The sequence below is a fragment of the Micromys minutus genome (genome assembly GCF_963924665.1).
Source record: "Micromys minutus genome assembly, chromosome: 1".
In the NCBI taxonomy this organism is placed as follows: domain Eukaryota; kingdom Metazoa; phylum Chordata; class Mammalia; order Rodentia; family Muridae; genus Micromys; species Micromys minutus.
The window spans coordinates 50,852,466-50,996,644 of NC_137969.1; the positions used below are offsets into that span (position 1 = coordinate 50,852,466).

Consider the following 144,179-nt stretch of genomic DNA (forward strand, 5'->3'; position numbering starts at 1 on the left):
ATTTTTCATTAATTGTCTATATGTATGTATATATATATATGTATATATAACTCAGATATATATGTATATATATGTATATATCTTGCACTCCTCAATTCATAAATACAGTCTGTATAATATTACTGATAATGCTTTCAGAGCTGATGATTTGGTATTATATAACCAAATAGGTCAAATATTTTTCCTAAGGAAAATTATTTGTACCAGTTTCAGCATTTTTTAGTTGACAGTAATTTTTTGTATAAGGTTGAGGCCTATGAACTTGCCCATCCACCTATCCATATCCACATTGGCATGTCTATTACTGTCCTTATTCAGCTCATGTTTAAGCAGTCATGTTGGTGAGACTTTGACTGTAGTGTCTGACATTCCTAATAGACACAATCCCATAGCAAACTCTCAGATTATCTGGTTCTTGAAATTTTTCCAACTCCACTTCTACAATCGTCCCTAAACCTTAAGTAAGGAGTGTTTTGTAGGAGTATCTTTGGGGATCGGGATCTACAACTCTGCATTTTGATTGGTTGTGGTTTTCTCTAATGATTTCCATCTATTGTGAACATTTCTTCTCTGACATGGGGTGAGAACTACACTGACTTGGGTGTATAAATAAGCATTTAAAGTGTAGTTAGTGTTAGTGCTGGCTTGATAAAGTAGCTGTTGTAGACTCCTCTCCAGGATCCATGATCTCACTAGTCATGTGTTCCCAGTCTAAAATATTATTTCACTTTTGCTGAGTAGGTCTTCAGTCTGATTAAAGAATTACTGCTACTGCCAAGGTATCTGTGCCACCATAGTTTTAATTTGTAGTTCTTAGGTATCATGGCTTATTAGTTACTTTCATTCTTTGGAAGCTTTCATGGCACCTTCTGGTCATTGCACTTTTATGATAAAGCTAGTGCTCAAAAAGGTCAATTTTCTAGGCCCTGTATCTGAAGTACATAGTGTCTTGCCAATAAAACCTTACCTCCCACTTCTGGGGGAACAACCAAAGGCAGTGGCAATGTTCTGTAATGTTCAGGGAACTGTTGTGAACAATATGACCAACAACTGCAGAGGACTTTGTATGCTTCCCACTGGGTTTTGTACTGTATTAACCTTGGCTCCTGTATTTTATCTGCCTTTCCCTGTCTAATTAGAGCCTCACATCTACCACTATATTTTAAAACTAGTCCCTTATTTTCTATTATTATTTTGACCTGTGGCAGTCAGACTTCCAACCCTACACACAAACTGTTCTCTTCAAAAAGAAAAATCACCTTTGTTTCTAAATACAATCTATATTTTTCAATTAAAATGAATCTATTAGATTCCGACTTGACCCATGTTACCTAGTTTGATTGAAAGGCCTTTCCTGAACAATCCTGGCTTATGTCCCCATTTGAATTTTTTTTTCCTCCTAAATATATTGATTTTCTTTGTGATGAACTGTATGTGGCTGCCCTGAAGGCTTTCTGAGTCTGTTCAAAGTCATTTCCTTCACTGGTATGGCTAACTCTCTAGAGCTGAAGCAGGTACCCTCTGACTTCTCTATGCTGAAGTGACTGCTTCTCCTCCCACTACATTCTGACAAATGACACCAAGGAAGAACTGACTGCTTACATAGAAATCTAAGCCTCAGAACAATATTTTTAAAACATTTAATCCAGCACCATCTGTAGAAAAGATTAGGAGACAAAGAAAACTTTGAAAGAAAATGAATAATTTTAAATGAAACTAACATATCGAAATGCTAGTAGAGAGGACTTGCATTCCAAATCAAAGAAATGACAATATTTGAGGTGAGGGATAATTCCATTTTCTGAAAACACATTCTACACCTATACAAAAGTATCTATCATACTGCACCTGTAAGTGTATACCACGTTAATTAGCACTTTAACAATGAAATGAAAACACTCTCACAAATTTAAATCATTGATAATTTTGTAAAGACACTTGAGTTTGTTTTCTATTTATAAATTACAACATCCATATGTATCCAATAATTTCAAATGAAATTCATTAGCAGTCAACCAACTCATAATAACCTAACTAATTCTAATTACCCAACTAAACACTAGTAAGTCTGTAAAACAGTAAAATTAATAATTTAATCTATTATTTCCCATAAATAATTGGGTTTTTAGGTGTTATTTTTTTGCAGAATTTATTGATTTAATGAACAGCATAAAGATCAGACAGTAACAAAATCTAATGATTTTGCAGTTTAGGAACCCTCACTGAATTTGTGTATGTAATCAAGAAATACATAAGCAAGATATTTCTCCTATAAATATTATTTCCACAAAGTGAATTCTAGTCCAATTTAATGCATTAATATGAAAAAATAATATTTAAATAAAAGCTCGATATGATTTTCAAAGAACTTTAGGATTTGACCATATCTGAAATATTTTATGTCTTCAATTTTTTTGCCATTTATCAAGTCAATTAGAGCCTCAAAATAATAAAGACATATTTAGAATTTTTTATATTAATAAATTTTATTGGCATATTTTCATGGGCTATCTCTTTTGTTTTATTAAATTGAACAACTTTATTTAAAAAACAAAGATAAATGTACAGATTTTAAGCATTTGTGTGTAAAAGTATATGAATATATTTTTGTCAGTACTTGATTTTTTTTAAACATTTGATAGTATGCATTAAAATCTTACTAGTTACAATGAGCAAAAAGTACATGTAAAACAAGATGTAACCTGGAAATAGTCAAAGTTTTCAGGTGTGTAAAGATTAAGCATAATGGTTTTTCATTTTCTTTTCTATTCTTTTTTTTTTTTTTTTTTGGCCTTTGTTTTTCTTGAACTTCATACAGTCTGTGAGTTGTATCTGGAGTGCTCAGAGCTTTCTGGAGTTAGTATCCAGTTATCAGTGACTGCATATTATATCTCTTCTTTTTTGAATGGGTTACCTCACTCAGGATGATATTCTCTAGATGAATCCATTTTCTAAGAATTTCATAAGTCATTGTTTCTGAGAGCTCAGTAGTACACCATTGTGTAAATATAACACAAGTTTTGTATCCATTAATCTGCTGAAAAACATCTGGGTTCTTTTCAGCTTCTGGCTATTATAAATAGGAATGCTATGAACATTGTGGTACATGTGCCTTTGTTGTATGTTGGAGCTTATTTGGGGTATATGCTCAGAAGTGGAATAACTGAGTCTTCAAGTAGTACTATGGCCAATTTTCTGAGGAATTACCAGACTGATTTCCAGAGTGGTTGTACCAGTTTACAACCCCAACAACAGTGGAGAAGTGTTTGTCTTTCTCTTCATCCTTGCCAGCATCTGCTGTCATCTGAGTGTTTGATCTTAGCCATTCTGGTTGGTGTGAGGTGAAATCTCAGGGTTGTTTTGATTTGCATTTCCCTGTTGGCTAATGATGTCAAGCACTTCCATAGGTGCTTCTCAGCCATTCGATATTTCTCAATTGAGAACTTTTTGTTTAGCTCTGTACCACATGTTTTAATAGGGTTGTTTGATTCTCTGGTGTCTAACTGCTTGAGCTCTTTGTATAACTTTGATATTAGGCCTCTATCATATATGGGGTTGGTAAAGATCTTTTCCCAATCTGTTGGCTGCCATTATGTTTTCTTGACAGTGTTCTTAGCCTTACAGAAACTTTGCAATCTAATTAAGTCCCATTTGTCAATATTTGACCTTAAAGCATGAGCCATTGGTTCATTCTGTTCAAGAAGTTTTCTCCTGTGCCTATGTGTTTTAAGGTTTTTCCTACTTTCTCTTATAATAGTTTCAGTGTACCTGGTTTAATGTGGAGATCTTTGATCCACTTGCACTTGAGCTTTGTACAAGGAAATAAGAAAGGGTCTGTTTTCATTATGCTGCATGCTGAAGGCCAGTTGGACCAACACCATTTGTTGAAGAGGCTGTCCTTTTTCCATTGAATGTTTACAGCTCCTTTGTCAAAAATCAAGTGACCATATATGTGAGGGCACATTTCTGGATCTTCTGTTCTATTCCATTAATCCAAGTGCTTATCTCTGTACTAGTACGATGCAATTTTTAACACAATTGTCTTGTAATATAGCTTGAGGTCAGGGTTGGTGATTCCTGCAGATGTTTTCTTGTTTTTGAGGATGGATTGTGCTATTCTAGATCTTTTGTTATTCCAGATGAAATTGCACATTGCTCTTTCCAACTCTATGAAGAATTGAATTGGAATTTTGATGGGGATTTCATTGAATCTGTAGATTGCTTTTGGTAAGATGACCATTTTTATAATGTTGATCTTCTAATCCATGAGCATGGAAGATATTTCTGTTTTCTGAGATCTTCCTCCATTTCCTTCTTTAGAGATGTGAAGTTCGGGTCGTACAGGTAGGCTATTGGTTTGCTTTTATTATGTTTAGGAATGAACCTTTGATACCTTTTCTTTCAAAGACTTTTAAAATGAAGGGTTGTTGAATTTTGTCAAATGCTTTCTCAGCACCTAGTGAGATGACCATGTACATTTTTCTTTGAGTTTTTTTATATGGTGGATTATGTTAATGGATTTCCATATATTAAACCATCCCTGCATCTCAGGAATGAAGCCTACTTGATCATGGTGAATAATCATTTTGATGTGTTATTAGATTCTGTTTGCAAGGATTTTGTTGTCGACTTTTGCATCAATGTTCATAAGTGAGACTGCTCTGTAGTTCCCTTTCCTTGTAGAGTCTTTGAGTGGTTTAGGAATGATGTTTATTGTGGCATCGAAAAATGAGTTAGGTAGTGTTTCATCTGACTCTACTTTCTGGAATAGTTTGGAGAGTATTGGTATTAGGTTGTCAATAAATGTCTGATAGAATTCTGCACTGAACCAATCTGGACCTGGGCTTTTTTTTGGTTGGGAGGCTTTTGATGACTGCTTCTATTTCTTTAGGGGTTATGGGATTTTAGATGGTTTACCTGGTCCTGGTTTAACTTTAGTATCTGTTATCTATCTAGGAATTTATCCATTTCCCCTAGATTTTTCAGCTTTGTTGAGTATAGGCTTTTGTAGTAGGATCTGATGATTTCTTGAATTTCCTCAGTTTCAGTTATTATGTCTCTACTTTTATTTCTGAGTTTGTTAATTTGGATACTCTCTTTTCCCTCTAGTTAGTCTGGCTAAGGGTTTATCGATCCTGTTAATTTTCTCAAAGAACCAACTCTTGGTTTTGTTGATTCTTTCAGTGGTTCTTTTTGCTTCTATTTGGTCAATTTCTGCTCTGAGTTTGATTATTTCTTGCTGTCTACTTCTCTTGGGTGTATCTGCTTCCTTTTGTTCTAGAGCTTTCAACTGTGCGGTCAAATTGCTAGTGTATGCTCTCTCCAGTTTCTTTTTGGAAGCACTCAGAGCTATGAGTTTTCCTCTCAGTGCTACTTTCATTGCATCCCATAGGTTTGGGTATGTTGTGTTTTCATTTTCATTAAATTCTAGAAAATCCTTAATGTCTTTCTTTATTTATTCTTTGACCATGTTATCATTTATTAGGGTATTGTTTATTTTCCATGTGTATATGGGCTTTTTGTTGTCTTTGTTGTTAATAAAGACCAGCCTTAGACCATGTTGATCTGATAGAATGCATGGGAGTATTTCAATTTTCTTATATCTATTGAGGCTTGTTTTGTGACCAATTATATGATCAGTTTTGCAGAAGGTGTCTATTAATTCCAATTGTTTCATAACCTCTGCTAGTTTCACTGTGTCCTTGTTCAGTTTCTGTTTCCATGATCTTTCCATTGATAAGAGTGGGGTGTTGAGGTTCCCATTATTATTATGTGGAGTTCAATGTATTTTTTGAGCTTGAATAGGGTTTCTTTTATGAATATGGGTGCTTTTGTATTTGCAGCATATATGTTAAAGACTGAGAGTTCCTCCTGACAAATTTTTCACATAGTGAGTAAATAGTGTCCTTCTTTATCTTTTTAAATAACTTTTGGTTGAAAAATCTACTTTATTATTTTTTAGAATGGCTACTCCAGCTTACTTCTTGGGGCCGTTTGCTTGGAAGGTTTTTTCCCAGACTTTTACTCCGAGATAGTGTCTGTCTTTGTCTCTGAGATGAGTTTCCTGTATGCAGCAAAATGCTGGAATCTGTTTATGTATCCAGTCTGATAGCCTATAACTTTTTATTGGGAAATTGAGTCCATTTATGTTAACAGATATTAAGGAATAGTGGTTGCTGTTTCCTGCTATTTTTGCTTTTAGAGGTAGAATTGTGTCCTTTTTTCATCTTTTGTTTTTCTTACTTAGGTATTTTCTTGTTTTTACTAGGATGTCTTTTTTCTCCTTGTATTGTGTTTTCCACCTATAATTCATTGTAGTGCTGGGTTTGTGGTCAGATATTGTGTAAATTTATTTTTGTTTTGAAATATCTTGTTCTCTCCATCTATGGTGATTGAGAGGTTTGCTGGGTATAGCAGCTTGGAATGATACTTGTGTTCTCTTGGGGTCTGCATGATGTCTGTCCAGGATCTTCTAGCTTTCATAGTATCTGTTGAGAAGTCCCGTGTGCTTCTGAATGGTCTGCCTTTATATGTTACATGACCTTTTTCCCTTACTGCTTTTAGTATTCATTTTTTGCTTTGGGGACTTGGTGTTTTGACTATTATTATGTGTTGGGAGGAATTTCTTTTCTGGTCCACTCTCTTTGGGGCTCTGTAGGCTTCTTTTATGCCCATGGTCATCTCATTCTTAAGGGTAGGGAAGTTTTCTTCTACGATTTTGTTGACGATATTCACTGTGCTTCTTAGTTGATATTCTTTGCCCTCTTCTATTCCTATTATCCTTAGGTTTGGTCTTCTCATTGTGTCCTGGATCTCCTGGACATTTTGGGTTAGGAGCTTTTTGGTTTTTGCATCTTCTCTGACTGTTATGTCAATGTTTTCCATGTTTTTTTTTTTTTTTTTTTTTTTTTTGGCCCCTGAGATTCTCTCTTTCCTCTCTTGTAGTTTGTTTGAGATGCTTGCATCTGTGTCTACTGATTTCTTTTTTATGCTTTTCTATCCAGGGTTGTCTCTTTTAGTTTTTTTTTTTTAATTGTTTCCATTTCCATTTTAAATTCCTTCTTCAATTCCTTCATCTCTTTGGTTTTGTTTCCCTCTAGTTCTTTGATTACTTTGAGAATTTTTCTTGTTTTCTCTTTAAAAACTTCTATTTCTTTATACTTTACCTCTCTTTCTTGTTTAAGGATCTCTATCATCATCTTGAGGTATGGTTTCAGATCTGAGTCTTCTTCTGGTGTGTTTGGCATCCCACTATTTGCTTTGATGGGAGAGCTGGGTTCTGGTATTGCCAGGTTGTCTTGGTTGCCAATGGGTTAGTTCTTTCACAATTCTTTTGACATCTTGTTGTCTGTGATTATACATTGCCTTGTTGTCACTCATTGGTTCCAGTCTCTCCCAAGTAACTGGCCTTTGTCCCTGGATCTCTGCTGTTCCTGGTGGCAGATGTCCTGAGCGTTTGTTTTTCACTCAGTGTGGAATCCGAGTCTCTAAATCAGAGTTCCTGCTTCCTTGAACCAATGGGGGGGGGGCATGCTTTCTGCATGCTAGGCCCAGACCTCCTTGTGCCCCATCTACTGGCAGTGCAGTCTCACCAGGCCTATGTCCCTGGATCTCCACTCTTCCTGGTCAGAATTTTTTAACCTCATAATTGTAATTGGAAAACTAAGACATAAGCAAAATGTACTTGTAAGAGGAAGTGGATGAGCATTTTGTTGCTAACCATTTTTGACAAGGAAGTAAGACAGAACAAAATTTTCTTGACAGTATTCCTTGTGGTGTATTCTGAGATTCTTTATCCAAGCCACAGCTTCCAAGACAAACATAATCACTCAGTTATTCATCCAACACGTGTTCATGAAGAATCACTTTCCATGACAATCATTGACATAGAAGCAAGCACCTCTTCTAGGGGTGAAGGTAAGGGTCAGATGGCATGAATGTTTAACAGTAGCTTATCATTACAGACAAGCTGGATTTCTTGGTTTACCTCTATATGTCCCTTTACTTCATTTTACAAGTTATTTCCCATGTATTTCTCATGATATCTCTCATATTTGTAGTATATATTTAAAAAGACAATAGCCAGTATTTTAAAATCAATTACATTTAAGAAATTATTGTCATTTATACCAAAGAAACATTATCAGCAATTTGCTCTCTTCCCATCTCTTACTCTCATTCCCTATTCGCTTAGTTTGGTTCAAACTAGTTCAAGATTATAGTCCATCATGGCAGAGACAGAACCTGAGAGGGAGTAGTTACTCACACTGTGTCCCAACCAGGAGGCAGGGCTTTTGGGGCTTAGTGCAATTCTTAATTTTTATTTAGTTCCTGACTGAGGAGTAGTGCTTCTCACATGCAGAGTGGGTCCTCCAGGTTGGGCTAAACTTTTCTGGAAACATCCTTAGAAAGTTCTCACTGAAGAAACACATATTCAGAGATATGTATCTATGGTGATTCTAAATCTTATCAAGTTGATGACAAGGTTAAATATCTCTTTTATAAAACTAAAAAGCAAAAGAAGTCTTGTCATGTTAGAATTTCTTGGCCTTACAGAGTTATCTTATCAATTCTGTTTTCAAATCCCAAGGACCATCCTTAGAAATCACAAACCAATGGGGGAGTTTCCAGGGAATCTATGAGGATGACTCTAATTGATATTCCTAGCAGTGGGGAAAATGGAGCCCAAAGTAGGGTAGCCAGGCATGACTCCCAGTGGAGGGTTAAGGACACCAACCCACCCCTAAAATCTTTGACCCAGAATTTGTCCTGACCACAAGAAGTGCAATAACAAAGATGAGGCAGACACTGAAGAAATGGCTAACAATTAACTGGTCCAATTGACCCAGCCCATGGGCAAGAACTTATCCTGGACACTATTAATGATACTTTGTTATGCTTACAAATGGGAGCCTACCATTACTGTCCTGTGAGAGGTTCTACCCAGCAGTTAACCAAAACAGATGCAGAGACCCACAGCCACATGTTAAACAGAGCTCAGGGAGTCTTATGAAAGAGTCTGGAAAGGATTGAGGAACACAGAGGATATTAAGGACTCTACAAGAAAACCAACAGACTCAACTAACCTGGACCTTTGGGAATTCCCATAGATTGAACCACCAACCAAAGATCATACATGGGCTAGAGCTAACCACTCCCTCCAACACAACAAGATGTGCAACTTGATCTTTGTGTGGGTCCCCAAACAATTACAGCAGGGCTGTCCCTGACTCTGCTGTATGCCTGTGGATCATGTTCTACTAACTGATATGCCTTGCCTGGCCTCAGTGGGAGAGGATGTCTCTAGACCTTTAGTGACTTGATATGCCATGGAGAGTTGGTACCCTGGTGTACCTCCCCATTCTCAGAGGAGAAGGGAAGAGAGGTTGAGGAAGAGGCCAAGTGAAGGGGAACCAGGAGATGGGGCTATAATCAGAATATAAAGTAAATAAACAAACCAACAAGTAAATAAATCAAGAGAAAATTTTTTAAAAAAAGAATTCACAAACCAAGTAACAGTGGTAACCCAGGAACTTTCAATAATCCAAGTACATTTAAATTCAGTTACAGAGAATATACTTCAAAACCACCAACTCCTATATGTACTGCTTACTACTGAGATTTACCCTTTAAGAAAAATAATACTGCTTAAATGCACTGGTGATTTAGGAAACAAAGAACAAAAGAAGGGTCTAGCTGATGTGATTTTAAAATAAATGTCTAATCATGGTTGTTCTGATCGTGGTTGTTCTGATCTCTTTTCTTTCTGGAACCATTCATTGCTGCCTGTATGAGTCTTGTATTTGGTTTCTACATTTTAAAACTATTTGTCAGTTTTATTTCTTCTAGAGGATTCAGCAGTACCATCTCCAGATGGTCTCTACATAAGGCTTTCAATTCTTATGGTTAGAAACCCCATCTTCCTTCAGCTTCAGACCAGACAATGGAGACCTCTCATCTAGACTTCACTTAACTGTGGCTCTACCCCATGCATACCCACAGATCCCCCGCCACTCTTAAAGAACAATGGGTAAGCACCACACATTGCCTCTGCTCAGTTATATATATATATATGATAGATTGATAGATAGCTAAATAGATAGATAGATAGATAGATAGATAGATATAGATATAGATATAGATATAGATATAGATATAGATATAGATATAGATGATATAGATATAGATATATATGTTACTAATGAAAAATACTCCACAAGACTGGGGTCCTTGATATAAAAAATATGGCCCTGGATTGAGAAACCAGAGAAGTTCTGATTAGGGAATTTCCATAATATAATACTGTTCAGATCCTCCTGCCCAGAGTCAAATCAGCTATAACTGCTGCCATTTGTGTGGTGAGAACTGCATTCTCTGGACCTACCAAAAAAAGGATGAATCCTAGTACAAGCTACCGCAAACCACTGTTTTGAGAACTTCTCTGCTACTGCCTTTGGCTGCTACTGTCTTGTACTATGTCCAATTATGTTTACCTTTCCACAATAAATGAAGGAAAGGAAAGGGGGGAAGAAAAGTTGGGGAATGGGACAGGAAGGAGGTACAAGAGAAGAGGAGGTGAGGGAAGAAGACAGGACTACAGAGCATATTATTGTGTAAAAATAACACAAACATTAATTTCAGAGGAAGACAGACTGGCTGAGTTGTCTGTCCAAAGAGAGTGTTTGAGATAAAAAATCCCAGGAAGAAGCAATGGGGCAGAAACCAAAACAGATACTAGCATTTGTAATAGAGACAGAAAATTGATCCTGAGGCAAAAGCATTCTGCATAAACATCATAAAGTATATTTTCACCTTGGGCTGCTAGAAGGATGAGAACAGACCTTTCCTCTGTAGAGGCCCAGTGAAAGAGATATTATCCACTTCATCCCACAGGCATGAATTTCAGCACCATTCAACATTTCCATAAAGACTAGAGACACACCTTGTTAAATGTGTAATGTATGCTGAGTAGATAGATGGTGCTGATGAAGTCTAACTTTATCAAACAGTCAAGGAAGACTGGAAATAAAGAGAAAGGACAAGTTGATCAGGGTCACAGTCACCTGTGATACCAGAACTCAGATATTGACAGCCAATGGATCTGGAGTTCAAGGCTGACCTGGGTACTACATAGCAAGACTCTGTATCAAAATTAATGAATTTTAAATGAGAAAGAAGGAAGTGAGAAGGGGAAGAAGGGAAAAGAAAAGACGTTTCCTCTACTCCTTGGCTCTGCCACTATCATGTGTAAATCTGAACACCTCATCTACTCTGTAAGCCATGGAGCAGGGGCAAATGGACCCTCGTTTTTCTCTTTCCTTTTACTATAAAGTGAATTCATCTGTTCTTATGCTTGGAAATCCTTTCTAAGCTTGTCATTCTTCCAACTGAACTGAACAAATACAATAGAGTTTTATAATTCTTGACCCTTTTTAAAAGTTAACTACAATGGAAGCATCTGCTTGAACAGAGATCTTAAGGAAAGAAAAAGACTGAAGTCCAAGCAATGTGTCTCTTGTGGATATGTGAACTTTTAACCTCTAATGAGTAGATTTCCTTATTTGATCTATTTAATCATCAGTAAAAGTCAGACATGTCATTCCGTAGATTTTTGTCTGTTAGTAGAATACTATAAATCCTAAATGGAAAGTATTCTCTTTGGTTTTTCCATATTCTGCAATGAGAAAGAAGTTAATACTAGTTTATCAAAATAATTTATGTTTTAAATTCCTCAAAGAGGAGATAGAAAATAATAATGTCCATTCCATTTTAAATTTTGGTCTCAGGAGTTGCATTGATATAGATTATGGCATACTCTGGGATGTGGGGGAGAGAGAATAATAAATCATTCTTACTGAAGTTATTATACATTTTCTAAAATTATGGATTTCAACATTCGGAAAGTTTTTATAGTTTGGTTTGGACCATTATCTCCTAAAGATTAGTTTAAATATTTCCAAAGAGGTTTTAATATCCAATTTAACTATAATCAAGATTCAATTAAGTAGTCACTAAAGGTAAAAAACATGTATGTAGCTAAAAAATACACGAAAGTGAGGGGAAATTCTCAATCTTAAAAACACATTGTATTATTGTTGTAAGTGTATGAGGGTCTGCATGGCCCTGCTCTCATGTGTAGGTCAGAGGCAGGTCTGGAACCTCCATGCTTGCATGGCTTCTGAGAATGAAATCCTGGTCATTAAGCTTTCGTAGCCAGTGCTTTACCTACTGACCCATTTCACTGGCACCCCACAAATCACCTAAATAACTTTATTTTTAACCTTGCAAAATAGAACATTGAAAGTTCTTAAAGTTAACAAATTATTATGGAAAGGTTCCAAGCGGGCAACATAGAATAACATTTGTGAAACTTTTTAAACTGCATATTGAGGAGAAACTAGTCATTTAAGAGAGTGTTTGTAATTTCATGCTCAGTAACAACAATCATCTTGAAACCCTATCAAGCTTGAGAAGGGTTCCAAAAAAAGTTAAGTCTGAAGGGAAGGAGGGGACACTTGTACCTGAAAACAAAACAAAGCTTCCCATCTGTGTCCACCTCTGAGGTTGCCTCACAGGATCTGGGAACTTGCTAGAAAGCAATCTTCCTCTGGGCTTTACATCATACATTTTATCTCTCCAAGGAAATTCTAATTACTGGTTCCAATCATTTCTGATTGATTTGACTTTTATTTGTCCAAGATATTCTTTGCTCTATGATGAAATCAAGCCTCTAATAAAATTCCAAATATTTCAGAACAATTTACCAGCTCCAGATGACTGAAAGTTTTCTCATGTCCATCTGGCATTCAGGAAAAGAGTTTCACAAAGTAGATTCTGAGGAATGATACATCTGGCAGTCACTAAAGCAAAGGACTCACCAATGACATACTTGATGTCAATTAATCTTGCATCAATGCAAACTTGTCAATATTCTTTGAGGCCCAAACTTCAATACCAATATCATACATTTTAGTGAATTGATCTTCTAGCACATGGCTTCACGTTTAGAGGACATTTTGGAAATCAATTACATAAACACACATTATTTTCAGTGAACACATTTAGAATTCCTGGCAAGCCAAGCATAGTGGAATGACATTGACAATTTGGAAGGTGAAGGCAGTAGGTTCAAGAGTTCAAGGACATCTGTTGCTATATAGAAAGTTTAATGCAAGCCTAGGATACATGATATCATGTCTCAAAAATGTATGTATATAAATATAATATGAAAGAGAGAGAGAGAGAGAGAGAGAGAGAGAGAGAGAGAGAGAGAAGAGAAGAGAAGAGAAGAGAGGGAGAGGAGGGAGGGAGAGAGGGAGGGAGAGGAGAGAAGGGAGGTTGGGAGAGGGAGTAGGAGATATGGCTCACCCTGGCCTACAAATAAGAACTCTTCTACTTCAACCTTCTAAGTGCTCAGATTACAGGACTGTGCTACTACTTTGCTGTGTTCCAATTTTGGTCTTTGCAGTTTAGGTTGTTTTTTCTTAAGAAAGTACGTGCTGAAAGTTCACTGAGTTGTTCCTTTCTTTTATTTTTATATAAACTCCAATTCAATGATAAAAGACAACACAGAGTGGGAGAATTTCAGCACTGAAACATAGTCACCATCACATTCATGGGCTTGCTTGAATCATAGCAAGTATATTAGAAGCCATATGTGTGCCTATCAAGAGAATACTGTCAGAGACAATAATGTTCAATTTAGCTACTCAAGAATATTGAATTTTTAAAGTATCAATATGAAGAATGAGCAAGGAAAATTAAAAAAAAACTTGATCAGCATCCAGTGATCAATTTTTATCAGCCCACCAAGAATATTGCTATATAACAATAAATTCTTTCTGTAGATTTAGTCAGTTAATTCAACCAAATTCTGGATATAGTTGTTACTTCTTCCATATAACATACTTCTACAGAATGAGAAGATATTAGCATTGCCTGATTTGGCTACATGGCCATAAATGTCATGTAATGGCATTAATGATTCATGTCTTTGTCTTGAAAAATCTAGAGATATCCAGTGTGGTTTCTTATTGTACTCAATTACCCCTGTGAACCTCTCTTAGAAATAAGTCCCACTTTCAAAGCAAATTTGATCCAGATACATGCTTCAAAAATTAGAGTCTTGGGCACTGGCTGTTCATGATCTTCAACATCGACCATCTCTAAAACTGTGACTTCTTATGACCAAACAGAGCTTGAAGTCTTTAAAAATCTTACCTTCTCTTAAGCTCAGAGCAATTTATCAAGTCAAATTTATTGTCCAGCTACATCCTGCTCAAGCTGATTCTTACATCCTTGGAACCCTGTAGTTGATATGGCTGCACTCTCTGTAGTTGGCTGCTTCTTTGTGTCCCTTGTATACTGAGTCCCACTGGTAGGAAAGAATCATGTAGATAATCCTCACAGCAACTGCACTCCCAACACAGATCAGCTGACTTTTACCCCTCACTGTGTGACCCAGGTAAGTTACTAACTTATTACCTGCCCCAGTCTCCTTTTTTTTTTTTTTTTTTTTTGCATAAGCATGATGTAATAATATTAAGAAGCTATAAGTCATAGGCTGGTTATTAGTTTCTGGGACAATAGTCATGCTGTATGGTATTAGTTATTTCTACTCTACTTATTACTAATAATATGTTTAATTTTTAAAATTTAAAACATTAAATATTTCAGAGCCTCACAAATTTACAAGGTATTTACAGATGTTGAAGACCCTATTCCAAATATAATTTTACCTTAATATATTACTTATTAGGGATCTACACAGGCCCATGACCTAGAGAGTAAACCACACCTAGAGAGTGCCCACAGTCTGATGTTTCTAAAATATCCCAGAAACATCTCTCCCCTCCTCCTGTTTAACATATGAGGAAATTGAGGACTAGAGAGGTTAAGTTTAAAGTTCACAAAGCTGGAAAATGCCATTCAAGACCTGAATACATGCCTGCAGGCCCTATGTCAGCACGTAGGTTATCTTAGGGTGTGTCTGGCATTCCTAAGCCATTCTATGTGACAGCAGGAGATCTGATGCTATGACTAGCAAAGTCAAGGCACACACTCTCCATTAAGCCAGGGGAAAAGAATAAACCTCATGAAAATCACATAGAGAAGAAAATGTTCTCCATGGAACTACGGTCTGGATTCAAAGTTATGTATGACTCAGGCAAAGGATAAATGAAGTAAAAGCTCTTAGGCTGCCCAGCTCTCAGCTTGACTAAAGCTCAGAAACGCAGGCCCAGAGCTTGGAGGTCTGGGCATCACTGCTAGAACTTCCAAAGAGGAAAAGGTAGTCTGTGTCACTAGCACACCTGAGTGCCACTGGCACAGAGGAGCAAACTACTCCCAAAGGCCATGATTGAGTCATGTCGCCATGTTTCCTGCAGTGGCACTGAGCCTTTCCCCTTAACTATACTACTAAGCTTTCAGGTTTTTCTTGTGTACATTTCAAGATGCTCAGTGAACATCCCTCAGCAAGCTCTTACACCATATGTCTTGGTTTCCAAAGGAAAGCCAAGAAGCTATTCACAGAAGAGATAAGGAACAGGCAAGAATAGTGACGACTGTTTACAAGTGCAAGAGGAATGCAGAGCACAGCACATGAGGACTATGCACATAAACTGCCCTCGCTTCAGGATCTGGGCTATAAGGAGCTGGCAGAACAGAAGCCCTGGGTTCATTCCCAGCACCACAATAATGAAACAAAACAGCTCTTTCTTTGAGTTCTTATTAGTTCTACATGGAATAATGGTCTACTACAAAACAACAAGCACCAAATATCATCGATGCTTGCAACACCTCTACACTGAGCAGGAAGTGACACCTGAATAATATATCCTGTTAGGGTGGAGCACCAGATGTTCTCCTATCTAAAATCTATTATTCAAGTGTTTTTGATATTCTCCATGGGTTTCTTGTGCTAGCCTCAAAACAACCTCAAGGGACCAGTAAGATGACTCAGCTGAGTAAGGGTGCTTGCTGCCAAGCTGACAATCTGAGTTCAGTCCCTGGGGCCCACATGGTGAAATGAGAGAAGTGACTTCTACTGGCTGCCCTCTGACCTCTGCACATGTGGCATGCATGCATGGGTATGCACATGCACACATGCACACACACAAATACACACACACACACACACACACACACACACCACACGTTAAAAACCATAGAAGTAGAAAATCTTATCCTTCCATTTGACAAAAGCAGTAACTATTTAGAAATTGTAACAAAAATAATTTTTTAAAATAGATTTTTAAGTAGAAAATGGACAAAATATCAGAAAGCCAAAAACTTCATCAAAACCAAAACAGTGACTCTCACCAGAAACACTGACTCTCCAAAGACAGCAGAACATAGAAAAATGATAAGAATATACTCAACTTACATTAAGCTCTGGAGAGATGGCTAGAAAAGCACTTCTACATCCAATCAGGCAAAATCAATTCAGAAGCCAACAAAAGCTTTGGACAAAATCTTTAAATTGAATCTTTATTAATAGACAAGTGAAAAATGCTGTGTTAGAGATGTAAGAGAGCTGTAAATTTGAAACTTCACATGACACCTTTGCCAAGAGAAAAGATAGAGATAGATTTCAAGTACCAAGTGTCAGTAAACGTTACAGAGCAAAGTGGGAATGGACAATGAAAAGTACTGTGTCCTTTGCTTAGAAAAGGTAAACATACAATTCTACTCCTCAAGTATTCACCTAAAAAAATGTTCATGCCTACTCAAAAAAATTCTAAGTAAATACCCAGACAGCTTTATTCAGAAACAATCCAAAGATCCATCAATAAATACCCAGACAGCTTTATTCAGAAACAATCCAAAGATCCATCAATAAATACCCAGACAGCTTTATTCAGAAACAGTCCGAAGATCCCCCAAAGATCGAGCAGAAAACTTGAGGTACAACCACACAACTGAATGCCATTTAACAATAAAGACAGTGAACTTCTAACAAGGGTTCACCCCAAAAGCACAGAGTGAAGGAAAACAGATCCAAAGCAATTATATACTGTATGATTCTATTTACGGGAACTTCTGATGGGAACAGCTGCAGAAGTCCAAAGGTACACAGAGATCTATCCGACGTTGTTACAATAATCCAGATGGAAAATGCTAAAGCAGTGTGGCTGCAAAGATGGTAAGAAATTGTCCAGTTCTGACTCTATCTCAAAGAGAAAGTCAGCATAGTTTTGTAAAGAAATAAATGCACTATGCAAAGAAACGAAGCCAACTGGACATGAGAAAGAGATGGTGAGCTGATGGGTGGAGCAGCCTGAGGGAGAGGATGAGGCTGGAATGTGTTCAGTCTGAAATGCCCATCAGATGTCTAAAGTAAGGCAGCAAACCAGCAAGTGGGTGTGCAGAAAGATCGCTGGACTGCAGATAGGTGGTTGGAAGCTTCTAAGTTCATTGCTCTAAAGACAGAGTTGAAATGAGTTTAAATAAACAAACACGCAAAGAGATATTTTTATTGTATAGAAACAGAGAATCTACTTTTTCAATGAAGAGCAGTTTGGGGCCATTGATGACTAGTGGGGGTCAGGGAACATAGTAGAAACTTAGTAGTAAATACTTTTGCTACAATCAATCAAAGCTTTCCATACTTAGTAAGGTCTGCAAATCTGATCCTGTCCAGTACTGGATGGTTTGTTACCACACTATTGGATAGCAATGTTTACTTAACCCACCTACCCAGAAGAAAGAAAGAGTAGCTACCACCTAACAGCTGCTTTCCAGCAGTCTCTACCAATTTGCCATTTCCACAACCTCTGCAGTCTGCCCCTTGACAGGAAAGTCCTTAGTCCTTCCAAGTGACCAGCTTCTATTGCTTCTCAAATTGCATTTGGTGACTTGGCCCTTAAAAGGCACACCTGCAGCCAAAGGGAACTAGCTGCCTAACTGTGGGCTGGGAGAAGCTATCAGAAATAGCTGCAATCTATGTGGTATGACTTAATGAAGGGGGTGGAGAGATTATCTCTTCAGATTCCTGAAATTCCACCATTATTATGAAAGATGCAAGAAAAATGCCTAACTTAACTTTGTATGGGTAGTAATTGGGAGGAATGAGAAACTGTAGATGAGAAAGAAATGACATGATCTGAAAGATTAGCGAGCTACACACACACACACACACAAACAAACACACACACATGCACGAACACGTGCACACACACACAAGAACAAGCACACATGTACGTGTGCACTCACACACAAAGCTGGGGAGGAGAGACATACATACACCTCAGGATGGCACATATTTTGTTAGCATGTGTTTGGCTCACTCCTAACACCTAGCACCAAGTAGGCTCAGAAATGTATTCAGTCTTACCTTTCACATTTTAGAAAGCAGACAGAATGCACGAAAACACACACACACACACACACACACCTCCAAAAATAAAAATATGAGATGCTCACAGCCAACCATTAAACTGAGAATGGTGTCTCCAAAGGAGGAGTTAGAGAAAGGATTGAAGGAGCTGAAGGGGTTTGCAACCCATAAGAACAGCAATACCAACCAATCAGAGCTCCCAGGGACTAAACCACTATTCAAAGATTACAGATGGACAGACCCATGGCTCCAGCTGCATGTGTAGCAGAGGATGGCCTTGTTGGGCATCAATGGGAGGAGAAGCCCTTGGTCCTGCCAAAACTGGCAGGAGGGGGTGGGTGAGTGGGGCACCCTCATAGAAGCAGGGGGAGAGGGGATGGGACATGGAGTTTATGAAGGGGAAACCTGGAAAGGGGATAACATTTGAAGTGTAAATAAAATATATCCAATAAAAATATTTACAATAGGTAAAAAAAAAAAAAGCTAAGTTGAAAAATAAGGACCAGTTCTGTTAATAGCCTTACTTTATTCTCCCAGGAATCACTTGTTGAAATAAAAGGGAATTTAAGCCATTCCTGTAAACTCTAAAAGCTCAATGGGAATGATATTTAGCTATTAGTTGTATCTCAAATTCCTGTGAATCGGGGGACCAAGGGTCCTACTGCAGAAGACAGCTGGGCCCCTCTGGTCCCAACGCCAAGAGGCGCGCTTTCCCTCAAGGTTGGAAGCGTGGGCAGGGCGCTTGCGCCTCCCTCTCTCTCCTCCGCCCCCCTTCGCCCAACTTCTCCTCCCTTTCTCCTCCTCCTCCTGTAGCTGCTGCTGCTGCTGCTGCTGCTGCTGCCAGACCTCACCAATTCAGACCCACCAGGCTGCCCTCCCCTTCGCACTCCTTCGCTGCTGGGCAGGAGAGCTGCGCGGCCCCCCCGCAGGTAGGAGCCCCTAGCCAAGGTCGCAGATGTGCACCATACCCGCGGGGCTGTGCCGGGAAGTGTGGTGGGGTGACCCAAGAACTGTCCCCGACTGTGCAACTGGGCAGAGAAGATGGAGGTAGAGGTGCGGGTCTGGGATAGCAATCTGTCAGCCTGTGCCAGAACTTGGGTGACATTTGTTAGGATGGGCAGAATATGCGTGATAATTATGAACACTGCGAGCTTTGCTGGTGACCATGGTCTCTAGGTTCAGTGACTTGATGTATGAGACTTGAAAGGCACCTGGATTGCCCAGAGGCTGGTTAGAAGCAGAAGCAACTCCCGCTGACAGGCGCCTAGTAGTTTACATCTAAAAAAAAAAAAAAAAAAAAAACTGAGCTCACTGTCCTGCAGGCACCAGGCTAGGCACACAGAAATCGGTACTCAGTGCCGCAAAGCGTTCTGAAATCCGACCTTAGGCAGCCTAGACCCCAGTTTTGAGATCTGAAACGAAGGAACAAGGGATCAGAGACTTTGAGCTGCTGGTCTCCGAAGCCCTGAGCTTGGAAACAAAGTTGTGCGCTGGGAGCTGATGGAAATGGAGATTTAACAGTAGGGACTAGAGAAGTCACCCCGCGGTGAGAAGCTCTGTGGGGTATTCTATCAGGAACTAAAAGAACTCTTCAAGTTTTGTTTGGGTACTTCGGAAAATTTTTTAAGGGCAATAAAGTCTGTGGCCACGTGACTGATACTGGTTTGCAGGTTATCTTTTGTTGGACTGGGCACGGACTTCAGCTAGAGGTGAGCCATGGATGAGTACTCTGTAGTTTCAGAAAACAGACAGGTGCTGTGGCCCCTTTTCCACCTCAGAGGGGTCAGAGGGATAGAATTGATCACTTTCTATATCCCTTTTGACTACCGTTTCCTGGAGCCTAATGAGTAGGTGTGGTACAAACGCATGCTGAACAACCCTGGTACAGGATGGACGGAATGAAGTAATGCAGTTCTGCAGTAGTTTCTCCTCCTGTCTTGCTTATTTGGTGGCTGGGGCAGGGGTGAGACAGCAGGCTGGAAATTGGGTATCTTGGGCTCCCCACCCTCCTTTCCCTGCAAGTTTCTTCGCTGATAAAGTTTTGATTTTCCAGGCAGCTGATGCTAACCATTTCTTTGTCCCATTTCCCTTAGAGAATCACGATGTGGCAGACACTTTTCCTGACCATGCTGACTCTGGCGCTGGTCAAGACACAGGACACTGAGGAAACCATCACATACACGGTAAGGAGTGATGGAATTTGAGATACACTTATTGAGTTGTAGTCTATGATACAAGACTTGAGCGGTCTCTGTCAGGGTAAGCGGGCAGTAATCTGTGAAGCAAAATAAAATAAGCAACACTTTCATATGATTCAGATTTAGGATACCTGACAAACTGCTCTGTTTAGGTCCTTTCGAAGATGCGGTTAGATCACTTGCTGAGATGAGAACCAAAATAGAATGATTTGCGCAAATCCAAAAATGAACTGTTTTAAAATTCAAGTCTAACCGCATATGAGCTGATGGGTTTGTGGACTCCGGAAGCCTGGGTACCTGCAGTGAATGCAGAGTAACACTCAAATCAAATAAAAATGTGTTGTGTAAGTACTCATTTGTGTCTGTCCTAATGAAGTGCTTCTTCTCGAAGGCTGTCTATTCATGGAAGAATGCCACAGATAGTTTATCTGTCACCAGGAGACAGCATTTGCCAAAGTAGATTTAAAAACGCACTGTGTGCATCCTGGTCTTGCAAGTTCTATTTGCATCTCTGGCAAGTTTTAGTCACATTTAGTCACTTAGGTGCATCAGTATAACCAATATAAAATAACGTTTTAAGATATCTTCTGATCCCACCCAGTGCCCAAAATAGATGTGTCAGGAGGGGACACGGCAGGGCTTACCTGGCTCAAATTAGGCCTTTGTGCCTCTGTGTTGCTTTCTAACTCTCAGTGTTCTGAGATGAATGACATTTGTCCTGGGTGAGTATATGAAAAACACATTTTACACTTCTTTCCAAATCTTAGAATTGAGTAACCCTATTCAAAAGAATGCAAATGTTTTTAGAGTAAAACTCAGAAGTGAGCTAATATCAATTACTAATAAACATTATCTCACTTTTGCGTCATGTTATCCCTAGAATAGTATTACCCATTCAGCAAATGTTCCCTTCTGCTGTTTAGGAAAATTTTAAATAAAATGATTAAGTAAAAGTATTGTGCTAATTTAACAGTCAAACAAATAAAGAAAAATGAAAGCATGTGTTGTTTATCTTTAAATAAGAATGTTTTGTTACTCAGGTTAAACTTACCGCCCTCTCACTGAGCTAGGATTAAACTCTGTACTTGTGTATCCATCTAATAAAAGAGTTTACTCCTTTTCTTCGATGCTGTCCTAGAACTCACTATGTAGTCCAGTCTGGCTTTGAATGCATGATCTTCCGTCTCAGTCTCCTAGGCAGGTATTATCACTTTTGAATTGCATATCTCATGCTTCCTGTTTCCCAATCACCTACATCTTATTTGTTTTGCGTAGAAAGTATCCATTGTGAGTTAAACCCTTCAGTTTTAGAATTGTTATTATGAAGGCCTTCCAGATATGACACACTTTTCGTGCTAGGAGATGATAGATTAAGCCTATTCCTTTTTTAAGATGTGTATACTCAATAGTAGCTGGTTAAAGGACCAGGGGTGACTATTCTTAATCACCTCAGTGTGAGGTGAGTGCCGTGATCCTGCTGATGGGTGCTAGAATAAAGGAACAGAAAGGTTATCCACTTGATATAAGGCTGAACAGAAGTCAGGAATTTCAGACTAACCTTAATAATAGAGCCATGTTAAATGCATCAATGCAACATGCTAAATTTCTAAAACAAACTGCAAGTCTCCCTTATTTATGCAATTATTCAAATGAGCTGCCACCTTGGCATGTTTTGAAAGAATAGTATCTCTAAAACAGGCAGTCTTATATTCCCCTTTCATATTAGAGTTAGGGTCCACTAACCTACTATTAGACAAGTATCTACATGAGCAATTCTTTCACTATCAAAAGAAATTTACGTTATTTGTTTGCTGAGACAATCAGATCTTCTATATCAGGAAAGATACTGTTAAAAACTACAAAGCTTTTAAAAACATTATCATAAATAATACAAATCACTAAAAAAAAATAGAAATGGCAGAGGTAGATAATGTTGGTACTAATATAAAAGAATAACTTAATGCTGGGTCTTGATGGAGAGTCTGGGCTCAGATTGTTCTAAGGAAGATCTGGCATAGCCACCAGGACAAGCCTAGGAGGTGATACAAGAAAAGTTGAGCAGATGGGGAAGGAAAACTGTGCATGTCTGAGGTCTCCATGAGCTCATAGGAGGGAAAGCAAATCTAACCAGTATGCCTGCCTCACAGAATGTGAGCATAAGGAGTCTTGCTTCTTCTTGAGGCCAAGAAGTTTTGTGTCAGTATGGTAACTGTAAAAATGGAAGAGTGGTCAGAATTTTAAAGGAAACCAGTGGAAACATCAAAGCTGAGTCCCCTGGCTCTTGCCTAGGTGATGCAGGCACCTTAAACAGTGTTAGAAAAACTAGAATGAGTTGGTGTGCAGGATAACATGAGTTGAGTTTTCATCCTAGTAGGTCTCCAGCATCACTAAAACAGCTGACTTCCCAGTGTCTCCATTAGCTAAGTACTCCCAGAGAATCTATTTGCATAGTCAGTTGCCATTTCTGGTAACTGGCAACTCCAGTTTCTACTCCATTTTCGCAGTCTCCCTTGAAGCATCTTCTTGGTTGTGGCTTCCTCAGATGTCCTCTGATCATACTGTTTCCTGGGCTTTAAGTCTCTACAGAGGCTTCTTATCTTCTCTAGGGTGTTTCTTGGGATATAATTGACAACTTACATGAGTACTGTCTGAAGTGCTTACAAAGACCAGATTCCAGGCATCCTATCTAGGTTGACAGAGTCAGATCTTGGAGAGCTACTGTCCGGTTCAAACAGCACGCTAAGTAATTCACAGGCCCAGCAAAATCTGACCTTCAAGACAGAATGTAGTTCCTCGCTCTCAGTGAAAGGATTTCTGGATTCAGCCCTGCTGAATCCTGGCCTCAGCTCCTACCAGAACTCTTTCCTTCCTCAATAGTCTTATGACTGTTCATAATGATCCCCGTTCCAAAAATTCTCACATCTCCCTGGGTGTATGAATGAGGTGGAGGGAATCCTCATTCAGTAAGACTAGTTCACTCTCTCCTTCTTTGCAAGGACCTTCCTCCTGTCCTGTTCACACAAAAGCATCTGTCACCCTGCTGACATCTCAGTAAGATTTGCCCTCTACCCACCTGCTTTTCTGGCCCATGAGCCCTAAAAATATTTAGTATAAGAAGCTGCTGAGTGGTTGCTTAGTGAAGAACTAGCCCTGATTGCTTTGAGTCTGTTAGCCTAGGGCAAGCATATAAAATAAACTAAGATACATATACAGAGAAAAAGGAGACACAGTTACAGAGGCAGCAGCTGGTCTGGGTTCTAATATTCCAGCCTCTTTACTTTACAAAAGGAATGGATGGAATGACCTTACACAGAGGGAGCTGAGGCCCCTGGCACCATATGGTGTCTTCTGCTGACTGCCCAGTATCATGGGGTTAGAGAGGCTAAGAAAGCCCCTGAAAAACCTTTGGCCCTTGGCTTGTCAACACTCACTGCTTACATCCTGACAACACAGGCATTACTTCTGAAGTTGTACTGACACAGGTATAGCTTTTGAAGGAATGTGAAAAATATTGCTACATTGCCAGGATGGTAAATTTAGAATTTCTGATGAAATTCAGGCAGAATAGTCAGGAAGGTGGGTCTTTTGGAGAGAGAAGTGATTACCAAAACTATGAAGGAAGAAATTCTTGGATCATATTAACCAGTTAGCCATCATGATCTTGTCTGGTTTTTGTCCTGTCCTCTACAACTATTTTAACAGTAGTACTATGTCTCATGTTAAAATAATCAAAAACATAGTACACCATGAAGTAAAGCTATGAAATGAAGGAAACACTTGCTCTAGTACATTCCAGAAAGTGTAATTTTTAAAACTTTAGTTATTCCCAACTGTAGTAAATTGAATCAAGGCAGAAGAGTAGTAATCTAGGTGACTGGACTCAGTTAATATTCTTATTTTTATTTTTTTAATTAGAAAAGTCAAAGTTTGCATCTAAGACTTTGGGTTAAATTATAAATATCCTACAAATAGAATTTCTTTTGGAAGATTTAAAACAAATTTTAGGCTATTTCAAATTAGGCTTCTTTTATATTTTTCAAAGACAGTGAAAACATTTGCAATTTTTAAAGATGTGAACTTGGTTCAAGTAGGGTAGGGAGCCTTAGTAAATAGTCATATCAAAATCATGATCAAATTAAGGGGGCCAAGTGTAATCTTAACCTACAGCCTTAGTGTTAGGACTGTACCAAACTAAACTTCAAGTATCTTCTACATATAACAGATTAAGAAGTGTTATCCTTTCCTCCAGGTTGGGTAGGAGGGGGGTCTTCTTTTGACTAATGAGATTGTCCTTGCTTCCCGTACTTTGCACGGACTTACAGTGAAAACTCACACTTATTGGGGGTAGTTTCTTATTTAATTTTCCTTCTAGAGGACTGAGGGTCATAGCTAAAGTGAAATTTGTATAAATAGCTTAGATTGTAAATAGACTTAATTATCTATCAGAATAAGTTTTATAATTAGCAAAAATATCTCAATATAAATAATCTTTTACTACAGAATTTTCCCTAATGTTAAGACAGCAAGCAAAGGCTTCATTCTAAAGGAAAATATGTTTAGCATTTGGAGAAATCTAATCACAGCTTTTAAATATCTCAGTAAAATGACAAACCAACATTTGGGGGCTGTGAGATTGCTTACTGCCATGCCTGTCAACCTGAGTTCAATATCAGGTCCCATTTGGTAGAAACAGAAAACTGAATTCCAAAGCTTGTCCTCCAACTTCCATATATGAGCTATGGCACATATGCTCCTACACACATACACATAAAAATTAATTAAATATCTCGTCTAACTTTTATAAATATTATTAAGGAAAATCAGTATTTGAGGAAGCTGGAGGCTGGGAAGATGGCTCAGGCATTAAGCATTTGCTATGCAAGTGTAGGCACAACAGTTTGGATCCCCACAGAAGTGCTGGGCAAATGCAGCACTCTATCTGCAATTCTGGCCTTGGAAAGAAAAGAATCAGGAATTCACAGAGCAAGCTGCCTATTGAGACTACTCATATCAGAGAGCTCTGGATGTGACTCTGCCTTATTAAATACAGTAGAAACATAGACTAGATTTCTAGCATCAGCATCAGGCCCACACGCAATACGACTACATGCATCTACACATGTGCAATGTAAGACATATACACAAATACCACACACATATAAAAATAGAATGAAAAATAGCAAATGCTCAAGGAAAACATATTGCTGTAATTAAAGGGAAACAGAGACAAACACACACACACACACACACACACACACACACACACACACACGGGGGTGGGGGGAAGAGAGGGAGGGAGAGGGGAAAGGAGAGAAAGGGGTAGGGAGGGAGGGAAAGAGAGGAAGAGGGAAAGGGGAAGGGAGAGAGAAAAAAAAGGCATTGATTTTAATTTTATGTTTGGAATTTTGGTCATAATTAAGTTCTAACTACATTATAAGGGTCTTTCATAATTTTCCTATATAAAATCTTTTTTGTGTAAAGGCATTTTCCCATTTTTTGACCTTTATTACCAAATACACGTTTTATATACATAACCTTTAGAGCTCCCTTTTAATCTAAAGGCTTTTTATGTCTAACTTTTAATAAGAATCTCAAAAGCAATTATCTCTTAAATGAAGAGTTAACAAAACATATGTGAAACAGAAAGCATATATGTTGTAATATGTAACTACTGTTAAGTACAGACAGAATGGTGGTCTCCATAAGCACACTGTGAAGGAGAAATTACATTCATTATCTTACCAATCACAGGACCATTCATAAATGCCCCTGTGTGTCTTTGAGGAAAAACCTCTGAATCTTAAAATGTAAGCATTACCCACTCTTGCACATACACATACCTTAAAATCAGGTATACAGCATTAGTTACAGTGACTATGGGCCCTATTTAAATGTTTCCTTGGAATAGAGAAAGGATGCCAGATAAAGATAATTTACATGCATGGGACACTTATAAACACAAGGAACATCTGTACTGTATAACTAAAATGCACACTGAAGTTACATAGTTACAGTGAACCACAGAGGGGAAAAACATAGAGTGAAGTTCTGTGTCTGAACAGACTGCTGCAAAACCTACCTGTGCTGTGAGCTGCAGGAGACCAAGGGGCTGTGGGCAGAACCCAGATCTTTTGTCTCGGGTTTATAATTCCTGAAGACTGGGAAGGAAAAGGAAGGTGGCGTGGCTGAGAAGAATCTAGAGTATACACAAAGTTTAGCAGATTGTTGATTGAACACGATTGTCAAGCTGCCAGGAAACGTGCAGCAGCTGGTTCTTTCCAATTCCTGAGCAACTCTGGAGGGAAATCCTGGTGGGCCCCCCACAAGGAGAGGAAAGGCCTTGCAGTGAATGCTCATATGGGGCCATGTTCAAGGAGTGGGAAGCAGAGGGAAGTGGGGAGAATGTACTGAGCAGCTCTCAGGGCAGAGGACCTGCCTGGAGTATCAGAGGGGGGGGGGGGCGGGCCGAGAAGGAATCTGGTGGCAGCATTATAGGAAAGGTAGACACTCTTCTCACGCCATCAGAGCAGGCAGCCTGGCTAGAAAGGAGGCAGGTCTATTATTTCTCACAGAGAAATGCTGCCATTCCCAGCCAGCCAGAATAAGAGGTTTTGAGTGTGGACTTTCAACAAGATGATTTTGAAAGGATTATAAATTGTCAGAGAGGAAGGAAGTTCCTAAAGTAGACAAAGGATAGGACAGCAGAAGTCTAGCTGCTTATCATTGCACTGTATGAAGTTACCTGAGTCTGGAAGAAGTTTGAAATAAGCATTTCTCCATTAAGAGGCTTTCAGAAACTTTATCAGGTCCAGTGGACACCAGCATCCTAATAACCCTTTAACTTCCTTCTGGAGGTGCAACAGATGTCTTAAGGAGTAAGAACAAAGCAGAAAATAAGTATTTTTAGTCCCAGCTGGCTTAGGACCATGGACTCCAATCTAAACTCAGGGAATATCTGACCCAGAACCAGAGTTTTAGAGAAAAAAAAGTCAACAGACAGAACCCCTGGAGAACCCAAACCCCTCACCAGTGGAGAATAGAGTGTTGGGATGGAGAAATCACAGCAATGGTAGAGGATTCCTCAAAGGACGATCTGCTTCAGTGGTACCCTATTCTGAGTCACAGAACTGCTATAAATGTTCGGGATTCATGAGAAATATTGGGATAATTAATAGGAGAGATATCATGCAGGTATAACACGGTCGCAACTCTAAGATTTCAGGGCCCAGTGCATAGGCAGCAATTGGGGCTTCTCAGGAGAGCTCAGACCCACATGACAGAGTGAGGGTGGTCCCGTCAGATATGTTTCAGAGGAAGGAGAAAGTTTCCAGGCCAAGCAGTTGATGAGTAGTGCACAGTACAGTCAAGCTGCCAGGTGTCCCTCATTCCTACAAGGCAGTGCAAGAGGAAGGAGCACTGCATTGTGTTTTGGGGAAAGAATGTGTGAGCTAGAAGGTATGGAAAGCGTTGAGTTAATTTGTATCAATCATGTGGGTATGTTCTAGTAACCCCTGACAGGTTGGACTCCATTAGCCTGAGGATGGAAAGAGGAACAGCTACAGACTACCAGCTAATGGACCTGAGGGACAGTGGGCTGGGTTCCAATACTCTGATGCTCAGGAAGATTTAGAAAGATGCAGGAACTCAGGGTGGGAGAAAATAGGGAACCCAGCTAGTCTTTTTCTCAGTATTTGTCTTATGTGAAATGCATAATAATAAATGGAGAAAATAAAAAGGTCAATCAGAAAAATTGGGAGGCCCGTCTCAAAAAGAACTCCATAGGATGGTGGTAGACACACCGAGGCCAGTGGAAAGAAGGTGAGAGACCCTAAGCTCTTAAGACAGACTGGTCTTAAAGGGGAGGATGTGGACCTGACCACCCATCTCATTTCCCTAGGACTCCAACCTGCAGAGTAAAGCGCTAACGATAGATAGCCTCTTAGGGAAGCTGCTCATTGTCTCCTGGCTCCATGTTTGACGTTTTCTTTTCAGCAATGCACCGATGGATATGAATGGGACCCTGTAAGACAGCAGTGCAAAGGTAAGTTTGCTTCTAAGACTTCCTGTCTAAGAGCAGCCCTCTGTGTTTGTCTGACGTGGTCCTCCTCTTACCCCATGTGTGCTGCTATACCCTCTGAGAAGACTGCTGACTTATTTTATTACTGACCACAGATATTGATGAATGTGACATTGTCCCAGACGCTTGCAAAGGTGGAATGAAATGTGTCAACCACTATGGAGGATATCTCTGCCTTCCTAAAACAGCCCAAATTATTGTCAATAATGAGCAACCTCAGCAAGAAACACCAGCTGCGGAAGCATCATCCGGTGCCACCACTGGGACCGTAGCTGCCAGAAGCATGGCAACCAGTGGTGTGGTCCCTGGGGGTGGCTTCATGGCCAGTGCTACTGCAGTTGCTGGCCCTGAAGTTCAGACTGGCCGAAATAACTTTGTCATCCGGAGGAACCCAGCTGACCCTCAGCGCATCCCTTCCAACCCTTCCCACCGGATCCAGTGTGCAGCAGGCTATGAACAGAGTGAACATAATGTGTGTCAAGGTGAGCATGGCTTGTATTGAAAAGGAAGTTCTTGCCCAAGCGCACCTCCCGGTGAGGGTGCAATAACTCGCACTTATCAAGGGCTTCCCACACAGAACATGGTGCTAAGTGTTTCGTCTGCAGTAGCATATTTCACTGTTGCAATAATCCTAAAAAGTGCATCAGAAAATTCATTAGTGGTTCCCAACCACAGCTGCTCTATTTATAATCACTCAGAAGCCTGTTAAAGCTTCCCCGGGTCCAAGCCACACCCTAACACAATTAAATAACACTCCCAAGGATGAATTCCAGACATCCATGTTTCTTAAAGTTCCCAGTGTGGTTCCAGTATGCAGCCAAGTTTGAAACCTAAAGATCATATAGGTGTTAAGGACAGAGCTGGCTTTTATCCTGGAGCAGGGGTTACTAGAGTCATAGCTGTCAGTAAAGGGGCTGGATGGTTAGTTTGGAACTTGAAATCCTGCTTTTGACCCATTCTATAAATGTCCCCTCTTGGTTTCTCAAACGTCTTTGTTGTTGGAGTTGCCACTAACTTAATTTCATCACTCCAGGGTAAAGAAAAACGGGTCTGACTTCTCCTCCCTTTGAAGAACAGCTCTGTGTTCACATGGCTGTTTCATTTCAGCACATTTTACTTCTATCGCTTGCACCATGGCTCGTCTGCCTGGGCTTTTCTGTTTATTTTCACAGAGTACACATAACTGTGTATTCTAGAAACAGCTGCAGACTCATGTGAGCTGAGCGATAAGAATCTTGGCATTTGAAAACATGTGAGATACTGGCTAACTGGACTGTGCCAAGGGACTGTTTGCATTTTTTCTTGACAAATCCCCCTAAGAACTGCTGGTGTGGTGATCCTTTTATTGAGAAAGGGCTATAGGATATCCTGACTTCTTTCACATTGCTAAGGGCTGAGTGGACAGACCCCCATAGAACGGGAAGTCTGGCATCACCATACAATCTGAGCAATCAGCAGGGCCTAGGAGCTCTGCTTTTCTGACTGGTCATGAGTATCTCAAGGTTTAGTGCCGTCAAGCATTAGAGAGACCTGCTCTGTTCTTCAGAGCTTTGCTCTATTCTCAGTACAGAGATGGGAGCTTTTAAATGGCATCTAAGTGAACTGAGGAAATCAGGCATGCTCTGTTTTTTTAATTATTTATTTAATATTCTGTGGGCAAATTTTAAGTCACCCCACATAAAGAGCTAACCCATGCCGCGATGGTGTCACTTTTCAGGAGATCCTCAGAGCAGCATCTGTTTTGTGTTACTGCCATGAGTCAGGATTCCAGGATTGATGATGATGTGCTATCATCGGCTGGATATTCTGGTATCTAATGTAAGATTTTGACAAGGAAATAAACTGACGAGGAGATACGAGATTTATATGTATTTGGGTGAATCCTGGTTAAAAAATACCTTCAGTTAATTTCACATATACCACCATTTAGTTCAGCTTTTTAAATAGTTTGCTTGAGGCCTGAAGGTCTTTTTTTCTAAAATAAAAAAATATATATTTTATGAAGTTATTTGGACTTTTACATTTTGAATTATTATTAGCCCTTTAGGTATTGAATACTTTAATAATACTTGAAGGAAAAAGGAACAGAGAAAGAATGGATCACTTACCAAAGTAGTTCATGATCCACCACTGGCACCTCTGGCTGAATTCAAGAGCAATGCCTAAAACTGAATAAAGAAGTACTAGAATAAAATATATTTAAGACATATATTGGGTATATTAGAAATATTCTGTAAATACTGAAAATGAAATTCTATTTAATTTTCTTTTAAAATATTTAGCCTTATTGCCTGTAGTTCTGTGTTTAGTGGTGGCACTTCATGAAATCTCTGCTCTCCCATATTAACATGATGTTGCCATGTTCCAGTCTTGTTTATTCAGCCATTTCTAAGGGAGACTGTTTCAAAGCAGATATCCTGGTGCTCTGGTTCTAACAATCTTCTCACTGCATCTGCCACCAAAGCTGTAGAACGCATGCAACAGATGCATCCACTGGGGCTCACCACATCTGTCGATCACTGTATTGTGTCTAGTTGTGGTTTTCTGTGATGGTTTCTGTCTGCTATAAGGAAAGACTTGTTTGGTGAGGGGAGATAGTTACACTTCCCTGTGGGTGTAAGGGTTATTTTGAATGTGGGAAGGAATTGTGCTGGTCTAACAAAGTGGTGGTGGTGATATTGTTTCTGATACTCATGACACCACTAGCCCTGGAAAGCTGGCTAGGTTTACAGTATTGACATGTCTTTCCTCCTGTTTAGTGGGCCTTAAGTCCAGTTAAACAGCTGTTGGTTACTAACAACACTCAAGCACCACATACTGCACTTTCTGGACATCTTTCTGCACTGATCATTGTCATGGTTCATAGGCATTGCATCTGGGCAGGACCGTTTAATTGCTTCCATTTCTTGAAAACTTTCAGAGTATTTTCTGGCACTATGGAAGCTTGACCACAGGAAAGAAGCTTTTAGGTCAGCTCTAGCTTCCATCATCCAGGTTGCATGGTGTTGTCAGCAATAGGGACCACCCTCAGCCTCTGAGAGGCAACCTGTGACTGCATTAATAATCTATATATTTTGGAAGTCACTTGGATTTCCCTGACCACCATTCAAAAGGAGGATTTTTGTCCTGTTCTGAAATTCTTGTGAGTCTGTGATTCTTGTCAAGAGCACTACAGCCTGGGTGCTTTTGCTTCATTTAAGACACACACACACACACACACACACACACACACAGAGAGAGAGAGAGAGAGAGAGAGAAAGAGAGAGAGAGAGAGAGAGAGAGAGAGAGAGAGAGAGAGAGAGAGAGAGAACACATACAGAAAGATAGATGCACATATATGTATTCTGTATCATTTTATGTAAACATAAAATGATTCCTTGTTGCTTTTTCAAACAACCTTGGAATTATTTGTGCTTTGTTCCTTCTTCCTTTCTGACCTCCATCTGCTCCAACTGGAGCTCCACCATGCCTTTCCATTTTCCATTTCACACCGCCTGTTTTCTACTGTCCCCTATCAAGCCCTGGCACCCATCCTACACCAGACCCCACACCCCACACTCCTAACACCTATGGTCTCCATGGCCGCCCAGGCTCTGTATTCAGGTCTGAGGACTTGGAGCTGGGAACCACAGAGGAGTGAGAACATGCTACAGTGTCTTCATGGGTGTGGGTGACCTTATTCAATACAAGTAAATAATGTGAGAAATGCTAAGATAGTCTTTTCTCGTCCACACACTTAACCTTAAATTTTTGTAATTTTGTTTTCCTTTACATTGTGTCATGAACCACATTTTTATAATCTATCTATCTATTGAATGACATTCAGAATTTTTTTTTCCATTTCCTGGCTATCGGATACTTCCCTTTATTTATTGTCCAATTCAGAGCAGGCAACCCTCAAATCACAGAGACACCATCAGCAAAAACAGACTCAGCAGCTTATATGTATTTATGTGTATATACATATATCCTATCCATGTGACAATAAAAATTAGAGAAAAAGAGGCCATCAATTTGAGGGTAGTGGTGGGTCATGGGAGAGTTTCAAGAGAGTGTACCTGGGGAAGCCTGGAGGGATGGGGGGAATGTGAAATAAAACTACTTCAATTTAAAATATTTTTAAAACACACAGGAACAGACATATTTAATTAATAAAAAGGAAAAAGGTTTTAAAGTTGTTAGCCATATAGGTAGGGTATAATTTCACAATATTGTAACAAACATGTTACATACTCTCTCTATAATTGGAAAGCTATGTATTTTAGTAGTCATTTACCTGTTTTATAAGTCACTGGATGAAATTTTATCTTATGTTTATGAAATTAATTATAATACCAAAAGGTAGAGAAAGACTACTTTACAAAGCTTTTTTTCACATATTAAAATACTGTAGTTCTTAGTTCTCTGGGGATTTTAAAAATTACAAATTAAAGTTATTGGGATAATTGCTTATGGAAAATATGAATACTTAACCATTTATATACACACATAATATTTAACCTAAACCGTTCTGAATAATTTAGCAATTTCTAAAATTTGTGCTTGGAATCTGTTCTATGGAAAACAGGGTTAAACATTTTTAATGACTTAAGGCTTTTTTTGGTTGGACTTTTTCCCACCTCCTGATTTCGCAAAGTGCCCATAAATGTGGATTTACTTAATTGTTGATAAAATGGGTTATTTCATATGATAACAACAGAAAAATTTGTCTAGGGATCTGACTAACATAAGTCGAGTCACACTTGTGCCCGTTTATTATTGAGCTAATCAAATGCACAGCCCCACTCCTTCTAATTGCCTGCAGATGGGTGACGTTCTCAGTCCAGGCCAGCAGCACAAAATAATGTTTTATAACCAGTGTGAAAGTGTGGGGACCTCTGCTTAAAACAATAATATGCTCCAAGGACCTATATTCCTGACATTATTATGCTGTTTGAGGAGCCCTCTGTTTTAATAAACTACTCCACTCCCTTTTAAATGCTGCCTAAGTGTGTCTACTGAGCCAGACACATATACCATGGCCGGCTGAATTAAGATGGAGGAAAGCTTAAACTGAGTCATAGTTGTGCAAAATTAGTTTTTCCATATATGTTTTTCAAAAGGTAGACTTCATCACATAATCCAGAACTGAGAACTAGCAAGCACTACAGTCTCTACTTTGTTTTAGTCTTAAACAGTATTTTCAGCCGGACCGTACAAGTGCCAAACACTTTCTATTCTGAACTTCCACTGAGGTTTTTTTGTAAATATGTTTTATTCCTTTCTACCTGTTTTTCTGGGTCTTTTTGTTTTGTGCAAAATATTTTTGCACATTTTTTTTTGGGAAATAGGATACAATCTCCAAAGATCAAGTTTTGTACATTGATTTTTTTTTTAAGTAATTCTTGACAAAGGAGAGTTCAATAGGGGAGACACAGAGTCGTGTCTGGCATTAGCATAACAGAGATCCAATTACATGGTCATTTCAGTGTTACATATCTGAAGTTCATGTAACCTGAGAGAAAGTCATCTAGAAAACCGAGTTGGGTGGATTGGAGATGCATTACAACCCACTGATGGCTCAGCGCTAGGCTTCTACATTGTTGGTATACAGTCTCTATGCGATCTTCCTCAAAGAAAATGAAATAACAAATCAGTAGCTAAAGTCCCAAAGGAATTTTTTTATCATATAGAATTTTCTGAGTACCAACCAATTTTGTAGAGGCCAAAATTATTCTGAAACTGGGAGAAAGACAAAATATATATTGCCCAATTAAAAACATTTTATGTAACTTCACTTACAAAGCTGGGACATTTTTACATGGCTTATAATTAAGATACCATTAACTTGGTCACCTTTCACAGGGACAACTACTAATTAAGGAAAAGAACAAGGCCACTAAAAATGAAAGATCACTGGATAATGGCACTTGTCACCAACTCTTAACAACTTGAGTTTGATCTTCCAGGTCCCTAATTGTGAATGGAAAAAGCTGCCTCCAAAGAGTTGCCCTATGACCTCTCAACATATAGGTCATATCATACCCATACATGTATGTGCATGCATTCACACACACTCTCTCACATGCACACACATATGCACACTCAATCAATGAATCATTGTGACAAAAATGTAAAAGAGAATCTAGCTTATATTATAGATAATTTATGTGTGTGTTGTGTGTGTAATATAAGACACCAACAAAAATGTGAAAAATACCTCAGGGTTTCCAATATTTCCAGGACCAAAGCTTTCCTGATGTTCAGACTGAAGGTCTCAGTTCACTGTAATCAGCAAATGCCAAAGGAAACAGGATGGGCAGTCATCCTAGCACAGCCCTGGTCCCATGCAGCACACAGCTGAGAGGCCATCTCATGTCAGAGCTAGTTGTTTAGGTAAAGGCAGTCCCACTGACCTATTTGTTGTCTCTAGTTGGTTGGTCTTTGAGAGAAGGTCATCTTTTCTTTTCTTTTGACAATTTTCAACTGAATTTTTGGTGACTTTATTCTATTTTTATTATTATTTGACACAGAAACAACTAATACACTGCAAAAGCCTGTCCTCTTTACATGCTCCTGCCTGTCACCTACTCAAACTTACCACTCAGATCTCCACCGCTTGTGGGCCTTGTGCTATTCGCTGCATTTTCGTAGCTAATATAGTGTTTTGAAAAGGAAACAATTTCGCACATACTTCTTTGAAAGCCTTGAACTAACGTGCTCAGCTTCTTAAGATGCTAGTGAAATGTCTCTTTTATTTCTTTCATTTTTAAGTGAATGTGATCTCACATCCAAAAAAAAAAATACTTAAAAATTATAGATTAATTAGGTACTTCAGCACACCTGCATTACTCTTCAATTACTCTTCACATTCAGCGTTCAAGTTCACCCTTTTCTGATCTGACTGATGCCATTAAGGCCTCTGGATGCTTGAATTAGCCAGCTAGAAAACACCTAGCTTTTGTTGTTTATAGATACACAGCTTTGATAGAACAGAACAGACATTTTGAGAAAGGAAGACTATAATTGTGTAAATTATATTAACTTAAATAAGTTCAGGCAGAAATAAGGATGGCAATTTAAGATTAATTATACTTTTTAATTGTTGCTTTCCTTTGAGTATCTGAAATTTCTCTAAAGTTGTCTTACCAAGTAGGACTGAAATGTGTAGGGAAAACTTGACTGATAGTTAAATAATGGTTATACTGTATTAGCAACGCAGTAAGAGCTGGAGTAAAAAGATAGAAGAAATCAATCCTCCTACCTGAGAAAACTCTTACCAAACTCTTGATTCCAATATGTTCAAAAATCTGGCTAGAAGTACCAAGCACATTTGGACATCTCCTAGAAATGAAGATTTTTGGGTCCCACATTTATAGAATCAGAAAACTCCAAAAGTAGGTCCCAAACCTATGTTGTGATAATCCTGTGCTTCTGATACCTGCCCAAATCTGAAAATGGATGCCCTAGCTTAATTTTAGCTTTAGGAAGATACATGAGTCAAATAAATCAGGATAGTCACAGTAATAGTAAAGAGAAAGCATAAATCACACATGCTGTGTAGGTCTGACAATACTGTATTTTCTTTCTCCTCCCACTGATACCACTAGTACATGATCACACAGGCATTAGCCCCTGATGAAACTGTATCTCGAAACTGAGGATGTGGGGATGTGATAATGCACAATCTCAGAGAAAGGGAGTAAACAGGAGAGTCTTTCAGCTCTCCATTAAACCTGCGAAGATGAAATCTCTACACTGCCCAAGCGAAACTGTAGTTATACTCTGTGATGCAGGCCCTCAGAGAGACCCATGTCTTCTATATGGATTCCCCTTAAGCTCATGAAAGAGACTTGTAGGAACCACATAAGGGATGGAAGTAGGCTCTGGCTTTGTCCCCAATGCAGCTTTTAGCTAGGGAATCTCCCCAGGAGAGGAAATGCAGATCACCATGGCAATCTGTTAATACTGTGTGAGTCATCAGGTATTTGAAAAGTACATTCGTCTCTCCTTTTTAGTACAAACTTGATCACAGATGCACTTCCCATCACAGGACAGGATTCTTGTTAGGACCAGTTAACACTTAATCTGTGGAATGAATTCCCTTCTTCCCACAGAACAAAACAACAGATTAGAGCAGAGTTGCAAGGCTGGGTAACTTCAGGAATGTGCGAGAGTGCTGGTTCATGATTTCTTTGTCCAGCAGAAAACCCCAACGTATATTTTCTGAAATCGCTAAGTCCCCTTTTAAGGATTGCCTTTGCACTTGTTGAGTTACTGGCATGATTTGATTCTTTGAAACCAGAGTAAACAAAATTCATTCCAAATGTGTTTGATTTTGCACGAATGTACAATTAAGTTATTCACCCCACATCTGAAATCCATTAGCACACTGCTTTTTCCAGGAGGTAACTGCAAATTGTACACTCAAAACCAAAACTGATCAAGAAAACTGCATGCAAACACTGGAAGAAGAAAATGCTGTCATTACAAGAAATTAAAACAACTGCAGGTTTGTAGTTAGTCCTAATTGGTATGTAAACATTTAGGGAAAGCAACGTGAAGAAATACAAGAAGGCTAAGCACCAAGAAGTTTGCAACAGCATGGAATTCTTTTATCTTAGATAAAAGGCTAGAAAGACAGCACTGTGGATCAACATTGACTAATTGGGTGTTAAATAAATGAGAGAGGGTGGATATTTAAATTCTAAAACATTAGCTACTCCTCAAATAGTTGTACATCCATGTTAGTGTGCTAAGTAGGCAGTATTTTAATGAGATTGCTCAGTTACACACAAAACTATTCAGCTATTCAACTAGCAAGTTAAGAAACTCACTGGAGCCTGAGAACCACCTTCTGTTGTCATTTGATAAAGTCAAAGAAGATGAAAGTCATGTTGATAGAGTCAAACTAGAAAAAGAAAGATAATAGCATAATACTTAAGGAAAACAGTGTAACAGACCCAGGATTTGGCAAATAACAATAAAACAGACAACAGTTTAGACAAACAATGCGTGGGACATTACAAGTGCCCGACAAACTGTTAAAAGTCAAAATAAAATGAGTATGTGACAGAGGCAGTCTCACAATTGGTGAAAACACATATCAGACAAAAAAAGATGCTCCCAAAAGTATGGTCTAAGACACAAGTTTCTTCTTGGGATAGAGCATTTGATAGAGAATATTGGGGAGACGTTGGGAGAAGTTGAAAACTAAGATCCAAAACTCAGAAGTGACTATAACCAAGCAGACTTGTGAAGGGAACTGTGTCTGGGTCCCCTTGACCTCAGAAACACCTCACACACAGGTTGCTTCTGATAGGAATGGGTGGTACTGTAAAGATGGACAAAACCAGGTCAGAGAGCACCCTGTTATACAGCTCACACCCATGACTGGCTCCCTCCCAATAACTCTTCCAAACAAACAGCTAATAACTCGCTCAACACACCTTCCTGGGCTGTTTTATTTAATATCAGAAGAACACTAAAATTCTTTGGTTACATAATGTAGCAGTTTTTAATTTAAGACCTCAATTATCCTTGTGAACAAGCCACTGAGCATTATGTGTGTAAGGCATAGGTCCCAGCCAGAAGTCTTACAAACTTTTAGAGTGACCCCAAAGCAGTTATTTAAAGAGATCGTTCTATCCTTAATGAAGGGTATCTTGGATATTCTGTCCCATTTAAGCTATTTTACTGGGAAAAAGGGGGGTCCATAAAATTTATTCTTTGCAATCATAAATTATTATGTTTTAATAAACACTAGTAACTAAACAGGTTGATTTCAGTCCTAGGAGAAAAAAGTTAAAAATACTGAAATTATTTTCTGACAAGCCCTTTATATAGAGTGACTCACTCTGTATTAGATAAATCCTTCCTGAAATCTGGTCATAATAAAAAGTTAAGTTGATGAACTTTAAATATTCATTGTATTTGAAATAAAGCAATCACAGGTCCTTTGTAATCAAAGAAATGGCAGCCAGTCTGATCTTTAAGGAAAGGCAGTGGATCCAACTGCACTCAGGGAAAAATGCTGTGTTTTCACCGGGAGCCAGGTCTGTGTGCCCATGATTAATTAAAACTTTACATGTGCCCAGTTTGGATATCTTTAAGCTACACATACAAGAACTTTTATAGTCTTTCTGTAAGGCTCACAGATATTCATAAATTCTCTGATACTTTGAAGAAACTCAAAAGTCTTGATGAATGATGAAGGCTGGAGGTTGAAGGGGGTGAAATAAGAGAAAGGAAGAGGTAGCAGCAATTTGTCTGGTGTTGGACATTTCAATGGCTGGCAGGCCAGAGCTTGTCCTCTGCTCTTAGAATGTAGGAAATTCACTTAGGCAAGGGTAGAGGAGTTAAGAAGCTCACTTCTAATCCAGAGGCAGAGGAGAGAGGACTTAATTGCTGAGGAGGCAAAGAAAATATTAGGGTTTCAGGACCTGCAGAAGACCTTTTTATCTTGAGAGTTGAGGCCTTGCTTATACTTGCACAACTGTCAAAGTAAAGGTCAAGCAAGGAGTGGCACTATGGGATGCTGTAAAAAAGGGAAAAAAAAAAAAAACTTCACACATGCCCAGCTTACAGAAGAACCATGACACAAGTTGGACCTGCCTTTGTACATATAGTTAAGTTGAAAAGACTCCAAGGGCTATAGTGAAGTAAGTTTTCACTTTTAGCAGTGACTCAATGATCTAACCCTATTCTATGGAGGAAAACCATGGAACACAATCCACAATGAAAAATATCTCCAGGAATCTTATTCAGTGTCCTCTATGGAGACCAAGTCTTTACAACATGGATCCAGGAAGAACTTTTACTGATGCAATTTAATGTCACCAGTTTTCATACTTTGAGACCTAAAGAGATACTGCTGCATAAAACGGATTTCTATCCTTTGTCTATTTATTCTGGAGAACTTTGTAGTTGTTGAAAGATAGGTAAGAAACTTCCCTATGTGGGACAAATGTCTCCTTTCTTGCTTGGAGCTGGTATATTCCAGGAATTTGCGCTTACACGTATTCATCATGCAGACACCTATTCCAGCACCTGTCTGTATACATGTGTGCACAGAACATGTATTTGGCATTATCTGCGGAAGCAATACACGAAGATGAGTCTTATCAAATACAGGCTGCAGTCCCAGCTCTCATGAAACGGTCAGTGCCTCTCATGAGCGAACACAGCACCTTGGAGAGCTACTGCACTATTTGTTCGACAAATAATTTATTTAAACTGTTTATCTAGACAGGGTCAACAAAACAGAAATGAGGAAATGAGGCTGATAAGACAGAACCCCTGGCTTTGTCACCACAGCACACTTTTGAAGCATTAAAATCTTTTATTACTTAGAAAAACTTTTAGAAAGAAAAAGGGTTTGGAAAACCAAGAAAAATGTAATATTAAATCTCCAAATCCTTATGTTCTTCAGATAGAGTCCTAAGGAAGCTCTGAAGGAAGCCACACTCAACAAGCGAAGCAGAAATTCCAGTCATTCATGATGAATTAAACTTCACAGTTTAATGGTGGGCCCTTTTGTTAAAATAGTTCATGACCTGCTGTATCATAATAGCCCTAATCCAGGAAAAAAAAAAGGCTGAGAAAGAGTCCTCCCACAGAGGCTGCTAAATCTGCTACTTTGTTTTGAACTTGAGTTGTATAATGTCCCTGCCCCCACCCACCTTGGCCTACACTCCCAGCTTTGGTGATGGGGGAAGGAAGCTAATGATAAAAAGAAGCTAAATGAAAAACTGGGAATTTAATTGTGGTGCAATTTAAGATGCTACTGGCAGTCCCTAAAAACAAAACAAAAACAAAACAAACAAAAAGAAAACCAGCAAAAAACAAACAAGAAAGATTATTTGGTGAATAGCTCAATTTGGGAGCCAAATAGAAAAAGCTCTCTAAAATAGAGCTCAACTCTAAATCAATTAAGAAAAAAAAAAAAAAAAAACTTCTAAAAACCCCTTCCCATAGCTTTTTAAAGTTAAAACATGCAGAAGAATCACAATCACATAACCATAGCAAGGCAGTCATTTCTAATCACCCAGCCTATTATATGTGGGTAATTCCTCAAAAAGATGACCAGGATGTTTGGTATTATGTTAGGAAGACTCAGAATGTTTAGCTTACTACTACTGTTTACAAACTACAGTAGAATTTTTTAATTGTTTTTATTGGATATTTTCTATATTTACATTTCAAATGTTATCTCCTTCCTCCCCCACCCCTTGCTTCCATGAAGATGTTTCCTCTCTCAACCACCCACTCCCACCTCAGCACCTTGGCATTCCCTACACTGAGGAAACGAGCCTTAACTGGACCAAAGGCCTCTCCTCCCATTGATGATACACAAGGCTATCCTCTGCTACATATGCAACTAAAGCCATGTGTCTCATTGGTTAGTGTTTTAGTCCCTGAGAGTTATGGAGGGTTTGGTTGGTTGATAATGATGTATTTCCCATGGGGTTTCAAACCCTCTCAGCTCCTTCAGTCCTTTCTCTGGCTCCTCCATTGGGGTCCCCGTGTTCAGTTTGATAGTTAACTGCAATAATCTTCCTCTGTATCAGTATGGCTCTGGCAGAGCCTCTGAGGAGGCATCCATATCAGGCTCCTGCCAGTAATCACAACTGGCATCAGCAATAGTGCATTAATTTGGTGACTGTATATAGGATGGATCTCCAAGTGAGGCAGTCTCTGGATGATCTTTTCTTCAATCCTTGTTCCACTATTTATCGCTGTATTTCCTTCCCTGAGTGTTTTGTTCTCCCTTCTAAAACGGATTGAGGCATCTATCTTCTGACTTTCCTTCTTTCTGAGCTTCATAATTTCTGTGAATTTTTTTCTTGGGTATTCCAAACTTTTTGGGTTAGTAACCGCTTATCAGTAAGTGCATACCATGTGTGTTCTTTTGTGACTGGTTATCTCACACAGGATGATAGCTTCTAGTTCTATCCATTTACCCAAGAATTTCATGAAGTCATTTTTAATAGCTGAGTAGTACTTCATTGTGTAAATGTACCCCAATATTTCTGTATCCATTCCTCTGTTGAAGACCATCTGGGTTCTTTCCAGATTCTGGCTATTATAAATAAGGCTGCTATGAACATGGTGGAGCATGGGTTCTTGTTATATGTTAGAGCGTAAGAGATGGCTTGGAAGAATTAGTGGAAAAATCTGGTTGTATATGAAGTCAGAGATAGGCAGACACAAAAACACAGACTAACAAAAATTCTGTGAATTTAGTTTCTTCTGTCAGAATTTATAGTGAGTAATGAGAAAAGGGAAATATCAAGAAAAAAAAAGGTATGCAGAAATGAGGATACGTGTGTGTGTGTGTGTGTGTGTGTGTGTGTGTGTGTGTGTAGATAGATAGGTAGATAGGTAGATAAACAGATAGACAGACAGACAAACAGACAGACAGACAGGTAGATAGATAAGATATGTTGCATACAACATTGCAAAGCTAAAACAAAAATCAGATAACTATTGTGAAAAGCAGGTAAAACTTAGAACCAGCAATGGACCTGGCTCTTTCTTAGCATGGGCCTTGAGTTTGAGTTTCCCTTGTGATAACAATAGGAAATTATTAAAAAAAAAAAAAAAAAACTTATCCCAATAGATGACATATTACTGTTGTGTCAAAGCCATTGTCTTTAGCAGGAAGAAACTGCAACTCCTCCTTAAAAGCAGTGGCTTTTCTTCCCTGTGTTAGAAACTGAGTCAGGGCTGCCTAGCAGTGCAGAGCAGGGAGAGCAGAGAGAGGCACATCTTTAGCACAGGGGTTGTCTCATGACTAAAGAGTCATGAATGACCGTGCATGTTTTGAGTCTGAAGCCCTGAGAAGGTAAGATCTGCTTGAATAAGTCACAGAGGTCAAAAGTCTGAGCTCCAAGAGCTCTGATACCTAAGATGTTTCTGGACAAGGAAGTGGGGTAGGGCAGAGGTGATTTGCTCTTCACCTGTTCTCTTGCTTTATTTGGGCAATCAGTGCACTGTTTTATATCCATCTGAATTGTGAGGGCCACCTGCTTAACTCGGTCTACCAGCTCGATGACAACTCTCTCTTTTGGAAACACCCTCAAGAACACACACCAGAAATAATATTTCACCAGTTATTTGGGAAACCCCTGATCCAGGCAAAATGATACATGAAATTAACCACACTTCTTAACTGCAACTATCACCCCTAGGAAAGAGCCATTGTCAAGAATATGACTTGGATAAAACAATTGCTACATAGTATTTGGTTGAGATGATAAAGCTAGACATTAGATTTCTTTATTGTGTGACTCATATACCTAAGTCAATCAGATGTGAAATTTTTATTAAAGGTTACTTGAAATTATATATAAAAACAATTACATTCAAAATTCAGTTTAATATATTTTTTAAAGTCCTTTACGCTTATTTACAAAATTACCTGAGGACTCTATTAAAATAAACTTTCTAGCCCTATATCCAGGCTAACACCTGATATCACACACCTCTGGCAAAACATCCCCACCTTGATTATGTATGAAGAACACATCTCCCATAGCTGACCATGGACTGCCCATTAGAAAGCTAATAGGCCATTTCTTCTTCCTGTTCAATTTTCTGTAGTAACTAGTCTAATATGGGAATCATCAGACCTGCATGTGGTGCTTTTCCTTCTTTGTTTAGATGTTCCGTTTCTCCATTGGGAGTTAGCATGTAACAACTATAACTTGTTACACAGATAATTCCATTGCTTACTAATGAAGAGAATTTTCCTCTCTGGTGGAATGCTTTCATGCTTGCATGCTCAAGAGGATTCCAGAAAGTAGCCTCTGGCAGCAAAAAGTGCTAGAAACCCCACAAAACTAAGCAAGACACAAAGATTTCCATTTGGGTCGTCTCCTAAGAGAATGGATGACCTAGTAATCCAGTTCATGCCTCTGAAGCTTTAGTTTTCTAGCTCCTAAAATGAATTACCCATCCAGTTGTTGTTGCAAACAGTACAGAGATGAGACAGAGGCTTCTTCTAAGTGGTAAAAGCAAAGCTCTGGCTCTTGAATGATACTTTAAACTGATACTGTAAATTGTTTCTATTGCTGGGAGTACTTCTGTTTTTATAGGGAGGGGAAAAAAGCATACCAGGGCAAATGGGCAAGTTAAAATCTGCCCTGAGAAGAATGCTGGTGCATCGTGTGATTACAAAAGTATTAGTGACTCAGAAAGAGAAAACTAGACATTTCTAATAAACCTGAAGGTTTATTGACAAAACAGTTCACACCTAGAACTGAATGTCTACTGTGTGTCTGGACCAAATCATTGAAGCGTTAAAGCTGGATCACTGCTCATCTGTCCCAGGCCTCAGCATGAGTAATTACTCTGGTTCATGTCACAGCCCAGGACACCATTTCAATACTAGATTGGAAAAGAATTGTTTGAATTTTGATGCACATTAAATACCTGTTTGCACATGTTAATAGAAATGTCTTTGTAATATGGACGTATCAGCATTAAGCATGACTAGCCTTCTATTGTTTACTTAATTTTGACTTGAGTTTCCCCACCTTTGTTGCAGATAAGGGTGCTTTCCAATAAAGAACATTCACTTAAAGTCTTACAAATTCCTTACATGCTTTTTTTTTTCCTCTTTTTGCCTTCAAGCCAGGTTCACTAATAAGACAGCATATATTGCCCAGCTTCTTGTGTGATTTATTACACATAAACCACAAGGAAGGCTATAATTGAGCTATCTATTAGAATATAGAAAATTTTCCCAAACTTAAAAGCTTTAACAAGATTCATTTATTATCACACAGATTCTTAGCATCTTGTCTGGTTTTGGGTTTCACAAGGCACTAGTCATCTATAGGCTTGACCAGGAAAGATCTACTTCTTCCATTGGTTTGAGACTGTTAGCAGGCCTCACTTCCTGCTTCTGCCCCTCATGAGTTCTATTATGATTCCTTGCTACATAACATTTCTCCAGGGAGCATCCCTTAATGTGAGGCTTCTCTCATTAGAAGACATAAAAGAGAGGGCAGGGTGATTAAGCTTAAATCACCGTCTTTGTAACCTAATCAGAGAAATGGTAGCCAGTCTGGTCCTTCAAGATTTGTCCGTTGATCTAACTACCCTCAGGGGAAGAATGCTGGGAAAGTGGTGTCACTGGGAGCCAGGTCTGGGTGCCCATGACTAATTAAAATTCCACAACTGACACTGGCCAAACCTTATAGATAAATCTAAAATTCTAAGTTGTTTAATAAAACAAATAATAATTAAAAGCAAAATGCATGGCCCTCCTCAAACAGTGTAAGAGACAGGAAGCCCGTTCACACTCCCAGTCCAGGGGCAGGTAGAATAGGTGAGGTCCTGTCCAATAGAAGAACCTGCTTGTTTCTGTCTGTTCCTTTTGTGTAAGTCATTGCTTTCTCCTTTCCTGACTTCAACTTCTCAAATACTATCAACTCCAAATATTGCCTAAATAGTACTATCTCCTTGAATTTTAAAATATTTACTCCACTGTACACATAAACATAAAACAAAACCCATGAAGTCAAACTTAGAAAGTACAACAGTTACCTTTAGTTTTAGAGAGTAGCATGTACTTAGTGCTTGTTATATAACATAAGTACAATGCACACTATTTTTATATTACTGCAACTTTATTTTAAGATGCTGTGTTACTTGTGTATTTCTTTGAGAATCATAGATAATTGCTCTCTCCCACTGAAATCTCTGTTGTTTTAGTCACAATGTTCCTGCCACCAGCTGTTTACTCAATACACAGAATCATCATCTCTATTTTGACGAGCATTCACATGTGTTCTTTTCAACAAAGGTTTGCTTGGAGACATGCCCTGAATATAACCTAAGGTTGCAAAAGATGTATTAGTTAAAAACTCAGAAGCAACAAAAGTCAACATGAAATTATTTGGGGTCCCGAGGAAAAGTGTGTTAATGAGAGACAAGATGGTGGCTTATTTATTAACAAGAGATCATGGGTAAAGCTGAATTGTATTCTAAGGAAGAGAGAAAAGATATGTGGCCTAAGTAGAAATCAAGGAATTGAACAATGTATAGGAGGACCTACAAAAACAGTTGCTGATGTAAAGGAAGGGACACTAACCATGCTCTTTCCTAGCAAAATAGTCTGGAGCCAGCTTATGAATTAACCAAAGTAAAAGAAAAAAATCAATTTATCTGTATTAACAATAACAAAATTCCAAAAGAAGTTGATTTTCTCTTTTAAAAAGTGAAGATAGAATGAATGATTTAAAATTTCTTTTTAAAGCATGTAATCCAATTCTGATAAAACACTGTGTTGTTCTTAAGCTTGTTCTAGCACAGATTATGCTTCAGAGTTGTCTAAATATCTAATGTCAATAATAAAAACACCTATAGGCCTGCTGAATGGGTTATTGAAGCCTTGCAGCCAGGTACAGGCTGGCCTCTGGCCTTTGACCTGCAGCATCTTAGGGAGGCTAATCTGGTCTATAGAGCAGGCAGGGAGTGCTGGTTTGGCTCTCAATGGGGATCTGGTTCCCTTTACCATGAAACGTAGGGAGGCAGGAGCTTGAGCTCCTAAGGTTTCCTTATATTCTATTATCCATTTGCTAATACATCTTCTTGACATAAGCAGCCTCCCTGTGTTCTTTCTTCATCACTAACTCTAAAATGACAGGTTACGAATTATCTTCTCTGTCACTGACCATGAAACACAGCTCCAAACCAGTTTGTTGTAGGTTTCTGAGCTTAACCACATAGCTTGCAACTGAGTGGATAATCAATCATTCTAAGGCTAAATCCATCTGGAACAAATTTGAGAAAGTGGCCATGGAGGTTTCTTTTAGACAATAAAAGAAAGAAAAGAAAACTAAACTAAAACCAGAGTTGATCTTTTCAAAAGTTTTAGAAGGAAAAAAATTATAAAATACATCAATGACTCCCTCTCCCCTGCCCCAGAACTCATGCACAAACTGTAAGGTTTATGTAGACTTGTCTCCACTTCATAGTGCACTGAATCTTTGAAAGATTACTGCAGGGCAGCCCACTCCCTAGAGAATGAGATCTCAGTCTCTCCTAGGGTACAAAAGGGGGTCGGGGTATGGTGCCTCCAGGTATCTCTGTAACCTTGAACTGTTCTTAAATTCCCCCACATGCAGGCTGAATTGGAGTTACAAACCCAAAGAGCCTACTTCCAGGTCTTGGCTAAATCATTTTCTTTTCTTTTTGCCTTGCTTGTTTTTTTTGTTTTTTTTTTTTTTTTTTTTTGTTCCATTGTAGACATTAAAGGATAATTCAAGGGTCAAGGGCATTGATTTTTAAAACATTTTATTAATTTTTTTTGAGAATGTTGTGCAATATGTTTTGATCAGATTCAGCATCCCCATCTCTTCTCGGATCCATCCCCCTTCCCTACACATGTAACTTTGTGAACTTTTTGAAACACATTGAGACAATTTGTACTGTCTAAATAGTTCTTGATTGGTGGCTTTGCACTAAGTGTGGGTGACTTACCAGGACTCTACATTCCTAGAGACTCCCTCTCCCAGGAGCTAATTATTGCCAACAGATCCTCTGTTGTGGGGAAGGCTTAGTGCCCACCTCCCTCTGCATGCTGGGACTTATCTGACTTGTGCATGTGCAGGTCTTGTTGTGCTGTCACACTGATGAGTTCATATGTGAGAGTCCCCTGCTATATCCAAAGGACAAAGTTTCCTCATAAGTCATCCACTGTCTGTGGTTCTTATTTTTACTCTGTCTTTTGCAATGACCTGAGACTTGTGAGGAGGGAAGTACTGTATATCTGTTCTGTTTAGAGCTAAGCATTCTACAGTCTCTTATTCTGTTGGGTCATTTCGTTAGCCATGATCTACAAATAGAAGCTTCTCTAATGAGGGTTGAGAGATTCATTAATATATGCATATAACAGTAAATCATTAGAAGTTGCTGTAAGGCTATTTGACCCTGGTTATTAAGAACTCTATTTCTCTGCTATAGGGTAAATTGGTGTGAAATTTTAAAATATGTTTCTGATATGTGCCCCTAAGTCAGTACAATTAATGCATCCATTTATTCAGTATATAGTTTTGTATTAGTAGACTCATGCCCTGAAACATTAAGTCAGCATGGGCTCAAACAGTATCAGCTACATAGTATTATGCCTTCCTCAAAGACTTTTCAACCTAACTGGAAAAGTAATCATCATCTACTCTGTAGACTAGACTGACCTGGAACTTAGGGATCTGTCTGTCTCTGCCTCCCAGGTGCTGAGATTAAAGGTGTGCACCACCACCATCCTGCCAAATTTTTAAACATTAAATGTTCCAAATGATTTAGCTCAAAAAGTCAAGTCAATAAACCTCCTTGAGGGCCTTCTTACCATGTAGCACTTCCAAATGGTAGCAGCAGAGCAGCCCGGAGAGAGCCATAAAGGGCACTGGCTCCTGCAATCAGGTGGTCTGGTTGGACTTTTTAGACAGTGGGTGTCATGAAGGATGATCTTGATTAAACAAATGGGAGGGTGAGGTGAGGTGGGGCAGGCTTTGCTGAGAGAACACTTCACCTCTACATAGTCCTGACGTGACTGTTTCGGGTAAGAGAGAGGGCAACTTTTGTGAGCAGCACAGAAAACAAGACTAAAAGAGTTTCTAGATGAGAGTTTAGGTTTAATATGATCATTAGAAAAAATTTTATTGGATATTTTCTGTATTTACATTTCAGGTGTTATCTGCTTCCCCCAATCCTATCCCACCTTCCCCTTCCATTGACTCCATGAAGGGGTTCTCTCTTCCAACAACCCTCTCCTACTTCAGCACCTTGGTGTTTACCTACACTGGGAAAACCAGTCTTCACTGGACCAAAGGCCTCTTCTCCCATTGCTTCCAGAAAATGTTATCCTCAGCCTCATATGCACCTGGGGCTAAGAAGGCCCTCAAGGAGGTCACCCCATGCAAACTCATTGATTGATGATTTAGTCCCTGGGAGCTGTGGTAGGTTTGGTTAGTTGATCATTTAGTTTTTCTCATGGGGTTGCAGAGCCATTCAGGTCCTTCAGTCCTTTCTCGAGCTCCTTGATTTCCTCACTCCTCCTGTTCAGTCTGATGGTTAGCTGCAAGCATCCTCCACTGTATCAGTATGGCTCTGGCAGACCTCTGAGGAGGCATCCATATCAGGTTCCTGCCAGTAAGCACTACTTGGCATCAGTAATAGTGCTTGGGTTTAGTGGCTGCATATGGGTGGATCCCGAGGTGAGGCAGTCACTGGCTAATCTTTTCTCTGATCCCTGCTCCTCTACTTGTCCCTTTATTTCCTCCCACAAGCATTTTGTTCTCCCTTCTAAGTAAAAATGAGGCATTCACAATCTGGTTCTGTGGATTGTTTCTTAGTTATTCAGAGCTTTGGGGACTAGTATCTGCTTATCAGTGAGTACATATAAGTGAGTGTTGTTTTGTGACTGGGTTACCTCACTCAGGATGATAGCTTCAAGTTCCAACCCTTTGCCTAGAAATTTCATAAAGTCATTGTTTTTAATAGCTAAGTAGTACTCCATTGTGTAAATGTACAATTTCTATATCTATTCCTCTGTTGAAGGATATCTTGGTTCTTTCCAGCTGATGGCTATTATAAATAAGGCTGCTATGAACATGGTGGAGCATGTATCCTTTTTAAATGTTGGAGCTTCTTTTGGGTATATCCCCAGGAGTAGTATCGCTGAGTCCTCAGGTAGCACTATGTCCACTTTTCTGAGGAATCACCAGAGTGATTTCCAGAGTGGTTGTGCCAGTTTGCAATTCCACATACAGTGGAGGAGTGTTCCTCTTTCTCTACATCTTGACCAGCATCTGCTGTCACCTGAATTTTTGATGTTAGCCATTTTGACAGGTATGAGGTATAATCTTAGGGTGGTTTTGATTTGCATTTCACTGATGTCTAGGAATGTTGAACTTTTCTTTAGGTGCTTTTCAGCCATTTGATATTCCTCAGTTGATATTTCATTGTTTAGATCGGTACCCCATTTTTAAATAGGATTATATAATTCTCTAGAGTCTAACTAATTGAGTTATTTGTATATATTGGATACTAGACCTCTATCAGATGTAGGATTAGTAAAGATCTTTTCCCAATCTGTTGGTTGCAATTTTGTCCTTTTGACAGACTCTTTTGCCTTACAAAAGCTTTGCAATTTCATGAGGTCCCATTTGTGATTCGTGATCTTAGAGCATAAACCACTGGTATTCTATTCAGGAAATTTTCCCCTGTGCTCTAAGCTCTTCCCCATTTTCTGTTCTATTATTTTCAGTATACATAGTTTTTTGTGCAGATCTTTGATCCACTTGGCCTTGAGCTTTGTACAAGGAGATAGGAAGGGATTGATTTGCATTCTTCTGCATGCTGACTGCCAGTTGAACCAACACCATTTGTTGAAGAGGCTGTCCTTTTTTCATGAAATGGTTTTAGCTCCTTTGTCAAAGATCAAGTGACCATAGGTTTGTGAGTTCAGTTTTGGGACTTTAATTCTATTTCATTGATCTACCTGCCTGTCTCTGTATCAATACCACATGTTTTTGTTTTGGGGGTTTTTCGTTTTGTTTTTTGTATTTTTTTTTCACAATTGGTCTGTAATACAGCTTGAGATCAGGGATGGTGATTCCCCTGAAAGGTTGTTCTATTGTTGAGAATAGTTTTTACTATCCTTTTTTATCATTCCAAATGAATTTGCAACTGCACTTTCTAACTCTATGAAGAATTGTGTTGGAATTTTGATGGGGATTGCATTGAATCTTTAGATTGCCTTAGGCAAGATGACCATTTTTACTATGTAGATCCTTCCAATCCATGATCGTGAGAGATTTTTCCACCTTCTGAGGTCTTCTTGAATTTTCTTCTTCAGAGAGTTAAAGTTCTTGTCATATAGAGCTTCCACTTGCTTGGTTAGGGTCACACCAAGGTATTTTATATTATTTGTGACTATTGTGAAGGGTGTCAATTCTCTAATTCCTTTTTCAGCCTGTTTATCTTTTGAGTAGATGAAGGCTACTGATTTGTTTGAGTTAATTTTTTATTTAGCTATGAATTGAAAATATGAAGTTGTTTATCAGCTATAAAAGCTCTCCAGTGGAATTTTTGAGGTCACTTAAGTATACTGTCATATCATCTGCAAATAGTGATATTTTGACTTCTTCCCTTCCAATTTGTATTCCTTTGACCTCTTTTTGTTGTCTGATTATTTTGGCTTGTGCTTCTAGCACTATATTGAATAGGTATGGAAAACCTTGAATAGTCCCTAATTTTAGTGGGATTGCTTCAAGTTTCTTACCATTCAATTTGATGTTGGCTACTGGTTTGCTGTACATTGCTTTTACTATGTTTAAGTATAAGCCTTGAATTTCTGATCTTTCCAAGACTTTTAACATGAGTGGGTGTTGAATTTTGTCAATTACTTTCTCAACATCTAAAGAGATGTTCATGTGGTTTTCTTATTTTGAGTTTGTTTATATAGTGGATTACATTGAAGAATTTACATATACTGAACCATCCTTGCATCCCTAGGATGAAGTCTACTTGATCAAGGTGAATGATCATTTTGATGTGTTCTTGGATTTGGTTTGCAAAAATTTTATTGAGTATTTTTGCATTTATGTTGATGAGGGGAAATGGTCTAAACTTATCATTCTTTGTAGGGTCTTTATGTGGTTTAGGAATGGGTGTAATTGTGGCTTCAAAGAATGAGTTGGATAGTGTTCCCTCTGTTTCTATTTTGTGGAATACTTTGAAGGGTATTGGTATTAGGTCTTCAATTAAGGTCTGATAGAATTCTGCAGTAAACTCATCAGGTCCTGGGCATTTTTTTTATTTTTGGTTGCTTCTATTTCTTTAAGGGTTATGGGCCTATTTAGATAATTTATCTGATCCTGATTTAACTTGGTACCTGGTATCTGTCTAAAACTCTGTCCATTGCCTCTGCATTTTTCAGTTTTGATGAGTATAGGCTTCTGTAGTAGTATCTGATGATTTCTTGAATTTTCTCAATTTCTGTTGTTATGTCTCCCCTTTCATTTCTGATTTTGTTAATTTGGATACTCTCTCTATGCTCTCTAGCTAATCTGGTGAAGGGTTTAAGGGTTATCGATCTTGTTGATTTTCTCAAACAACCAAATCCTGGTTTTGTCGATTCTTTTATAGTTCTTTCCCCCCCCCCCCCATTTGGTTGATTTCAGATGAGTTGGATTATTTCCTGCTGTCTACTCCTCTTGGGTGTATCAGATTTTTTTGTTGTTGTTGTTGTTCTAGAGCTTTCAGGTATACTGCCAAGCTGGTTTTTTATGCTCTCTCCAGTTTCTTTTTGGAGAAGCTCAGAGCTATGAGTTTTCCTCTGAGCACTGCTTTCATTGTATCCCATAGGTTTGGATATGTTGAGCCTTCATTTTTGTTAAATTTTAGAAGGCTTTGATTTTTTTCTTTATTTTTTCCTAGACAAAGTAGAGTAGACCGTTGAGTAGAGCATTGTTTAGCTTCCATGTATATTTCTGTTTCTAAGCTTCATGAAATAACTGAGAGCTAACTAACACTTAAATGATCTTTTTGACAACCGAATGCTATTTTTTCATCCCCAAATAATTAAACTGTAAAGGGTTTATTAACTGTAAAGTCTAAGTGGAGGACTACAGAGCTAGTTTTCAGCTATAAACTCTGCGTAACCATAGGCAGTTCACAGCCAGTCTACACTATTTTAACATTAAAGCTGCCCTCTTCAAAATGCACTGAAGTCAGGCTGGCTCAGGGGTAAGGCCTTTGTTATTGTACTAAATTATAACAAAAGGAAATTTTCCATCTCTTCATCCCCCCTCACCATTCTCTACCATTCTTCATATCAGAAAAGAATAATCTTCTTAAGGAAAGAGAAAAGCAATAGTTTCCCTTGATGCTTACAAAAAGTTCATCATTCAGTCAAACATTGTCTTTCTCAACAATAAAAAATTTTAAGTTTCACAGAAAAAAAGAACTGTAGTTTAAGGTATAGGGAGAGGGCTGATCTTCTGAGCAAATAAAACAAATTTGAGTTCATAAGAATATATAGTTTGTGAATTATCCCAAAGAAACCCTAAATAAATTTTGATTTCATTTCAATAAATTGTTAGCCCTTGTTCTCTGAAGAATAGTATACAACCTGTTTGCAAAGGTAACAGCAGCTGGGATGTTTGCTACCTGGCCTGTGTAAGCTGAGGTCCTGTTTGTGCTTTCCCTCTGAGGGTAGAATCTGCTGAGCTAATGCCAGCTATCTGGGTTGCTTTTGTATTTCATATTGAATTGGAGAATGAGATAAGGGAGATGGATTTAGCCTTGCTTTGTCACAGTTGGGGAAATGTAGTAAACCACAGACAAGGTATCCCTTTGCTAAATCCCTAAACATGTCTTTAAAATGCAACATTATCCTCCAATCCTGAATTAAGCATTAACAAAACATAGTACATACTGAGAAATTAACAATAAGAGCTTCAGGGGCCTGTGCACAAAGAGCTCTCACATAGGAGCAGACGGTAATTTTCTGTACCATTTAACTATTAAGTCCCATTTTGGTGACTACCTGGGAAAGTGATACCAGGGCTTGATCTTAGAAAGTTAAAGGAATCTGATTTCAGAGACTTGGGAGAATTCGGGAAGAGAAAAAGTATTCCAACCTAGTAAGAAGCATTTGCTAAGAGTGTAAGTAATTGGTGTGACTTCAGTGTGGAGTGTGTGAATAGACAGGTGTCAAAGCAGTAAGTGCCCCATGTATTAAGATAACAGTTTGTGTTTAATCCCGAAAGTGGGCAAACATGACATATTGAGTTCCCTCAGTATAAACTGAGAAGTGCACTGTGTCATCTTGTTTACAGTAGGACTAAATGCACAAACATGGTGTTAACTTTTAAACTAATTTCTGAATTACAATTTACTAACAAGTAATTGATTATATATATATATGTATATAATTTATTCTAAATACTTTAAAGTGGTCTTTTTTTCATCTATAGTTATGCTGTATAGAAAATTGAGCACTGATTCCCAAACATCACAGGTGGAGATCTCAATGGCTAGCTTCAAATGGTGGGGACTATAAAATTACACAGGCCACTGATAGGTGCCTTGTGCTATAAGGCTGCAGTCATCTAGTGGACATTGCCTAAGTTTATTGATCAAAATAGATCAATAGTAGATGCTTAGGAAAGATAAGGTGCCATGAGCAGCCAAGTGTCTCTCCATCCTTACTGTGACTTTAATTAAAAATGAAGTGGAGAATAGTAAGCAAGAGTTCCACTAAAGTAGTTCAAGGTTGCTGCTGCTCTATCTTAACAAGGAAGGTTATGGCTCCACCTAGTCAAAGGCCAGTTGAACAATGAGAATGTCATATTGGTCAAAGGGATCTGGGAAAAGAAGCATAAAGGAGGTTGACATGAGCTGACCCTAAGGTGGATTTTATCCTGGTGAGGTAGAGGGCTGGAGGAAGGCCTGCTGACAGAGACAGGCAAGAGTGTGTTATACGTGGTTATACTGCGGGTGAAATGGAGAGAGTCATATAAGATGTGCTGCTGAGCAGAAACCAAATAAGGGCCATTTTGCATATGGAACGACATATAATGTCTCAGTGAAGGTTTGGAGCATTTGTGCAGAACAATCTAAACCTTATTACCACTAAATACATAGCTGGAGACAAGCCTGGGGATCCCAAAAAGCCCATCAGCCTCAGCCTCACTAGGAAGGTGAAGACGGCATGGAAATGTAGGCAAGAGAAAGCCACTACAAACAGCTAAGGAGAGGGGCCCAAGCCTGTCACCTCACCCAGGAAGCAGCTGGCAGAGCCTACTAATGAGAGAAATGATCTCAAAAGTAATGCCAATAAATAAATAAATATCAAACTTAAAAATGCAGGGCTGGTCCAAGATGACAAAGAATGCCACCATCAGTCCTCTTACCTGCACCTTGAATATGGGAACAAGACAAGATACATGAATGTGAATGAACCTCCTCACAACATTTGGCATCCAAAAGCAAGCAAAAAATAACTTTCCCAAAAAGTACTTCTTGGACTTATTGGTATGTCATGATCTTTGTCTGTTACCAGTAAACATCTCAGAGCACGAGAGCATCTGACGATCAGACCACCCTGTGCGCTGGCCCAAATGCTGTACACTAAGGTTGTTTTGAACTTCCTCATTGGAGATTCAGATGGACTGTGAATCTAACCCATGCATTTCAGTTTAACTCTGAGCATTTTCCTTAGGAAAAACATACAAAAACCTTGCCCTGCTTTTGTATATGGATATTTTAGTGTTATTCAGATGTGTTTTTTTCATTTCTTCTCTAGTTCTGAGTAATAATTTTGTGACTGCCTTGGAAGACAATGACTATAATGTCCTTAACATTATTAAATAAATAAAAGTTACCACTTAAACTTTTATTTTCTATATCTTTTTAATAGATAAAACTCACACATATAACAGCACTGTCTTGGATAAGTTTTAGTACTATCTGGAGCTCTACTTGGTACTGTCTGCTTAGCAGCTCTTTATAAACACTAATACCTCATTGTCATAAAGGGGTACTATAGTTATGTATTTCCAGTTTCTTCAATGAGAAATAAATTTGAGAAAGTCTAAACTTAGCCATTCTTGTACCCATTCATCTTGACTATGTCAAAAGGAGGGAAGGTCATGGAGTGACTGGTGGTCCTCCTGATCAGGCTTCAGCTATGGTGGGCCATATTCAAGACAGGAATAAGCAATGAAATGAAAATAGGATGTTTACTTATGTGCAAATCATTGTGAAAATTGTTAGAAAACATGATATTTGCAGTTTTCTCATTCTCTTCGATCTGTATCCTTGATCCACTGTCAACTTTTAGCCTTTTTATAGTAAGCAGTTTAATAAGTATTATTTAGCTATTATTTCAATTAATTATCAAAATAAGATTAGGACATTGGTATTATTTCTCCTTGATATATATGGCAGTGAGACTTGGAAAGGTCAAATAAGTTTTCTAGGATACAAAATAAGACTAATTCTGTTTAGATTTGAGACATGTGTGATTGCAAACCTCATGATCTTAGTCTGGGAAGATAACATGATGTGGTGAGTGCTTGCTGCATAAGTTTAGATCCCTAGCCCACAGATTACATCCAGGAGCATCACCTGTCTGCACCCCAGCACTCTGTACAAGGGGAAACAGATTCAATAGGGTTCTTGGCCAGCCAATCTAGCTGAAATGGGGAACTCCATGTTCAGTGACATCATGTCTCAAAAAATAAGATATAAAAAATAAAGACAGAGACAGAGAGAGACAGACAGACAGACAGAGACACACAGAAAGACTCAGAGACAGAGAGAGAAAATGAGAATGTATAACATTGACCTCCAGCCTCTGTAGGTACATACATAGGTGAGCACACCTATTCACATGGGTGTACTCACCTATATAAACATGTGTACATATATACAACATATGTGCATACCACACATACACACAAAAAGAAGAGAAAACTGTAATATTACTCTTTTTTCTGTCTCAATCACATTTCTGACAACTGGAAAAAAGTTATCCTGTAATTCTAAAACTTTAGACAGTTGCTCCTTTGAACTTTATTCATGGTGTGAGTTATATATACATAAGCATTTTTGTTCTAAGTAACTGTGATAAAATGCTATCTCAAATAAGAAAATTTAGGTCTTAAAACACCAGCACTGAGAGAGCAGCTTGACTTCTCTCCTTCAAACAATACAGATCAGTGATTGACAGCCACTGACAGGGGACCTCCACAAACTTCTGGCAGCCTCACCACATGTGTGCCTGAAGCCAACAGCTGTCATTTAACAGTTACCATAAATAAAATATGACATTCCTAGGGGAAAATAATCCTAAGGTAATTTTTAAATTAACAATATGAATTGCTCAAATTTTCCATTTTCTTCCATATTTGTGTAATATGATATTCTCATACATGTATCGCATACAGCAACCATTAAAATAAGGAAGCCAAAAACACACAGGCTCCTTTTCATCTGTGTTTACTTGTGCCAAGAAATTCCCTTGAAGACTAGGTTATTTAGCATCTACCTTTAACACATCTACCACGTGGCTGGCACAGTTCCATCTGTATTTGTACTTTGCCAACTGAGAACTCCAGCATAGTGCATGTCTCCCTAGTATATTTTCTCAAGTTTACATCATTAAACATGCATTCAGCTGCTCTAAAGTCCTGGCAAATTGGTAACTTCTCAGGTATAATATGGTATATTTAAACATCAAGGGCTCGCTATTTAACAACCCTTTCCCCAGAAAGAAGAGCCTATGTTCAGACCCCCCTTTGATTCAACCCATTAGAGAAAAGAGGGAGAAGTTCAATGAGAAATGAAGGAGAGAGGAAGAAAAGAGAGCTGAGATCCTGAGCACAGGGAAGCAAGGACAAGTTTTTCACATTTCTCCTGGAGCCAACCCTGTAGAGGGGAGATGAAATTGGATCTGGAAAGGTACCCAAGAACTCATCAAAAAAACCATTTTTTCAGATTTGAAAGATAGCTCAGAGAATAATATATACTGGAAAACTTACCACTCCCAACAAAGAAATATAAGATGAAAAGGCCTCAGGTTTATTAAAAAGTTCAAAGACCATTTTATATGTTGGTTTGCAGAAATCTTTAGACTCAGAATTCCTGCAGGGTCAGCATCTTTATTGAACATGATTTTTCTCTTCTCCCATATCACCTTTACACTCTTCCAACTGATACTTGCAAGGTGCTCAAGCTTTCAGACTAGTTACGGCATTTTGACACAAAGAGGGGAGGGATCCCACGGTCTATGTCAATACAATTAATTGGAAAATTAAATGTAAGTATATAGACCAGTAACTCAGAAAAATGATAATAGTTGAATGGTCCTTTGTGAAATACAAGCTGGCAGTTGTTCATATTTAATATTTTGATCACTCATGCCTTGACCACATAAAGAATAAAGAGTCTTCCTTTCTAAGAAAGTCTTAGTACCAGGCAGAGAGCAAAATGTCCAGACACACAAACTGCCTTTCTGCTCAAGGAGAAGGAAGGGAATAATCAGGCCCTTGAGACAAGAATGTTCCTTGATATGTTTTATTAAGTTTTTTAGATGTCACAGGATTGATGGCAAAAGTTAACTTCCAAATTCTAAATGACACACATATATGTGTATATGAGGTAATAGATGAGATAATTTGTGGATGCTTAATCCTGTTGAATTCTCATACATTACAATTTGGATAAAGGCAATGTTCATTTTTCCATATTTTTTGTTAAGCTTAAAGGAGAAGTTATTTTTGCAATACAAAGAGACCCACCAACAAGATTAAAAAGTCATTTCTATTGCCACATTTGCATGTAGGGCCTTATTGCTGTTTTCAAGCACAGACCAGGGACAGAGCCTTGCTACTTGCCTAGATCCATAGTGTACCATGTGCATACTCCCAGAGATGGGAAGCTCATTACTTCCACACACATCAAGGGATCTAATAACTTTTCTTGAATGCTTAAACTCTAGACTCCATGACTTTCTTCTCACTACTTCTAGCTCAGCATTTTGGAAGTGATATGATCCAAATAGTTTCCTCTTTCCTCTAAATAGCCTTTCAAATGCTAAAGCCTACTCTGAGCCTACTGCGACTCTTGTGGGTTGAGAACAGGAGAAAACCTGAAGAGCAATGGGAACTGGTGTAGGAGTGGACTGCTGGGTCTCTCACGGCGTTGGATGTCATTCAGCTTGCTGTAGTCTCCACTGTTACATTTACTAGCTTCTCTAAGCCCTCCTCTTTCCAAAACAAGAGCTGTCCTAGTTTTGCTGCTGTGGTTTTGTCCTTTTGTTTGAGATTTCTCTCTGTGGATGTCTGAGAATAACGTGTGCAGTCAATGCTCACCACTTGACTATTCCCACTGGGAAACGGTCTCTATAGTAACAACCTTAGAAAGGTATTTAGACTCATCTATGGCGATTTTCTTTCAGTATTCTCAGAGTACATAGAGAGGCTTTAGTATTCCACACAATGGTTTTGTTTTTAGTCATGTTACTTTTGTTTTCACTTCTGAATATTTTTTTGCAGATTCTGTCATTTTCTGGGAGAAATGTGTTAAAATCTTACAAAGATTATGCTTTCTTATTTTTTTAATCTTTTTCTTTATTTGTGATTAAATGCATTTAAAACACAATTTCCATATTTCTTTAAAATTTTGTTGTTAGTGCTATTTCCAATTTATTCCTTAATGAGTTTTCCCTTTAAGGTCAATTTTATCCAATATTAAAATTAAGAAGCTCAACTTTTTCTTGCTAATATTTGTATAGTACATTTTTGTCTCTATTTATTTAATATTCATATACTTACAGTTAAATTGTATTAACTGAACAGTATACTCATGTTCTTTAATTAACTGACAATTTTAAAAATTATTTTATTACTATTACTAGTATTGCATGTGTATAATACGAGCAACATGACATAAACAGCAAACTCAGTTCTCTCTTCCACCTCTGCATGGTTCCGGAAATTGAATTCATCTTGGCAGCTTTCAAAGCAAACATTCTTCACTTCTGAACCTTCCATCTGCTCAGTTGCTGTTGTTTTTAGATAGTATGTCGTCCACTCCTTCTGTTCATTGTACTTACAAATCTGTGTAAAACTCGGACAGCCATCCTTCTATCTGCTTTCTACAGCTCTTGCACATGTCAAACTTCTTTTTTTACCTCTTTTTTGCCTTCTCTCTAGCTGACAAAGTATTTTCTATGATTGTATGTTCCTATCAATCAGACTTCTTCTGGTTTCATGTTATCACTATGACTTTATGTTTCCCCTAGAGGTTGTTTAATATGCATCTTGACTCACCAAAATCCAAAGTAAATTGAAATTTTTAATGTTTTCTGAACAGTATATGTATTTTAAAATACAGAAAAAAAAATATTTGAGCTCTACCTATCCCAACGCACACACATTTTAAGATATTTTAAATATATATGGTATATGTGTTTGTATGCATTTATGTTCATATGTGTTTGTGTTTATATGTGTTGGCATTCATATGTGTGAGTTTTTCAATCTGAAAATGCAGGAGCCTCTACCTCCCCCCCAAGCATGGAAGATCTCAGGTGTCAGTCTTTGTCTTCCATTTGTTTAGAAGGTTTTATGTTGCTTACCATTGGGAAAGTCAGACTAGCTGTCTCTTGAGCGTTGGGGACTTCTCTTGTCTCTGTATCTCAGCTCACCACAGCCCCACTAAGAAAACTGATATGACTGCTACATCTGGCTTTAGTCTGGTTTCTGGAGATCCAAACACTGGCCCAACACCTCTCAGCAAACCTCCCCATGCTCTCATCCATCTACTTTAAATATTTTATAAATCACATACTTTCCTGTATATTTTAATCTTAAACATCTTATGCCTCTGAAAACCTAAATATTGCTTTCTACAACCATTATTCACTTCAATTTACCCACATATATATCCTCTACTACTCTTTATACTGAAGAAGTCTTACTCTAAAAGAGAAATACAGAGAAGTAGTTGCAATAATTTTTAGTCTAGAACCCCTAATTCTTTACCTTAACACTTTGTTACATTTGGAAGTCAGAAAAATATATAAAAACATTGTCTGTAAATATCATATATAATGAAGTGGGCAATAAAATATCATGCTCTGAAAGCAAGAGTCACAAATGAGAACTTTCAAAATACCATTAGGCCTTTAAATAAGTTGGAGAAATAATACCAAGTTCCATTTGCCATTTGGTAGTATGCTTAGCAGAAACAAATCTGCTTGTTTTTGAATGAACAACAAGAATGCAACTGGTCTCATCTAATTAAGAGGTCACAAGGTCGTGCATGTTATAATTGCCATTGCCATAGCCAGAAGCTTGTGTAATTCCAAGTGATGGTTTGCCTGAAGAAATAAGTCAGGAATGTGTATGCTTTTGATTGAGGTACTGAATAATCCAGCTCTAAGGCCTCCAAGAAGGAGACCAAAACTCAAGTCACATTGCTCATGGTGGATTCAGTAGGCTCAGAGAGTGGAGTCAATCTCCACTCAGTTTATCACTCTCCAGAGTTTGACTTGGGGTCCAAAAAATGGTCATTTGGAGACAGCAGCAAAACACAACTGGATATAAACACATCACATCATAGGTAGGATCATAATTACTCCCAAGAATATAAGAATATATAATTTTAAACCAAAAACCAACCTGTATAGAATAAACTTGAATTGTCACACAAAAGAGTTTTCATTCCTGGTACTGAGCCACTGAAAAGCATTGCTTATTTCAAAATATTTATTTTCCCCAAGGTGACAGTTGAATCAATGGGCACAGAATACCTCATTTTAAGGCATCTTTCCCCAAACATATTGTAAATAATTGTGTTTGAGAGAAAAAAAAACAGCTTAGCTGGGTATGATACATTCACACAAATGCCTGAAAATACCCCAATACTGTCATATGTAGATAATAATCTGTCATATTATCTGTTGCTTAAATGCTCTGTGTGTGGTCTGCTGTGCTTTGCCAGTGCACAATGAACACTGAAGAATGAACACATGAGCCTTCATTTTCTTACTATTCTTCCATTTAAGCCTGTGACTCAATGAGTACATCTGCTTTGTGAGTTGTATATATAAAACAGATTCAACATTCATATGAACCAGTTGGTCTTCTTCTCATGATTATTAATGGCATGCTGAACCCCATCTAATCAGCTTTTACATGAAATCTCTTACTCCATGTGAATGCTGGTAAGCAAGGGTCCATCCTCAGTGAAAATCCATCCTCACTGTTGAAGGATTAACCCCATTACATGTGGCATGTGCTTTTTCTCATAGAAACAACATATCACAAAAGCCTACAGAACACTTAATTTGGTCATCTTCTAAAACAAATACTAAACCATTAAGAGGTCAAAATGCTAATTTTGATGATGCTTTTGTTTATCATTTAAGGCACACCAATTTTTTACCTGTGTTTTGACAGAACTGATAAGAATCTATGGATCTATTCTGGTCACGGTAATGACAGTTCTCCTCTGTTAGTATATGTCTCTTTTCTCCAGGAGAACTGCTTAGCTTGGGTAAATTCTAGCTGACATTTCCAGAAGGGTGAAAAGCTAACTGGAACTGGGCATTTTGCCCAAATAAGTCTGATCCCAGTTCTTGTAAATGAAGCAAAGGGGAACCAGAAAATCTTTGACAAAAATTGTTGATAACTGACTAAAAACTAAGAAGAAAAACAGAAAACACTGAAAGCTAGAAACTTAGATTTTCTAAGCAAAAGAAACACAGGGAAGAACCCATGTATGACACAATTAACAATCCTCTCTAGTTCTGAGGAAAAAATTAAAATACATATATCAGCACATCCTTTGCTATCCACAAGTCCTAGGAGAGAAGTCTCCAACAAGTTGAATTACAGAAGGAACAAAGGGAAACCTTGGATGGAGCTGAACCTCAGTTTTTAGTAGAACCGAGAAGCTGACTCCGTATCTTAGTGCCTTGGTGCCTTCTCACCTGTTAACTGAAGAGCATACAATCAGCTGTTTCATGAGGCTCTTTGGAGTAAGTCAGAACTTTCAAAATCCAACATCTTCAATAATATCCTCCCATATGGCAAAGCATGTATGTCCTTTATGCCAATTTATTTTAGAATTTTAAGAAATGTCTACAGAAAGATGCATTATTACTTTTCTCTAAGTAGATTTCAATCATCAATTTTAATGGCTTACCAAGATTGTAATTACTAGTAGCCACTACTAAAAAAAGCAGAGATAGAACACAATATCCTCAGGTCTTGCTGAGACTTTCCTATCTTTTAGGATAATTTCAAAAATAAAACCAATTCTCCAAATCCTTAAAGCCCTCATTGAGTCAACCCTTCTTACTGTAAGTTTGCTGATGCCAAAGCTCAACCCCTTCCTCCTTTTCCTGTGTTTTCTGATAGCCTACAGTGCCTTCTTCAAAAGTAGTTGAGAGTCATTTCTTAAATGAAAGCAACACAAACCCAGTGAGCTGAAGGGGTACAACTGAGCAGCCAAACTTCTGGTTACCCTTGCCCATAAAGCACAATGAAGTAACTCCATGTCGTGGTAAGTTATCAAATTATGGAAAGAACATAGCAGAGATTAAAATGTTGCATAAGAGAGAGGGAGCAGCATGAGTCAGGGATTTGGAAACTATGAGTCAGAATTCAGAGAAGGAGCCAAACCCAGAGAACAAAGGCTTAAGTGGGAGCCTAAGGGACACCAGTGAGTGGACACCGTTCTTATATTAACTGAGCAACAATGTCAGATTCACAGTGCCACTGACTGGGGGCCAGCCTCATAGAGAGCTCACCAAAGATTATTATACTGGATTATTTAAAGTATCAAGTAGAGGGAGGCCTACAATTTTATAAACCCCAAAGAGAGAGATTTAAGTGTGTGGGTGTGGGTGTGGGTGTGTCTGTGTGTGTGTGTGTGTGTGTGAGAGAGAGAGAGAGAGAGAGAGAGAGAGAGAGAGAGAGAGAGAGAGAGAGAGAGAGAATCACTAAATAATGCCCTTAGCTATTCTTGATATATCAGAGTGATTAAAAGTGTTGTAGGATTTTACAAAGTACATTCTGTTATTTGCCCCTCCCCCTTTGATAATGTTAACATTAGTCCAAGGCTGCTTCTTTCAGAGCTATTTGCTATGGTGTTTAATAAAAACACTCTAATCTTACATTGAAATCTTTGAATTTTGCTAATGACTTGAGCAAGCATTTTATGAGCACAGTTTGCCAGATACAACACCAGGTTTCTCACATACATCCCCTGCAGCCAAGCTGACTTCAGAACTCTGCCATTCTCTGCAGTCCCTCAGTCTCTTTCTGTAGAGTCTGCCTTCTTCTTCTTCTTCTTCTTCTTCTTCTTCTTCTTCTTCTTCTTCTTCTTCTTCTTCTTCTTCTTCTTCTTCTTCTTCTTCTTCTTCTTCTTCTTTCTTCTTCTTCTTCTTCTTCTTCTTCTTCTTCTTCTTCTTCTTCTTCTTCTTCTTCTTCTTCTTCTTCTTCTTCTTCTTCTTCTTCTTCTTCTTCTTCTTCTTCTTCTTCTTCTTCTTCTTCTTCTTCTTCTTCTTCTTCTTCTTCTTCTTCTTCTTCTTCTTCTTCTTCTTTTAGTGGATATTTTCTTTACTTACATTTCAAATGTTAGCCCCTTTCCCAGTTACCCCTCTGGAATCCCCCTGTCCCATCCCCCCACCCCTGCCTCCATGAGAGGGTTCCCCCACCCACCTACTCCCTCCCATCTCCCTGCCCTGGCATTCTCCTACACTGGTGTATTGAGCCTTCACATGACTAAGGATCTCTCATCTTGTTGATGCCTGATAAGGCCATCCCCTGCTACACATGTGGCTGGAACCATGGATCCCTCTATGTGTATACTTTGGTAGGTGGTTTACTCTCTGGGAGCTCTTGGGGGTTCTGGTTGATTGATATTATTGTTCTTCCTTTGAGGTTGCAAACCCCTTCAGATCCTTCAATTTTTTTTCTAACTCTTCTATTGAAGATCCCATTCTCAGTTCAGTGATTGGTTAAGAGCATCCAACGCTATATTTCTCAGGCTCTGACAGAGCTTCTCAAGAGACAGCCATATCAGGGACCTGTCAGCATGTACTTGTTGGCATCCACATTATTGTCTGGGTTTGGTTACAGTATGTAGGATGGATCTCCACAGTTTCTGGGTGTCCCTTCCTTCCGTCTCTGCTCCAAATTTTGTCTCTGCATTTCCTCCTGTGGATATTATGTTCCCCCTTTTAAGAAGAACTGAAGCATATGCTCTATAGACTTCCAACTTCTTGAGCTTCATGTGGTCTGTAAATTGTATCTTAAGTAATCTGAGCTTTTGGGCTTATCAATGAGTGCATACCATGTGTGTTTTGTGAGTAGGTTACCTCACTCAGAAGATATTTTCTAGATCCATCCATTTGCCCAGGAATTTCATAAACTTATTGCTTTTAACAGCTAAGTAATAGTCCATTGTACCACAATTTCTGCATCGATTCCTCTGTTGAAGGACATCTGGGTTCTTTCTAGCTTTTTAAGAGGCAGTTTTCTCCCTACCAGTTCATCACCTGCCTCTTCTGCAAGGCTACTGCTCACTCTGAGTGACACAGTCTATGAGACTCCTGTGACTCAGTTATCTGTTCTCCCTTGTTCCCAGTCAGAGACACATGCTACTCACTCAGTCTTAGCAGCTCTTCTTCATGCAAAGGTCCTGCAGTCAGAGGCAAATTGTCGATGCTGCTGTGTTCCTTGGGCCTTACCTGTTATTCTTGCTTATAAATTTTATTTTTATAATCTAAGGCACTGGTCCTACTTTCTGTGAACTCTGAACACCAATTCTTAGGAAACAGTAATGATTCATTCATCCATTAATTGGGTAAACATTTACTGAAAACCCGTCACATTTCATGCACTACAGTAAGCAGGAAACAAATGAGCTTAACTGTCAAGGACAAATGATAGATAATTAAAAACAAAAACAAAACAATCTTTTTCCCAGAGAACTTGTTCCCAGATTCTCAGGAAAACATGGCTGACCTGAGTCATTTTCCTGTCAAATAAAGCAGGGCATTGCCCATGCAGATGTAGGAAGTTAATTTTGCCTACAACAACAGAAACAAAAGCAATGACTGTGCTGCAGTAGCTTAGTGAGCAATGGCTCATACTGCACCTTCTGATAATAGAAAGAAGCACATGAAAGGAGAAAAGGAGCACAAGAGAGCTTGGAGAGGATATAATGGTTTCATATGACTGTGCGTTCGTGTATAAACAAGCAATAATGGGTCTTCAGATGGCATTTATATAGATGCTATAATTAAAGACAGTCCACAGATATTCAATCAGTTGATATTCTTCAGCATTAAATAACCTGCTAAATGCGGGGGCTCAGGAGAATGAATATACCGTAGTCAGTGCAGCTATAAGCAGAAAAGAAGATGAAGCTGCTGTTAGCATTTATAAGATCTGGTGAATGGAAAATGTCATCTGTCAGTTAATAGTCACTTATGTGTGATCCAGGTGAGTCCATCTCAGCTTTCCTTAGTTTTGGATAAAGAAGGGAAAACTATGCAGTTGGGTGGCAGCAGTAGTATTTGGGGCTTTGCTTTTGTTAAATTACTGTAGCTCACCAAATATTTTTGTTAAATAATTCTCTTCAGAAGCTAAACAGAACAGACTCTTAGGAAGGAGCCATGCGGGTATGTATGCTCAAATCCTATTTAATGATGCATTGATCCTGGTGGAAATGTTAGTCTGTTTATCGAAAACACTCCAAACAAATGATGGAAAGTAGGAAGGAAATTGCAGGATATCAGGAACATGATTGGGTGGAGGCAGTTTGCATAGAGTAGTTGGTTGCAAAAAGCCTCAGTTACCGGCCAGGGCTCCGGTACCAGTGCCAAGTGGCCCAAGTCCTTGATCTCCAGCCAGCATAGACAGAGGGAACTTGCCACAGCTGAATCTGTCAGGGTTCTCTCTCTCAGGGCTGTTATCACTGCAAATGTTGGCAAATGTTCCTGACATAAAACAATAGGAATTCTGCTGTCATTTCTGCATTAGCGAGTTATAAAGCTCCGAAGAATCCCCAGTAGAAAGGTTTTCATCAAGTGCATTTGGGAAAATAATGAGACGTGAAAGGCAGCAGTAACTTTCCAGCAGCGTTGCTGTTCCAGGGCCTTGCACCTAGAAAGGTTACTTTGTAATGGATTGAAAAATAGCATTGCAGTAATCGTGTTAATACATATCAGAACAACAACAAAATACTTAATTAAAACTTTAAAATCAGGTTCAAAAAATCACATATCAAAGAAAGATTTACTAGGTTATTGTACACTGGGCAGCTGTAAGTTTGAGTTTTGCCTCCCCCTCTTCTTTTGTAAAGAATCAATCTTCCTATTACTTCAACTCCCAGATAAGTGGAGTGGTTATCTCACTATAAAATCAGCTGCTCACCTTATGGCATTGCTTAGTGTGAGTGCAATAATTCAACTCCCCTTAAAAATCACAGAAAAATTAAAAGGAAAATTGTACAAAGCATTCTCTGCTTTAGATAGAAACAGAAGGCATAGTTAATTCTTGTTGCTTGAGGCTCTTATTTTTTTTTTCTTACCACTTTATTTTAAAAAACAGAGATACATGTATAGATTTTTAAAGGCATTTTGGCATAAAACTATATGAATATATTTTTGTCAGTACTTGATTCTTTTAAAGGTTTGATAGTATGCATTGAAATCTTACTAGTTATAATAAGCATAAAGTACATGTAAAACAAAATGTAACATGGAAATAGTAAAAATTTTCTTTGTGTGTAGAGATTAAACATAATGATTTTTAAATACCAAAAGTTGCTACAAGGCTATCTTCTTAGCTCTTGAGTTATTAGTGATTTAAGGTCTAGGTGTACCCCACCCTGAGAGAGTGTTATACACTTATTGTTTTGTTTTGATTTTTCTAAGAAGGGCTGAGGCTTCCACTTTTTGGCCTTTCTCTTTTTTTCATGAGCTTCATATGACTTGTGAGTTGTTTCTGGGGTATTCAGATATTTCTGGGGCTAGTATCCAATTATCAGTGACTGCATATTACCTCTATTCTTTTGTGACTGGGTTACAGCATGCAGGATGATATTTTCTAGATACACCCATTTTCCTAGGAATTTCATAAAGTCATTGTTTCTGATAGCTGAGTAGTATTCCATTATGTAAATATACAATTTTGTATCCATTGATCTACTGAAGAACATCTGGGTTCTTTCCAGCTTCTGGCTATTATAAATAGGGCTGCAATGAACACTGTGGTGCATGTATCATGGTTGTATGTTGGAGCATCTTTGGGGTATATGCCAAGAAGTGAAATAGCTGGGTTCTCAGGTAGTACTATGTCCATTTTTCTAAGGAATCACCAGACTGATTTCCAGAGTGGTTGTATCAGTTTACAATCCCACCATCAGTGGAGGAGTGTTCCTCTTTCTCGGCATTCTCGCCAGCGTCTGCTGTCATCTAAGTTTTTTATCTTGAGGCTCTTATTTTAATTGATTATTGAGCCACTACTTTAAGGCACTTCCTGGTCACCCATAGTAAAGATCTAAGATGCCTCTTTTTTGTCTTCAGCAAGTCTGCCCTGATTCCAAGAAGAATTAATTGCTCATCTAGAAATTAAACATTCTATGATACTTTTAACCCCCTTTTCTAGAACTGTAACTTGCCTCTGACAGAAGATGCATGTAGCAATTACTCCTAAAAAGTAAAATGTCTTAGAGGAATATATATTTTAACCTTTATGAATGCATCTCTCCTAAAAGACTATGACCAGATTGATCCTTTTCATTTTGAGTTTCATGATAAAAAAGTTATGCATGCATGTTGCTATTCCCATTTTACTTCTACTGTTGAAATAGTGCTAAGTGTTTGAACTTCCTCTGTAGCCCAGACAAAAGTTAAATTTGAGATCCTCCTGCCTCAGCCTCTCAAGTAGCTGTTGTATATTACCACAGGTATACCCCTGTCTAGTGAATGTATAAAACTCTCTTTGGAAAGTCCCCAGACCTACTCATAAAGTGGTGGGTGATAGATATAAAGAAGAAGACAGAATAAGGCTTTTGGTATAGCTGAAAGCAGCTAAGGGTGGTAGGTAGGTATGAGAATTGTTAGCACCTGGAAACTCTGAAATTATTTTGTAAGCATTTGAAATATTTTTTTCATTTTAAATATCTCTAATATAGTGTATTGTTATATTTTTTAAGAATAGAGTAAAATTCAGTTTAAGAAAATTGAAGTACAAATGAAGAGCACCTCCATGTCTTCACAAGCAACTGGAATTCCTTCTGTATTGCATGTCTTTTCGCAGACATTGATGAGTGCACCGCGGGAACCCACAATTGTAGAGCAGATCAAGTGTGCATCAATATCCGTGGCTCCTTCACATGTCAGTGTCTTCCTGGGTATCAGAAGCGAGGTGAACAGTGTGTGGGTAAGTCCCTCAGTCCAACATTAAGAATTTTGTCTTGAGAACTTTTCAGCATCAAAGCAAAGCTTTCCTACTTGATTGAAGAATGATATGACACGTCTCCATCTTCTAATGAGTACCAGCATAGAAAGTTTTATAGATAAAGTGAAAGCAAAAATCTGGTCTGAATGAAGCCATAGAGACAATGAAGATCTACATTTTAAATTAGGAGTTTCTTGATACTATCATACTGATAATGGAGACTTCATTTTCTTGTGCACAGCAGAACATGGTACATGTAACAAATGCTGAGGTAAAGTGTCCTCTCTACCACTAAGTCATCTGAGTCCTTGATTACTTAACTGCACTGTGTACTGCCTTGGTCATTTGTCCTGTCGAGATGACACTAGTCCCAACTCAGGAGCTAGCTCAAGAATGGCAGTGCTCAACACACGCATGGTCTTGTGCCATTCAGCTGGCTGGGATCATCAGGCAGTAAGTTAACAGAGTGTAAGGCAGAGATTCTCAACCTTCCTAATCCTTTAGTACAGTTCCTCATATTGTGGTATCCCTCAATCATAAAATTACTTTTTCTACATTATTATTTAGAAATTATAATGTAATTTCACTACTATTGTGAATCATAACATAATTATCTGATATGCAAGATATATCCAACCCCTAAATGGGTTGCAACCCACAAGTTGAGAACCACTAGTCTAAAGCCTCTTTACATTTCAAGTTTTTGCTGGTATTTAATGTGCAGAATGAAGCACCGTTCCTGAGGGGGTTTGGGAGGAGACCTTCCCTGAGGTCTGGGGCCATGTCAGCTTGTGTCAGTGTTGCTGCCACAGTCCCCACACAGTATCCAGTGCACGTGGTGGCTGACCTGCATGCATTCTGAATGAATGGAAGAATCCAGTTTGAAGAGGCCAGCTGGCGTGCACTGAAGCAAAACAGCACTCTGACTCAATCATGAGGCCCAGCAGAAGACATGAAGCTGTGATTGGCTCCCTTTGCCTGTCTGTTTACATACCTAACCTCTTACCTCAGACCAGTGGAAAGGCCAGATTTTCTCTTAGGAACAAGTGGGGGTTTGGGAACAGGCAGTCGGCGTCAGCTTCCACCTGAGAAAGTGAGCTGTGAACACAGTGTGTCAGCACTTAGCTCCTCGTAGACCCTGGCTGGCTCTACCTGCCACAGGTTGTGTCTAGGTCTTGGGATGCACACCCAGAGTCAAGGAAGCCCAGAGGTTGTAATTCTGGAAGCTAGGTCGCAGAAGAGTGCTGGAAGACTCCACAGATGCCAGAGCTCTTTGGGTTACCCAGGAAAATAAACACGAAAGGTCTAAAAGTACAGTAGCAACAAGCCCCACTGCAGGGTGAGCTGAAGACAAAGAAACAACGTGACAACCTTTATGGGGAAGTGGAAAACTGAATTCATATCTAATGATGTGTGTGCCAGTGTTGCTCTCATCTACAAAGGTAATTCTACTTTCCTCAGTAGAACACTAAGGTGCTTTCTTATCAGTTGTATTATATCAGCACACTCCTTCCCAAAGACAGCTACACTGCTGCTACTCCTCTGTGGTTATAATTCTGTGCACACATCCACACAGATGCTGACCAGAGCAATGAGATGCTTCTCTCCAAACACCTATTCCACTGTCATATTCCACTTCAGAGTCACCTCCCCTAGAAGTCATGCTCTATCTAAATCTAATTCTTTTTTCTCATCAAGTAAAGATGAAATAGAACTCTTTTAGAAATCTCCAGTCAGCCGTAGTCTAATACTTCTGTAAAATATAATAAAAATGAATTGGCTTCAATTGTCATGGCTAAACATGCAGAGTTTCTTTCTGTATGTGATATGGACTGATCTAGTATTTCATTGACCACTGCAATCAATAGCTCAGTGCTCTCTCTCTCTCTCTCTCTCTCTCTCTCTCTCTCTCTCTCTCTCTCTCTCTCTCTCTCTCATACACCTTTATATTATTGATATTTCACTCTGAAGAGTTACATAATTATGCCTGTGTTCCATGCCAGATGCAGAATATATGTGCAGTTGTGACTATACAACCTCGATGCCAAGGCAATTCTTTAAAATAAATGTACACTAGTCGAAGAGACAGGCACCACTGAATCATCTGTATTCATTGAGAGCTGGCTGTGTGCTAAATGTGGCACAGTTCTAGATGCTGTGATACTAGATTAGGCAAACAAACTTTACAGAATCATTGCTCTGAAGGAGCTATTAGAAAACAGCACTTAGACATAGTGACTAGTGACAGTGGTACCTGGCTATTACATACAGTACCAGGAAGCACTAAAACAATAGCTCCTAATTAATGTAATGTTTCTATGTATCAATAAGTCATTGAGCACTTACACTGCTAGTCCTTGTTCTGAAAACATTAAGCATATGACAGTAAGCAGGCAAATATCCTTCATCTCTACCTCAAAGGAAAGGGGCAGCTCTTATTTGCCAAAGATAATAGTGAGAGACAGAGAGGTAAATAAATACATATCTCTATATTAAGCAACAACAGGGCTATAAGAAAGTTTAAGATAGCATAAACTATCATATATGCATGAAAGAGATGACCTCCCCAAGGAAGAGTCATGGAGCAGATACAAAAGGCTATGTGGAAGTCTCTCACTAGTTGTTTCAGTGCATTAATAAAATTGTTTTTATCTTTCTATTAATACTTCCCAATACTACCAGTATTGACTGGTATTCCCCAGATACATTGCCTACTCTGTACCATGTAAACTTTCCAGGTATTCTACCATATGGAAGAAGAAATGAGAGCTTTAGAAGCAAAGACAGTGAAATGACAGATCAAAGAATCAAACTCAGCTTAGTTTCAGGACACTTGAGCACACTGTTGCTAAAACAGCAGCACATCCTTTTTAATATCATGAGGTAATATCACTTTCTAGTGCTGAATTGTAAAAACAGAAAAAAAGGCCTATTACTACACATACGATACTGGAGATGCCACAAAATGTAGTCGTGAAGTAATGGCATTTTATTATGCTCCTAAGAGGGAACATCCCTGCAAGTTCTCAGCTGAATGTTTTATAGTTTGAAATATTTATCAAAGGACACAGGATGGAACACTCACCCAAACGTCAGGACATTCTCCAAAGGTCACTGCTATAGCACCCTTTCCTTTCATGATGTTCCTAAGATACACATAACAAGCCTTCCTATCATGCTCTGGACATCAAGATACAAATGTTTAAACAGCAAAGCAACAGTCACCAGCTGACCCCACCTACATCTCTTTCTTAATTATGTTCTGTATCCCTTTATTTTTCCTCATTTTAATTAAGTTTGGGTGCAGCAAGCTGACATCCTCACGTGTGTGTGGAACAGCCTTAATTGCTCTGCACTCTTCACATCTCAACTGACGTATCTACTGATGACATGGGTGTGACATGGTGTTTGTCCTTACTGCCTTACTAGGAACAAAGTCTATGTAAAACATATACATCCTAATCTTAAGAGAAGGGTAAACAAGAGAGACCGAGGAAGGGAGAGCAGATTATTTTTATCTCTTTTGTCTTCGTGAGATGTGGTTTTACATTATCTCCACTGAGAATTTGCTAAGGCACCAACTTGGTTCTGTTTTTGTTGTTGTTGTTTGGGTTTTTGTTTGGTTGGTTAGTTGTTTTTTTTTTTTTCTGGTTTGGTTTGGTTTTGATTTTCTTAAGACAGGTTTTCACAATGGAGCTCTGGCTATTATGGAACTTACTTTGTAGACCAGGTTAGTCTCAAATTTATAGATACCCACCCAACACTGCCTTCTGTGTGCTGGAATTAAAGACATGCACCACTATGCCCAGCTAACAACTTGGTTCTGTGTCTGTGTCATCTACTTAGATATAGATGAATGCACGGTGCCTCCATATTGCCACCAAAGATGTGTGAACACACCGGGTTCCTTTTACTGCCAGTGCAGTCCCGGGTTTCAGCTGGCAGCAAACAACTACACTTGTGTGGGTAAGTCCTCTGAGAACTGCTATCCTGACTCCAGGAAAGGAAAGCCTCATGGTATGCTGGACCGTTTCTGATATTCTCTGCTCCTGCGTGAACTGGTTTTCATCAGCTTCTTTTGGGGTCGTAAAGCTGAAAAGACAACAGCTAATCTGTTTCTTAAAAAGCATCACATGGGAATGGAAAACATTTTTTTAACCTTGGTTTTAGTACTTCTTTGTGTGTGGATCAAAAAAAAATGAGATATATAGATACACACACCTCCATTAGTCAACAGTGTGTGACAGAGTGCTGAGGGGGGCAAAGGGTTGCTGAAGTTCAAATGAATAAACTTTCCGATAACAGTGCACGTGGCCCTCATGGTTCTTCCATGGCTCTTTCAGAGTGCAGAGTCATGGATGACACATGATTGTAAGACTGGCACAATCTGAAAGGAATCTAGTGCAGAAAGAGGAAAAAATGCCTTTTCAAAGTATTTTCTGTGTTGAAACACAGCAAGACTCTGTATGAGTCTCAGAGGATTATGCTATAATTGTCAAGGAATTTAACAGAAACCATTTAAAAAGTAATAAATAGCCCAGATAACTCTTTACCTCTGTATGCTGAGAGGCCATATCAGTGCAAATGTCTAATAACAATTATTTATGGACTTGGCATTTTGAATCTGAACAATATAAGTAAATAGATGCTGGAATGTATATTTATTAGAAGCATTAAATTCTTTGTGGGTAGATTTATCAGACATCAAACTGTCGTTTCTAGAAAATATATACTGTGGTACTTCTAAAAGAAGTGTGTGATGGTCCTTTGAAGTTGTTCCAACAACTGAAACTGAATGTTCTCCAGTGTGTTTGTACAGTGAGGGGACTACTTATCATCAGTTGGTCTATGCACAAAAGAGCAAGGCTGAGCTTAAAAAATGTCCTGCTACTCATACACAGAGACACATGTAGATTTAAAACCTTTCCTTGCAGATATAAATGAATGTGATGCCAGCAACCAGTGTGCTCAGCAATGCTACAACATTCTTGGCTCATTCATCTGTCAGTGTAACCAAGGATATGAACTAAGCAGTGACAGGCTCAACTGTGAAGGTAATGTGTTTTCTAAGTATCTTACAGCAAAGGGCAGTTTTATCATGTCATCTTCCCTGATTATCATCTTCCTACTCAGTTGTCTTGCTGATGCAAACAAAATCCTGTTCTTGAAATCTTATAACAGCAGTTAGCCCCAGCATTTCAGAGTCTCGCCTTTCTTCTATTTTAGAGTTTTTACTTTTTCTCAGCTCTGTGTCCATTCTTTTGTGTGTCTCTACAGACATTGATGAATGCAGAACCTCAAGCTACTTGTGCCAGTATCAATGTGTCAATGAGCCTGGGAAGTTCTCATGTATGTGCCCTCAGGGTTACCAAGTGGTGCACAGCAGAACCTGTCAGGGTAAGTTCACTGTTCTCATTAGGTGAGGTGTCTGCAGCTAGCCGAAAGGAATGTGAGGAGACTTTCAGGATTCAGACTTTTATTTTCCCACCTTGACTGCACAGTTTGAACTGCTGATTCACAAGGTAACAGATCACATTTTGTGAAAAAAGGACTCAGTGGTAACCCTGACTTTCTTCAAGCTTTGAAGTAACTTTTTTTCTAAAAAAGTGATTTAAATAAATTTTATACCTTGCAATATCTTAAAAATCTATGGAACTATACCTTTCAAGAATCTAACAAAAATCAGTCATTAAAATATTTTATTGATGTTTGAGTTTAGACCCCATTTTTAAGACATGCATTCAACAACCCTTAAAGTTTCTGAAACATCAAACTGCTGAATTCTATACACTTGGAGTGGCAAAGAGCATCTTGCTGTATAACTCAGGCTGGTCTCAAATTTGTAGTGTGTGCTTCTGTCTCCTAAGTGCTGAAATTACAGGCATATGTCATCACTTCTAGCCAAATAAGGTGTCAAGAAAAAAAAACTCATCATAATGGATATTTAAATGTTTGAACAACTCAAGAAAAGCAAGTATTGATTTGATAATGTCTAGTGACATGAGCCTGTGTTCAAAATAAATGCTCATATGGTCTTTCTATCTTTATGTAGGTAGAAGAGGGAGTTCTCTACAAAATATAATTCAAAGTCTCATGGGAAAATAGCAAAATATGCCCCCTCCTTCCCTAATCTTCAATGTTGTATTAATGGAAGCAAGATTGGCAAATAAGGATGAATATTCCTAGATAATCTCAGAAGGTCTAATATAAACCCATTACACAAAAGAGTGAGGACAAAGAACACAATGACTCAACCCAGTGATAGAAAACCTACTGGACCCTAACTCTATTGTATTCTCTCTGTATAGCCTGAACAAATAATCAGACTTCTCTAAACCTCGGCTTTCCCTTTTGAAAAGAGAAAGTATGGACATGAACCAAAAGAACACATGAAATGATTTACACGGTTCACAGTGTTTTGATGAAATTTACTTAGTAATGTAAATGAGCAGTAGTAAATCTCTAGAGTTGTTTTTACTTTGATTTAGAAAGACTATACTTGAGGACAGGAAAGATCTTATTTTTAAACGAACAAGACCATGGGCACATGGATTCTTAGACTAACACCAAAGTTGCATGGAGGGAGTTATGAACTCAGGACATCCAAGGTCTGGGATTCTGTAGTAAACAGTCTCCAACCAATAGCAATGAACATCTTAACAACTCTTTCCAGGCTACTAGAAACTCTGAAAATGTTAATTGTGGGAAAACATTGCATTCCCATGATCTCACTGAAACTTGATTGAGAAATGACTACTATATGCAGGAAAATATTAGTGACTCAAATTGTTTAAACAATTCCCAAATACTCATTCAAGTAAATATTTGTTTCTAATCACAAGTAAATTTTAGAGTCAGCAAAAACAATTTTAAGTTACTACATAATAGGCTACACTTACCTAGGCTACATCTTTAAAAAAATTTCTGTTATAATTTAAATTAAAAATATATTGAAATTGTAAGTGTAAGTTCATGAATGTTGTCATGTTGAAGACATACAGAAGCAAACTATCTTTTGGACAAAAGACTTACATTCTTTTAACATTTAAAGTAATTGCTATTGCTTTCCTTTACTGAAACCCTGCCTCAGTATAATTTTTATATTTTTTTGTTTTAGGATGAAACGTTCTATAGACATCTGTTAAATCCATTTGATTCATGACTTCTGTTAGTTTCACTGTGTTTCTGTTTAGTTTCCGTTTCCATGATTTGTTCATTGATAAGACTGGGGTGTTGAAGTCTCCCAATATTATTGTATGAGGTACAATGTGTGCTTTGAGCTTTAGTAAAGTTTCTTTTATGAATGTGGATGACCTTGTATTTGAAGCATACATATTCAGAATTGAGAGTTCATCTTGGTAAATTTTTCCTTTGGCACTTTGAAGTGTCCTTCCTTATCTTTTTTTGATAACTGTTAGGTTGAAAGTCAATATTATTCAGTATTAGAATGGCTACCCCCCCCCCTTGTTTCTTAGGACTATTTACTTGGAAAAAATTTTTCTAGCCCTTTACTCTAAAAAAGTGTCTGTCTTCATCACTGAGGTACATTTCCTGTATGCAGCAAAATGCTGGGTCCTATTTACACATCCAGTCTGTTAGTCTATGTTTTTAAACTGAGGGATTGAGTCCATTGATGTTAAGGAGTAGTAATCACTGCTTCCTGTTATTTTTGTTGCTAGAGATGGAATTGTATTTATGTGGCTATCTTCTTTTGGGTTTGTTGAAAGAAGATTACTTTCTTGCTTTTTCTAGGATGCAATTTTCCTACTTGTGTTGGAGTTTTCCGTCTATTATCCTTTATAGAGCTGGATTTGTGGACAGATATTGTGTAAATTTGGTTTTGTCATGCAAAATCTTGGTTTATCTATCCAGGATAATTGGGAGTTTTGCTGGATCTAGTAGTCTGGGCTGGCATTTGTTCTGTTAGAGTCTGTATAACGTCTTTCCAGGATCCTCTAGCTTTCACAGTCTCTTTTGACAAGTCTGGTATAATTCTGATCAGTCTGCCTTTATATGTTACATGTCCTTTTTTCCTTACTGCTTTTAATATTCTTTATTTGTTTTGTGCATTTGGTGTTTTGATTATTATGTTATGGGAGAAATTTCTTTTCTGGTCCAATTTATTTGGAGTTCTGTAGGCTTCTTGTATATTCATGGGCATCTCTTTCTTTAGGTTAGGGAAGTTTTCTTCTATAATTTTTTGAAGATATTTACTGGCTCTTTAAGTTGGAAATCTTTGCTCTCTTCTACACTTATTATCCTTGGTTTGGTCTTCTCGTTATGTCCTAGCTTTCCTGGAATTTTGGTGTTAGGAACATTTTGCATTTTGCATTTACTTTGACTGTTGTGTCAATGTTTTTATGGTATCTTTTACCCTTGAGCTTCTCTCTTTTATCTCTTGTATCCTGTTGGTGACTATTACTCCTAATCTCTTTCCTAGGTTTTCTATCTCCAAGGTTGTCTCCCTTAGTGATTTCTTTATTATTTCTATATCCATTTTTACAACATGGTTAGTTTTGTTTAAATTCCTTCACCTGTTTGGTTGTGTTTTCCAGTATTTCTTTAAATAATTTCTTATGTCTCTCCTAAAGTCTTCTATCATCATCATAAGATATGATTTTTAAATCCACATCTTGCTTTTCTGGTGTGTTGGGTTATTCAGGACTTTCTGTGGTGGGAGAACTGTGTTCTGATGATGCCAAGTACCCTTGGTTTCTGTTGCTTAGGTTCTTATACTTGCCTCTTACCATCTGGTTTTCTCTGCTGTTAGCTGGTCTTGCTGTCTCTGACTGGAGCTTGTCCCTCCTCTGGGCCTTTGAGTCTATTATCTTAGGAGTGACAGCACTCCTCGGAGACCAGCTCTTGCTGGACAGGATTTGGTATGGAGGACTGTGGGACAGCCTTACCTCCAGGGTACAGATGGAGAACCCATAATTTGTAAGAACAAAGTAAAGTCAAACATATTTGAATTTATATCTTCTTCTGAGAAGCTCAAATATTCTCATAACCATAAGCCCTCAAAAATTAGAGCACTGTGCATGTGCAAATCTAGAGAGAGGCAAAGAAAGATACACACTCTCTCTCTTTCTGTTTCTCTCTCTCTTTCTCTCTCTCTCTCTCTCTCTCTCTCTCTCTCTCTCTCTCTCTCTCTCTCGCACACACACACACACTAAATATATTTTATAAGTTATTTATTTTATGAATATGAATACACTGCAGCTGTCTTCAGACACACCAGAAGAGGGCATCAGATCCCATTATAGATGGTTGTGAGCCACCATGTGTTTGCTGGGAATTGAACTCAACCTCTGGAAGAGCAGTTTGTACTCTTAACCACTGAGCCATCTCTTCCACCCCCTACATTGAGTATTGTAATATTTTTCATCCTGAAATTTTTTCTAAAATGATATAGCTGTTATAGAGGTTGCGTTACTGAAAGTACTGAGTGAGATCACAGCCTCAGATTTCCTTTTGCTGCTATCTGTCTCTATATTACAAACTGGTCTTAGTATTCCTCATAACAGACCACCACCTTTACCTCCCAAAGAAAGAGAAAACATCTAATGAATATGTCAATAGTGACTTTCATGGAATCTATATATTTTTAATGATAGTCAGCCAAGAATATACTTCCTATAACTTATTCATAGACACTGTGTAGGTTTTCCAGTGTCCTCTTGGATTCTAGAAAAGTTTAACCAGCTGAAAGTTAATAGAATTACTTTCACCCAAAAATAGGGCATAAAACTATTCTCACAATGAGCCACCAACCAAAGATCACAGAACGGCTGGTCTGAGACCCCCAACATATGTGTAGCGGAGGGTTGCCGTGTCTGGCCTTAGTGGATGCACTTAATCCTCTTGATGCTCCAGAGTGGAGGGATACCTGGGTGGCCACCCTCTCAAAGGTGAAGGGGAGGGGGATAGAGGAAAGAACCCCAAAAGGGGGACTGGGAGTGGGGCAACATTTTGGGATGTAAATTAATAAATGAATGAATAATTTTTTAAAAAATATTCTCACAATAGAGCTACTCCTGCCATTTTATGGACTTGAATTTTTCCTGTTTTCCATCCATTCCAACCGAGACACCCTCTTCACCTGTCTCCACACAGCTTATACGGGAAACAACTGAATTAAGTTAATGTCCATCAATGAAAAGATTCAGTAGTAGGTACAGCAACCCTCCAACCAGGTGTTTGTAAGCTAGAGCAGTACAAAACACACAATGAAAACAAAACAAATTTTAATAATTCAATAATAAAAAAGCAACAAGTAAAATGTAAGCAACAAAGGCCCTAAACAGACAATATCAGGTATATAAACTCAAAAGAGTTTATATATGAACACCTAGTCCATAAATGACTTGAAGCAGGACTAGGTAAACCACTTAAAGATAAATTAAGGAATAAAAATAGTCAATTGTAGGAAGGCATGATTCAGAACTGGCTTCTATGAGACAAAATATAAACTACTATCTGTATGAAAAAGAAGCTGTAATTATGTAAGAATATGGACATTAAGGTAAGAATATGGTATCAACATTTAATACTTCTTGCTAGTTAGAAACCTGTTCTTCAAATGTCATCTGGGACTCCAATTAGCTGAATCTCGAATCAGTCTCTGTCTAGCCTGGTCTAACAACCACCAGCCTCATCCCCAAGACTTTCCTCATCTGGCTGCTCAGTAGAATTTGCCTTTTCCTTATTTACCTCCCATTTTTGCCAGTCTCTTCTCCTTTATAAAACACCTCTGCTTTATGAAGTGGAACACTGCATAGTTCACTTTTTCCCTGTGGGGAATGCAACACCTCCCAGAGCACCACCTGCCTCTTGTATGCTGTTACTAAAGCTAACTCTCCTACCCTCCCTCCTTCCTTCTCTCTGTGACTCTTTCCTCCTCCCTCTTTTCCAGGCTCCCTAAACAGCTGTTCTCTCATGGGAAGCTTTCCTGTCTCCATGCATGAGAAATCTTCTAAATCCCACTCTTGAAGGCCGTTCTGGTCCCTAATCCTCTGCACGCAATCAGCTGTACATCTGATCTGCATTCTTACCTACGTTTTAATTACAGTTTACTCTGGAAGTAGCTGTTTTGTATCTATATTCTCAGATAGTTATCAGCTCCTTCAGACAGGACAGGAGATGGATATTTTTTTGTTGGTGTTTTGTTTACTTTCATATAAGCAAGTTTGACTTTGAATTCAACAGTCAACACCTGGTAAGAAATGAAATACAATGACATGCCCTGTCTTAGTGTCTTAGTACTCAGTGCTATTTATTGATATAAATGCAGTAAACTTATCTTGCAACCACTCAGGTGTCTAAGAGCAAACTGAACAAGCCAGGTGTGGTGGTACACACATGTAATCTTAGTTCTTAGGAGGCCAAGGCAGGAGAATTTTGAGCTCAAGGCCAGCTTTGATTACCTAGTGACTTCCACACCAGCCTGCTTTACATGACAAGACCCTAACATCCACCCTACAAATAAAAATAAATAAAAGTAAAATGATCCCAGTCCAGATTTTCCCCAATACATTTCCTTACATACCAGAATCTGTTACTCATACAATTTGCTGATGTCAGTAAACCCTTTAATGTGTGACTGCAGATATAAATGAATGTGAGACCACCAATGAATGCCGAGAAGATGAAATGTGCTGGAATTACCACGGTGGCTTCCGCTGTTACCCACGAAATCCATGTCAAGATCCCTATGTTCTAACATCAGAAAAGTAAGAGACATTAGAACCTCTAAACATAAGTATTTTCTGGTCCTCCTGAGCTAAACTTGTGACTACTTCTGTGTTTGTCCCCACAGCCGATGTGTTTGCCCAGTCTCAAACACTATGTGCCGAGAGGTGCCCCAGTCTATAGTCTACAAATACATGAACATCCGATCTGACAGGTCTGTGCCATCGGACATCTTCCAGATACAGGCCACAACAATTTATACAAACACCATTAATACTTTTCGGATTAAATCTGGAAATGAAAATGGAGAGTTCTACCTACGAGTAAGTATGATTAGGTAGCACTAGCTGCTGTAAAGATGTCCATTTGCTGTGTGCCTTCATGTAGAGATTAAGTTAAAACCTCCAGAGTTTCATGTGAGAGGACTGTGTCCAGCTGTCTGGAGTATATGTGGTAATACTATCAGATATTAAAAGAAGAGTGAGATTCTGAAAGACTAGGTAGTCTCCTAAAAGCTACCCAGATTCTGGGCCATAGAATCTACCAAAACTGTGTGTGACTCTTAGACACAAGCATAACCCAAATAGGTACTGCAAACACATGTTATTTAATTGTGAAGATAAGAGCACTCTGAAAGCTTCCCTTGTAATAAAGTTTATAGATTGTTCTGATGTTGACACAATTATCTTGTCCCTTGATATATTAACTACCTTCTTGCTCCAGAGTAACAACCATTTCTTTACCAAAAAATTAGACGTGATTAATTTCTGAAGAGAAAAACTCAACTTACAAGAATACATTTTATTAACATATGATATTTTAAACCTGAGCCATTCTAGGTAGAAGGTGCCTCTTTGTGAGTTTTACACAATTCAGTAACTGTAAGAGAGCACAGCAGGCTCACTGAAAAAGCTTCTTTAAATTGTGCTTTCTGTTTAAACTTTTATCCATCACTTAAGAAAATAAAAGCTTCCTGGACTAACCATCATGCAATTAGATGAAATCTCACATTAATTTTTTTCTCTACAATAAACATAACATTTTGACATTTATTTTTATTTATATCTTCTTTTATTGTCTTGATTTTTAAATAGATAATATTTTCCCCAGGCATCCCACATTCATGAACAATATGAAACATTACCAATTTGATATAGTGTTAGGTAGTTTTAAATTGTTTTTACTCAAATTAATTTGTAATCCAAACAAAAACATTTAAAGCAAGGCATGGATACACATGCCTGAAATTACAGCACTCATGAGACAGAGCCAGAAGGACTATAAGATTAAGGCCAACCTGGTGTATCCAGTAAGTCTGAGGCTAGTCTCAGATTTTGAGAAAAAGTTTGTCTCAAATTAAGAATAAGAAACAAAATGACTTATAAAAATAGGTGGTCTGAGATTATTTGTCACACAATCAAAATCAAAACTGAAATTCCACCAGCAGACGGCATTTCATGCTTAGAGATCAGCCAGCAGACACTAGTTGAGTACGCACTGCGTCCTCAGCCTTATGCTTGCTTCTTTGAGAAACTAAGAAGACATTCAGTACACAGTTCCTTCTTTCAAAGAGCTTTTTACTGTGCCATTTTACCTTGGGCCTATTTACTGTTTAATTCTCTGGCCTAAATAGAAGCCACTGTTATGGGTAATGTCACTCAAGAAGAGTGTAGATGGCTCAAATTGCTCAGAAGACTGAATAATGAATGAAGGACTGAGTCATAAAGACTTTTCACCTGTAGCCTGGTCTGAGACCTACTGAGCATCTCATTCACCTTTGCACTCAGCCTCTACCACTCTGCCACCAACTCCCAAACCTCAGCCATGCCCTAAGCTTGTTTGAGAAGAGCAGCACGTGAGACCTTGGCCTTCAGTGGTCCTCCTTTCTGAATGCTCTCAGTCCCATCCTGAACCTCACTTCCCCATGTGGCAACCCCAGATACATTCTGTAATCCACATATACTTTAAAGTAAGCCTGTGAGCATAGGTTGATACTGCAAACGTTGTGTCATCTTTCAGTGGGTCCTGAGTATGTTCCAAAATGCTGTTGTGCTTCTTGTGTGTTTTTATTCCATTCTTTTCAGCCTTTGTTCTCATATTTAGTAAGCCTTTATACCCTGCATTTTTAGTGGGTGAGTCACTTCCTGCTTTGAAATCAGACACCAGCACTGACACCAACTAGCATAAACTTTCTGTTCAACTCTTGAAAATGTACCTCCGTATTCTCCATCTGGTTTGATTCTAATGATATTTTATGTGTCAGTCACGGCCAACCCAGGACCATGGACTCCCCATTCTGTCTCCTCTGGAACCCTATTTAATTACATTCCCCTCTACTCCCTTTTGAGCATGTTTCTCCCTGAAGATGTTATACTGGCTCTCCTCTTCCCTGGAAGACTAGGCTATTTTGTTTCCTCACTTTTGCGGCATTTCTTTGTCTTTCTATCTAAATATCTTACTGAAGTTGTTGTAGGGGAAAAGCCACTGATGACATCTATCATGTTAAATCTGAGGACACTTTTCCATTTCAGCATTTCGTTTTCCTTTGCTAGAACTGTGTTCACTTGCATACTTTCACTTAAGCATCTATTTCTTCCCTGCTTTGTTCCTCTTCTAGTTTTTTAATCATTTATGTTTATGTATGTGTTTTTATGAGTATGTGGACACATGGTGTCTAGGTGCTGGCAGAGGTCAGGTGAGGGTGTCAGATCTCTTGGAGTTAGAGTTACAGGCAGTTGTAGATAAGTTCTGGTTCCTGAACACTCCATTCCTCATGTAAGAGTGTTAATTTAATTATTTTAATAAATGGCAGTATGAGGTTCCTTCCAGCCTTTGACTATTTATGCTCCCAGATGAAAAATATACACACACCCTTATATTTTACTGTACCTTAAGCGGCACAATAGCTGGGCAACTGCCCAACTTCCATGCTGTTAGAATCCACTTTTCTACCAATAAGTCTAAGTTACTACTTTTAATTTCTATATTCCATCTTGGTTGCTCTTAATTCCAATTAGTCAGCTCTCTGGGCCACATTCTCTTGACCCTTTTACACGGCAGCGCTCCTTCTCCCTCTTGCATATTCTTCTTCTTCCATGGCAGCTCTCTCTAGTACTCTTCCATCACAGCTTTTCTCTCTCTCTCTCTCTCTCTCTCTCTCTCTCTCTCTCTCTCTCTCTCTCTCTCTCTCTCTCTCCCCCCCCTACCTCCTTCTCATGGTCCCAAGCCTGGGAAACTTAAACCCTGTCTATATCTCTTCTCCCCAGCTCTTAGCTGCTGGCATCTTTACCAATCATAAATAACTGGAACCAGGGTCTCTCAGTGTCTTATTTGTAACTCTGTCATGTAGTTTGAGGGATTCTAAATTAACATTAGAATATTAGCAACATTAGACTAACCTACTACATTATAGGAACACCAAGCTTAACCACCAGGGCATCTTTCTTCATTTTTTTATTTCTTTCCTCTATCCATTCCATCAATGCCATACTCCCCCAGGCTCTGTAACCTGTCTTAGTTTAATGTGTATTCCTCATAATGATAGCTAAATTTTAATCTAGCTAAATTTTAATCTATGATTCTATTCTTTGTGTCCAGATTCATTCATTCACTTACTGACCCTTCCAAAACATCTCCTTCCACCCTCCAATGCCCCCTCCATGTCCAGTTTTAAACATGTCAATTTGCAGAATTTCCCTTGTTCCTTGATGATTCTAAGGCAGTGGTTCTCAACCTTCCTAATGCTGCAACACTTTAATACAGTTTCTCATGTCGTGGTGACCCCCTAACCATAAGTTTATTTTCATTACTGCTTTAATACTCTAATTTGCCTAATGTTATGAATTATTATATAAATATCCATGTTTTCCAAAGATTATAGGTGACCCCCATGAAAGGGTTCATCCGCAAAGGGGTTGCAACCTGCAAGTTGAGAACCTCTGCTCTAAAATATTTGTACATGTTAAATATGTATATATGTATGTATGTATGTATGTACGTATTCCTTTGTACTCATACTATGTATATCCAGATAACCTAAAAGTTATCATGTTCTATTTAAATCTACCACTTAACTGTTTGTTTATAACAGGGTCTCTCTGTAAGCCCTGGATGTTCTAAAATTCATCCATGTAGACCAGGCTAGTCTTGAACTCTGACTGCCTCTGCTTCTGCCTCTGCCTCTGCCTCTGGGACTCAAGGCATGTGCCACTATGCCTGGCTATTTACCTAGCTCCTTACTCACTAGACTGTGAACAAATGTTCAATGTTAAGAAAATGACAAGTGACTGCTTTCTTTACTGGTTTCAAGATTATCAGATTATCATGTGAACTTTAGAGAGACTGGAATTGTTCAATCCATGAGTAATGTTAATAACAAAAGAAAAATATTTCATAATTTAACAATGTTAACAAGAAATATGGGAAAATAAGAATTTTAAAAGCAAGCCCTCACCTTGGAGCTCATGCAAATGAATGGATTAGGGTAAAGATGAAAGTTAGAAGCAAGCAGGGACTGAACAATGCTCCTATTTCCTGTTATTTCCCCTGATATCACAGGAAGTATACTAGCAACAACAACAACAACAACAGCAACAAAATAGAAACTGTAGCCTATGAAAAAAGTCATTGTGTCCACCCTTCTTTTCTTTTATTAGCAAACAAGCCCTGTGGGTGCAATGCTGGTGCTTGTGAAGTCGCTATCAGGACCAAGAGAATACATCGTGGACCTGGAGATGCTGACCGTCAGTAGTATAGGGACCTTCCGCACAAGCTCTGTGCTAAGATTGACAATAATAGTGGGGCCATTTTCATTTTAGCCTTTTATTCCTATAAAGCCTACCACAAACATTTAAATCAGCCAAAGAATATCATTACCTTAAAACTCTATTTTATTTATGACTATATCTAGTACATCTATATGCAAACAGCTAGTCTATGGTAGGAAGTGGGCATTTAATCATAAGAGTCAATGTTTATCTTTATCACTGTATGTAAATTAGACATTAATCCAACATTCCTCTTGAAGAGAGCTAAGCATATATTATCTAGTGAAACTTGGATTCTTTCCTATAAAAATGGAACCAAGCAATGATACTGTTCTGTGGTATATAGAGAAACATACAACAGCACAAACCATCTCATGAGGATTGGTCATCTTAACATCAAGAGCAAGAAGGAGGGCTTTTTTTAAAAACTGCTTTGTAAGAAAATGGAAAAAAGTCAATAAAGATATATTTCTTTAGAAAATGAGAATCTGCCATGTTTGTGTTGGTCTAATCAGTTTAAAGGTACTTGTTTCTTGTTTAGTGAGAAATTATTATTGTGCAATATGCTTGTTTCTATATAGCATCTTAAATCTTGTCAGGAGTTTCACCCACAATTCTATAAAAATCAAATATATTCTTAAAAAATTATCCTGCTGTATCGATGAGAAATAGTTGAGAAAAATAGTTTTTTTAAGAATCATTTTAGAATTCTCCAAAGAAGCGAGTTAAGTACATGTAATAGAATCCCTGAAGCAGTTCAGAGCAAAATGGGGAAGAGGTGTTTCCCTGGAGACACTCCCATTTCTAAGCCTAATTTCTAACTACCCTGTAGTTTGCCAGCAAGAATCTGACCCTTGTACTTGCAGTCAGTGAGGGAGAATAAGTGGCTCTTTACTCTTAGAATTCACATTATTGTTTCTGCTCATTTTATGAAAATAAATCATATCTTGTTAGTTTAAAATAACTGCTTCTCTTTTATTTTTAAATAAAAATATTCTTTTTAGAAGAGTACCCAACTTCCAGGCATTTTAAGGTGACCAATTACAGCTGCATAGATGCATAAAGACTATTAAAATCACACACACACAAACACACACACACATAAACACACACAATATGTACAAAAAATGTTCTTCTAACATCTCATTTAAAAGAACAAATAAACGAGCCTGTCACAAGTAACCTTGCTGCTGAAAACAAATGTCTTTTAGAGTTAATTAAATGTGCAAGAATTGTTAAAAAGAAGTCTCACTGAGAAACAAAATACAAATTTCTTGACTGTAGGGTGAGTTTTGTGAGTTTCAGAACAAAAAAAAAGGAGAGAGACCCTGGTGCACAGCCACACCTGTCCTCACCTGCTACACCAGAGACCACAGTCCACATCATTTAAACACTGACCTCAATTTTGACATTTAATCTATCTAGATTTCCCTGTCTTTAGACAAAGCCTTTAAGTCAGAGCTTAGTACAAGAACACTTAGGGAAGTGGGGATCAACCATATTTGTGTTGGTCTTTATTGTAATGATCAGTTTGAAGGCAGATGTTTATTGCAAAACATTAATGACCATTGTACAGCATGCTGGTTTCTATAGGCATTTTAAACTTTGCAAAAATTTCACCCAAAGCCTAAGACATTTTCTAAGATTTTTTTTTTCCATCTTAAAAAGACAGTCTGTCTCTAGGTTACCAGAGACTGCAGAAGTAACAGGAATCTATAGGATATTCTTGCTTAAACGCTGGCCCTCCAGCCTCATCTTCAAACACTTCATATATTATCTAGATTAACAGAAACTATTAGCAGATAGGCTACTTCTCTTTTAGTCCAAGTCTGGTCCAACCCACAAATCAGACACACTGAAAGACTTACATAATGCAGTACTACTGACAAAATGTTATCTTTAAATTGTGCACACACTGGAGTGCATATTTCAGTGCACACAACTCACTCACCAAGCTGTGTGACTATAGTACTCTTTAGATCCATAACATTTTATTTGCTAGAAACATGAGCTCACTATCACCATCCCCAGCACCACTTGTCGAAAACTTTTGTAAGAGATCCCACTGAGCAACTTCTGTCTTGATTTGTTAATTCTGACATTTCTTATGAATAGAAACATAAATGTGGCCTTTTATGCCTGGCTTCTTCCATCCTGCATGTTTCAGTATATGTCAAATACTGACAACCATGTATTTGTAATTCACACAACATAGTTTATGTCTGTAATACATTCCTTTTGTGTCCATTGCATAGATAAACATTTTGCTTATTTTTATCAGCTATTAGACATCTCCTGGTATATTGTTTCTGCCTATAGCTTTTCTTATAATGTTTTAACAAGAAAATGATTATTTATTCACCCATCTCAGAATTCAGATTAACCCATTTTCAGCTGAATTGCAAGTAAATATGATTGTTTTGTTCTTAATTCTTGGGATCAATGTCTTGAAAAGAACGTGGGGAAGCTAACACATGAGTTCCTTCATGGGTGCAACAATCCCCGGTACACATAAAAATTGTATGGTCTCTTTGACTGTAGTTTTAAATTCAAAATCAGTGATGATCCAGAGCAGTAAGACAAAGGCCTGCTTTGTTCTCCAGCTCTACAGTTCCCCTTCTGCCTTTGAAAACCACTGAGCTGAAGCAATTCCTATGGCTGGGAACTACAGCCATGTCCACATTATAATTAGACTTTTTCAATTGGCGTACATTCATTGAGGATCTCTACTGTAACACCATCCAACACTGGTCATCGTGATGCCGAAAAACCAGGATTCTAGGCTAAATTCTAATCATACAGAGCTAAGATACTTGATCAATTCACATGGCTTCTCATTGCCTTTGTTACTTTATCAATAAAATGGGAAAGTTGAAACAACATCTTTCCCCCAGTTTTAAAAACTTTTAAATACCTACCCCATGGATACATTGAGAGCTCCCTCAAAGTACCTGGGTGCGCTGTGAACGTGGCCATTGTTATGGAAGAAAATAGTTCCCATGCAAAAATAAATTCTCTGCATGGCATTATTCTCTGAGAAAAGGAAAAGAATCCAGTTCAGCTACAAACTTTTAAAATTACATTTTAAAATGCATTTGTATATATTCTGTCTTAAATAATTATTTTTAAAATATTGGGGGTGCAATGTACGTGGTAATCTGAGAATGACACATGGCAAACTGTCTCTCCTCCCACCTTGCAGTTCAGGGGATTGAACTCAGGTCATCAGGCTTGGCATCAAGCACCCCTTTTTTTCCACTGTTACTGACTGAAATAGGATTACTCAGTGACAGTCATTTGCCTGGCTTTTATGCACAGAGAAGGGAGCAGCCACATGTTCCCATGGAGCAATGTGCTCTCAGAAAAATGTCCTCGCTTTTTCTCAGTGAACTTCAGAATGAGGACTGACCTAGATCCAGTCAAACACTCATGACCTGGCTTAGACTTTCGTGCTTTCTCAGTGGCTAAATGGTTTGAAATGGTCAGAAAAGGCCTGGTAATTAAGACCTCTCAAAAAAGGGGGGTCCCCTCTGTTGCCAAATCGCCACTCCAAGCAGTTTGACAACATGCAATTTCCATTCTCTTAGAATAAAAACTCTCCTGTCACATGTCCTCATTTTTAAGTAATGAACAGACTCATGAACTTTTTGTTTTCTCAGGCTCCTAACACTTGCTCAAGGTTACAGTGTGTTGAGCAAGATCCCTGTGCCCAGAGTGAAGTCATAAGAATTTAAGAGTACCCCAAATTTCAACAACACAAGGCCAACCCTTTCCTCCTGAGATCCTTGAGAACCTTTCTACTCTGCACTATGGGCAGTCACATCTGATGTCACAGCCACCATTAACCACTGTCAAGTTAAAACCACACATACTCAAAATGGAGAGCTGTTTACATTCTTAAACTGCAGAGAGAGAGAGAGAGAGAGAGAGAGAGAGAGAGAGAGAGAAGGAAGGAGGGAGGGAGGGAAGGAGGGAGGGAGGGAGGGAGAGAAGTCCCTCCATGCTTTGAAATGCAAAGAACAATCACAGCAATGATTCTACATCAACACTATAGAACTCCTAAAGAAATCAAAGTTTGTAAACACTGGAGGAGACTGCTCTGTGAGGACGAACTCTGAGGAGCAGAGTGGAGAAGATGGGCAGGAGCTAACACGCTGCTGCCCAAGGAACTGGAGGAAAATCTTACAAAGCCCAAGTTGTGACATAAATCAGAGTAAAGGAAGGGTTAATGCAAAGAATAAGTCATAAGTTACCAGTGACAGAGAGAATACTACAGCAAGCATCACAAAAAGGTGTGCTCCTGTAGAACCCCAGAGAAGGGGGTTATGTGACTACCTCGGTTGTCAGCAGTCTCCTTAACTCCTTCCATGATATGTTTGAACGAAAGAGAGAAAAGATCTCCAGTAAAGGTGTGTGCTACCAAGTGTGATGACTGGAGTTCAGTACCCAAGACTCACAGGATGGAAACAGAATTGATCCAACAAACTGTCTTTACACACACACACACACACACAGACACACACACACACACACAGCACTAATAAATACATGTAATATTTTAATTTAAAGAAAATATTTAAAAATAACTATTTTAAAATATAAATACTAAGATGTAGGACACCACTAGAAAGCACCTTCATCTGTCAACATTCTCTTTGAGAGAGATTACTTCATGAATCTAAATAATGACCTAGAAAGACTGATTAATTATCCCTAAGACCCTGAACATTATAAGTGGGTTTCCTATTCTGGAAGGTACTTCACAAGTCAGTTTATCATTGATGCGTGTCTCCTTGAGTTCAAGCAACTCCATATGTTTTGAAGAGCTCTGTGTCCTTCTAACTCTCTAACCGTCTTTTTAAAATATAGAACAGCTGCTCACATGTTCCATATGCAGCCCACAAGAGGCAAAGCCTTCCATTAACATGTTGCATTGTTTTAATGCACATATTTCTATCCTAAATCATCATCCCTGAAATATGGCAAGTGTCCATGCCCCAACTAGGCGCACACCTGTAAACTACAAACCCAAACTGTTATCCATATGCTCTCAAGAAGGCCAGTCCTGTTTCATCTGGCCCCCAGACTAAAATAGCAAGATTGCTGAGCAGAAAAAAAAAAAAGCTCAAAACTGAGCTGACTCTTGTATCAGTCCGCGCAGAGGTCTGGTTAAGCTGTTTATATTGTGAGCACATGTGTAGGTTAACGCAACACAGACTCCTTTAATAAGCCAGTATTGGAATATAAATGCAAGAGAATTTTAAAGACCCAAATGCAATCCTCCTCTTGTTTAAAAAAGAAAAGGCTTTGGTAGAAACTCTGTTTCTGAAGGATCAGCATTATCTTTAAATATATGCATAAGTGAAGAAGCAATTTAATGAGTAGGTAGGTGTCTCCAAATTGTTTATTTGCCTTAAAAACTGTATTACATGGTTTTGTTGTTTTAATATTTAAACTATGTTTCATGTTGCAAATTACTTGCCAGGTGTCTCAGTTGGCCGGGTCCAGAAGCATACCCTGACAAGTGGACTCCCCTGTGCTGAGGCAGTTTGAGAGGCTGTCTCAGAGAGAGCATATGAGGAAGGAGAGAGGTGAACAAAAGAAGGGAGAGATCTTGAATTCCAATAAGGGAACATCCTGTGGACAACTGGAACCCTGACCTAGAATCCACCCCCAACCCAAAAATAATCCTGGGAAACTCACCTCGGAAGTGTTTTGTAAAGAGTCCAAAGGGACTGGAGTATCACACACCAGTGTAGACATAAGCACCTGCCTGCAAGTGAGTGAGCACACTGGGACTAGAAACATCCTTTTGGCAGAAGTGGAAGACTCCTTTATTTGGCAAGCTATCAGAAAACTACAAACTGGTACCATAGTCCCCAGTAAACTTATAGGATGTGGGGTGGAGAAGGCCAGTGCAAGCCCAGAGGACTCTGGGAACTGAAGTCTTTGTCACTTCCTGGCATGATGTACTCACGTCACCTGATCCCCTCTTTGACCCTTTACTCAACTTTCTCTCGTCTTCTTTTCTGGCCTTCCACTCCCTTTCTCTTCTACTAAAATTTTCTTCTCCTCCAAGTTTCAACTAGCAAATTAGGCACCATCATGTTCAAGATGATGCCCTAAATTAGGCAGAAAAGCACTTAAGCATGAAGTGTAGTTTCATGTGGTTGATATGGCTTCTATCTGACCTTGACTTCATCCTTACTCAGTATGTGGAGTGCTATATTAAACAGGATATTCTTAAATGTCAGCTTCAAGGGAGCTAACAGCATTGAAGTGTTAATAATAGTCCTTGTACCATCAACCCTTCCCAGGATGCTGGAAATGACCCTATCTCTCTATGTTCACCTGGTCACATGCTCATGGGAAATTTGTAGAAGTAACATACTTCAGCTGATTTGTGGCATAGCACCTTCTTTTCAGATTCCATGTCACATTTCTCTCATGTTACATGGCACTGAGGTAGGTCACAAGCATTTGGGGGCAGAATTAAGGCAATGAGGAACATTCAGTGTTGTTGTAGAAAGGGCCATTTTTATAGTCAACCGTCACAACAATATACACTAACTGGAGCTCAAATCTTGGTACACATATCCTAGAATATTTATATCTCCTCTGAGGAGGAGAGAGAGAAAGAAGAGAGGAGCTGAGAAGAAAGAAAAGGAAGAGAGAGGACGAAGGAGAAAGGAAAGAAGAGGGAGCAGGTGAGGGAGGAGAGGAACAGGAAAAGAATTTGTCAGAGCCAAAAGCTAATCCATGGGAAGTTCTTCTAATCACTAGAGATATACAGTGCTAAGCAGAACACTTGATTCTTAACATGACCCACAATATACTTACCCATTGTATGTACCTCACAATGTACCTCAATGAACATATTGTTCATCTTTTTATACGATTCACAGAAACTATGCTGACAATGAAGAATAAACTGCAGCCGAAGAAAGAATAAGAAAGGAAAAACAGACAGGAAGAAAGAAAGAGAAAAAGAAAGAAAGCTTCAGATAATGCCAAATACCAAAAATTGAAGTTTACTGAAACAGGAAATCAATTTTTAAAAAGAAGTAATGACTACATTCTTGAGTCAGTAAAGATTGATGGAGTGGCAAAGGAGAATGGACCACTGGGGACAGCACTCGCTATGCATTAGGACCCAAGTCCCATTCCCATTGCCTGTGTAAAAAGAAAGCTAGGAACGGTGTCCATTGCAGACAGAGACAGGAGGCTAGATGAAATTTGCTGGTCACCGAAGACCCTGCCTCTTGAAGAAAAACATCCAAGGTTGGCTTTTGGCCTCCGGATACAGATACACCACACACGCACACACACACACACACACACACCACACAAACACACATACAAATACATACCACACACACACACACACACACACACACACACACACACCACACAAACACACATACAAATACATACCACACACACACACACACACACACACACACACACACACACCACCCACACACAAACACACATACACATACATACCACACACACACACACACACACACACACCACACACTAAAGAGGAATAAATCATGCAAATAAGACAGTGGACAATTTTAAAAATACTTCCTGGGTATCACACGCACTGAGTAGGGTATATCACGGCTGCATGGTAGGAATCAGAAGCTGCTCCACTGTGGACATGGACAAACCTGAAGAGGGACATAAGACACAGACCCAGCAGCACTCAGGCCTCGAAGAGTCTATAGGAATTCCTGTGCAGGTAAGTTCACTGCACTCCAAACTCACAGATCATTCTAGAGAGAAATACGACAGAGATAGCCCAAATTAGGCAGTACGAAAAAAATTAGCATGAAAAAAATGCATGGCCTGGTAATAACTATTAGTGAAGATAAAGAAACTCTTATAAGGTTCAGTTTAAGAAAATCCCAACCATATGTAAATCAAGATTTAAGTAACTTTCTATTCTCCCTATACAAAACGACACAAAGCTCTGTGCAGATAAAGGTGTAGGGAAACATGTTACAAGAAAGTGTTTCAGCAGTTAGCTAGGGGGCAGGGGTACTTTTGCAGACCTTGTGATTTTTGCTCTAGCTGTCAGTTTTTTAATTGGTAATTTGTTTTGTCATTTAATACAAGAATGTGTACTTCTTTTACCCTCATGCCCGCATAATGAGCCCCAGATATGTGCACTTTGCTCAAAACTTGACTGCGTCTCTGGTGGTGAGAGTTCAAATCTGCCCTCCTGTTACAGACTTGAGACTTTGTGGGAACTATAAAATGTTAGTTCCTTAGTCCATTTTGTTGTTGCTGAAATAAAGTTCCTAAAGCTGCACACTTCACAATGAAAAGAGATCTTTCTTTTTCTGTTTCAGTGCTTCTCCGCCTTCCTAATGCTGCTACAACCTTTTCATTCTCAGGTTGTGATTACCCTGCAACTATAACATTGTTTTCATTGCTATTTCACAACTACAATTTTGCTGCTGTTATGAATCATAATATAAATATCTTTTTTATTATCTTAAGTTACTCCAGTGAAAGGATTATTTGACCACCCCCAAAAGGGGTCACCTCCCACAGCTTAATAACTGCTGTCTTAAATTTGTAATTTTGGGAGCTAGAAATCTACGATTAGGCAGACCCACCTTTTCAGTATCTGGTGATGGCTATGTTCTCACATGGTTCACGTACCATATGACGTACAGGAATGTAAGAGTAATGTGGAATAGGTCATAGAGCCAGGGAGCTATCGGATCAAAATGGGACCATGTTTTGCTCTCCTATAACAACCCTCTCTCAACAACTAATTAACTTCTTCAAGATTCCGTGAGGCTAAATTAATCTCTTTATGAGGATGGTTTTGACCCAGTAAACTTCCTCTGGCATTGACTTCTTAATGTCTCAGCACCATTTAAATACCCACTATTACTTTTGAAAACATTGTTGTGAAGACCTCTCAATATTATTATTTTGAGAACCAGGCTTCCTCGTGAGTTTTGGAGAAGATGAACTATGTCTAAAACACAAAAGACGCTTAATCTGGGTCTGAGAACACTTGAATAAGCAGAAAAGAGCACAGATAATACCTTAGATTTCAGCCATGCTGACTCCACCTGTCAGCACTGTGTAATCTTGGTAACAATCGGAGATTTAAATGGATGCAGCTTTAACTCAAATTCAAAAATTTAAGATAAATTTCAGGGTCTTGAGAGATGGCTCAGCAGTTAAGAGCTCTGGCTGTTTTCCCAAAGGACTTATGTTTGATTCTCAGCACCCACATGGCAACTCACAGCTGTCTGGAACTCCAGTCTTAAGTCTCTCTTCTGGACTCCTTAGGCACCAGGAATGAACATTGTGCACAGATATACATGCAGGCAGATATGAATGTATAAGTAGTGTATGCATATCTGTGTGTATATGTGTAAGTACAGTGTGTATTATGTGTTTATGTATGTTTGTGTATGCATACGTGTGTGTTTCTGTGTATGTGTGTGTTTGTATGTGTGTATATGTGTGTGCATGTGTGTTTCTATGTATGTGTATGTGCATGTGTTTGTATGTGTGTATGAATTTGTATATATGTGTTTATGTTCCTGTGTGTATGTTTATATGTGTTTATATGTGTTGTGGACATAGTTTAATGCTTAATTATGTTACTTGTTATTAATTATGTTAATTGGGTTCTCAAAATTGCATGAGAATCCTATATGTAAGACACTGAAGGTCCCTGCTTCCAGTTGGTTATGCTTGGTAAATAGTTTCCCGTGGCCAATGGCTAGGCAGGGAAACAGAGATGGGACTTTAGAATTCGCCAGCAAGTGGATGAGAAGGAGAAGGATTTAGAGCTGTCATGCTGGGAAAGCAGAAAGATCAGGCCTGAGAAGTACAGGAAGAGAGAATATACCAAACATGTAAGAGCTGGGAAAGAGCAGCCCCAGGGAGCACCTCTGACTGGGTCCGGGGTGGTCAGAATAGAATATAGGTTTTAGTAAGTAATAATTCAGGGATGTTGAAGGGGAGAGTGTGTTAACCACATGGATGTTTGGGAGTGGCTCAGTCATTGAGTCAGATTAAGGCATATTAAATATAAGGAAGGCCGTGTGTGTGAGTGTGTGTGTGTGTGTGTGGATGGGGGGCAGGTAGTGAGGAATTCATGCCCCTGCCAGGATGATTTGAGTAGCATTAATTGGCTACTGCAACATATGTGGGTGCATTGTGTCTGTGTGAGTATGTGTTTGTATGTGTGTGCATGTGTGTGTGTGTTTGTGTTTCTGCATGTATGTGTTTGTATATATGTGTGTGAATATGTGTCTATATGTGTGTATATGTGTGTCTTTCTATGTATGTGCATATGTGTGTGTTTGTATGTATATATGTGTTTGTGTGTGTGTGTGTGTGTGTGTGTGTATGTTTCTGTAGGTGGTTTTCTTAGAGTGTCAACATTCTGTTCACTTGTGTTTTTCCAGTGATTAGCTGTCTTTTTATCTTAAATCTATAAATCATCAATAATGAGAAAGAAAAGACTTTAATGCTATATATACTCCGATTATATTCCACCTCTGGATCTTGCCTTATGGCACTAGCATCTTTCACTAGACAAACTCCATGCATCTCAAACTGGGCTAAGTACTAAGGATGCAGATCAAAAATGACATATAAGCACTAGATACAATTGATGTAAAATATACTTACACAATTGAAGACAATATTTTGAAACCAACATTTTAAGGTGGCTATCATTTCCTGCATATTCATTACCAACAGGGTTTTTCCAACTTGCTATTTCAGGCCTCAGGAAGTAACTCAGCGTTGGAGGCAGGGATGGGGGCGGGGATTTGATTTCACTGATGAATAAGGCGGCTCCAATGATTTGTTTACGGCCAAATATTAGGCATGATATAACTGGAAACAAGAACCATCTTTCTCCAGAGCCTGAATATTAGCCAAGGCAGCACAGCTGAGGGCAGCTAATCCAGGGCACAGAGAAAGCCCTTCTGTGCTTTTGAAGATGTTAGAATTGGGTTTCTTCAGGAAAAGGCTGTTTTTGCACAAGGAAGCTTACACAAAACAGCAGAACACAAACACAGGGTAGGAAACCTCATAAACCTTGTGGTTCATAACTCTTGACAAAGGTTCTGACTCTTCTTGCTGACTCATATGACAGATCCCTCTCCAAACAGATGTTTATTCCCCTCTTTACTTATTATTTTCTTATTGTTTTCTTCCGTTTCATTAATTTCATAAGCAGACATCATTCCTAATGTTTTTCAAAAACATATTATTTGTGTGGGTAGGAGAAACGTACTAATCAAATCATCTCCAGAATGAGTATAATTTGTAAATTGCGGCTGTGGCAACTTCTAAAAAGTGCTATGAAATATTACACAATTCTATAATTGAGAAACATCTAACAATCTCCTCAGGCTTCCTTAGCAAAGTGTCTCTTCATAAAGATTAAGAATTAAGTGTACTTTGAAGGTTAATATTCAGAACATAATATGCATATACAAATATAATATACATATACAAATGCCTTTGGAAGGAAAGAATATTTTCTGAAAAATATTAAAAAAAAAACTGGAACCCTGAAGTGGTTGAACCTAAGGAATAAAGCTTGCATGTAGAACCCACTGAAGTTCTAGCTTTGTTATTTATTTTAATGAATAAAAATATAAAATTATGCATGTCTGTGGCATGCTTAACTAGGCCTGTGAAGTCAGTACCCACAAAGCTGAGGCAAGTGGACTGCTGGCCTCACTCCTGCCTGGCCTACAGCATTCAAGAGCAGCCTGAGTGACTGAGTCATGTTTAGGAACTATACTTTATTCTTTAAAAATAATATAAAAAGTGAGTTTCCTATTTATGAAAAATACTTTTACTCAGATATGACTAATACTAAAATTCCTAATTATAATTATAATCACAATTGAACATTATGAGCAATTATGATTTATAATTAAATATAAAACACAATGTGTGCCTGTTACTTCCTTGAATTACTGACATGTACCCTCTAGACTAGTCAAAGACATTATTAACATAAATATATGTTTTAAACATTTCTAAGCAGGCACACTCTTGCAAGCCCACCACTAAGGTAGCAAGAGTAGAATGAGTTTGAGGCTAGCCTGGGCTACATAGACCTCTCATAAATTGAACAAAAAAAAAAAAAAAATAGGATAGCAATTACCCGCAAAAGTTAGCAATGACTAAAACTAGCACATATTCTTTGGGGGGGGATTAATGTAGAACTGTTAAATATCAGTTGTCACTCTGTGTGTGTGTGTGTGTGTGTGTGTGTGTGTGTGTGTGTGTGTGTGTGTGTGTGTTTTAATTGCTCGAGGTTTGAAGATTTGACACACTTCTGCTGAATGAGAATTCGTACAATTAAATGTAAGAAGAGCTACAGACACATTAATGCCATTTTACCTTACCAGAAGTAACTGTGTGTATATTACCAGTTGCTTAGTTTTCCTATTTCTAAATCTAGGCCACTGTAAAACAACCACAGAGGACTAATATACAGCATTCATTCCTTGAAAATAAACAATAAAAGGCAACAAATCTTGAAATGTTAGTCCCTTAAGCAGTAGATATCATAGAGATATTTCAAAAACTCTATGACAAAATTAGGAAAAGGGAACAAACCAAGAGATGCTGTGGCTGTCACAAAACATCAGTGAGAAGCCTCAGTGTGACCCATAACCACTTTGAAGAAAGGTAAAATGAGACATCTACCCCAAAACATCACCAAAACTGTGTGGTTCATTTTGCCTTTCAGTTGTCTGAGTGCCAGTCAAAAGATCTAGTTTCCACGTCAGTGTAGTCATAGGTAGACCCTATTTTTATTCAGTATGAGTGTTCAGAGGTAGGTAGCACAAGTTTCCACGGCAAATTAATTAAAGTAGCTAATACATAAGAAGTAAGAAACATAGTAATGTGACACAAAGCTAGTTAGCTTGCAGTGAGCTTCCGTGGCAAAGGAATCCCAGCAAATCAGACAGGGAGGCTGTTTTTGCTCCAGTAATTTCAGTAATGTGTTATTTTGTGTCGAAACAGCTCAGGTCTCGGCTCTTGACAGTTTTATAGACCATGGTAAAGCTTTTCAGCAGTGTTTAGGGCAGGAATGACTAGCAGCTTGATTATAATCTGACTTTTCACTTGCAGATACATGATATTTATTTTTTAGAACAAGCCAATAAGCTGTCTGTCCGATTAGGCCACAGATTCTTTTGGGTCTCTGCAAAAGCTAAGCAAAAACTGGATGTAAAAATCTCAGAACACACTCATGTTGAATTTTTCTCTAAGGTGTCTTCATATATTCTCTGTGAGAAACTTCCAATGAGCAGTAGTCTACTTCATCACAAACAATTACATGAAAAATCACCAAGTGTCTCTAAGTGGAGAGTTCAGGTGTGTCGGCTTATGGAGACCCACACACTGGAAATCAACGGGACATCCTTTAGAAGCAGAGTCGTACCAAAGCCTCCAAATCTCCTCTACCCTTCTCATCACTTTGTAATTCAAGTTCATCCACAATCAATATTTCAGCTTCCTAAAGCGTGATTTCCTTAAATGAACTTTTAATCTAGCTAACTGATCTTTTCTCGTGGTCTCTTAATATACATCCCTCCCTCTCAGCTTTCATTCCCATAACTTCCCTGAGAATGTCATTCTGTCCTCTGTCTGTCCCTCCCCATCATGAAACCAGATCTAATGTCGCCGAATACCTCCTCTCTTCAAACAGCTCTGGACCACTATCATGTTTCATTTCTCTGACTTCCTGGGATTAAGTGTGTTTATACTCAGTTGATGCTGATGATGGTATATAGCCATTTTTAAATTACCACCTAACTTCTTTTATATGTGCCTTCCCTCATTCATAATTGATCAGCCACCAATTAACCACTTCTGTTTCAGTGGCTTTCACACTGCAAATTGAACAGATCTATCCATGTGCTTGTGTTCTCCTTCAGTTCCTAATGCCAGAGCCATCTTCCTCACATTTCAGCTGGGCCACTATCTATGGCCTTTCCTTTCACATGTCTTACCTTCAGCCACCAGAGCTTGTGAATTCTAGCATTATTAAATCTCTTGCCACAACCCACCTTTTCCATCGCCACTGCCAAGCATCCTTGTTTAGGCTTTTATTTCCTTGCCTGCAGTGTTTCAAAAGTCTCCCACTGGCCTTTCTGACTCTAGTTTCCCCTCCTCCAATCCAATCCAAACACCCCAGCTAGATTATTCTTCCCAATACACTCTGACTCACATTACTTCTCAAAGTAAACACCCTCCATGGTATTCCATAGCCTATCAAATGAAGTATAAATTGTTCATTCTGGCATAAACTAGGCCCAAGGTAGTGGATGCTATGGTATTATCCTCCTCCCCCTCACACCAGGATATTTATTCCCCTTGATGTCAGCAGTTCTGGCTACTGACAGGTCACAGTTGAATCCCTTTCCAGAAATTTCCTTTGGCAATAGGAGCTGTTTGTCTCAAGTTCTATCTTCTCCCAGGAGGCAGCCCACATGCAATGCTGGTCGTGAGGAACACAAAGGCTAAGCTTCCTTGCCTCATTCTCAGAGAACTTGTAGTGCTCTGCCAGCTTCATGCAGGACCAGTTGAAGCTGCTTTTTTAACTTCATTTAACTCAGTGCTCCCTCTGCCCTATCCTGTTTCCTTCATTCCTTCACAGTTATTAATTCCAAGGGAATTCCCCAATAAAAAAATCATACATCAGTCTCTTGTCTCAGAGCTTGTGATTAGAAGCTACAACATAAGAACCTCATATCTTTTCTTTCATAGGACTTGTTTTTAGTGTTTCCATTGCCTGTGCTCCAGTCTCACTGGCTGGGCTACCATCCCAGGAGGATGCTTCATGCACTCAACTGTTTTGTACACCAGAAAGAAAATCTTACTGGTAGTATAACATGTTAAAGAGTTTTCAAAAGATTGGTCTAATGAGATACAAGTGAGAAAACAGCCAGGAGAATATAATGTGAGTAGTTACCGTGGTTCAAATGTGGTTTCAGTATCTACTAAAACTGTCTGCATTAGAAGCATGGTTCCTATGTGGTAGTGTGAAGTAATGAACCATGAAGAACGTAGGGCCTGTTGCGAGTGTGTCACTAGAGACTTCCTATGGGATTCCAGTAAGTGTTGTTCCCAATCTCTGTACTACTGTGTTTCTGTGAGACATGTCCCTCTCAGCCCAATGTCCCACATATTGCATCAAGGACAAGCCCTTACCATACACTGACATGACAGAGCCACACAGTTTTGAATTTTCAGCCTCAAAGCTGTGCCTTAAATAAAATAAATAAAATTAGTATTTATAAGCATCTAACTGCAGGTGTTTGTTACAGCAACAAAAAAAAATGAATTAATAAAGCAGTAATTCACCAGTCCAGATTACAGAAAGAACATATAAGAATATGCTAAATAGAGAAGAACATGACCAGAGTTCCAAAAATATGAAAACTCATCACAAAAACATTCCAGAATGAGTGAAGCTCCAGGGGCTTGAGAATTAGTAGCAAAAGAAGAGGCAAGAGAAATCATCATAGCCAGAACAAGAAAAGAGCAAGCTTTGTAGAGGGATGTAGACACTACACTTAAAACAAGCCTTAGAACAAGCCTTGTAGAGGGGTGTAGACACTATACTTAGAACAAGGGAAATGCCACATAGCTTGAAGGAAAAAATGAAAATAATATTTGCACTTTTGGGAAAACCTAGGTACCGTGAAGAGAAAACGATATCTGAGACTTAGAAAAAAGAGTGACTACTGCCGCCTTCCAAGTGAACTGACCCAAAGAGCCCACTTTCTCTGTGGAGCTAATGAGAAGGAAGAGGTGAGCATCACTTCATGTGACTGATGCCTTTCTGGAATAATTCACTGCATTTTACACAGAGGTACAAAACTGAAAACAGACAGAACTCTAGAAAGGTAATGGGTTCAATTTTAGTTGAACATTACAAACTAGGGAAGACTCAGCTATCGGAGAGTAGATGGCAGACAGGCACAGAGGGAGGAGAGCACCCTGGCTGGAGACAGGCCTGCAGCATCAACACCAAGTATACAGTCATAGAGAACCGGAGGTGAGACTGAAAAATGCCATCAAGAAAGCAGAGGGAGAAATCCCAGATGGAAATGGGGCCCCAGAAGCCAAGAAAGAGCTTCAAGGTGAAGAAAGAAGTCATCAGCCTCAAATATTCCTCAGGCCAAATTAAGGAACACCCAAAATGTATCACTGCTTAAAATGAGCTCTGATCCAATTTCCCCCTACCCAGTCTGGAATGTTTTACCCACAGTCAGATAATCCCATCTCTCAAGGCTGAATTCTAGCTACCTCCCATTTGCCTGCGGATGTGCAACATCATTACAGCTTACCTCACCAACTGAGATTCTGAGAACTAAGGCTATCTGTACATCTTAGCACCCCTTTAGCTCATTAAAAAGTGAAAACTGTAGGTTCAGAAAATAAACCAAATTTGTGTGTGGTTGCAGGATGTCAAGAAGGAAAAGAGCCAGAAAGTGGAACGTACTGAGGAGAGCTATCTACAAGACAGACCAAGCAGAGACAAGCCTATGTGAGATGGAATCCTCCTTACATGCAAATTTGACGTATGAAATGACAGGAAGAACCCCTGTCTGATTTTTTTTCACTGTGTTATGACTTTAGTGGCCCAGATTAATGTTAGGGCTGGAGCAAAACATCTTCATCTTCCAAAGCCTGGCTGACCTCACTAACTCCAAAGGGGAGGCTCTGAATAGCCAGTGATAAGCAGATATTTGTCTTTTGCTTTTTATTTTCCTAGAGTATAAACATCTTAAGAAGAAAGCCTGTTTGAATAGGCCACAACTGCCAGCTTCATTTACCCTCTTACGTTTAATGAGCCTGTTTTGTTTTATGGGTGCTTCAAACAAGCTGACAGGGCAGAGGCAACTGCACACTGCCAACGTGAAGAAACTTGTTGAGCCCTCAATGTGAGGTCGGAGGCTTCACTTCACCCTCTCCCCCTCAGACCTACTTTGACATGATGCCTTTTTCAAACACGGATCAAAACCCAAACCAATAGAGGAGAATTCTTGCTTTTCCAAAGCATCAGCAGAAGTGTTCTAAGGCAGTTCGAGGGAGATGCAGTTTCCAACACAAAAACAATGAGCATGATGGTTACATGGTAGTTTCTGGAGATATTCAACTCTGGGCTTCAAAATCTGACTTCACAAAATCTGTTCATAACAGGAGTTATTCCACCCTCCCCTACTCTTACCTAAGCACCATTCCTCTTAAGGCTTCAAACCTTCTTGGCATTCTTCTGGAATATTGGCAAATATTTACTCAGTACCCAGCAGAGCATTTTGAATATGACTCCTCCTTAACAGTGGTAACAAATATGCCTTTAAGCTATGTTTTTTTTTCTCAGTTGGAGGGGACAAGGTCATGAAAATCAGAATTAAACAAGATAGAAATTCCCAGCAGCTTGAATCTGGAATTTGTTCCTAAAGAGCTTCAGGTCAGTATGAAGTAAGCAAATATCTGTTAGCATTGAGCCGTACTCTCACCTCTGCACTGGTCCTGTCATTTCACCACTGCCCCTATATTAACAATGCTTGGACCACTACACACTTCTCTCCTAGGGGGATTTATATTTGTAGAACCAATGGTCAAAGGAAAACTTCATACAGGACAGAGAGTCACATACAGCTGCTGGCAGCCTGTAAAGAAACTAGGGATTTAGTTCAACATCAGCATTTACCTGATTGAATCATGGAAGATACAGGAAAGCATTACCAAGATACAATCCTTACAAGTGCCTTCTCAGAAGGCTTCCTTTCTATGTGTTGCCTCTACTTTTAATACCTACAATCTATAACTTGTTAACTTGTCACAATACAATAGCATGTTATAGTGAATTATCTTAATCATCCCAAACTGTAATGCTCAGAGCTGTAGAGCCTTCCAGGAGGAAATGGGTAGAAGTTAAATAATTGACCTATAAAAAAACATTTACTAAACACTAACTATACCTAAAATTAAGAAATTATTTTTATTAAGCAAAAAAAAAAAAAAAAAAAAAACCTCCTCTCATATACCTAGTTATACTGGTGATAGATTTTCAGATGCTTGGTTTACACTGAGTCTTTACAACACTGTATAAATTAAAACTTCTTATCCTGTTTGAGAAATGAGGAAACCAGAGCTTAAAGAGGTTAAATAATTTCCCAAGGTCTTAGAAGTTCTACAGTTAGTAAATAGGGAAGCAAGGATTTGAGTTGCCTTATCCCCAAGGGCTCCAATCACCCTGACTGTCCATGGCCCAAGCTTAACATATACAGATCAAACAATGTGCAAAAGATCACTTCATAAGCTGACTTCCCAGAGATACTAAAAAACAGAGAGACTTCCTATATACAAAATTTGGGGCATTTCTTTTCTTGTAATTTGTCATAAAACTGCTTACTTAAACTAAAATAAGTCAGTATTTTAGTTTTCAAGATGTCTCCTCAACCAATATGCTACATTTTAATTCACTAGTTTTTTTTATCAAATTTACATAGTTGTTTCCAGCTTAAGAACTCTAAGTATACAATGATAATATTTTTTCATGAATTGGGGTTTTCATCTAGATAATTTGTGGGAGTACCTATTATTTCCTTAACTGATCCTGACAGTGCTGGTTTCTTGTTACCTGCCCCCAATGTTCTGGGTTCCCAAATAAAAGACACATATGCAGCCTTTATATTTTGATATACCTAAAACAGCTCAAGACTGGGCACTTCCTAACCTCCCTCCTATATTCCCAAGTTATTCCTCACTAAATCCTACCTTCCATCTTTGCTGCTCTGGACCCAGTTGGGCAGCCCTCTTGAGGCTGCTTTTTCCTGGCTCCTACATGGTAGCTATGCAAACAATGATCATTTCATTTTAAAAATTTACTTTTAATAATAGGTACATTGTATGAGTATATGGCCACATTGGCTAAAAGAGGAAGCCAGATGGAGCTGGTGATCTAGGTAGCTGAAAACTGCTTTACACAGGTGTCAACAAACAAACTCAGGTCCTCTAGAAGAGTAGCATGAACTTTAACCATAGCAACATTTCTCCTGATCGCTGAAGACTTTCTTTTCAGAATGCCAACTCCAGCATCCGGATCTTTAGGACATCACTCAAAATTTATTTTATTTCCAATAAATTACTAGTGAAAATTATGCTTGGTTGGAATAAACAAAATAGGTATAATATAAAGTACAAATTACTTTCTAATAGTGGACACTTAATTAACCTGTGGGTAAGAAACTGTTAAAAAAACAACAACAACAACAACAAAAATGTGAACCCTTCTGAAACAGAATCCAAAATTTTAATTGGTTAAATTGAGATGGTTTCTTTGCCAAATATTTGTCCTTGAAAGCTGCTTTCAGGAATGATGATGGAACTAGATGCTGATTCCTTATGGTTCAGTGTAGAAGTCAAAGACAGAAAAGAGCAACTCTGTTTTAAGAAGAGGAACACCGTAAGAACCACAAAGGAAATTAAAAGTTATATGGAAGAGCAAAAAGAAAAAGTCAACACAGAGATAGAGGAACACAGCACAGAGAAAGCCTAGGATGAAGGAACAGTATCAAACATTAGCTTACAGTAAAAAGCAAATTTTCATCAAAGGAGCAGATTGACTGAGAAGAGCTTAGAAGCGGTGTTTCATATACAAAAAGTAAGCCAGAAAAACTCTAATACCAGAGTGGGAGACAAGTAAAGAATGAAGAATTTAACCTGAGAAAAACCCAAGAGCTGATAAACACATGAGACATGTATGTTAATGATTCAGCAATGATTCTGAGTCTTCTGTGTCCTCCTACTTAAGGTGTCCAGACACTGCTGTACACCTAGACTGGGCTAGAAGGATGAAACAGAAGTCTGGAATGGGTGGGTCCTCCAGGATGCTGGTCCAGCTGGGAGTTGTAGGTGCCTATAATATGAATGTTAATCACATTCCCCAAAAACTTTAAGAGAGTGCCTGCACATACACTCTAGGAACCTGCCCCAATGGCTGAGCAAGGTAAACAGAGGTGGGACAAGAGAATTTCCAGGACATGGGAGTTATTGAGAAGAGGGAGGAGGAGATCTGAATGCCAGCAGAAAGAAAAGGAGAAGGAGAGGAGAATCTAGGCCTGAGAAGAGTGGAAGACAGAGATTCATAGCAGGCATGTGAAGGAGCCCAGAGAGTGCAACCCAGCTGGGCAGCTCTCTAGATCCAGGGACAACCAAGGAAGATGTAGAATTTAGTAAGTGACCACTCAGGATTATCAGTGGGAAGTGATAATTGGATAAAGGGATTGACAATGTGGAAGTTAGGAAGTAGCCTAAATATTGTCCTGTTTAAGGCATATCAAAACATAAAGGCTGTGTGTGTGTGTGTGTGTGTGTGTGTGTGTGTGTGTGTGTGTGTGTGTGTGTTTCATTCAGGAACCCTGAACATTGGTAGCAATACTGCCCTCAGACAGGATCTATTTAATTATTCAATTCTACAGGAGTGAGTGCCACAAGGCCTGGAGAAAGAAGAGGCCTTTTCCAAGGATCTTTTAGACAAAGGCCTTATCCAACAGTCCTCAATGAAACAGTTCTCTTAGATGATGTTAGCTTATGCACATGCCTTTGTTTAGGGAAGGCTAGAATGTGTACACTTTATTTTCAATGAATCATAGCTATAAATAGACTTCAGAGAGTAGGAAGGAGTTTTGGGTGTAAATGAAAATCATTGGCTAGAGTTTAAAGTTCTGTGAATGCCTCATTTGTGTGGACTGGCATTCTAGAAATCTCAGTTGCTTGCTGGGTGAGTCCTACTAAGAAAAAGAGGAAGTTTGTAGATCTGTCAAAAACTTCTTTTTTTAAAAAAAACACAACTTTATTTTATAAAACAAAGATAAATGTACAGATTTTAAACATTTTTTTGCTTAAAATTATACATTTTTGTCAGTACTTTTTTTCAGATTTTAACATAATTTTTACATAAAACTATATGAATATATTTTTAGTCAGTACTTGATTTTTTTCGAGATTTGATAGTATGCCTTGAAAACTTAATAGTTACAATGAGCATAAAGTACATGTAAAACAAAATGTAACATGGAAATAGTTAAAGTTTTCTTGTTTTGTAAATATTTTTTGTTTTGTTTTGTTTTCTTTATTTCTTGGACTTCATACAGTCTGTGAGTTGTTTCTGGGGGAGTGCAAGCCTCTGGGGTTAGCATCCCACTATCAGAGACTGCATATTATGTCTGTTCTTTTGTGACTGGGTTATCTCACTCAGGATGATATTCTCTAGATGCAGCCATTTTCTTAAGAATTCGGTTAAGTCATTGTTTCTGGTGGCTGAGTAGTATTCCATTGTGTTTATGTACCACAATTTTTGTATCCATTCATCTTCTGAAGGACATCTGGGTTTTTTCCAGCTTCTGGTTATTATAAATAGAGCTGCTATGAACATTGTGGTGCATATAACTTTGTTGTGTATTAAAGTGTCTCTGGGGTATATGCCCAGAAGTGGAATAGCTGGGTCTTCAGGTAGTACTATATCCAATTTTCTGAGGTATCGCCAGACTGATTTCCAGAGTGGTTGTATTAGCTTGCAACCCCACCAACAGTGGAGAAGTGTTCCTCTTTCTCCGCAGCCTCGCCAGCATCTGCTGTCATCTGAGATTTGGATCTTGGCCAATCTGACTGGTGTGAGGTGGAATCTCAGGGTTGTTTTGATTTGCATTTCCCTGATGGCTAAGAATGTCCAGCACTTCCTCAGATGTTTCTGGGCCATTCCGTGTTCCTCAACTGAAAACGTTTTGTTTAGCTCTGTACCCCATTTTTAATAGGGTTATTTGATTCTCTGGTGTCTAGCTTTTTGAGTTCCTTGTATACCTTGGATATTAGGTCTCTATCTGATGTGGTGTTGGTAAAGATCTTTTCCCATTCTGTTGGTTGCCGATTTGTTTTCTTGATGATGTCCTTAGCCTTACAGAAACTTCGCAATCTCATTAAGTCCCATTTGTTAATCTTTGACCTTAGAGCTTGAGCCATTGGTGTTTTGTTCAGGAAATTCTCTCCTGTGCCTATGTGTTCTAAGGTTTTCCCTACTTTCTCATCTAATAGTTTCAGTGTATCTGGTTTAATGTGGAGATCTTTGATCCACTTACACTTGAGCTTTGTACAAGGAGATAAGAAAGGGTCTATTTTCATTCTTTTGCATGCTGAGTGCCAGTTGGACCAGCACCATTTATTGAATAGGCTGTTCTTTTTCCATTGAATGTTTACTGCTCCTTTGTCAAAAATCAGGTGACCATATAAATGAGGGCTCATTTCTGGATCTTCTATTCTATTCCATTGATCCACATGCCTATTTCTGTACCAGTACCATGCAGTTTTCAGCACAATTGCCTTGTAATATAGCTTGAGGTCAGGGATAGTGATTCCCGCAGATGTTTTTTTGTTGTTGAGGACGGATTTTGCTATTCTAGGTCTTTTGTTATTCCATATGAAATTGCACATTGATCTTTCCAATTCCATGAAGAACTGGGTTGGAATTTTGATGGGGATTGCATTGAATCTGTAGATTGCTTTTGGAAGGATGGCCATTTTTAAGATGTTGATTTTTCCAATCCATGAGCATGGGAGATCTTTCCATTTTCTGAGATCCTCCTCAATTTCTTTCTTTAGAGGTTTGAAGTTCTTGTCATAGAGGTCCTTCACTTCCTTAGTTAGAGTCACACCAAGGTATTTTATAGTTTTTGTAATGATTGTGAAGGGTACCTTTTCCCTAATTTCTTTCTCCACATGTTTGTCCTTTGAGTATAGGGAGGCTACTGATTTGTTTGAGTTAATTTTGTATCCAGCCACTTTGCTGAACTTGTTTATCAGCTGTAGGAGTTCTCTGGTGGAATTTTTGGGGTCACTCAAGTACACTATCATGTCATCGGCAAAGAGTGATGTTTTTATCTCTTCCTTTCCAATTTGTATCCCCTTGATCTCCTTTTGCTGTCTAATTGCTCCAGCCAGGACTTCCAGTACTATGTTGAATAGGTAGGGGGAGAGTGGGCAGCCTTGTCTAGTCCCTGATTTTAGTGGGATTGCTTCAAGTTTCCCGCCATTAAGTTTGATGTTGGCTGTTGGTTTACTGTATATTGCTTTTATTATGTTTAAGTATGGACCTTGGATTCCTGTTCTTTCCAGGACTTTTAACATTAAGGGGTGTTGGATTTTGTCAAATGCTTTCTCAGCATCTAGTGAGATGACCATGTGATTTTGATCTTTGAATTTGTTTATATGGTGGATTACATTGATGGATTTCCTTATGTTAAACCATCCCTGCATCCCAGGGATGAAGCCTACTTGGTCATGATGAATGGTCGTTTTGATGTCTTCTTGGATTCGTTTTGCAAGGATTTTGTTGAGTATTTTTGCATCAATGTTCATAAGTGAGATTGGTCTGAAGTTCTTTTTTCTTGTAGTGTCTTTGTGTGGTTTAGGTACTAGGGTTATTGTAGCCTCAAAAAATGTGTTAGGTAGTATTCCATCTGATACAATCTTCTGGAATAGTTTGGAGAGTATTGGTGTTATGTCGGCAATAAATGTCTGATAAATTTCTGCACTGAACCTGTCTGGACCTGGGCTTTTTGTAGTTGGGAGGCTTTTGATGACTTCTTCTATTTCTTTAGGTGTTATAGGGTTATTTAGATGGTTTACTTGGTCCTGGTTTAACTTTGGGATCTTGTATCTGTCTAGGAATTCGTCCATTTTCTCCAGATTTTCCAATTTTGTGGAGTATAAGTTTTTGTAGTAGGATCTGATGATTTCTTGAATTTCCTCAGTTTCAGTTGTTATGTCTCCACTTTCCTTTCTGATTTTGTTAATTTGTATATACTCTCTTTGCCCTCTAGTTAGTCTGGCTAGGGGTTTATCAATCTTATTGATATTCTCAAAGAACCATCTCTTGGTTTTGTTAATTTTTTCATGGTTCTTTTTGTTTCTATTTGGTCTATTTCTGCCCTAATTTTGATTATTTCTTGCCGTCTACTCTTCTTGGGTATATCTGCTTCTTTTTCGAGGGCTTTTAGCTGTGCTGTCAGGTTGCTGATGTAAGCTCTCTCCAGTTACTTTTTGGAAGCACTTAGGGCTATGAGTTTTCCTCTCAGTACTGCTTTCATTGCATACCATAGGTTTGGGTATGTTGTGTTTTCGTTTTCGTTGAATTCTAGAAAATCCTTAATTTCTTTCTTTATATCTTCTTTGACCCCGCTATCGTTTAACAGAGCGTTGTTTAGTTTCCATGTGTATATGGGCTTTTTGTTGTCTTTGTTATTGTTAAAGACCAGCCGTAGACCGTGGTGATCTGAGAGGATGCATGGGAGTATTTCAATCTTCTCATATCGATGGAGGCTCATTCTGTGTCCAATTATGTGGTCAATTTTCAAGAAGGTGCCATGGGGTGGTGAGAAGAAGGTGTATTCTTCTACTTTAGGATAATATGTTTTATATATATCTATTAATTCTAGTTGGTTCAAAGTCTCTGCTAGTTTTGCAGTGTCCTTGTTCAGTTTCTGTTTCCATGATCTGTCCATTGGTGAGAGTGGGGTATTAAAGTCTCCCACTATTATTGTGTGGGGTGAAAAGTATTTTTTGAGCTTTAGTAGGGTTTCTTTTATGAATGTGGGTGCTTTTTTTTTGGAGCACATATGTTAAGAATTGAGAGTTCCTCCTGACAGATTTCCCCGGTAATGAGTAAAAAGTGTCCTTCCTTATCTTTTTTGATAACTTTTGGTTGGAAATTTACTTTATTCAATATTTCAATAGCCACTCCAGCTTGCTTCTTGGGGCTGTGTGCTTGGAAGTTTTTTTTCCACCCTTTTACTCTGAGATAGTGTCTGTCTTTGTCTCTGAGATGAGTTTCCTGTATGCAGCAAAAGGCTGGATTTTGTTTATGTATCCAGTCTGATAGCCTATGTCTCTTTATTGGGGAGTTGAGTCCATTTGTGTTAATAGATATTAAGGAATAGTTGTTTCTGTTTCCTGCCATTATTGCTTTTGTGGGTTGAGTTGTGTCTGTGTCTTTTTCTTCTTTTAGTTTTCTTGTTTAGGAGTTTTCTTGTTTTTACTAGGCTGTATTTTCCCTCCTTGTATTGGGTTTTCCACCTATAATTCGTTGTAGTGCTGGGTTTGTGGTCAGATATTGTGTAAATTTTGATTTGTCTTGAAATATCTTCATCTCTTCATCTATGGTGATTGATAGTTTTGCTGGGTAGAGCAGCTTGGGCTGGCACTTGTGCTCTCTTGGGGTGTGCATGATGTCTGTCCAGGCTCTTCTAGCTCTCATAGTCTCTGTTGAGAAATCGGGTGTGATTCTGATTAGCCTGCCTTTATATGTTACCTGACCTTTTTCCCTTACTGCTTTTAGTTCTCTTTCTTTGCTTTGGGCTCTTGGTTTTTTGACTATTATGTGTTGGGAGTTATTTCTTTTCTGGTCCAACCTATTTGGAGTTCTGAAAGCTTCTTTTATGCTTGTGGTCATCTCATTCTTGAGGGTAGGGAAGTTTTTTTCTACGATTTTGTTGAAGATATTTACTGTGCCTCTTAGTTGATACTCTTCTCCCTCTTCTATTCCTATTATCCTTAGGTTCGGTCTTCTCATTGTGCCCTGGATTTCCTGGACATTTTGCGTTAGGAGCTCTTTGTTTTTTGCATCTTCTCTGTCTGTTTTGTCTATGTTTACAATGTTGTCTTCGGCCCCGGAGATTCTCTCTTCCATCTCTTGTAATCTATTGGAAATGCTTGCTTCTGTGACTCCTGATTTCTTTTTTAGGTGTTCTGCCTCTAGGGTTATCTCTTTTAGTGTTTTCTTTATTGTGTCAATTTCCGTTTTAAATTCTCTTTTCCATTCCTTCATCTCTTTGGTTGTGTTTTCCTGTAGTTCTTTGAGGTTTTTTCTTGTTTCCTCTTTAAAAGCTTCTGAATCTTTTTGCTTTTCCTCCCGTTCTTGTTTAAGTATCTCTATCAGCATCTTGAGGTATGATTTCAGGTCTGTGTCTTCTTTTTCTGGAGTGTTTGGAATTCCAATGTTTGCTGTTATGGGAGAGCTGGGTTCTGGTGTTGCCAGGTTGTCTTGGTTTCCTTGGGATATACTCTTTTGCTTTCCTCTTGCCATTTTGTTGTCAGTGATATGTTCTTGCCTTTCCCTTGTATCTGGTCTGTGTCCCTGATCTCCACTGGTCCAGGTGGCAGATCGGCCCAGCCCTGTTCTATGCCTCAGAGTTGCTGGGTGGGAACAGAGGTTACAAAGTTCTGTTCCCTGTCCCCGGATCAGGCAGGTCAGAGGGTGCGCCCCGCGTGCACACTCCGCAGAGATCTCTCTGCTCCCCAGCCGCCCAGATCTTCCACTCACCAGTCTCTCAACCTTAGGAGCTGGCGGTCCGCGTGGCAGATGGGCCGGGCTTTGTTCTGCGCCCTGAAGTCGCCTCCAGGTGGAAACAGAAGTTCCAAAGTTCTGTTCCTGGTAACTGGATCAGGCAGGTCGGAGGGCGCGCTCCGCGTGCACACTCCGCAGAGATCTCTCTGCTCCCTGGCCACCCAGATCTCCCACTCACCAGTTTCTCAACCCCTAGGGCCTCGAGGTCCCATTTATTAATTGTTAATCTTAGTACCTACATTACCAGCACTCTGTTCAGGAAATGGTCCCCTTTGCCAAATTGTTCAAGGCAGTTTCCCACTTTTTCTTCTATCAGCTTTAGTGTATCTACTTTAATATTAAGGTCTTTGATCCTCTTCAACTTGAGTTTTATGCAGGGTGATAATTAAGGATCTGCTTGCATTTTTCTACACTCAGGCATCTGGTTAGACTAGAAACATTTGTTAAAGATGCTTTCTTTTGTCCATTGTATGTCTCTGGCTTCTTTATCAAAAATCTGGAATCCATGGGTATGTGGATTTGTATCTGGGGTCTTTGATTTGATTTCATTGATCAACCTGTCTGATATTATGCCAATGCCATGCAGTTTTTATTACTAAATCTCTGCTTGAAATCAGGGATGGTGATACCTCCAGAAGTTCTTTTATTGTTCAGGATCGTTTTAGCTATCCTGAGATTTTTTTGTTTCCATATGATGTTGGATATTTGTCTTACTTAGGGTTTTACTACTGTGAACAGGCACCATGACCAAGGCAACTCTTATAAAAACATTTAACTGGGTCTGGCTTACAGGATCAGAGGTTCAGTCTAATTTCATCAAGGCTGAAACAGGCAGCATTCAGGCAGGCATGTACAGGAGGAGCTGAGGGTTCTCCATCTTCATCTAAAGGCTGTTAGAAGAATACTGACTCCCAGGCAGTTAACATGAGGGTCTTAAAGCCACAGTGACATACCTACTCCAACAAGGCCACACCTACTCCAACAAGGCCACACCTACTCCAACAAGGCTCCACCTACTCCAACAGGGTCACACCCTCTAATAGTGCCTCTCCCTGAACCCACTGTATACAAACCATCACAATATTGTTTTTTCCCAGTCGGTAATGAATTGTGTCAGAATTTAGATGAGAATTGTGTTGCATGTGTAGGTTGCTTAATCCTACCTGTTGATGAGCATGGGAGATTTTGGGGGGTGATAATTGTGGTGCAGAAATTTTGGGAGTGGCCAAACAATGACTGGTCCATTGAGGCTCATGCCTGACATGGATGGCTAGGAACTAGAGACTGGATAACCCACAGACTTAGGATAAAACCAAACTCATGGATGGCTAGGAACTAGAGACTGGATAACCCACAGACTTAGGATAGAACCAAACCCAACTGACTAAAAACAATAAATAAATAAATAAATAAATAAATAAATAAATAAATAAATAAATGTCAATGAAATTATTCCTAATGATATTCTGTTATACTCAAAGACCAGAGTCTAGCCCATTTATCATCAGAGGCACTTTATCCAGCAACTTATAGGACCAGGTACAGAGACACACAGCCAAACTAGACAGAGATCAGGAAACCCTCACTGGGAAAAGGATATAGGATCCAGAGAATTCAAGGACATCTGAAGAACATAACTCACAAAATAAACTAAGCAGGGCTTGTAGAGGCTTACAGAGATAAAAACAACTATCATGGAACTAGATCCTCTGAATATGATGGGGTTGTATAGCTTAGGTTTCCTGTAGGATTTGAAAAATTGGGAGTGGGGGCTGCCTCTGACTTCGTTTTGTGAGGAGGACCCTTCTCTAGCTACTAGGTTGCCTCATCCAGGTTTGATATGAGGGTATATGCATAGTCTTATTGAAATTTGTTATGCAATGTTTGGGTTCCATTCCTATGAGAACTGCTCTTTTCTTAAGGAAAATGGAGGAATGAATCTGGGGAAGAAAGGAGACAGGAGAGAGGGACTAGGAAAAGTGGAAGAAGGGAATACTGTGGTTAGGATGTAATATCTAAGAGAAGAATTTTTATTTTTAAAAAGGCCAAAATGTGAAGTCAAAATTTTCTGTTAAAAGTATAGAATGTGCATCAGAAATTGAGTATTGAGTTCTTGCTTAGGGTGAGCAAAGACCTGGGTTTTATCCCCATCACTGCCAATATAAAGGGCATAAAAAAAAGCTTTATTTGCACATAATATTTCAATCACACAAATCTTTTGCTAAAAGAGATAAGGATACCTTGCTGCTATATCTTCTATCATTATTTAGCAATCGTTTACTGGTTTTAAAAATAACTCTGTACTCAACTTATCATGTTGAAAATATAACATAATGCTATAGAATTCCCATTGAAGAATATCCCTTCATGCTTTGCTTCATTTTGTGTAATAATTATTTGTGGTTCTTAAAATTTATAACATTAACATCTGCTTATTTTGTTGTCTATTCTCAATGTGTTTTTAAAGCCCTTGCTTGTACTGAGCCTCACAATCATCTAGGAAACTTGATTAGAGTGCTATATAAGTAGTAATGTGTATTAACTTGCGAAGAAAATGAAATATTCTTTTCAAGGGTTGCAGTCACCTAGAAAGTATGAAATAGCAATAAATATGTTGGTTTTAAGTATTTGGGATCATTTAATACTTCACATGATGCTTATTATATGAAAATTAAATATTTTTAACATCTTGTCTAATCTCTTTTCAAATTTTTTCAATGTTACCTCTTAAAGAACTTTAAAAGCAAAATTATTCATGTCCTGATATTTGTGCCTCTGGGTGGTCTGTTTGCTGCTTATACCTTCTATAACAACCTCCTTTTATTTCCCAACTCTGTCCAAGCCACCTAATATATGCTCTAATAGTTCCATATACTTTTATTTGAGGTACTTTTATTGATGTAATTTTAATGTTTTGAGTGATTATGTCATAGCTGCCTGTCTTTCCCACTCACTTTGCTCCACAAAGTAAGAGTTCTATTTCTGGCTTTGCTCATCAAGGGTCATCTCTGTTTAACAATGTAACTGAAATGTAGTTAAGATGGCATCTATAAAATAATAGGAGTCAAATTTAGCTATGTATGGCTTTTTCCAAACAACTCTGCAAGCTCCCATGTTGGTAGAGCTCTCCTTGGGCATGATTTCACAGGATCAGCAACTTCTTCACTAGAAATAAAGCCCTCACCACAGAAATCTCAGGTTTGCTGTTGCTGTCAGTGAACTCTTGTTCCTGGGAAAGGTTTAAAGTTACCATACTGTCAAGAAGAGCCAAGATGTGCTAACAAACAGTTTGGTAAGTGCATTAACAATTAACCTCTCCATAGTTATTCGCTTTCTTTGAGAGCTAATCTACTCTTAGATAATAGAAGGAGTTTTAGCTGTGTGACAGTAGTGACCTTTTAGCCTCTCTGAACAAGAGCTAAATATTTTTATGACTTGAAAATATTCTTGTCTGTTATTTAACTCAGTGTAGTTTATTAAGTTCAACGATAATATTTGAGTTGGAGAATCTAAATGTATACAAAGCACTTACTTGATCCACCAGTCCCAGGGGCCTCCATCTCATCATGGAATCGTGACATCCTTGGAGCATTATTAACATACCATAAACCATCATGCATCTTTTTACACTCAAGATTCCAAATCATTCCATATTTCTCACTGGAGTGCTCATGAGCATCCATGAGCTAAGACAAACTAGACTTATAGGGACTTGAGAGGGGAAGAAAGTAATGAAAGTTTTCTTTAAAAAAAAAAAAAAAAAAAAGATTGTACCTCCTCATGGAGATCTAAAGAAATAAATGGTAGGGAAATGTGTGAGGCCAAATAATGAAAATAAAACAAAAAAAATTAAACTTTAGAAACAAAAGCAAATTGAGATAGACCAGGATATGAGTCAGAAGAAGCTTAGTCAAAAAAATAAATAATGCAACCAAAGAAAACTAAAAGTGAAATACCATAGGAGTTTTTGTTGCTATCACAAATATAATTTTATAGCTACTAGACAAACAAAAACAAGAGTTACCACAGTGTACTAGATATGAAGGAAGAAAATGTTTAGGTAAAAACACACCTTGTGTTTGTTCTTAAAAGAACTCACATTAAGGCACTTGGAAGAGCCTCAAGATGTTTTATTTTCCTTCTCTATATTGGCTTTCATACAATGTGGTCACCCACACACTCTGATGTTACTGGCACATAAATCAAATCTTTGATAAAATGAGGAATAAAAATATATGAGCACAAGAGGTTCCTGATACTGGCAAGACCCCAATCCACATACACCCTGGGCCATCCTGACATGCTTAACATCCTTGAAGAAGTCTGTCTTACTGCCAGCCTTAATTTTGTATATATCAAGTGTGCTTTCTATAAAGAGCAAAACTTTGCCAACAAATTGTCACAGATGATGCATCATAGTATATAAACTTCCTCAGTCCTCGTTCTCACCAAGGCAGTTACTAAGCACAGACCACTCAGAAAATCTGCTTTAATACATTTGTGACTAGCAATAGTAAAAGCCTGTGAATTGATTCATGATACCTACAGGAGGAGCCATCTCATAAAAATTTGCATACACAAAGAACTATTCTGTAACCCAGGAAGAGCGAATATAATCAACAATAAAAGGGAAAAAAAGGTTCAAGTTGCACCCAAAAAACTATTTGAAGTAGACTACTACAGGCTATATAGAGCAATCCTAGCTGAATAAATATCCAAAAGGAGGCACAGTAACTCCCTTTGGGCCAGAGGCCTAGTCCCAGGGAGGGGCCCCCAGAGCAGTCCTCAAGTCTGTTGACTTGTTTTTTCAAGCTGTTACTGTAACTCACAGCTACGTTGGTTTGTTTTGTTGTTGTGACATCGTCTCCATAGATGTGCATTGAAATTGTGCCCAGCTGCACTCAAGCCAAGAAGCATGCAATCTGGAGGTTGTGTAAGCAAGATTACAAGGCTCCGAGGTATCCAGGGCCGGCCCTGCTTATTCCTCTGCTTACCTCCAGGCTCTGCTAAGACAGTATGGGCAATTAAATTCTGTGTTGGGACCAGATCCAAATGCTGTAGAAAATGTGAAAAAAGAAAAGCCAAAGCTTCATCCTCACATCAGTACTTGATTTAGATGCTCAGGAAATAGTCACTGATAACTACCACCAATCTGTGGCTTGATTATTCTGCTTGCCCCTCCCATGCAATGCATAACCCAACTTACTCATCATTGTTCTCATCAGGAAAAACTCTCTTCATATTTTCTTAAATCCTCTGTCCCTTTTCAAGAAATAGATTCTCAAGAAGCTGGTCTACCAGCTCATTCACCCCAGACTACCATGTCCAAATACTGGCCACCCAGTTAAATTTTTTTAGAATAAGTAAAAACATAATATCTGGAACATTCTTATACTAAGTCAGATATTCTTATACTCACATCAAAATAAGTCATTTTTTATTTGAAACTCAAATTGAACTTGCCCTGTATTTTTATAGAATAGAAGATATTCAAAAATGGATTTATTTAAAATACACTCTAATCTTCCTCTTGTCCTTTTTTTTTTCTTTCTTTCTGTCTGTCTTCTTTCTTTCTTTGGTTTTGGTTGGTTGATTTGTTGGATGAATGATTTGATTTTTGCTTGCTTGCTTGCTTGTTTGCTTGGTTTCTGACAAGAATTATATGCTGGGCTGGTTTCAATTCATGACCCTCTGTCTTCGTAGCAGAACACTTGGACTACAGGCATTTGACACTGAACTTGACAGGAGATTTTTGTGTACAGAGAATAGTAAACTAAAACCTACCTTTTTCAAGATTCCCCTCAAACTCTGACAATGATCAGGCTCTATTATCAAATACTCTTTTATACTTGAATTAAGAACAGTCAAGTGAATAAAGAGGCACTGGTATAGGGATATCCTTCAACAGAAGTTCCATCCAGCCCCCAGACAAAGGCACTGAAAATAGTTCTTTGGACCAACCCTAAAGATGCTTCAGGTACCATTCATTGAGGCTCATCTCTAAAGCTTGTTTACTTAGTCCATTAACACATCTGAAATTAAGCCAGCTACACTAGAGTCTGCTCTGTATAACTGGAACTTAAATGATACTAGTGGATCTCCTAGACATCTGTCCAATCAGATGACTGGTCCTAATCCAAAGATGATCATGAATAATTTTATCATCTCCCAGGACACATTTGACAGGGTGTAGCAATATTGTGGTTTGTCATTGTTTAGGAAGAAGGTGGGGGTGATAAATATTGCCTACTTCTAGTGAGTAGAGTCCCAGAAAGTTACTGAAATCCTACTACCACCCCCAGCACACACATACACACAGGTACCCACACCAAGGAATCATACCACCACAAACATCAATAGTGCCACAGGATACAGAACCTTTCCCCAACCATTGTATTATCCTGATATAACAACTATTTTGAATTTTTTGCAATATTTTGAATTTTAAAGATGTATTGTGGTATCTCTACATGTGTGCTTGTGTGTGTGAGTGTGTGTGTGTGTATGTGTGTGTGTGTGTGTATGTGTGTGTGTGTTGTTTTACAGGTAGTTGTAATCCATCTGGTATGGAAACTGAGAGCACAATCCAGTTCCTCTACATGAGCAGAAAGCTGTCTTAAACACTTAGCAATCTTTCTAGCCCCAGGACTTTGATTTTAAAAGTATTCTCCATTGCAATGCAAATTGCCTTATGAAATATGTATATATGTAATATAAACTACAATTTATTTACATGATTTTCACATTTTAATGCTTCTGAAACCATGTTGTAACCCAAAATAAACATGCACTTTAATATGATATTTTTTCTTATTTTTTATTATAAATGCAATGATTAATCTAACAATTTATCTTTTAAAACTAGTGGCATCTTGGAATCAAGGAACTAGGGTCATCTAAATGGGTCCTTCTAACATGCTCATTTGCATATAAAACAGGATTCCTGAAGGTGACCACACAGCATCTTGGCCTGTTTCAGGTATAGCATACAGCCACCTTTCATTGATTTTGTTGTGTGATTCAAGTATCAATGGAGTTTTAAGGCCATAATCAGTGGGGTCAAGAACAGCTAATTCAGGGTCCTTGGAAGTCAAAATGGAGAACAGGAAATAAATCTGTGAATAATAGGTGTCACTGTAAAGCAACACAAGTGAAAATGTAACCAGCAGAGAATGAGATTCCAGACCTTCATCCTGCTGCCGGGGCCAGGCCTCCTTCACTACCAGCCGAGTCAGTTGTCCTTGTTTTACATTTGTTTATTCAGAGACATCTAAATATATGCTGGTCTGTTGAAACAGTCTCTGGGCTGAAGTACAATAAAAACATTAATTAAAACAACAGATTAGAAACACCCAGCAGAGTGAATGGAACAGCATCAAATGAGTCCACCCTTCAAGTGTCAGCCAGGGAAGATGCAGGTCCTGAAGGTGACCTGCCATGTGCCTAACTGGCTTTTAATAGATTCCTGCCCATGCTGAGGTGTGTGCTCCCTGACCACGGATAACCATGGCCTTAGTCTGTCTCCAGACCCTTGAGTAGGTACGGCCTCTACCACTCCTTTCATTCTGCAGTTCACTGGGGAGGCATCTTCAGGCTCCTCAAGGTTGGCAAGAATCTATGCAAGGGAATCTCACATAATAGCTGGGCTTTGTCCAGGTAATCGCAGAGAAGCCAGGTGCCCTCAGCCAAAATGTGCTGGCACCTTACAGGCAGTAGCACTTTCTCTCCAATGGCCAGCCCTCCCATTTCTGGACTTAAAAGCTATTAGCAGCATTTGATGAGGTAGACAGTGCCACCACAAGGGCATCATTTCAGACACTAGGGGCTCCAGACTGAGGGCCTGGGCAAGCATCTCCCAAAGGAATTCCCTAAATTCCAAATTTGTTTATACAGCTAATTAAGCATGAACTTTTAAAACCCAGCTCAGGCCTGTTAAGAACTAAAATCTTGCTCTATGCAGACATGTTCTATCAAGGACTCACATCCTGTAAGAGACACCATTGGTGGGTAGGAAATATGACTTTATAATAACACCTATAATTTTCTTAAATGCTCACAAGCAAAACAAAAACAAGTAACCTTTTTAAAAGATTTTGGCTTCTTTCTTCTATGTATAATTTTCCCACAAACCTCCCAACTTAGAAAAACAAAGAGAATTGAAAAGAAAACCATAGCATATAAACACTGGGTAACAACAGGGTCTCATGTATGGTAGAATCATTTTATTTACTGTTTAACTGAATTCTGCATTATTCATTCCTCTTTATTTTTCCTTAATGAAAAATGTGCCAATATTGTATTAAAAAGAGAATACCACCAAAGTGGACAAAACTGCCTTTTATCAGGCATCTGGTCCTAATTAAATTCCTACGCTCCCTTTAAAATCAGCCATGGTGGTGGTGGTGGTGGTAGTGGTGTGTGTGTGTGTGTGTGTGTGTGTGTGTGTGTGTGTGTGTGTGTGTGTGATTTTATGATATCATTGAACTGTCTAAATCTCATGAACTGCCTGCTACTATATTCTGAAGTGCCAGGCTATTACCTAAAAGTAGAAAACACTACTTTTCTTCACTTGTAAGCCACACTCTGACTTTTCACGCTAAATTCAATCCCCATCCAACTAATTAGTTCAAGAGCATGCCACCTTAAGTGGGATTTGGTGTTACATGCCTGTTTCTGAAAGCTGGGCCTTCCAAGTGTGAAGCTCTTCTGTTACCCTTTGCAATTTAAATGAGCTACTTTGGAGCATGGTTCATGTTTCTTCATTAATATATGCAGCCCTTGGGGCCACACTGAAGCTTGTAATGGCTCTGTGCCAACAGTCAGGGCAGCATAATGTCTACAAGATTGGCTTTTTCCTGCAGGTGGTGTCCACTGTGCAGCCTCAGCCCAACAGGGAAATTGTAAGTCAACTTTCTCAGCCACATAGGCTGGCTACCCTGAGGTAGAGGGCCTCATTTACACTGAGGTCACCCTGTCTTATCTTTGCCTTCAAACGCATTCCACAGGTCATGGTTTCAGATAAGTAAACAAATCCAATGGAAATGCTTTTTAATATGTTAAATACCCTGACCTCAGATCTAAACAATATATGCTAAATAATTTGACCTTTTCCCCATGATTCAGAATCATCTTTAAATTGTTACTGCTTACGTATAAGTGAACAAATCATAGAATGAGTTGCCCTGCCATCAAATAACACTAAACAGGATTTTATGGTAATTTTATGTTTTTCTTTCATTTTGGTTTTGTCTTCTTCCATAAGGTCAAATAATCAGTGATCACTTTGCCTGAGTGTTCACATTAGCCTTTCAAAGGGAACAAGAAGGGGGGCTCACATGCTGTCAGTTTGCTGGGAACACAAATAACTCTAAAGTGGCATCTACACTGGAAGTTAGTTAGCTCTGGATGGTAGCTGAAGACTCTGCCCTTGGCTGTAAATGCAGTAGCAGCATGAACGAACCTTCAGCATTCTCTCTAGATGCACAGAGGCCTACACAGTTCACTTCCAGCTAACCTGACTCTTACACGTGACCACTTGAGACTAGTTCTATTTCTGGCATAGTCAGCAATCGATCTTTTCACCCACAGGTTTCCTTTCTTTTCTTCTTCTGTATCTTCTCACTGTCTTTTAATTCTTACTCTGGGCCATTTTAGTTACCGTTACACCATTTACCCAAAGGAAAAGAGTCAGAAAAAAAGTATAACATGTTAATGCTTGTAAGCTGAATTCTTAATGTGTTTTTGTTTTGTTTGATTAGAATAAAAATAAATTTTAAATTATGTGGACATTTTTATTTTCAAATTTGCCTCTCATCAAAATAGAAACATGAAGGTCGACTGTGCTTGCACAAGTCCACTCATATGTGCTGACTCCACCAATTATAACTGCTCGGTTTCTGGAAACCCCCAACAGTGAATGTCCTTGCCAAAATGACTCAGCACTGTGATTTAGATATGAAATCCACAGAAAACCTGTGTATTTAAAACTTAGTGCCCAGCCATGCTGCCATTAAGAAGCAACTAGATCATGAAAGAACTAAGCTCATCAATGGGTAAGTTTGTGGCTGAATGGTCTACTGGGAGATATGTTGGAGGAAATAAGTCAGTGGGTCACTACGGGCAGATTTTTGAATGATTAACTTTTCTCTTGTCTCTTCTCACAGACCCTTTTTATTTTCTAGCTGCTATATGTTAAGTCATATCGCTTGACCCTCCTGACATCATGAGTTCTAATTCCCATCAGGCCCACAGCAAGGAATCAAGCTAAGCTGTCACAAAATCTTTAAAATCATGAACTAAGACAAAATTTCTTTCTCAGTTTTTAGTTATATGCTTGTTTCTTTTGAAACAGAGCATCAGTATTGAGGCCCACCTTGAATTCTGAATCTTCCAGACACTACTTCTTAAATGCTGAAGTTTTAGGTATGAGCCACTGTGATGGTTTATATATGCTTGGCTCAGGGAATGGCACTATTAGAAAGTGTGGCCTTATTGGAGTAGGTATGTCACTGTGAGCAGGTGTGCATTAAGACCCTCATCATAGCTTCCTGGAAGTCAGTCTTCTCCTAGCTGCCTTTGGAACAAAAGGTGGAACTCTCAGCTTCTCTAGCCCCACATCTGCCTGGACATTGCCATGCTCCCACCTCGATGATAATGGACTGAAACTTGTAACCTTTAAGCCAACCTCAATCCAATGTTTTCCTTAAAGAGTTGCCTCGGTCATGGTGTCTGTTCACACCAGTAAATACCTAAGACAGCCACTATGTCTGATTAACCCTTTTCTCCTTAAGCTTGATTCTGCTGAGTATTTTGTCACAGCAACAGAAAGCTGACTGGCAAATTCAAAGTAGCAAAGAAAACCCTCCAAAAGACAAAGTTTCAACATCAGACTAGATGATGGTATTGCTTGGAAATGGAGCAGACACCTCATTCTGGTAGGCTGAGTCAAGACGGTAAGCCTTAAGCCCTGATAACAATCTCAGGCCTAGGACAATTAGGCCAACTACTCACCCTACTAGGCAATGACTCCCTGAGGGATTTCTCATGGTGTCCTCAAAATTGTCTTTGTCTTGAAAGCACCCCTAAACATTGCAAGACTAAATCTTTCTTTCTCTTTCTTCCAATCTGGCAAAATATTTTATAGTAAAATTCCTAGCATACAGTTCTTCTTATTTCCACCAAATTTGGATATTTGTCTTCTAGTACTAGGCTATTATAAAACACCAGAAAGTGACTTTCATTCATTTGCAAATAATGTGCCATTTTAGAGAAATCTTCTTAAAGCCTTGAACTTTGATGCAAACTTGAGTTAGAAGTCCATTTTCACCATAAAGTCTGGCAAATTCCCTGGGTTTAAAAAATAAATGACCATGATAGAAGAGGAAAGAGGCGGGGCCTCTGGTTTCTGGTTGAGATGCTGGACATTTAAAGTGATTTAAGATTTACAAATACTGTTTTACTGGAGCTTCATGGGGAGCTCTCAGTATCAAGATTAATAGCTGCACATATAAGGGGTTATTGTGTTTTCTGTTATTTTTTAAGTGTCCAGTGCTGCTATTTGGGTAGATATCAGAGACTTCAATAGATGGTGTCTCGCTAGATGAAGTAGTTCACTAGTTCATTGTGGGAAGACCCTTGAAGTTAGCTCACACTCAGGTACCTCCCTCCCCTCTATTCACCCTCTCACCTGCCCACAATATCCCCCTGCAACACACACACACACACACACACACACACACACAGCCCTACCTCCCTATTTCCTGCTTGCTATGCGGTATGCAGCCTCTGGCACTGCACATTCTCCTAGGTTAAGATGATCTCTAGCACTACAGGCCCAGAATGTACACAGCAAAGGAATATGGTCTGAAATCGTGAGCTAAAATACTTCCCCATTGAGTTCTGAAAATCCAACTTAGATCCTCTGCAAGAGCAGTATATACTTTTGCATTTTTAATCTATCTCTTACTCTCTTAAGCTGCATTTAATACTTTAAAAAAATCTATGAGCATCTTGCCTAGGCAGTACAGTAGAGCTGGTCCTGGTGGCAAGAGCTTGAGAGATTTGCCAGGCTGACCAACTCAGCTATCACCCAGGCCCAGATCCAGGGCTTTAAGCTGACCCAGCCCAACATGCAGCCCATCTATGAACTTCTGGTGCATGTGAAGAGCTGATTCTGCAGATCCAAAGCTGCAGGATCTCCATGACACAAGGTAACAACAGGATATCCAAGAGGAGTCCCAGTGAGGATCAAGTACTGATAGTGTAGCAGAAGCCAAGCACTTTAAACTAGACCAATGACTCAATGCAGAGGCCATTTGCAAGGAAAGCTATTTAGGCAAAAGGGTATATTTGTGTGATACAAAGTGACATACTGCAGTTTCCACAGTGAGCTGTTTTGTTTTGTTTTGCTTTGCTTTGCTTTGCTTTGCTTTGCTTCATTTTGTTTTGTTTCATTTCATTTTGTGGGAGGTTGCAAGGGCAGAAGGCAGATATGGAGGGGTGGGAGTTGAATGAGATTGGGTTACATGATGTACAATTCAAAAGAATCAATAAATTTTTAAAAAATGTTAGCTCTGTTTTGTAAAATTATCTTCCAGACTTTTTTTCTAAATATTTTAAACCAAATACTACTACAGTTTATGTTAAAGGTTGTAGAAATATTGTAGTTCCTAACTAAAATAGGTATTAGTGATACATGTTTATTAATTTTTCAAAATTAATCAGTTGTTCATTTTAGAGCTTATATTTCCCTATATGTAAAAAATATGTATGTATATATGTGCATACACATTTACACTGATATTTGTATGTGCCTATGTGTATACACATATGTACTTTAAATTTATAATACACACACACATTTGATACCTACAAATCAATAAGTATATAAATTTATGTTGCCATATAGTTTTGTTTCTTCTTCAAATTGACCTATTTTTAAAACTGGTTTTGGCCTGGAAAGGCAGCTCTTACAGAGTACCATAGTTCAGTTTCCAGCACCTCACACATTTAAGGGATTCAACACCTTCTTCTAATCTCCACAGGTACCAGACACATATTTAGTAAACAAAAAATACAGGCAAACACTTTTGCACATAAAATTAGATTAAGATTTTAAAATATAAATGAAAAATTGAAACCAGTTTCAATAATCAAAGTGAAAAAAAGGGAAGAAAGGACGAAGGGAGGGAGAGATGAGAAATGGAGGAAGGGGGAAGGGGAGGAAGAGGGGAAAAGGAGGGATGAAAGGGGGAGAGAGGGAAGGGGAGAAAGAAAGGAGAATGGCAGAAGGACTGGGAATGGGGGAGGGAAGAGAAGAACAGGACGAAAGGGAAAAGAAGGAGAGAGGAAGAGAGGGTGAAAAAGAGGAGGGACAAGGAAGGGAGGAGGAAGAGAGTGCAAAGTTGGTTTACAAAAACCATATAAATAAATAAAACGTAAGAATGATAACTGCCAAAAACACCAGCTAGCCTAAGAGACAAATTTTCATTTTATTGTTCTTTGTAGCTTAATCTTTAGGTGTCTAGAAGGAGACACTCATATCCAACATAGAACAAGGATGTATGTTCTCACACTGAAGTTGTAACACTGTAGATAGGATGGGAAAATGCTTAGACATAAACAGGAAATGATAAAGTGATATCCGGATGTCCTGTAAGCCAGATTAAAAATGTTTCACTCAAAAATTACCAAGTAAATGATCTGTGTACCTGTCTACTTATACAAAAAAAAATTCTTGTTGACATAAAACTCAATAAGTTTCTTAGTTGTCTAAGTAATCTAAGCTGATACATAACATTATAGTTGATAATAACACAAACTGACCATGGAACTCAGCAATACTTTGTGTGTGTGTGTGTGTGTGTGTGTGTGTGTGTGTGTGTGTGTGTCTGGAACCTCACAGAAGAGAAAAGCCACCTACATACATGAAAAATGTTGACAAAATGCAAAAAAAAAAAAAAAAAAAAACTAAAGTGAAATCGTAATTGCCTGACAGTCAAATCGATAATTTTTAAAAGGTGATTATTGTGTGATAGAGTAACTATTGAAGGCAAACAGTAGCAGTCATATCTTAAAATTAAAAATTCATTGGGGGCTGGGAAGACTTTAAGTTTGGTCCTCAGCTCCACAAAATAAGAAATAGACTCGAATAGAACATAACACCAATGGCTTACACTCCACGATCAAGAATCGACAAATAGGACCTCATAAAATTGCAAAGCTTCTGTAAGGTCAAGAACAGTGTCAAAAGGACAAAATGGCAAAAAGCAGATTGGCAAAAGATTTTTTACCGATCCTACATCTGATAGAGTGCTAGTATCCAATATATACAAAGAACTCAAGAAATTAGACTCTAGAGAATCAAACAATCCTATTTTAAAAATGGAGTACGAAGCTACACAGAGACATTTCAATTAAGGAATATTGAATAGCTGAAAAGTGCCTAAAGAAATGTTCAACATCCTTAATCATCAGGAAAATGCAAATCAAAACAATGCTAAAATTCCACCTCACACCAGTCAGAATGGCTAAGATCAAAAACTCAGGTGACAGCAGATGCTGGCCAGGATGTGGAGAAAGAGGAACACTCCTCCACTGTTGGTGGGGTTGTAAGCTAGTATAACCACTATGGAAATCAGTCTGGTGGCTCCTCAGAAAATTGGACATAGTGCTACCTGAGGACCCAGCTTTACCACTCTTGGATATATACCTCAAAGTAGCTCCAAAACCTAAAAACAACACATGTTTCACATGTTCATAATGTTATAATACTCAGAAGCTGGAAAGAACCCAGATGTTTTCCAACAGAGGAATGGATAAAGAAATTGTGGTACGTTTACACAATTTAATACTACTCAGCTATTAAAAACAATGAACTCATGAACTTCCTAGGCAAATGGATGTAACTTAAGCTATCATCCTGAGTGATGTAACTCAGTCACAAAAGAGAACTCATGGTATGTACTCACTTATAAGTGGATACTAACCCCCCATAAACCTCAGAATACCCAAGAAACTATCCACAGAACTTATGAAACTCAAAAAGAAGAAAGACCAGAATGTGGACACCTCAGTCCTTCTTAGAAGGGAGAACAAAACAGGGGAGGATATACAAGGTCAAATAGAGAAACGGGTGTTGAAGGAAAGATCTACAGAGACTGCCTCATCTGAATAACCACCCCATATGCAGCCACCAAACCCAAGCACTATTGCTGATGCCAAGAAGTGTTACTGGCAGATATAGATGTCTCCTCAGAAGCTCTGCCAGAGTTATATAGATACAGATGAGGATACTTGCAGCTAAACATCAGACTGAACATGGGGACCCCCATGAAAGAGCTAGAGAAAGGACTGAAGGAGCTAAAAGGTTTGCAACCTCATGGGAAGAACAACCTCATCAACCAGCCAAGGAACTGAGGTGGATAGGGTGATTATAAGAAAGAGCACCTTCATAGAATCAAGTTGAAGTCGAGGAGAGAGGGGAAGGGTATAACATTTAAAATGTAAATACTGAGAATATAAATAAAATTGAAAAAATGAATTAATTTTTTTAAATTTTATTCTCTTTTTATTGAAAGTAAATTCTTCCTCACACAATACATCTCGATCACAATTTTTCTCCCTCCATTCCTCCTTGCTCTTCCCCACCACCTTCCCGCTCCCCATACTCACTACCCTACTATTTCTTCTTCAGAAAAGAGCAGGCCTCCAGAAGACCATAGGTAAACAAAATAAAACAAGATAAAAATAATATAAGGCAAAAGCATTCATTCTGAAGCCAGACAAGTGAATCTAATAGGAAGAAAAGAATCTCAAGATATAAAAGAGCCAACCCAGTGTTAGAATTTCCATAGAGCCCAAGCTAACAGTCACAATACACACATATACACAAAGGACCTGGTACAGAGCTATACAGTCCTGGTCTTGCTCTGCAGTTTCTGAGAACCCCTAATGGACCCTGCTTAGTTATTCAGTGGGTCTTGTTCTCCTGGAGTTCTTTATTCCCTCTGACTCCCACAATTCTCCCTGCTCCTCTTGTGAAGAGTGATCTCAAAGGGAGAGGACCCAGTGGAGATCTGTAATTTAGAATCCCTCTCTTCATAATGTCTGGCTGTGAGTTTCTGGATCCACTACCTTATGCTGATGAAGGAAGCCTCCCTGATGACAACTGGAAAGACACTAATTTATGAATACAGGAGAATATCCTAGAAATTATTTCATTGGTGGGTATCACATATTAATTCATTTTTACCATAGATCTCTGGGCAAAGAAGTCTCTAGTTCTGGCCATCCGAGCAGTGTCAAACATGGGCTCTCTCTCATGGGTTTCAAGTTAAACCAAAAATTGGTTAGCCACTCCCACAAGTTCTACATTACCATTGCCCCAGCACAATTTCTAGGCAGGACAGATTGTACATGGAGGGTTTGAGGCTGGGTTGATATCCAAGTTTCTCTTTCCATAGTCTGCAAAGTACCATCTCACACCAGGAAGCTGGAAAGCAGGAGTGAAGGCTCTGTGTTGCACCAACTCTACCTCTCTATGTTCAGTGAGCTGTGTAAATGTGGTCCTCCTCAATGCGGCCCCACTGCCAGCTTTCAGAGTACCTGTCTGTCCTAGTATCAGCCTGAGTTGTTTAGTGACCCCTGGGCCAACAACTCAAAAAAATTTAACTGAGTGAATCCCACCACTGGAAGCCTTCCCTGGCTACAAAAGATAGTCAATTCAGGAATAGGGCCGGAACCCTTTGCCACCTGGAACAGCAGAGGTCCGGGGACACAGGCCTGGTGATACTGTGCTGTGAGTGACCAGGGCACAGAGAAACCTGGCCAGAGCTCGCGAAGGACCTGCCCCTGCTGCCCACAGTAGGGCCGGACCTCTGGCATAGGAACTCAGGATATGCCCGGAAACCCTGTGTATGTGAACCAAATGCTCGGGCCCTTTGTCACCTGGAACAACAGAGATGTGGGGGCACAGGTTAGGTAAGATTATACTGTGAGGGACCAGAGCACAGAGAGAGCTGGGTTGAGCATGTGAAAAACAAACCCCTGCTGCCCAGAGTAGGGCCAGACCTCTGGCAGAGGGACTCGGGGTCTACCCGGAGAGCCCGGGCTCACAGACTAGACACACAGGCCCACAGTAAGGTGCAGGCCCTTGTGAGTGGGAGCTAGGGTCTTCTGGAAAAGGCAGTACTTGAAGTTCAAAACTACAGGCCCTCTTACACCTGGACCAGAGGAAAGCCTGGCATGTGAGTCCAGGGAAAGCACACTGGGATATCTCAGAGAGCAGAAAATACTGTACTATCTGGAAAAGGGTCCATTTCGGACCAGAGAAAGAACCAGATCCCTGCCAGTAGTACTCAGAATCTGTGGGCACAGGGCTGAGCTACCAGAACAGCCTCACAAGATCTCCCACACCTGAGTCCACAAAGACAGAACTGAGTCACTGCTACCAGAATTCACTGCTTGCCCACTAAAAGCTGAACACTCAGAAGTGGTTTTTATCCTGATCCCACCGTCCCTCAGGTCCATGGGAGAGATGGGTACAAATCACTGATAAAAAAAGCATGTATAATCACAGACAACAAGAGGGAAAGAGGGAAACAAAAGAACTTAAGCAATGGAAACTATGACAACTTGGCACCACAGCTCTCCCACCACAGCAAGCAGTGGAGTGCCAAACACTCCAGAAAAAGAAGACTCAGACCTGAAATCATATTTTAAGATGATGATGGAGATCTTCGAGAAGAGCATGAATAAGTCCCTTAAACAAGTGCAGGAGGACAACCATAAACAAATAGAAGCTTTTAAAGAGGAAACAAAAAGATCAAATCACTCAAAGAACTCAAAGAACTACAGGAAAACACAACCAAAGAAATAAAGAAATTGAAAGTGGAAATAGAAACAATAAAGAAAACACTAAAAGAGACAACCCTGGAGATAGAAAACCTAAAAAAGAAATCAGGAGTCACAGACAGAAGCATCTCCAACAGACTATAAGACATGGAAGAGAGAATCTAGGGACTGAAGACAACATTGAAAACATGAAAAAAAAAAAAAGAAAACATTAAGAAAAGATGCAAAAACCACAAAGCTCCTAACCCAATATGTCCAGGATATCCAGGACAAATTGAGAAAACAAAACCTAAGGATAATAGGAATAGAAGAGGGTGAAGAATATCAACTAAGAGGTACAGTAAATATATTCAACACAATTATAGAAGAAAACTTTTCTACCCTTAAGAATGAGATGACCATGAGCATAAAAGAAGCCTACAGAACTCCAAATAGATTGGACCAGAAAAGAAAATTTTTCTGACACATAATAGTCAAAATGTTCAAACAAAGAAAGAATATGAAAACCAGTAAGGGGAAAAAGTCATATAACATATAAAGGCAGACCAATCATAATTACACCTGATTTCTCAACAGAGACTATGAAAGCTAGAATATCTGGACAGATATCATACAGACCCTAAGAAAACACAAATGTCAGCCCAGGCTACTATATCCAACAAAACTCTCAATCACTAGAAGGAGAGAGCAAGATATTTCAAAATAAAACTAAATTTACACAATATCTGACCACAAATCCAGCCCTATAAAGAATAATAGTTGAAAAACCCAATACAAGGAGGGAAACTACATCCTAGAAAAAGTAAAAAAGAACAAAATATATAACTAAGCAAGAAAACCAAATGAAGAAAGACACACATACATAATTCTACCTCTAAAAGAAAAATTTGAAGGAAACACCAACCACTATTCCTTAATATCTGTTAACATAAATAGACTCAATTCCCCAATAAAGAGACATAGACTCATATCAGACTGGATACATAAACAGAATCCAGCATTTTGCTGCATACAGGAAAATCATCTCAGAGACAAAGACAAACATTATCTCAGAGCAAAAGACTGGAAAATAAAAACCTTCCAAGCAAAAGTCACCAAGAAACAGGCTGGAGTAGACATTCTAATATCGAATAAAGTAGATTTTCAAACAAAAATTTTCAAAAAAGATACAGAAGGACACTTTTTACTCAGTAAAGGGAAAATTTATCAGTAGGAATTCTGAATCTTTAACAAATATGCACCAAATACAAAAGGACTCACATTCATAAAAGAAACCCTACTAAAGCTCAAAACATATATTGCACCATACACAATAATAGTGGAAGACTTAAACACCCCACTCTCATCAATGGACAGATCATGAAACCAAAAACTGGACAAGCTAGCAGAGGTTATGAATCAGTTGGGATTAATTGGCATCTACATAACATTTCACCATAAAACCAAAGCATATAACATCTTCTTAGCACCTCATGACACCTTCTCCAAAACTGACCATAGAGTTGGTCACAAAACAAGCCTCAATAGATATAAGAAGACTGAAATACTCGCATACATCCTATCAGATCACCATGGATTAAGGCTAGACTTTAATAACAAAAAAGACATCAAAAAGCCCACATACACATAAAAGCTGAACAATGCTCTACTCAACAATAACATGGTCAAAGAAGAAAAAAAGGAAATTAAGAATTTTCTAGAATTTAATGAAAAAGAAAGAATAACATACCCAAACCTATTGGATACAATGAAAGCAGTACTAAGAAGAAAACTCATAGCTCTAAGTGCCTCCAAAAAGAAACTGGAGAAAGTATACACTAGCAACTTGACAGCACAGTTGAAAGCTCTAAAACAAAATAAAAGCAGATACACCCAAGAGGAGTAGATGAAAAGAAATAATCAAACTCAAGCAAAAATTAATCAAAAAGAACCATTCAAAGAATCAACAAAACCAAGAGCTCATTTATAAAGAAAATTAACAAGATTAATAAACCATTAGCTGGACCAACTAGAGGGCAAATAGAGAGTATCCAAATTAACAAAATCAGAAAGGAAAGTGGAGAAATAACAACTGAAACTGAGGAAATTCAAGAAATCATCAGATCCTACTACAAAGGCCTATACTCAACAAAACTAGAAAATCTGGAGAAAATGTTTGAATTCCTAGACAGATTCCAGATACCAAAGTTAAACCAGGACCAGGTAAACCATCAAAATGATCCCATAACACCCAAAGAAATAGAAGCAGTCATCAAAAACCTCCCAACAAAAAAAAAAGCCCAGGTCCAGATGGGTTCAGTGAAGAATTCTATCAGATATTTATTGACAACCTAATGCCAATACTCTTCAAACTATTCCACAAAACAGAGTCACATGGAACACTACCCAACTCATTCTTTGAAGCCACAATAACCCTCATTCCTAAAGCACATGAAGATGCTACAAAGAAAGAGAACTTCAAACCAATCTACCTTATGGTCATTGATGTAAAAAAAAATAAACAAAATTCTTGCAAACAGAATCCAACAACACATCAAAATGATCATTCACCTTGATCAAGCAGGCTTCATCCCTGGGATGGAGGGATCTTTTAATATATGAAAATCCATCAACATAATCCACCATATAAACAAACACAAAGAAAAGAACCACATGGTCATCTCACTAGATGCTGAGAAAGCATTTGTCAAAATTTAACACCCCTTCATGTTAAAAGTCTTAGAAAGAACAGGAATCCAAGGCCCATACCTAAACATAATAAAAGCAATATACAGCAAACCAATAGACAACATTAAACTTAATGGTGAGAAACTTATAGCAATCCCATTAAAATCAGGGACTCGACAAGGCAGAAGTAAAAATATCACTACTTGCAGATGACATGATAATATACTTAAGTGACCAAAAATTCTACCAGAGAACTTTTACAGCTGATAAAAAAAATTTCAGCAAAGTGGCTGGATATAAAATTAACTCAAACAAATCAGTAGCCTTCCTCTACTCAAAGGACAAACATGCAGAGAAAGAAATTAGGGAAAAGATACCCTTCACAATAGTCACAAACTATATGAAATACCTTGGTGTGACTCTAACTAAGCAAGTTAACGATCTGTATGACAAGAACTTCAAATCTCTGAAGAAGGAAATTGAAGAAGGTCTCAGAATATGGAAAGCTCTCCCATGCTCATGGATTAGAAGGATCAACATTGTAAAAATGGACATCTTACCAAAAGCAATCTACAAATTCAATGCAATCCCCATCAAAATTCCAACTCAATTCTTCATAGAGTTGGAAAGAGCAATTTTCAAATTCATCTGTAATAACAATAAACCTAGAATATCAAAATCCATCCTCAACAACAAGAATACATCTGCGGGAATCACCATCCCTGACCTCAAGCTATATAACAAGGCAATTGTGTTTAAAACCACATGGTATTGGAACAGAGATAGGCAGGCTGATCAATGAAACAGAATAGAAGATCCAGAAATGAACCCTCACACATATGGTCACTTGATTTTTAACAAAGGCACTGGAAATATTCAATGAAAAAAGGACAGACACTTCAGCAAATGGTGTTGGCTCAACTGGCAGTCAACATGAAGAAGAATCAAAATATATTCTTTCTTATCTTCTTGTACAAAGCTCAAGTGTAATTAGATCATAGATCTCTACATTAAACCAGGTACATGAAACTATTAGAAGAGAAAGTAGGGAAAAACGTAGAGCACATAGGCACAGGAGAAATTTTTCTGAACAGAACACTAATGGCTTGTGCTCTAAGACCAAGGATTGAGAAATGGGATTTAATGAGATTGAAAAGTTTCTGTAAGGCTAAGGACACTGTCAAAAAAAAAAAAAAAAACCAGGATAGCAAACACTATTCTCAACAAGAAAAGAACTTCTGGGAGAATCACCATCCCTGACCTCGAGCTATATTACAGAGAAATGCTGATAGAAACTTTATGGTATTGGTACAGAGACAGGCAGGTGGATCCATGAAATAGAATTGAAGACCCAGAAATTAACCCACACTTTTTATTTTGTGGTCACTCGATCTTTGCAAAGGAGCTAAAACTACCCAGTAGGAAAAAAAGACAGCATTTTCAACAAATGGTGCTGGTTCAACTTGGATTTTTGTAGGCATCTCTTTCTATAGGTTAAGGAAGTTTTCTTCTATAATTTTGTTGAAGTTATTTACTGTCTCTTGGATTTGAAGCCTACAGAAATCTACATAGACTGAACTAAAAAGAAATTCCTCCTTTCACATAATACTCAAAACACCAAACACACAAAACAAAGAAAAATATTAAATCTGGTAATAAAAAAAAAAAAAACAAACTAACATCCAAAGGCACACATACAGAATTTCACCAGACTTCTCACCAGAGATTCTAAATGCCAGAAGATCCAGGGAAAATGTCATACCAACCAAAAGAAAACACAAATGCCAGAAAAAGGTTACTATAGAGAGCAAAACTCACAATTAATATGGATGAAGAAATCAAGATATTCCATGACAAAAACAAAATTATAGAATATCTTTACACAATTCAAGCCCTACAAAAGATAATAAGTTGGCAACTTCAACACAAGATGGGAAACTACATCCTAGAAGTACTCTTCTTTCAAAAAACCCAAAAGAAGATAACCACACAAACATAATTCCACCTTTAAAATCAAATATAACAGGAAACAACAATCACTGGTCCCTAATATGTCTCAACATCAATGTATTCAATCCCCCAATAAAAAGACATAGGCTAACTTATAAGCAACTTTTCAAGCAAATGGTCCCAAGAAACAAGCTGAAGTAGCCATTCTAATATCTAATAAAATAAACTTTGAACCAAAAGTTATCAAAAAGATAAGGAAGGACATTTCATACACATCAAATGAAAAATCTAACAAAATGAACCCTATATTCTGAAGAAACTTTACTAAAGCTCAAATCACATATTGTACCTCACACAACAATAGTAGGACACCTCAACACCTCCTATTAGCAATCATAAGATCACAAAAACAAAACTAAACAGAGACAGAGTTAAACTAACAGGAGTTATGAACCAAATTATTAACAGATCACTATAAAACATTCCGTCCTAAAACAAAATAATACACGTTTTTCTTGGCACCTCATGGTACATTCTCCAAAACTGACCATATAACTGGTCATAAAACAGGCCTCAATAGATAAAAAGTAAGTGCAATAATCACATGCATCCATTCAGATCACCATGGACTAAGGTTGGTCTTCAATAACAATGAAAACAACAGAAAGTCCACTTCTGTTATTATTGAAACTGAACAACTCTCTACTAAGTGATACTTTGTCAAGAAAAAAATAAAGAAATAAAGTAATACTTTTTATAATGTAATGAAAATGAAGGCACAACATACCCAACTTATGGAACACAATGAAAGCAATGCTAAGGGAAAAACTCATTGATCTGGGCGCCTCCAAAAAGGAACTGGAGAGAGCATACACTAGCAGCTTGACAACACATCTGAAAGCTCTAAGAAAAGAAAAGGAAGCAAATACACCCAAGAGGAGTAGATGGAAAGAAATAATCAAACTCGGGGCTAAAATCAACCAAGTAGAAAGAAAGAAACAAACAAACAAACAAACAAAAAACTATACAAAGACTTAACAAAACCCAGGAACTGGTTCTTTGAGAAAATCAACAAGATAGATAAGCCCTTAGCCAGACAAACCAGAGGGCACAGAGGCAGTATGAAAATTAACAAAATCAGAAAGGAAAAGGGAGACATAACAACAGAAACACACCTATTCAAAAAATTATCAGATCCTACTATAAAAGCCAATACTCATCAAAACTGAAAAATCTGGAGGAAATGGGCAATTTTCTAGACAAATACCAGATACCAAAATTAAATCAGAATCAGATAAACCATCTAAACAGTCCCATAACTCCTAAAAAAAAAAAAATAGAAACAGTCATTAAAAGTCTCCCCCTCCCCTCCAAGAAAAGACAAGGACCAAATAATTTTTTCTTGACAAAGCAGCAGAGCTGCCCTTTATTTTTCTTTTTAAAGTTTTAATAATATGCATTGAAATCTTCCTAGTTACAATGAGCATGAAGTACATGTAAAACAAAATGTAACATGGAAATAGTCAATGTTTTTTTGGTGTGGAAAGATTAAACATAATGATTTTTAAATACCAAAAATTGCCACAAGGCTATTTTCTTAGCTCTTGAGTTATTAATAATTTAAGGTCTAGGTGTACCCACTCTGAGAGGGTGCTATACGCTTATTGTTTTGTTTTTTTTCTAAGAAGGACTGAGGCTTCCACTTTTTGGCCTTTCTTTTTTTTTTTTTTTTTGAGCTTCATATGGTTTGTAAGTTGTTTCTTGGGTATTCAGAGCTTTCTGGGCTAGTATCCAATTATCTGTGACTGCATATTACTTCTGTTCTTTTGTGACTGGGTTACTGCACTCAGGATGATATTCTCTAGATATATCCATTTTCCTAGGAATTTCATAGAGTCATTGTTTCTAATAGCTGAGTAGTACTCCATTGTGTAAATATACCACAATTTTTGTATCCATTTATTTACTGAAGGACATCTGGGTTCTTTCCAGCTTCTGGCTATTATAAATAAGGCTGCTATGAACATGGTGGAGCATGTGTCCTTGTTAGATTTTGGAGCTACTTTTGGGTATATGTCCAGAAGTGGAATAACTGGGTATTCAGGTAGTGCTATGTCCAATTTTTCTGAGAAACTGCCAGATTGATTTCCAGAGTGGTTGTACCAGTTTACAACTCCACCAACAGTAGAGAAGTGTTCCTCTTTCTCTGCAATCTCGCCAGCATCTGTTGTCATATGAGTTTTGATCTTAGCCATTCTGACTGGTGTGAGGTAGAATCTTAAGGTTGTTTTGGTTTACATTTCAGGACCAGATAATTTTAATGCAGAATTGTATCGGACCTTCAAAGAAGACCTAATACTAATATTCCTTAAATTATTCCATAAAATAGAAACAGAAAGAACACTACCTAATGTATCCTAGAAGCCACATTTACACTGATCCCTAAACCACACAAAGACCCAACAAAGAGAACTTCAGACCAATTTCCTTTATAAATATCAATACAAAATACTCATTAAATCCTCTCAAACTGAATCCAAAACTCATCAAAACAGTCAACCATCATTATCAAGTAGGCTTCACTCCAAGAATGCTGCAATACTTCAATATATGGAAAATCATCAACGTAATCCACCATATAAACAAACTCAAAGGAAAACAACCACATGATCATCTCATTGGATGCTGAGAAAGCTTTTAACAAAATTCAACACCCCTTCATGCTATCAGTCTTGGAAATATCAGAAATTCAAGGCCCACACCTAAAGAGTAAAAGCAATATACAGCAAACTAGTAGCCAACATAAAACTAGAAGGAGAGAAACTTGAAGTAGTCCCACTAAAATCAGGGGCTAGATAAGACTGCCCCCTACCTATTACAATATAGTACTCTAAGTCCTTGCCAGAGCAATTAGAAACCAAAATGATGTCAAAGGGATACAAATTGGAAAGGAAGAAGTCAAAACATCAATATTAGCAGATTTTATGATAGTATACTGTGGGACCTTGAGCCAGAAGTCCCACAGAGCTCTCTGGTTAGATATAAGAGTGACCCCTGCTGCCTCTCTGCTGGGTCTGGCTGGGCAGGAGAGGCCAGGCAGACAAAAGGGAAATCAGTTTGGCCACTTCTGCTGCTGGGCTGGGCTTGCCCAAGGTTCCACTGTGGCCACAGGGTGCCAGGCCAGGCTGACATGAGCCAGTGAGAGGCTTTGGTGCAGGGTGCAAGTAGCTTAGGGAGACAAAATCTCCAAACAGTGGTGTTAACAGCTCTTAAAACAAAGGCTCCCAGGCAGTGGAATGATTCTTACATGCCTTTACTCTTGAGCAAAACAAAAACTATAGATAGATAGATGATAGATAGATAGATAGATAGATAGATAGATAGATAGATAGATAGATAGATAGATAGATAGATAGATAGTTTTAAAATGATTCAGAGTCTGGTACCTCCTATTGGCTTGGTCTGAGGGATTGGGAAGGCCTTGTCTACATATTTGGGGACAGTCCTGCTTCTGCCTGGAGCTTATGTGACCAGCAGTCACAAATACCTGCAGAGAGGGACTTGGGTCATTGCAAACAACCCATGGGTAAGTGTGGTGCTTATGGCCACACAAAGATTCCTGATTTTTCAGGCAACTAGGAAGCTTCCTGCCTTCTCACTGATCTATCATTCCTGGGGCTTAAACTTGTCTTGACAGAGAACCAGGGTATCTTTAATGACCTAAGTCCCATAGTATACTAATGCAACCCAAAAAAAATCCACCAGAGAACTTCTAAACTTAATAAACAACTTTAGAAAGTGGCTGCATATAAAATTAACTAAAACAAATCATATCCTTCTTCTACTCAAAGGATAAACAGGCCGACAAAGAAATAAGGGAAATGACACAGTTCACAATAGTCACACGTAATATAAAATACCTTGGTGTGACTCCAACCAAGCAAGTGAAAGATCTGTATGGCAAGAAATTCAAGTCTCTGAAAAAAGAAATCAAAAAAGATTTCAGAAAATGGAAAGATCTCCCATGCTCACGGATTGGCAGGATTAATATAGTAAAACTGGCCATCTTGCCAAAAGCAATTTACAGATTCGGTGCAATGCCCATCAAAATTCCAACTCAATTTTTATCCTTAGAAAGAGCAATTTACAAATTCATTTAGAGTAACAAAAACCCCAGGGTAGGGAAAACTATTATTAACAATTAAATGAAAGAACTTCTGAAGATAGAAGCCTTATTTATAATAGCCAGAAGCTGGAAAGAACCCAGTTGTCCTTCAACAGAGGACTATACAGAAAATGTGGTACATTTACACAATGGAGTCATACTCAGCTGAAAATAAAATAAATAAATAAATAAATAAAAAACATGACTTCTTGAAATTTTAGGCAAATGGATGGAACAAGAAAATGCCATCCTGGGTGAGGTAACTCAATCACAAAAGAACACACATGGTATGTGTACTTAGTGATTAGTGGATATTAGCACAAAAGCTCGGAATATCCATAATACACTTCTCAGAACACATGAAGCTCAAGAAGAAGAAAGACCAAAGTATGGATGCTTCAGTTCTTCTTAGAAGGAGAAAAAAATACAAGAGGAAAAATGGGGGCAAAGTGTGGAGCAGAGACTGAAGGAAAAGCCATTTAGAAACAGTTCCACCTGGGGATCCATCCCATATGCATCCACCAAACCTAGTCACTATTGAAGATGCCAAGAGATGCATGCTGACAGGAACCTAATATGGATGTCTCCTGAGAGGCTTTGCCAGAGCCTTACAGATATAGATATAGATAGAGATAGAGATAGAGATAGAGATACAGATACAGATACAGATGATACAGATACAGATACAGATACAGATACAGATACAGATAGAGATACAGATACAGATACAGATACAGATATAGATACAGATACAGATACAGATACAGATACAGATACAGATACAGATACAGATACAGATATAGATGGGGATGCTTGCAGCTCACCATCTGGCTAAGCATGAGAACCTAAATAAAGGAGTTAGAGAAAAGACTGAAGGAGCTGAACCCATAGGAAGAACAACAATATCAACCAACCAGATCCCCATAGTTCCCAGGAACTAAACCACCAACCAAAGTGACCCATGGCTCCAGCTGCATATGTAGCAGAAAATGGCCTTGTTGAGCATCAATAGAAGGAGAGGCCCTTGGTCCTGTGTAGGTTTGATGTATGGGGAATGCCAAGGAAGGAAGTGGGAGGAACTGGGTGGGTCATTGGAGGAGCATCCTCATAGAAGCAGGGAGAGGAAGATGTGATAGGGGATTTCTGAAGGGTAACACTTGAAATGTAAATAAAGAAATTATCCAATCAAAGAGTGTTGCCATTTTGAAACAATGGTAACCCTTGCTTGCTAATTGTGTCTCAGAATAAATGCTCTTTGTCGTTGCAAAAAATTAAGATAATTATTTTTTCTATAAGCTTTTTAATATTAATTGGCTTTTTAAATTGTATGCCTTCTACTTTAATTTTTAAAATACTAATTTTTATTTAAGAGGAATAAGAAGAGGAAGCTTTGGCATTTAAAATACATTTATGTGCATACTATAATACTATAAAATATTTATGCACCCATGGTTCTAGTGACTGTAAGTTTTAAAGAAACCAAGTTTCCCTATGTTGTTGTTCTTGTTGTTTAGTTTATGAAAAGCTCAACCTCAAATGTGAAGTATTCAAGTTCAGGTTCAGTCCAAGTGAGTATTTTAAGCCCCAAAGCACCATTGATGGCTAATGGGAAGATGTCCTATTTGCCAAAGTTTTGGTATCAGTTCCTTCTCACATCCTATCCTCATGTGTTTCAGGAGGATGGCTCACTCTCCAAAAGGAACTGAAACTATAGTAGACATGTAACTCTCTTGCCAGTAATCTCAGCAGACGATTCAAGAAGTTCAAGCAAAGCTATTTAATTTTAAAAATAGGAAGATGGCAATTTGTACCTTATTTCATAGATATACATGAAGAAAATATAGCACTAATAAAGTTATAGAGAATGTGCAAGGATAGACAGATGGTCACTGCTCCCGGGAGCAGAACAAACCCTGTGCTACAGATGTTTACCTTTGTTAATCTTTGAGTAATTAACATGGGGAAAAGTTGTTTTCTGGGCCACTACACAAACAGTTTCCCAGCAGAAAGAGACAAAGCATATGAGCCTGAGCATGTGACAGGCTTGGCAGACAATGAGTCATAACAAATTTGCAGTTGAATTATTGAACTGTTAAAACTGCTGAGTTAAACAGAAAATTCTAGATAGATAAATAAGGTTTTGTTAGTGTGGATTTTTGAGGGGGCTCATTTTATTTATTACAACTGCCTGTTGCTATTGTCACCAAAACATTATGACACTTCCATTCACACTGTATATTTTTTATTTGGAAAATAATGCTTCATTTACATAGTTGAGGTTCATCAACTACATGAACTTAAAGTGTGAAGTTCACACACACATAGACTTATTTTTTAAACCAGTGAACTTGTTTATTTTTAGATGAACTACAAAATGTTGGTTCTTCAGAAAAAATAATGAAGGCCTTTTGAGAGAGCTTTTTTTAACTTTGATTCAATAAATAGTTTTAGTATTATATACTAAGTGCAAGAAATTGTACAGTGCAAAACAAACTATTCACAATTTGTTGGGCAATCAATAAACAAGCAATTATAAGATGAGTTAAGTACTTGAACTACATTTAGCAGAAGTATTCTACATAACCTAGAGCTAAAGGGTGGAAACAACTTAGGAAAAATTCCCAAAAGAAGTTTCAACATGGGAATTTGAGGGACAACAAGAGCTTATCCAAGACAACAAGAATATAGAAAATGCAAAGAGGCTAAGGAAAACCAGAGGCCAATGAGAAGCAGTGAGAGATCTCTGCTTAATTAACAGAAGACAATAGACCCTGGTAGCCTAGGCTAGGGTGATGGCTGGTGATATCATAGAAAACAGGTATATATGATAGCTAGTGTAAAGTCAGATTTTATTCTGTTTCACTTTGTCAGACAAGGAAGGAAAAGAACCATGGCTGCACTTTTACAAATAAGACAATTAGATCATGAGTGAGAGCACACAGAGGAAGCCATATGGGGGAGAAAATGGACTTAATTATTCTCTGGTAGGCACATGGATTAGAGGCTCTGTTAGAGATTTGGAACTCATTTTCTAAGAGTAGCTACTCTGTTCAAAGTGAAGTCACCCACAGAAATTCTATAGATGGAAATAGACAAACCCAGGTGTCTAGTGATGGACAGAAAACAGCTAAGTAAGAAAAAGAAGAGAAGCCAGAGGAAAAATTAGAGAGTATTGGGAGGTAGAGGAGAGAGTTGACTTCTGTGGACAGAAACTATTACAGGCCATTCATTGTGGCTACAACCAATGGAAATACAGAGTGGTGGAGCCCAGTCCTAACATATACACTAAATACAATACCCACATCCCAGAGATTACTGTAGAAGTGGAGACTGAAAAATTGTGAGAGCCGGATCACAGAGGTTGCTCTAAGATTATGTTTCCTAGTAATATCAGAAGTTAAACCCATGAAGTCTCACCAGCATGACTGTTTAAATATGAGCTTAACAAGAATGACAATAAGCATACTAAAGAGAAGAAGAAAAAGTCCCAGAGGCCCTAGTCCTACACAAATAAATACAGGCAACTAAAAATGCTGACGTGAAAAATGTCACAGTCTGCCCTAAAGAAGAGTACATAATTGATGTCCAATACCAAATGCTCAGCCCTGAAAACATACATACAAACAACATTATGCAGACTGAACAGATTTTATTTACATATATATGTATTCACATGTGTAACATATATAATGCATGTGAAATACATATATACATATGTGTGTATAAAACAACAATTAATAAAAAGTGACCACAAATTTGAAAAAGAGCAAGGAAGAGTATATGAGAGTTTGGAGGAGGAAAATAGTGAAATTATACTATAATCTCAAATTTTTAAAAAAATTTTTATTTAAAAATTTTTAAAGTTGCCTAGTTCAATGCCTATTGTCCTCTAACTGAACTGACAAAAGAGAATACTAGGAAACATAGCACATAAATGTCATTTAATGTATAGATTTTATATGAAACAATCTTCCTAAATAAGAAGAAAATGTGCCATAGATACCATCTGTCTTAGTTAGGGTTTTATTGCTATGAAAAGATACCATGATCATAGCAACTCTTACAAAGAAAAAAATTTAATTGGAACTGGCTTAGTGTATCAGAGGTTTAGTCCATTACAAGGTTTAGTCCTAGGAAATGGCAGTGTGCAGGCAGGCATGGTGCTGGAGGAGCTGAAAGCTCTACATTTTGATCTACAGACAGCAGAAGGAGATTGTGTGCCACACTGGACATGACTTGAGCATAAGAAATCTCAAAGCCCACAGTGACAAACTTTCTCCAACAAGACTGCATCCATTTCAACAAGGCCACTCCTCCTAGTAGTTCCAATCCCTACTGGCCAAACATTCAATCAAGTGAGTCTATCAGGGCCAAACCTATCCAAATCACCACACTATTTTAATTAAAAGTTATTAATTATAGAAATGTAACAAAAATACAGAAAAGGGGTTTTAGACTTGAAGGACTGCAAACTCTTGAGAGGCAAACATGGGAGTGAAACTAATGAAAAGTCGGCACTATTTGAAAAAGATGTGTTTCCTTAAAGCCATTAGGATGCCAAATTTCCATCTTCGTGATCATAAATCATTTTGATGAGAGGTTTACAGCAGTCTTCACTCCCAGAAGGGAAGGGAAGGTTCAAATGGCCTTTTTTAACTTTTGATATTTATTTTAATTAACATAAAAAATAATGAGCTTAATTAACTCATGATGGTTCAGCAGGCAAACCTGTCAAACTGATTTCAGTCTCTAGAATCCACATGGTGGGAGAACTGGCTCCTGCAAGTTGTCCTCTGTAGCATTAGTTTGTCTCAAACACACACATGCATAAAAATAAATAAATGATGAAAAATTAGAAATGATAAAAAAGGAAGAGAGAAAAGAAGAAGGGGAAAAAAGGAGGAATGGAGAAAAGGAGGAAAAGAGGGAGAGAGAGGAAGGGAGGGAAAAGGAGAGAGGGAGAAAAGATAGCTTTGAGTTGTACCTCAGGAGAACTATAGTTGTGTCATAGGGAAGATTTTTGGGAAAACTTCATATTGGGTGCACTAATTTATACTTTTATCCACAATTCAAATGTCTCCTCTTTCCCAAAATTCCATTGCTGGTATAAATGCCATTTAGCATTTCAATGGTGGCCATTCTAATTAAGGTGAGATGGAATTTCAATGCAGTTCTAATTTTTATTTTCCTAATGGCTAAAGCTGTTAAAAGAACATACAGAATTCCAAATAGAATGAACCAAAAGAGATAGTCCTCCAGACACATAATAGACAAAATAAGAAATGTTCAAAACAAAGTATACTAAAAGCAGTAAGGGAAAAAAACAAGTAAGATATAAAGACAGACTGATCAGAATTATACCAGACTTCTCAATAGAGACTATAAAAGCTACAAGATCCTGGACAGATGTCATACAGACACGAAGAGAACACAAATGCCAGCCCAGGTTACTATTCCAGAAAAAATCTTAGTTACTATAGATGGAAATACCAAGATATTCCCGGAAAAAAACAAATTTACACAATATCGGCCCACAAATCCAGCACTACAAAGGATAATAAATGGAAAACTTCAATACAAAAAGATAAATTACAGGAATAGCGGAGATCCCGGGACACAGGCCTGGTGAGACTGCGCTGCAAGTAGCCAGGACAAAGAGAGGTCTGGGCCAAGCACTCAGAAAGTGTGCCCCACCCCATTGGTTTAGGGGAGAAGGAACTCTGCAGTGGGTTCTCCATTTTCACCCAGCAGGCTAGTGCATGCAGAACAGGCTATCAGGATATCTGCCACCAGAAAAAGCAGAGATCCAGGGATGCAGGCCTGGTAACACTGCTCTGCGAGTAGGCGGGGTGCAGAGCGGTCTGAGCCTAGCATGCAGAAAGAACACCCACCCCATTGGTTCAGAGGACAAGAAATTCTGCCATAGAGACTTGGTTTCCATCCAGAGGGCCCTTGCATGCAGAACAAACGATCAGGCCATCTGCCACCAGTAACAGCAGAGATCTAGTGACACAGACCAGATACATAGGAGAGACAGAAATGAATCATTGAC

General features: G+C 38.5%; 1 protein-coding gene across 1 annotated transcript; it reads left to right on the forward strand.

The window, feature by feature from the left end:
* Window positions 1–19,130: 19,130 nt before the first annotated feature.
* EFEMP1 (EGF containing fibulin extracellular matrix protein 1) lies at window positions 19,131–85,929 on the forward strand. The gene is made up of 11 exons (XM_080926769.1): window positions 19,131–19,266; window positions 20,431–20,520; window positions 28,528–28,576; window positions 28,708–29,094; window positions 68,458–68,580; window positions 72,445–72,564; window positions 73,533–73,652; window positions 73,876–73,995; window positions 80,204–80,327; window positions 80,414–80,609; window positions 84,942–85,929. Exons 2-11 carry the CDS (start codon window positions 20,440–20,442, stop codon window positions 85,101–85,103), a joined length of 1,482 nt encoding a protein of 493 aa, XP_080782895.1. The 5' UTR covers window positions 19,131–19,266; window positions 20,431–20,439; the 3' UTR covers window positions 85,104–85,929.
* Window positions 85,930–144,179: the final 58,250 nt, after the last annotated feature.

What these genes read in the sequence shown, in the direction of transcription:
- EFEMP1 (XM_080926769.1), top strand. Translation starts at nt 20,440, where the DNA reads ATGTGGCAGACACTTTTCCTGACCATGCTGACTCTGGCGCTGGTCAAG. An exon ending in AGGAAACCATCACATACACG is followed by an intron (nt 20,521 to 28,527) that starts GTAAGGAGTGAT and finishes TTTTCTTTTCAG; the next exon opens with CAATGCACCGATGGATATGA. An exon ending in TGTAAGACAGCAGTGCAAAG is followed by an intron (nt 28,577 to 28,707) that starts GTAAGTTTGCTT and finishes TACTGACCACAG; the next exon opens with ATATTGATGAATGTGACATT.